Genomic DNA, 121896 nt, shown 5'->3' with positions numbered 1-121896 from the left:
CCCGCCCCATTTTTCGCTTTCTCATTTCAGGCAAATGTCAAATGGCCCCCTGAGGAATACCACCTGGGAGAACTTAGGGGGTCAAAACGATTCCCCACGTGAGCGTCGCTCGCTGACACTTCTTTTAAATCACAGAATCATGCTTTTTGCTTTACAAAAGCAATGTATGCAAGTTAATACATTAGCAGGGTTTTGGGGAAAAAACAACACTTGTAATGTGATAGTAAAGGTAAAGGGACCCCTGACCATTAGGTCCAGTCGTGACCGACTCTGGGGTTGTGGCGCTCATCTCGCTTTACTGACCGAGGGAGCCGGAGTACAGCTTCCGGGTCATGTGGCCAGCAGGACTGAGCCGCTTCTGGCGAACCAGAGCAGCACACGGAAATGCCGTTTACCTTCCCGCTGGAGTGGTACCTATTGATCTACTTGCACTTGGACGTGCTTTCGAACTGCTAGGTGGGCAGGAACTGCTAGGTTGTGATAGACATTGTTTAAATTTGGAGGTAATTAGAGATAAAGATGTAGATAGACATGTATGAATGAAGATAATACAATGGAACCAAGGGAAGGAATAGAGGGAAGTCGGGGGGGGGGGTTCAAGTAACCCCACAGTGTTGATATTGATTATACAGTTGTTATAAATGTTTTATTTTGTGTTTTTATTTTTCCTTTAATGTAAGGATTTTGTGTGTGTGTGTGGAAACTAATAAAAATATGTTAAAATAAAAAATAAATAAACATGGAACCATGGAATTGGAGTTGGGAGAGACCCCAGGGGCCATGAAGTCCACCCCCTCCTGCCGTGCAAGATTCCCGGCTAGTGGATCCCTACCTGCGACAGCCAGGAGTGGCTCTCAGCCGCAAGGAGAGGACCAGTCACACATTTCCCAAGCGCCTTGTCTGGCTTGGCTCCTCGAAGCTCAGGTGAACTTCCTTTTAGACAGGAATACTCACCTAACCTGTCCGGAAACAAAACTATATACAGCAGCTCCTGTGGGAAGCACGGCAGACAGAAGTTGGACTCTGGTGGCACAAGTTTAAGAGAGATGTAATTATTGTTTAGTAGTGTACGTTTGTGTAAACAATTTTTTCCTTTTTAAATAATCTACACACATATACAAAGAATTTACAATCTCATACTACAAAAAGAAAATTAAAGAAACAACAATGAAGAAAAAAGAAAGAAGAAAATACAGAAAAAAAGAAAGAAGAAAAAGCAGATTTACGTGCATAAAAAACCTTAATCTTCCTAATTAATACTTAAATAAACACTTAAATAAAAAAAAACTTCTGACAAAATGAGTCTTCCAATCATTCTCGTTGTACCATTTATACTGTCATTTCCCCCCCGTTTTAAATTCTTTAATATTGTTTCGTCTACTCCACAAACCCATCTTAATTTATATAATTAATTTTATAATGAATGATTTTAGAGTGTTGTTTGTGCTGTACTTTTGTACTGTTTTATTGTTGTTAGCCGCCCTGAGCCCGTCTTTGGCGGGATATAAATAAAATTTACTATTATTATTATTATTATTACTCCACAAAGTAAATAAAATGTTCTTTTCATGGGGTGGGGGGAGAAATGCACAATTTACAAGCGCCCTGCGCTGAGTCAGACCGATAAATCTTCTGCAAAATGCACAACAACATTTGAAGAGGCTGATGGCACTAGCCCCAGGGGCCCCATCCAGGCCGGGATCCTTTGCTCATAGGGGGCCCCCGGGGAACCCCGCAAGCAGGATTGGGCCTCTCCTGTGGATTCCAGCCACTGGCATTCCAGAGCATGGCTTCCTTTGGCTATGGAGGCAGAGCGCGGCCTTCCTGGCTAGGAGCCCCCCAGGAATTGGTCCAGTCTTCTTTGAAGGCCATCTAGGGTAGTGGTCATCCCTGCCTCCGGTGGGAGGGAGTTCCACAGCTGAACTCTGCACTGAGTGAAGAAGTCCTTCCTTTCGTCTGTCCTGAACCTTCCAGCGCTCAGCAATGGAGGAAGCAACTCTGGGCTTGATAAAGCAATGCCCCTAATAGCCTTAAAAGGTAAAGGGACCCCTGACCATTAGGTCCAGTCGTGACCGACTCTGGGGTTGTGGCGCTCTTCTTGCTTTACTGGCCGAGGGAGCTGGCGTACAGCTTCCAGGTCATGTGGCCAGCAGGACGAAGCCGCTTCTGGCGAACCAGAGCAGCGCACGGAAACGTCGTTTACCTTCCCGCCGGAGCGGTACCTATTGATCTACTTGCACTTTGATGTGCTTTCGAACTGCTAGGTTGGCAGGAGCAGGGACTGAGCAACGGGAGCTCACCCCGTCGCGGGGATTCGAACCGCCGGCCTTCTGATCAGCAAGTCCTAGGCTCTGTGGTTTAACCCACAGCACCACCCACGTCCCTTATTAATTAATTAACTACAGTCATACCTCGGGTCGCGAACGTGATCCGTGCGGGAGGCACATTCGCAACCCGCAGCACTGTGTCTGTGCACACGTGTGACACGATTAGGCACTTCTGTGCATGATGTCATTTTGCACTTCTGTGCATGAATGAGCGCTGAAAGTGTTGAGTCTCAGCTTCAGGATCTGTCCTTCCAGTGAGCACTCAGGGCTGATTTCCTCCAGAATGGAGAGGTTGGATCTCCTTGCAGTCCATGGGACTCTCCAGAGTCTCCTCCAGCACCATAATTCAAAAGCATCCATTCTTCGGCAATCAGCCTTCTTGATGGTCCAGCTCTCACTTCCGTACATCACTACTGGGAAAACCAGAGCTTGAACTATAAGGACCTTTGTTGGCAAGGTGATGTCTCTGCTTTTTAAGATGCTGTCTAGGTTTGTCATTGCTTTTCTTCCAAGAAGCAGGCGTCTTTTAATTTCGTGGCTGCTGTCACCACCTGCAGTGATCATGGAGCCCAAGAAAGTAAAATCTCTCACTGCCTCCATTTCTTCCCCTTCTATTTGCCAGGAGGTGATGGGCCCAGTGGCCATGATCTTCGTTTTTTTGATGTTGAGCTTCAGACCATATTTTGAGCTCTCCTCTTTCACCCTCATTAAAAGGTTCTTTAATTCCTCCTCACTTTCTGCCATCAAGGTTGTGTCATCTGCATATCTGAGGTTGTTGATATTTCTTCCGGCAATCTTAATTCCGGTTTGGGATTCATCCAGCCCAGCCTTTCGCATGACGAATTCTGCATATAAGTTAAATAAGCAGGAAGACAATATACAGCCTTGTCGTACTTCATAGTATTACAGGGTGGCAAAATCCCAAGAAAGGGTCGTTCACAACTAAAGGATTTCTGTGATTGTAAGTTGTTTCAAACTTGTTGTTGTTGTTGTGTTTTATTGTTGCAACCTGCCCCGAGTGGTTTAGGGTGAATGGTGGGCAATTCATGCTGGCACCAGACCTGTTTTCTCTACCCGCTCAGGTGAGGCCCAGGTGAGTCACAGGGGATGAGTGCCAATTGCCTAATCTGCACTTCGCTCCTAATTCCTCACCCTCAACATTCCCAGGTGTCGACATCTCTCTCCCACAGCCCAGCCCTGCTTGGCAGTCCTGCCTTGCCACCCTTAATGTTTCCTGGCCCACGACCTTTGCTGGCCCTCGCTGAAAGGAAACCGATCCTCACAGGGGAGATCAGATCCTCACAGGGAGATCAAATCTCAGGTGCTCAAAGGGATTAGCAGCGGGGAGGGCAGCTCCTTCCTTCAGGCTGGCACCACCTCGGCCTCTGTTTTCTTGAGCACCCAGATCATAAAAGGAGACAAGGAGACAGAGAGTGAGGTGGGCGGGCGGGATGGGCACCCTGGCAGGGAAGGGCAAGGGATGGGAGTCGTGCGGAACTGGGTGCTGGCAGAAAGCAGGAAAAGTGTTTGTGTCCAATCCTGGCCACCTCGCCTCAAAAAGGAAATTGCGGAGTTGGAAGAAGCTTCCTAAAAGGGCAACAGAAATGCTAAAAGGAAGGGCTTTTCCAAGCAGCACATACCGTATTTTTCGCTCCATAAGACGCACCTGACCATAAGACACACCTAGTTTTTAGAGGAGGAAAACAAGAAAAAAAATATTCTGAACGAAACAGTGGATGTATCATTTTTGTGGTTCATGCTGTGGCCACAGACATGTGATTTGACGGTGAGTTTGGGGTAGCCCAATGCAAAAATCCTGAGGATCCGTGTGGATCCGTGCTTTGTAACCATGTTTTTGCGCCATTGCGGCCCCAGACAACAGTGGATGCGTGATACTTTGCAGGCTGTAGCCATGGACATGTTATGTGATCTGATGGTGAATTTGGGGTGACCCAGTGCAAAAATCCTGAGGATCCATGGGCTTTTACCTCCCCCCTCCCAGGCAGCCTCCGCTAGCGTCCCTTTTTTTGCTGCCCCCCTTATCTCCCTCCCCGATCGCATGCCAATCAGCTGCTTCCTTTCAACACTCCCGTCCCTCTTGTTTCCCTTAGTGTCTTTTCCTTAGCTGGAGCAGTTTTTTGCTTCTCCTTTTCTTCTAATTTCTCTCCTCATTGCTTTAGTCTTCCTGTCTCCTCTCCTTGCAAGTTCGCTTCTCTTTACCTCCCCCCTCCCAGGCAGCCTCCTTTATTGCTAGCGTCCCTTATCTCCCTCCCCGATCGCTTGCCGATTAGTGGCTTTGTTTCAACACCCACTTCCCTCTTTCAAACCCCCCCCCAAAACCCTGCTTTTTGCCCCAGGGACCACACATTCGCTCCATAAGACACACAGACAATTCCCCTTACTTTTTAGGAAGGAAAAAGTGTGTCTTATGGAGTGAAAAGCACGGTAGTTAAACTATGGAACTCCCTGCCGCAGGAGGAAGCGACAGCCACCGACTTGGATGGCTTGGAAAGAAGATGAGACAAATTCATGATGGCTCTGCTCTGAATCCCAGTTGCTAGAGACCACGGGAGTGGGGAGCTGGTCCCGGGCCCGAATCCTGCTTGCAGGCTTCCCTATTTGGAGCATCTGGTAGACCCCTGTGAGAGCAGCAGGCTGGACTAGGTGGTCCCCTGGCCTGATCCTGCAGGGCTCTCCGGATGTTCTTTGTCCCTCCTTTGGAGCCCTGGAAGAGCCCCCACTCCAAGGGAGGCCCTTGAGGAAGGCTGCTTCCAAGTCACCTGAGCCAGAGGCTGAGGGCAGGCAATCTCAGCCTGGAATTTCTCCCAACCTTCCGCCACTTCTGTGACTCTTAGCCAAGCTGGATGAGAGCTTTGCAAAGGCAGGAGGAGGCAGGAAGGAGCAGGGCCAGAGAGTTTAGCATCTTTTCCAGCTCTTTCATCAAAGAAAATGGGGGTCTGTTATCACCCAACCCTTTTCTGTGATGTCTTGTCGCTGCAGTTCAGCCTGTCACACCACATCCTGCTTTCCAGGCCGGGATGACCACCAAGAGTTCTTGGGTAACATATTATGGTCTGTCAGGGCCCTTAACAACCTCCCCTTTTTTCGCAAACTCATGCAAGCAGCAGAACACTTTGCACCCGGAAACATGGAACTGGAAACATGAAGCTTCCGTCGATCGAGACTGAGGGCACACCATACATTCAGAGCACCTCCCCCCCCCTTATTTGTTCAATTTATATCCCTCCCAGAGGTTGTGCTTATTGTTATACTGAAAAAAATTAATAAAAACATTTACAAAATTCTTCTTCTTATTATTATTAAAATTTGTATACCGTTCTTTACTCATAGATCTCAGGAGGTTCACAACATAAAAATACCAGCTAAAAACACAAAATACATAATAAAAACAAGAAAGGAACAAACCAATAACCCCCCACAACACATTTAAAAGGGTGCCAAATGTCGATCATAAACAATATTTAAAATATTATATCCCTCCTTCTCAAATGACCCTTTCCCCCCAAGAATCCTGTGAACTGTAGTTTGTTAAGGGTGTTGGGAGTTGTAGTTTTGGTAAACCACCATTCCCTGAACTTTCTTTTTTTTGGGGGGGGGGTGTGTGCTTCAAATGCACAATACCTACACATCTCTCCACTCTTCTCCTTCCAAGATGTGGCTCTGAGGGTGAGGCAGGGGCTGGCAAAGAGCTGAGCGACAGGCGTCCAGCAAACAGGTGAGCCCTTCTGCATGCCAGGCAACTCCAGGCTGGAATTTCTGTCTGGGGCAGAGGCGGTGGAGGTGAAGGGTCAAAGGGCACCTGGGCACCTGGACAGGGCATCCCTCCTCAGGTGTCTCCTGCGGGGTCTTGCATAACACCAGAGGGAGAGAGAGAAAGGCTGGAAGGCTCCAGAGGCTGGAACAGGTTTTTCCCCGCTGCAGGTTTGGCTAAAAGAAGGCGTGTGCTCTTAAAGGCAGGCGGCAACACCATGGAGACAGTGACTGCTCTGCCCCGAGTTCAGATCAGCCGGAGCTTCGGTTGCTGCTGCCATCCTTGGGGGAGAGGACGCCCTGGACTGCTTGACAGCCGCCAAGTTGGATGGGGAAAGACCTTCTGAAGGACCACCGCCACCTCCTCAACCAGGGAAAGGAGGATGAGCTGGTAAGAGGCAGCGGAGAACGGAGCTTTATGGCTCCCCAAATCTCAGGAATTCCTTCCTGCTCTTGGCTCCAGAAGAAGGCTTGCGCCTCCTGGCCCAAGGCTGGCTCCCTGGGAAAGTGCCCCTGAGCAACAACCGAGGGGCTGGGGCTGGGAGGGGACAACATTGGACGGCTTGCTTTTTTCTCCCTGTGAATCCACAGGTGGAGGTGTCCTCTGTAAAAAGGATGGATTCAGGCCAGGCGAGTCGGCTGGTGCCTGCGAGAATGAAAAGGGGGGCTGCAGCAAAAGGTTGCAGCATGCAGTGCTTCTGCTTAGGAGACTATCCAGGTGGGCTGAGCAGGAAGCGGGTCCTCGGCTCCAGGGGGTTCTGGATGAAATGCAGAACTGAAAGATCCATTTTGATCTGGGCGCTGCCTGGGTCACCTTCCTGGGATCTATACCAGGAGGCGTGTGTTGGTTTCCCTAGACCTCTCAGTAGCTTTCAGTACCATTCAGCACAGTGTCCTTCTGGGTATGGAGTGGGGTGTGGGGGGGGGGTGGGGGGTTTGGGGAGACTCAGCATTGCAGCGGTCCCACTCCTACCTTGCAGGGAGGGCGTAGAAGGAGGTTCTGGGCGACGCCTCCTCTGCCCTGCAGGTCTTGTCTTGACTTCCTCACTCTGTTCTTTAAGAGTGACCACAGAGACTGTGCTGGGTGTTGGTGACAGGGCACACTCTGTGAGAGGCATCCGGCTCAGGTTGGACAGATGCCTGTCAGGGATGCTTCAGCTGAGATTCCTGCCTTGCAGGGGGGTGGACTGGATGACCCCTGGGGGTCCCTCCCGATGCTACAGTTCTGCGATTCCTCCTGCCTCGGTAGACAGGAGACCATCTTGGGCAACTTCTTAACCTCGGTGCTGGACTGGATGAGGGAGAATGAATTTAATCTTGATCCAGAGAAGATGCAGGCGCCTTAGGCAAATTGTTCGGCTGACTTTAATTTTGGACAAATGTTTCCTGGGGGTTTAGGGTAAATGGCTTTGATGGGGTCGCACAGAATTACAGAAATGTAGAGTTGTGGGCCCCCTAGTCTGACTCCCTGCAACGCAGAAATGCCAGCTAAAGAATCCCAGACAGGTGGGCACCCAACGTCTCTTTCAAACTACCCAGTGAAAGAGAGCCCACCTCCTGGCCCCCAATTAAAGAGCAGGCTTGCATTTGGGGAGAGTTCCTGAACCTGTCACTGTTATTTTTGGATGTTGGGAGGGCAGCTGTGGTTGGATGTGCATTCAGCTTCAGGCTACATGGTTACCTTACCTGGGAGTAAGGGCCACTGAACACAACGGGGCTTCCCTCGGTGCAGAAACGTGCAAGATTGCATGTTGAGGACACCATCTGCGCCCAAGGCTTTTGCCATGGTTGCGCATGCTGTGGCTGTTTCTTGACTAGACTACTGTAATGCACGTCCTGTGGGGCTGCCCTTGGTTGCGTTCTGGAAACTTTAGCTGGTTCAGAATGTGCAAGCACTATTTTTGTGGGGGCAGGTGGGTCTCATCCTTCATGGACACCACGGATTGGCACTTTCTGGGCTAAATTCCAGATGCGGCTGCTGATCAAAGCCAGCTGTCACTGCCTGAGCCTGGGATCCTCTAGGGAGCTCCAGGTCCACTAGGTGACCACCACCAGGTCCACCACTGTGAGTTGAGGGCACCAGAGAAGGTCTTCCTCAGGCACTTCCAGCCTCTTTTAGGGTGCAGAAGACCAGTGAATGCAGTGCATCTTATGGAATGAGATATAAGCCCCATAACATCCAAGACGAATCACCAGCATATTATACAGGAGGGAGTCTTGGGGAAGGGAAAAGCAAGGAACAGGATATGCAAATAGCAGACGATGATCTGACATAACTCCTAGAGGAACGGTATGCAACTTAACTTAGAACTGTACCCCCGCAGCCAAAGGCCTTGCCCGCATTTCTGCTTCTTACAGTCTGGATGGAAAAACACGCCTGCCCTCCAGAGATTCTGAGCTGCTCCTGTCACGAGCCACAGTTTCCTGGCCAACGTTTTCTTCAGTTCCACAGCTTCTGGGGTGATCAGCTTCACCGTTTTGGCAGTTCCCCCCAGTCCCCCAAACTGAGCTCAGTAACACCCTCTTGAGATGGGAAACACTCTGTAAGTTTAACTACAGTAGTGAAATCGTAGAATTGGAAGGGGTCCCAAGGGCCATCTAGTCCAGCCCCCTGCCAGTGAGAGCCAGTGTGGTGTAGTGGTTAAGAGCGGTAGTCATGTAATCTGGTGAACCGGGTTCGCGTCTCCGCTCCTCCACATGCAGCTGCTGGGTGACCTTGGGCCAGTCGCACTTCTCTGAAGTCTCTCAGCCCCACTCACCTCACAGAGTGTTTGTTGTGGGGGAGGAAGGGAAAGGAGAATGTTAGCCGCTTTGAGACTCCTGAAGGGGAGTGAAAGGCGGGATATCAAATCCAAATCCAATCCATGCATGAACCATACCTCAAAAAAAGACCCTGGCAGATGCCCACCCAACCTCTGCCTCAAAACCTCCGAGGGAGGAGAGGGGACCACTTTCGGAGGGAGTCGGATCCGCCGTCGGATGGCTCTTACCGCCAGGGCTGAGTCGGAATCTCGTTTCTTGCAGCTTGAATCCACTGGGTCAGGTGGATTCTGAACCAGCAGAAAACAAGCTCGCTCCATCTTCCCTGTGAGGGACAGAGAGAAACATATGAACTCTTTCCACCCCCCCACCCCCCGCCCAGTGGAAGGACTGGAGACATCTTTCCCACACATCCTGAAGGGGGGGGGAAAGGGCTCTGTCCACACCTTCATTTTTTGGGAGTCATCCGAAGGCCTTGGCTGCTCTCTAATGGAGTTGGAGATCTTGTTATTAAATAAACCAAGAAAAAAGCGCACCAAGAACTCTGGCCAATAGAAGTTTCATTAGTGGGAGAAGCTCAAGACACACGTTGATCTACCCACACTTAGTTGTTATCTCTGAGAAACGTTGGAAATAACAGGATATATTTATACGAATTCTTCAATTAGCTGATGAAGGTGAATACATTGAAACAGGGCCCCGTCCTGGTTTCTGATCCATAACTGACTTCTGACTTCTGCTCAATGATTGAAACTAAGATCTTCACGTCAAATCTGACTATGGACTAACATGAATTTATCTCTACTCATAAACTCTTATCTCTAATACTGTAACAAATTATTGTGTTATACATACAGTATCCTTATGAGTTTGTAATCTCTGTTTGAGTTTGTAATCCTTGTCAGAATACATACTTTTGAATGGATTAGTTTTTGTTACAATTGACTATTGATTTGCGAGTAGGGACCACTCCCACTATTGAAACTTATATTGGCCAGAGTTCTTGGTGTGCTTTTTTCATGGCTGCTCTCTCACCTGGGAGCATCACCTTGATGGCTGTGCCAGGGCCGTGCCACGCAGGCCGGTTGTTCTCCTGGGGCAGCACCGCCGCTGCTGGCTTCCTCCACCAGGCTTTCCTCCGCCTTGCCTGCATGCTGCATCGGCGCTTCTGAGATCAGTCGCTTTTTGAAATGGGCTCATTTCCCCCCCTTCCAGCTGGAGGAATCTGTCCTGCGGCCCCGATGGTGGAAGCTAAGTGTGGAGGGAAGAGCTCACCTACAAAACAATCCCCACCACTTGGCTCTTGGGTGGAATCTACACACATATAAAAAACACTGTGAAAATGCTTTTTTAAAATTTTTTTTTGAAAAACATTGAATTTGACATAGCTCACCATCGCCATCTATTGTCACATTTGTGTATTGCACTTTGCAACACACTTAAACGTTTTACAGTGGTATCTCGGTTTTCAAACATTTCCGTTGACTAACATTTCGGTTTTTGAACGCCATAAACCCCGAAATAGATGCTTCTGTTTTTGAACGCGTCTCGGAAGTCGAAAATGCCACGCAGCTTCCGCTGAGCACAAGATCCTGAGGCGGTCAGCTATTGAGTTTTCGGTTTCCGAACGTTTCAGAACTCGAACGGTCTTCTGGAACAGATTACGTTCAAAAACCAAGGTACCACTGTATTTGCAGGCGTATAGCTGAGTCCTTACTTTGACTCACCTGGGAGCTCTTTTTGCCGTCTTTAAACTTGTTACAAAAAATGTTGCAAATACAAGCCAACCCATTGCTCTTAAACAACTAGCAATGCAGTTCAGTTTTCTTAGGTTCTTACTTGTTGGTCCAGTCCAGAACTATTCTCTGTTTGCTCCCAGCAAGAGAGAGACAGACAATGGCACGTCCCTTCCCCAACCTGCTGGTGGCTTCTGAGACAGACCCAGACACTCAGGGATGAGTTATCCATTAACACCAGACTCCATCTTAACAAAGACTCCACCTTCTCCCCACTCCCAGCTTCTGCACCTGCTCCTGTTCTCTGCAAAAATCACAAGACAGAGGAGCCACTTCAAACTCCCTGGACATTCAATACAGGATATCAGAGCAGCTGTCTCATTGCAAAAGAATTTCAGAAACAGACTTGAGAGGCAAGTTGTTGCATTACAACTTATCACTAAACTGAAAACTATGGAGAGACCTGGTCTGAATAGAGATATTGGATTCTTGTCTCATTACACATGCTAATCTGTATACTAGGTAAAGGTAAAGGGACCCCTGACCATTAGGTCCAGTCATAACCGACTCTGGGGTTTACTGGCCGAGGGAGCTGGTGTACAGCTTCCGGGTCACGTGGCCAGCAGGACTAAGCCACTTCTGGCGAACCAGAGCAGTGCGCGGAAACGTCGTTTACCTTCCCGCCAGAGCGGTACCTATTTATCTACTTGCACTTTGACGTCCTTTCGAACTGCTAGGTTGGCAGGAGCAGGGACCAAGCTACAGGAGCTCACCCTGTTGCGGGGATTCGAACCGCCGACCTTCTGATTGGCAAACCTAGGCTCTGTGGTTTAACCCACAGCGCCACCCGCGTCCCAATCTGCATACTATCCCTTGCTTTTCCCTGTAGTACTAATTGCAGTCCTCTACAGGTTTACCATACCCATTGAGTTAATCACCCATCTCAGAAAAACCCCACCCTCCCACTATATACAGTCATACCTCGAGTTACAGACGCGCCAGGTTGCGTTTTTTTGGGTTATGCACCAGCCAAAACGCAGAAGTACCGGAACAGGCTACTTCCAGGTTTCGGCAGTCGCGCTAAATCACACTTTGCACATGCACAGAAGCACCAAATCATGACCCACACGTGCACAGACGCGCTGCTGTGGGCGGCGGACGCTGCAGGTTGCAAACGTGCATCCCGCACGGATCATGTTCGCAACCCAAGCGTCCACTATATATAGGTCTGGTGACTTCTGTTTCAGGATAAAAAAATTCCTTCCAGTAGCAACTTAGAGGCCAACAGTCTGTTCTGGGTCTAAGCTTTTGTGTGCATGCACACTTCTTCAGATACTTCTTCTGTTTCAGGGTATCTGAAGAAGTGTGCATGCACACAAAAGCTTAGACCCAGAACAGACTTAGTTGGCCTCTAAGTTGCTACTGGACAATTTTTTTAAATTTTTTAATTTATTTCGTCTGCAAACAAAGCCATTCTGCAAATGCAAGCCTCCACACAAGGTTTTGTGCACATTAAGCATAGCTTTTGCAGAGAGGCCTTTTCCCCTGAAACACGTGTCTTTGCTGGAATAAAATAGCCATTTCGTTTTTTGAAGTGGAGAGGGCTGAACCCGCAGGTGCTCCCCCGCCAGGGCAGGCTATTGCAAGAGATAAAGATCCTGCCACAGAGCCAGGCGAAAGCTGTCAGCAAAATGCAACCATACCAGCCTAGCTTGCTCCTGGCCTTTAACGGGAGCTTGGTCTGCAGGAACCAGGAAGGGATTAATTTATTTTAGCAGCTCGAGGTAAGCATTTAATCACCTGCTGATACCTGAAGGCAGAGGAATGTAAACAGAACCTGCTCCTTTCCCCTTATGGGGGATCCAAGAGCCCTGAAGTAGAATCCTGAAGGGGGTTCCCTATCGGTATGGAACCTTTATTTTGGGTTCCTCCTCCCTCCGGCGTGGGGTGAGTGGGGACCCTGTTGCAACAGTTTAAAAAAGATCAGGCTTACTAGCTGCTTTGCTTCTCAATATTCTCTGCTTGGCCTCTGTTATTTTCTTCTATGCTTGGGTAGGACTCTATATGGCTCTTGGATACCCCATAAGGCAGGGGTGGGCAACCTTAGGCCCAGGTGCCGGATGCAGCCCAATCGCCTTCTAAATCCGTCCCGCGGACTCTCCAGGAATCAGCGTGTTTTGACATGAGTAGAATGTCTCCTTTGATTTAAAATGCATCTCTGGGTTATTTGTGGGGCACAGGAATTCATTCATTCCCCCTCCCAATATATAGTCCGGGGCCCCCACATGGTCTGAGGGACAGTGGACCGGCCCCCAGCTGAAAAAGGTTACTGACCCCTGCCATAGGGAAGCCACTTCAGGACTCTATATGGCTCTTGGATACCCCATAAGCCAGGGGTAGGCAACCTTAGGCCCGTGGGCCAGATCCGGCCCAACTTCTCAGTCCGGCCTGTGGACGGTCCAGGAATTACGCTGCGTGTCAGAATCAGCGTGTTTTTACATGAGTAGAATGTGTCCTTTGATTTAAAATGCATCTCTGGGTTGTTTGTGGGGCCTGCCTCAAGAGATAAAGGAGCAGTTATTTTCTTATAACCCCGGGGGTCTCGCTGGGCTCCTTCCCTGCATCTCTGGAGGCCTTGGCCTGATCCAGCCCCCGGCAGCCTTCCCAAGGTGTGGGTCACGTGGGTTTTGGGCACCCCTTTCTGCGCTGTCGTGCTGTGGATGGGGGGGGGGAGGCAGCGCGCCGATGTAAGAAGCCCAAGTCGTCATGGCGATGGGGATGCGGGCGATGGAGACGGATGGGCCGGTCCTCGCTCTGAGCATCCTTCCCTGGGCCCCCCGGCCTCCCTGCCTGGCTCGGATTCTGCCCTGGCGGCTCCTCCTGGCTGTGGGGCCCGGCCGCTGGCACCGTGGAGCCCAGTCCGAGGGGGCTCCGCTGGTTGCTGCCCTGGCCCTGGGGGGCCAAACGGTCGTCGTCGGTGGCCACTGCCAGCTCGCGGGGCCGCCTCCTCAGCATCAGCTTCATCAACAGCGGAGCGGCCCCCTCGACCCCCGAGAGGCTGCCCAGATGCCCCCAAGTGCGTGCCAGCGGGGGGGGGGCAGGGGGGACCCCTCAGGGGACGGGGACACATGGGGCACAGGGGCTGGGATTGGGGAGCCAACAGGCCTGGGAAGCAGGAGGGGGCCTTTGGCAGTGGCTGCATGGGGAGGGCAGGAATTAGTAATAATAATAATAATAATAATAATAATAATAATAATAATAATATGCTGCCCATCCGACTGGGGTGCTGCGGCCGGGAAGTACATGGCTTTACGCCTCCAGTTATTTTTAAATCAGTTTTTTCAACTGGATTCATCTACAGCCCTAAACCCAGAGGTCCCAGGGCGGTTCGCAGAATAAAATCGAAAACCACAAAATACACCATCAAAATAGAAAACGACCTTCCAGTAACAACCCCTCCCCCCCAAACCCCCCCCCCCACATTTTAAAAGGGCTCCCTGATTTCTTTTTCTTCCTTCCCTGTTTTTAATGTTTGAAGTTGTCTTCTGTTTAATCTGTTGGGAGCTGCCGAGAGTAGCTGGAGAAACCCAGAATGATGGGTGGGCTAGAAATACAGTATATTATTATTATTATTATTATTATTATTATTATTATTATTATTATATCATCATCATTATTATTATTCCCCCCTTTTTTGCAGAAGGGGGATTTTTAGTGCCACTGTAAATGCAAAGACAGCATGAAATATAGAAAGCATAACTGGAAACAAATTCAAAATCAGCCAAACGCCAGCTAGTTCATATTCCACCATGAAGGAATTTCTTGCCTCTTCAGATCTGAACTGGGCAGATTATCCTACACTGGTTTTCCTATGATTGCAGCTAATTGTTGTGCCAGTTGTTGTCCTTAAGTTCGAATTTCCACTCCTGGTGGGTCATTGACTCGTTTTATTTGTCTCTGTTTTGAGTTTGGGGGGCACCAGGAATACAAACCCAGGCATCTCTGCAACGGTTTCTCTGTTTTAATATTCTCAACCCCCCCCATTTGTACACCCCTTTGAGACCTGTCAGTGTAAGCAGGAGAGAAATATTAGCAAATAAATAAATGCTGCGTTGGGGACACTCAGAAGCGGCCAAAGGCTTCCCTTCTGACATTTACAAGACATCTGTATTGGGAGGTTTTTAATGACTGATGTTTTAATGTTTTTTTAATCTTTTGTTGGAAGCCGCCCGGAGTGGGGTAGAAATACAAGGGCGGAATATTATTATTATTATTATTATTATTATTATTATTATTATTTTGTTGTTGTTGTTGTTGTTGTTGTTAGAAATAATATATTATTTAAAATATGTTGATATTATTATTAGAAATAATATATCATCATCATCACAGTGGTACCTTGGTTTGCATACATTTTGGATTACAACCCATTTTTTTTGGATTATGAACAAATTTTTTTTGGAGGCCCCATTGGCGAAAATGCGCCTTGGGTCACAACCTGTTTTAGTTTACGAACGGACCTCTGGAACGGATTATGGTTGTAAACCAAGGTACCACTGTATTATGATCCCAGGGGCAGCAGGAGGAGCTTGGTTCCTTATGTTCGGGGCATATTTCCCTTTAACACTTCCACCCTGAATGACCTGCCGTGTGTGATCTTCGGATGAAGGGAGGCATACAAATTTAATAAATAATAATAATAATGCTAGGAATAAGTGCATTTTCTTTGAAATCCTATTGTTTTGATGGATGTAATTTTCAAGGAAGCCTGTTAAGACTGATGCCTTATTTTAATTTTTTTTTTTACAATTTTTACAATTATTATTTACAATTTGCGTGTGAATAATGCCTTTCCTTTGTGTTGCCAAAAGGGCCCAGAAATTCAGAAGGGAGAAGGAAGGAAGGGGGGGGGGGAACCTTTGTAAAGGATTGTAAAGGAGTGTCTTTCTCCACATAAACTGTTGCAGAAATAGGACAACGTTTGAAAGTGTGATTGAACACTCACATATGTGTGTGTGTGTATGTACTGTATATGTGTGTGTGTGTGTGTGTGTGTGTGTGTGTGTGTGTGTGTAAATATATAAAAATATATTTATAGATAAATATATATTTGTGTGTAAGGGAATTGGTTTCAGTAGGAGTGACACACCTCCCCACCCAAAAACCCCAAAAACATTCTCTGAAAGAGGACCTTTATCATTATAATTATTTATTAAATTTGTATGTCGCCCTTCATCTGTAGATCTCAGGGCAGTCCACAACATAAAAATACAGGATGAAAACACAAAATGCAGAATAAAAGCCAATTTGCCTAACAGCTTCATGTGTTACAGGAAAAGGCAAGGGGTGAGAAGGTGAAGAATGGCTTAGTCATGTATAATGAGATAAGAATCCATGCCTTACCTGACTAAGCCATTCTTCACCTTCTCACCCCTTGCCTTTTCCTGTAAGACCTATTGCAGTCGTTAAGAGTCGTCAACAGGCTCATCTCAGCTATCTGCCAATCTCCCATTCCCACCACCCTTCTGAGTAATACCCCTCCCCACCTTCTCACTATATGGAAGGATCTGGCAACTTCTGTTTCAGTGTATCTGAAGAAGTGTGCATGCACACGAAAGCTCATACCAAGAACTAACTCAGTTGGTCTTTAAGGTGCTACTGGAAGGAATTTTTTTATTTTGACTATGGCAGACCAACACGGCTACCTATCTGTAACTAGCTTCATGTGGTCATTGGCATGCACTGATAGATGCACATTTAGAAATCGTTTTTGCAATTGGAAATCTGTAAATCTGGCACTGATTATGTGAGAGGAATAAAGACTTCTCTCTGTCCATTTCCGCCACCTGCAGTTCTGATGATTGATGATTGATGATTGATACTGATATACACTGATCTTTCCCCCCAGGATATATTTGGCTACAAGACTAAAGGGTGCCGGAGGGCCTTGTGCCTCGCTGGGTACGTCCTGTCCTGCGGAGTCCTCCTCCTCCTCTTCTACTGGAAGCCTGAGTGGGACGTGTGGGCCAACTGCGTGCCCTGCGACTTGGAAGAGGCCGACGTCGTGCTCTTGCGGACAACGGTGGGTGCCTTTTGCATCTCCCAGGCAGCCCCCCCAAGTTCTCATCCCCAGAGGTGGCAGCCAGGCGGGGAATCACAGAGCTTCCTGCAGGCCGAGTCTCCCACATCTCACTGGGCAGTAACCCGGGAATTGGTTAACCTGCGGAACTCACTCCCACAGGAGGCAGTGATGCCACCAATTCAGAGGGCTTTAAAATAGGACGGGATAAACTTAGGGAGGTGTTTTTTTTTCTTTGGTGATCCCTCGTAGCTGAGTAAGATGGTCTTCCATAAACACGATTTTAACAATGAGTCTGTAAGTGACTGTGGAGGCCAATTCTGGATCCCCACGTCCTTCCACAGTGGGGACATTGGTTTCTGGTGGGAGTTGATCATGGTGCAGCTTTGCCAAGCGTGCCTTCCTCTTAGCACGTTTCTGCCTTGCGTCCTGAGTTCGAGTGTCTTCAAAGCCCAGGACACCTTTGGTCAAGGCTGTTCTCCAACTGGAGCGCTCTCAGGCCAGTGTTTCCCAGTTGTCGGTGTTTATACTACATTTTTTAAGATTTGCCTTGAGAGAGTCTTTAAACCTCTTTTGTTGACCACCAGCATTACGCTTTCCATTTTAAAGTTGGGAATAGAGCAGTTGCTTTGGAAGACGATCATCAGGCATCCGCACAACATGACCAGTCCAACGAGGTTGATGTTGAAGAACCCTTATCTTTATTAAACTGTTGCAACAGGGTCCTCACTCACCACACACAGGATGGAGGAGGAACCCAGAACAAAGGTGTGCAAGCCCTTATATAGACTTTTGAAATTCCCACCCTGTAGCTCAAGGTAAAGGGACCCCTGACCCTTAGGTCCAGTTGCAAATGACTTTGGGGTTGCGGTGCTCATCTCGCTTTACAGGCTGAGGGAGCTGGCATTTGTCCGCAGACAGTTTTACCGGGTCATGTGGCCAGCATGACTGAGCCGCTTCTGGCAAACCAGAGCAGCGCACAGAATAAGTACCTATTTATCTACTTGCACTTTGACGTGCTTTTGAACTGCTAGGTTGGCAGGAGCAGGGACCGAGCAACGGGAGCTCACCCTGTCGCAGGGATTCGAACCACTGACCTTCTGATCAGCAAGCCCTAGGCTCTGTGGTTTAGACCACAGCACCACCCATGTCCCTCTGTAGCTCAAGACCACCCCCAAAAACATCATACATACATCACAGAAGGGGCAGTCTACAGCAGAATCCTGTCTGGCAGGAAACCTGTTGATGGGTTTACCTGGAGAGCCTGGCCATTCCTTTGTGATGATCAGGACTTAATTCCTGAGTCCAGGTCACAGGCTCACCCTATTCATATGCCTGGAGAAGCTTCCAGTTTGGAAGAATTTTAGAGTAGGAAAGAAACCCCCTGGGGTCATCTAGTCCAGCCACCTGCCGTGCAGGAATCAAAAAGCTCACGGTGTAATTTTTTAGGCCATCATCATTACGTCTGAAATTCATGGAAGTGGACAGTCCGGTACAGTCTGTGATTTAAAGCTCTGTCTCCAAGCACCCTTTTTCTATTCTAGAGCTTTCCCCATGAAAACCGGCTCTTTAAAGCTCAGTCAGAGCAAACATTAAGCTGAGGAAAACTCAAATGGACATTTGAATCCAATTCAGCTTTGAAGCGGTTTTTTGCGGGGGAAATTCTGGGGCAAAACCCCAAAAACCCCTCCATGCTTGGACACAGAATGCTAAAGTGCGGCCCTCAGCCTGGAAAGAGCAGGGCAGACGTTGAGTGTGGAAGAGCCCTCAGGCTTGTGCGAATAGCTGCGTGATTTGTCCTCCTTTAACCAGATTGTGAATTACCAACGGGATTCACGCTGTGTTTTCCCTCCCCTAGGATGAGTTCCAGAAATACACCAGGAAGAAGGTGATCCACCTGGATTTGCAGAGCGTCTTGGACAGTGAAAAGCTGGACCGCCTCCTTTTGGGCGCTGACCAGGATTCCGTCATAAGCAGGGCCATCGTGAAGCCTGGAATGACGGTGAGCTCTCCTCGGCACAAGCCGGCAAATGAGTGATGGGCACGAGAAAGAGGCTTCTTTCTGTCCCCTCTTTCCCTGCCCCTTCCTTTCTAGATCGGAGAAAATTGTTTTCTTCTTTGGCGGTCCCTCATAGCCTAGTAAGATTGTCTTCCATAAACACGGTTTTAACAATGAGTCCGTAAGTGACTGTGGAGGCCAATTCTGGATCCACACGTCCTTCCACAGTGGGGACATTGGTTTCTGGACAGGAGTCGATCCTGGTGAGGGTTTGCCAAGTGTGCCTTCCTCTTGGCACGTTTCTCCCTTGCGTCCTGAGTTCGAGTGTCTTCAAAGCCCAGGACACCTTTGGTCAAGGCTGTGCTGCCGACTTCCTTTCGTCTGTCCTGAATCTTCCAGCAAAAACCTTCCCTTTGCCTCCGTCCCAAAGAAGCCCAGAGTAGCAGATGCGCAAATGAAGTTACAAGGCTCCTTTGCCCCAGAAGCTCTTTCCCTGAGCGGAGGCTGTGATGCCAGCCGCCCCCCGCCTTGCTTGTTCCCCCAGGACGAGAGTGGCAGGATGCTCCGCCAGGGCAGGGGCCGCTCAGGGGCAGGTGCGGCACTTACCTGGGCGGCGTTGCTGTCTGGCTTGACAATGGTGCGGCTCACTTGCAGACTGCCTTTGCTCCCGCCCGAGCTGGACTCCTCCATTTTCTGTAAGAAGGAAGGAGGAGAACAGACATGGCGACTGGGAGAGTCTCCAGGACCAGATTAGCGGGTGGCAAAGATGGTGAAGGGTCTGGAAGCCAAGTCTTAGGAGGAATCCTTGAGGGGCCAGGAGGTCTTTAGCCTGGCCAACTGTCCTTACACGCTTTGGCTGAGATTCCTGCCTTGCACGGGGTTAGACTAGAGGACCTTTGGGGGTCCCTTCCAACTCTACAATTCTCCGAGTCTTTGAGAAGAGGAGACTGAGAGGAGGTCCGTGTTTATGGAAGACACTCGGCTATGAGTGATCGCCAAAGAAGAAGAAGAAGGATGACGAGTCCTGCTGGATGAGGCCAATGGGGGCCTATCAAGGGCAGTATCCAGTTCTCACCGTGGCCAACCGGATGCCTGGAGGAAATCTGCAATGAGGATTCGAACCCGAGATCCATGTTCTCCCCTCCTGTGGCTTCCAGAAGCATCGCTGCCTCTCCACCCCCTCCCCAAACCCTGCCGGCCCTTGTGGGGAACAGGGGAAGGCAAGTGTCCTCTGCCCACAATCTTGGGCTGCAGCTCTTTCCGCGTTGCCCGCTGTGGGCTCCCTCCAGGGGCCTTTGCCAAGCAGCAGCGGAAGGACGGACACACCAATGGCACGAGGTGCAAAAGCAGGTTCAGCTGACATTGGAGCAGACTGACAGATTGTGTTGCAAACAGACAGGAAAAACCACGTCCTGGAGCGGAGCCAGAGGGCTCGAGTTTTGCTCTGCCTGTTAGCAGAGGGATGGAGCCGAGGGGAGGGGACCTCTGGGGCAACGTTCCCACGCTCCTCCCTGCTGGAGGTGGCATGAGGACAAGGCCTTCAGCCCCGTGAACGTGCCGCGGAGCGGGTCCCCGGTGCCAGCCGCGTGACCGCAAGGGTCAAGAGCCGGGAAGGGCAGCCTCCAAAATCAAGGCGGAGGGTGACGCAATGTTTATGCCAGATTTCCTCCGACAATGGAGCAGCCGCTGTGTCCCTGTGCATTCAGGCAACGGCAGCGGAGCTTTGGCACGCCCCAGACTCCTTTCTGAGGCAGCCCCGGGCTTTGCACTGCAAACCACAAGCGCTCTGCTCAGTGGAGTGTCTTTGCAAACCACTTGTGTTCCCAGGGCCTCCCTCCATCGCTCAGTCACACCGTCCCAGGGTCCTGGCAGGCCCCCGGTGAGGGTGGCCTTGAATTTCGCGAGGCATGGAAGCAGGAAGTGGGCCAGGAGGAGCAGCCAAACACAGGGCGACTTTCCCCACACTTTGCTAGGCTGGCAAACAGGAGACCCAGGATGAACAAGGGCTGCAGATTCTGGGATGTTTCCGGTCACTGCAGTCAACTCTTCCTCCTGGAAGCTGTCCCTCCCGGGTGATCATCAGAGGATAAGCACCTGCTGGATCCAGCCAAAGGCCCACCTGAGCCATCATCCTGTATCCCAGTGGCCATTCAGATGCCTCTGCAAGCTTCCTCTTCTTCTTTGGCGATCCCTCGTAGCCGAGTCAGATTGTCAGTAGCCGAGTCAGTGTCATAAACACGGTTTTAACCATGAGTCTGTAAGTGACTGTGGAGGCCAATTCTGGATCCACACGGCCTTCTACAGTGGGGACATTGTTTTCCGGGCAGGAGTTGATCATGATGTGGATTTGCCAATCATGCCTTCCTCTTAGCACCTTTCTCCCTTGCGTCCTGAGTTCCAGCATCTTCAAAGCCCATGACACCTTTGGCAAAGGCCGTTCTCCAACTGGAGCGCTCTCAGGCCAGTGTTTTCCAGTTGTCGGTGTTTATACTACATTTTTTAAGCTTTGCCTTGAGAGAGTCTTTCAACATCTTTTGTTGACCACCAACAATATGCTTTCCATTTTAAATTTGGGAATAGAGTAATTGCTTTGGAAGACGATAATCAGGCATCCACAAACATGACCAGTCGAACAAAATTGATGTTGAAGAATCATTGCTTCAACACTGGTGATCTTTGCTTCTTCCAGGACACTGGCATTCGTTCACCTGTCTTCCCAAGTGATGTGTAAAATTGTATACTGTGTCTCGCAGAGGCTAGAGATGCCAACTGGTCCTCTGGACCCCAAAAGAAAATTATTCCCTGGGGCACATTTCCTGACTTCTAGGTCTCCCAGCCCTTGTCATGCCAACGTCACTGTCAGAGCACACCGGACTTTGACAAAGATGACAAGCTTGCGCAGTGGGGCAAGGGCACCGTCCTCGCCCCCTGCCGCCACGGCAGAGTTATCTGGGGCACAGCAGAGAGGTCCCTATCTGCTTATGGGCTGGGATGCTTCAGTGGGCAAGCGGGCTGTAATGGCTTGGCTCTCCCACAGAAGCGAGACACCGGCAGTAATTATCTCAGGTTTATTGCTCAAACACATAAATCACTCCGGAGCTCCTTCACTCCGTGTCTGACTCCAAGTTTGCAGTTGCCGAGTCTAAACACCGCCCTTCCTCTTCTTCCAATAGGGGAAAAAACCCTTTCGCTTCCACTCTTTTCCCCTCCTCTCACTGACCTTTTTGCGCCTGAGTTTTTGGGCTAGCTATTCCCGGCCTCTCCCCTTCTGTCTCTGTTCTATCTTCTGCTTGCTCTCTGACGTCGGCTTCCCCTCCTCCCTCTCTCATTCCAGTGTCCTTATCTCCCTTGGCTTGCTTAGATTCCCAGCCTCTGTCAGCTCCGGAACCATTGAGCATCGTGGGAGCTGCTTGGGAAATCTACAGGAGGATCAGGACCCCCCCCCCCAAAAAAAAACCCCACCTCCCAGTTTACATGGGGAAGGTGGGGGGAACAAATAATAATAATAATAATAATAATAATAATAATAATATATTTGTACTCCACCCATCTGGCTGGGTTTCCTCAGCCACTCTGGGCGGCTTCCAACAAGGATTAAAAATACATCAAAATGTCACACATTAAAAACTTCCCTGAACAGGGCTGCCTTCAGGTGTCTTTCACGTTTGTGTACATAAGCATGGGGTTTCAAAAGTTCCTGCTTCTTTTTTACTTAATTACAATGGTAACTAAGTAAATGCTGTTCCTCTAATCCTGATCTAACCAACCCTCCTTCACAACTACCACCCCCCCTCTCACTCTTCACTCCATCCTCCATCAGTCTCTCCTGAAGAGGCCAAAAACTATCTTGGCTGCGAGTCCCGGAAGACCGGCTCCCTTTCCCCACCTGGCCTGGGAGAGAAGGGCCCAGTGAGATGGATGGAAGGAGAGACTCCAGCTACAAAAGCTGAGGATGCTGAACAGACTCTGGCTTAGGATAATTATTATTTTTTGGGGGGGTTTACTGTAAGGTTTTATATATTTATTTTAGATCTTGTTGTGATTTATGTGGTTATTCTTCAATTTGGTTGTGTATTCTACTGTTTTATTGTTTACGACTACTTTGCTATTTATTACATTTGCACAATGACTTTCACCCAAAGATCTCAAAGGTTGGGTGGTCATCTGTTAGGAATTCTTTTGCTGAATATCCTGCAGGCGGTTGGAGAAGATGACTCTCGCCATCCAGTCCAATGCGAAAATTCAAGCATTGAAGCTACAGCTTTTTAATTTTTAATTTTGGATTCAGTAAAGTAAACCAAAGAAATATTCATAAAGACAGCATAGGGCGGAACATTATCATGAAACTTATCATTCCGAAACATTATGAAAAATACCCAAAATTTCCCAAGAAATCTGATTTATTTATATGTATTTGCTCATATTAATTTATAGGTATTTATAGGTATCATTTCACAATAAGTTAATTTAATCATTGTTCCCATTTGCCCCCCCCCCATCCATTCATTTTATAGATGCTTTAAAATAAATAACCACAACCATAACCATGCATTGTTCTAACAGGTGAGATACATCCATGTACAAAAAATCCGTTATGTCTGGGACCTCACGGAAAAGCAGTTCCTGAGAGTCGGGTGAGTTTTTAACTTGACTCTTTTTTTAACTTGGAGACTCTGAGGGGTCGGAGGGGCCCTGGCTGAAACGCCCTCTCACCTTTCTGCCTCGTCTCCTTCCAGGTCGCTGGAGGACTCCAACACTTGCTACGAAATCCATCACAAATTTGGGGACGGGCTGACGAGGAAGGAGAAGGCGCTCAGGTGTGGTCCACGGGGCAGAGCTGCTCCGCATCTAGTTCAACCTGCTGCAAAGCAGGAATCAATTTAATCCCTCTTTCTTTTTGTAATACATTTTTATTCCATTTTACAATTTAATATTCAACACATTTATCATATGAAAGAAAACAGAACAAAACAAAACTCTCCCCACCCCGCGACTTCCCTCAACTTCCCCTTCTGGTTCTTTAACTTCTGCTTAAATTTATCCTTATTTTCCCTCTTTTAGCCAAATGCTCTTACATTCTTATTATTTTCATACCAAATATTCTTGCAGTTACTTCTTACATTTAATTAATTTCCGTATTGTTGTTTCTTGACCTTTACTCTTGCTTTCTTAATTGTCAGTGTTTTACTCAAACCCTGCTAGTGAGTCCATTTCTTTACAATATTTCTGTAAATACAGCATGAACGATTCCCAGTCTTTTTTAAAATCTCTGTTGTCTTTGTCTCGGACTCTTCCTGTGAGTTTCACCATTTCTGCATATTCCATAATTTTAACTTGCCATTCTTCTTTCATTGGTATCTTGTCTTATCTTGTCTTTCCTTTCCTTTTTCCTTTCTTTTTTCCTTCCCCTTCTCCTTTTTCCTTTTCCTTTCCTTTCCTTTTTCCTTTCTTTTTTCCTTCCCCTTCTCCTTTTTCCTTTTCCTTTTCCTTTTCCTTTCCTTTCCTTTTTCCTTTCCTTTTTCCTTTCTTTTTTCCTTCCCCTTCCCCTTCCCCTTTTTCCTTTTCCTTTCCTTTCCTTTCCTTTCCTTTCCTTTCCTTTCCTTTCCTTTCCTTTCCTTTCCTTTCCTTTCCTTTCCTTTCCTTTCCTTCCCTTCCCTTCCCTTCCCTTTCCCTTTCCCTTTCTCTTTCCCTTTCCCTTTCCCCTCTCCCTTTCCCTTTCTCCTTTCCTTTTCACCGTTCCCTTTCCCCTTTTTCCTTTCCTTTCCTTTCCTTTCCCTTTCCCTCCCCCTTTCCCCTCTCCCCTGTTCCATTTCCCCTTTCCCCTTTCCCCTCCCCCTTTCCCCTTTCCCTTTCCTTTCTATCGCTTCTTAAATACCATATTTTTCGCCCTATAGGACGCACTTTTCCCCCTCCAAAAATGAAGGGGAAATGTGTGTGCGTCCTATGGGGCCAATGCAGGCTTTTGCTGAAGCCTGGAGAGTGAGAGGGGTTGGTGTGCACCGACACCTCTCGCTCTCCAGGCTTCGCGCAGCTCTCCGCAAGCTGTGGGAGCCTGCGCCGGGCTCCCACGCCTTGCGGAGAGTTGCCTGCTCTGGGGGCTGGGGGCAGGGGAATCTCGGGCTTCTCCCGCCCCAGCCCTGCGCCTGGGGGGGAATAACCCCCCCTTTATTTCCCCCCAAAAAAACTAGGTGCGCCTTATGGGACGGTGCGTCCTATAGGGCGAAAAATACGGTATGTCTCCACGCCTCTGGCACTATCCAGCGGGAAAGGAGCTTAGGAGATAATTTTCTGTGGAGGATCAACACTTTGGATGGCTGTAAAAGAGGATTAGACAAATTCATGAAGAGAGGACTATGGATGGGCTCCCAGCCAGGACGGCTCTGCTCTGCCTCCACAGATAGAGGCAGCAATGTTCCTGAATCCCAGGGGCTGGAAACCTCAGGAGGGGAGAGAGCTGCTCTTGTGTTCGAATCCTGCTTTGGTTGGTTTCCCTTTGGTGCATCCGGTCAGCCCCTGTGAGAAGAGGACGCTGGACTAGATGGGCCCCTGGCCTGATCCAGCAGAGTTCTTCTCATGTTCTTGAGATTGGACAGAAGGAGCAACACATTTGGCGTGTGCCCTGCCAAATCCCTGCCTTGCCCTGGAGGTCTGGGCTGCTTGTTCCTCAGGTCTTAAAGGGGGGGTCTCCTCATCTCTCCTCTCTTTCTCAGGAAGTTGGTTTGCGGCCCCAACGCCATTGAAATCGAAGTCTGCCCCATCTGGAAATTGCTCTTTAAAGAGGTAACGGGTTTTTTTAATTTCGGTTATTTGTTAAAGTTACCGTATTTTTCGCTCCATAGGGCGCACCTAGTTTTTAGGGGGGGGGGGAATCAAGAAAAAAAAATCTTATTTCCCCCCCCCCCAGCCCCAAAGAGCAGCGTACAGGCTGGCACAACCTCTCCCTTCCGGAGGGGTTGCGCGCAGCTATGGCACAAGCCAAGGCAGCCAGCGGGATGGATCCCACTCACTGTTTTGGCTGCCAGGAGAGGCTGCGTGGGGCTAAAGTGGAAGCCATAGCCCCGTGCAGCCTCTCCCTGCCGGAGGGGCTGTGCGCAGCTATCCCTGAAGCCTGGAGAGCGAGAGGGGTCGGTGCGCACTGACGCCTCTCGCTCTCCAGGCTTCAGCGAAAGCAACGCGAAGCCTTTGGAGCGCGGAGGGAGTGCTCCCTCTGCGCTTCAGAGGCTTAGGGTTGCTATCGCTGAAGCCAAGGATCCTGCATTCGCTTCATAGGACGCACACACATTTCCCGTCAATTTTTGGAGGGGAAAAAGTGCGTCCTATAGAGCGAAAAATACGGTATATACCACTCTTCCTCCGAAGATTGCAGGGAAAGAGGCAGCAGCCATCGCAGTGGCAGGGTGGATGGGTGGGGAGGTGGAGAGACCTATTTATTTGTTGCACCTTTTCCTCTGAGGAGCTGATGGTGGTGCGCATGGCTCTTGGGCCCCCACAACAACCCCGTGAGCTAGGCTAGGCTTAGAGAAGGCAGCGACTGGTCCCCAAGGTCACGCCCAGTGAGGAGCATCATCAAAATCAAATATCTTTAATACGGTCAATGACCAGGAACAATTTATAAAATATGACATTAAGAGTAATATTGTGCTAGAAGTAGCAGTAAAAATATGGCCAATTCTCAGAGTTGGTGCTTATATTTATGACCAGGTTTCGAGTTTTAAGTTTTTAAAATTCAATTCAGGAGTCGCTACTGTTTAATATCGTTCCTTCGATGTTTACAGTTTGGACTCCTTTGTAGACATCATTGCACGTCTTATTCTTGTTGCAATGTAACAGTACTTTGCCACGGACCTGTTAATTTCGGGCTCTTTGCCAGCTAAGAGGTGTCTGATATAGGTGTCATCTGTGCTACGAGGTATTTTCCTCAGAATCGGCTCGATCAGCTCTTTTCTTGAGTCTCAATATAATGGGCAGTATAAGATGACATACTCAATGGTTTCGATTTCATTGCTGTTACAGGGACATCATTTATTATTTCTACCCTGCCCATCTGGCTGGGTTTCCCCAGCCACTCTGGGCGGCTTCCAACAAAAGATTAAAATTACATTAAAACACCAGGCATTAAAAACCTCCCTAAACAGGGCTGCCTTCAGATGTCTTCTAAAAGTCAGAGAGTTGTTTATTTCCTTGACATCTGGTGGAAGGGCGTTCCACAGGGAGGGTGCCACCATCGAGAAGGCCCTCTGCCTGGTTCCCTGTAACTTGGCTTTTTGCAGGGAGGGAACCGCCACAAGGCCCTCGGAGCTGGACCTCAGTGTCCGGGCAGAACGATGGGGGTGGAGATGCTCCTTCAGGTATGCTGGGCCGAGGCCGTTTAGCGGGGATTCGAACCCTGGTCTCTCCTAGGTCCTAGTCCAGCAGTCTAACCCCTGCGCCACACTGCCTCTCTAGTCGGCAAGAGGCCCAGCATGGAGTCCTGGGATGCTCGTCGGTCAGAGACAGGCAGACAGGCAGACTGATGTTCTCTGCCCCATGTTCTCTGCAGATCCTGAACCCTTTTTACATCTTCCAAACCTTCACGCTGACCCTCTGGCTGGTCCAGGGATACATCGAGTACTCCATTGCCATCATCATCCTGTCTGTCATCTCTATCGCCCTCACGGTGTATGACCTCCGACAGGTGAGTCTGCCACTCCTTTTGCCCTGGTCAGGGCTTCTCCTAACGTAGCTTTCCTCCACTCTTTCCTGGCACGGTGAAAGCTCCATGTCCAAATGCTCTTTTTGTGCTTGGTTTTTTTTTTTGCTCTGGAGATTTCCCAGCAAAAAGCTGCTCTTTAAAGCCAAATTGGAGCAAACAGCAGTCTGCGGAAAACCCCAATGGCCATTTGTTGAGCTTCAGTTTTAAAGAGTGAGTTTTCACAGGGAAAGCTCTGGGGCAAAAAGGGGGGGGGGCGCTCAGACACAGAACTTGAAAGCCTGGAACTCAGGACAAGAGGTCACTGCTGCCTTTAATCTGTCAGATTTGTATAGAGCTTTAATTCTAAGCAAAGGATGGGAGTGCCTTAAGCCTCCTGGAAGACCTCGCCCTCTCTCACGCCGCAGGGCACCACCCTCTCAGAGGCACCTCTTCCACTCAGCCTTTGGTTTATTTGACCAGCTTTTCTGCCTGGCTTTTCCCTTCCTGCTGACCCCCTTAGCCATATTGTGCCAGGGCTGATGGACGTTGCGTGAGAGAAAGTGGAAAGAGAAAAGTTTTCCTCCCTCTCTCCTAACACTAGAACGCATGGGAATGTTGGAAGATTCAGGACATGTTTCTAAAAAAATAAAAAAATCCTGCTTCACACAGCATATGGTTAAACTGTGGAACTCCCTGCCACAAGGTTTCCCACAGTCACCTGCTTGCCCCCTGTGAGAACAAGATGCTGGACTGTGAGAACAAGATGCTGGTCCAGCAGGCTCTCCTTTTGCATGTGATTGAATTTTACTCACTAGAGAGGGGCCGACTGGAAGCCCCCCCCCGACCAGCCTTCCCTGCTCAGACATGCTCAGCGCCTAAGTCTCTTCTTTCCGCAGCAATCAATCAAGTTGCACAACCTGGTGAAGGAGCACAACAAGGTGGAAGTCCTGGCCTGGACCAAGAATGAAGGTGTGTGGGTGGGTGTTTGTATTGGGGTCCTGAGACAGCTGCCTTCTTCTCCTGCCCCACAGCCTCCCCTTCCTCTCCCAGCACTATCCTGCTTCCCCATCTCCCCACACAGGGCAGCCTCAAGGCCTCCAAAGGAAGGGTTCCCAAACTCTTCTGGGCCCCCCGGGGCCGGATTTACGTATAAACTAAACAAGCTGTAGCTTCGGGCCCCACTCTCTTGGGCCCCCCAAAAAATTTAAAGGGGGGAAACACTGGATGTACAGTTCCAAAATAAAAGATAATAAGCAAATACAGTGGTACCTGTATTGTTCCGGAGGCCCGTTCGCAACATGAAAAGAGTGCAACCTGAAGTGCCGTATCTGCGCAGGTGCACGGTGCAATTTAGCCCTTGTGTGCATGCGCGAGTGGCGAAACCTGGAAGTAACCCTTGGGATGTAACCTGTAAGAACATAATATGAAGCAAACATAACATTGAGGTATGACTGTACAGTGGTCCCTCGGTATATGAACTTAATCTGTTCCGGAAGTCTGTTCTTAAATCGAAACCGTTCTTAAACCGAGGCACTCTTTCCCGAATGAGGCCTCCCGCCGCCAGTGCCCTTCTACCATTCAGATTCCGTTCTTAAACCAAGGTAAAGTTTGCAAACCAGGACACTACTTCCAGTTTTGCTGAGTTTGTAAACCGAATCGTTCGTAAACAGGACTTTTCTTAAACCAAAGTACCACAGTAAAACAAAACCTACATACAGCAACAGTGTTGTGTAGGCTCCTATTTATTATGTGCAAATGGCTTTAGATACCTATTAGGTTCATAAATTAATATATAGCACATATTCAACATAAAAAACAGCGGCAATTTGTTGTTGACAAAGGACAGCTGGACATATACAGGGCCCCATTACCTTCAGTAGCTTGGGACCTCATTAAACCTAAATCCGGTCCTGGGGCCACCCCCCCCCCTGGTTCCATTAAATCCAAAAACAGATTGGAAAACTGGGCCCAAACCAGGAAATAATAATAATAATAATAATAATAATAAGAAGAAGAAGAAGAAGAAGAAGAAGAAGAAGACACCCTGTCTTTTCCCCTGAAATGAATTTCAATAGGGACAAACATAAGGTTCTATCCAGACTTTTAGGCCCAGCTCAGCGCTTTAAAGCTCTGCGTCTGAGCGGTTGCTGTTGTTGTTTGTTCCGTCACTTTTCCTGGGAAACCTGCGCTTTAACAGAGCCCCTTTTCCTGCAGGGAGCTGCAAGGTGGAATCCTGCCAGCTGGTCCCAGGAGATGTCCTTCTCTTGGAAAGCCAGACGTTTTCTCTGCCCTGCGATGCCATCCTGATAGAAGGGAGCTGCGTGGTCAACGAGGGGATGCTCACAGGTACACAGAACTGCCCTGGCCCCCCTTTGCCCTTCTCCCACGCCCTCCTTCTGCCCGCTCTGCTTTCGTTCTCACGCAGATGAAGGGATTTGGAGGGAGGCAGCCTGAAAGGTAAATTTAAAAGGGGGCAGGTAAATTAACCTGTGGCACTCTCTCCAGCAGGAGACAGTGATTTGGCCGCCAAATAGAATGGCTTTAGAAGAGGATGGCGCAAACTCATGGCGGGGGAGAGGGCTGTCAGGGGTCCTACTCTGCCCCCACAGTCAGAGGCAGCGATGCTTCTGGATCTCAGTTGCCAGAGGAAAGAGGGTGATTGGGCTCGGATCCTGCTTGCCCGTTTCCCATTGGGGCATTTGAGACCTTCGGTTGTAGGGCAGTGTAGAAATCAAAAATAAAAATAAACATTTGGATGGCCCCTGTGAGAACAGGAGGCTGAACTGGATGGGGATATTCCCCCCCCCCCCATTGCAAGAATCTCCTGATGTTTTCAGAAAGGAGGGGGCGGAAACTGCTCTTCGCTTCTTCCACTCCTGCCTGACTCTGTGGGAGTCTCTATGTTATCTATGAGACAGATGAAACAGATGAGACAGTTGTGGTTCCAGTGCACTTAGACCTGCTTTCCAGGAGTGGAAGGTCTCTGGAAGTGATCCAGTTCGCCTAGTCCAGTTGGGGCAGATCCAGATATGGAGCCAAGTCATTGGCATCGGCTCAAAGGCGTACTGACACTTCTTACCTTCTTATGTACCATATTTTTCGCTCTGTAGGATGCACCAGACCATAGGACGCACCTTGTTTTAGAGGGGGAGAACAAGAAAAAAAATTCTCCCGCTCTCTGCACAGCGGCCCTTCAGCGAAGCGGCAGGAGGAATGGAGCCCCCTCCCGCTTAGCTGAAGGGGCGCTGTGCAGCTCTCCCTCTCCCACATTGCCTTCTCCTTCAGCGAAGGCAACCCGAAGCCTCCAGAGCGCAGCGGGAGTTCCTTTGGGTTCCTTTCACTATCTTTGAAGCCTGGACCCCTCTCGCTCTCCAGGCTTCAGCAAAAGCAACGCGAAGCCTTTGGAGCGCGGAGGGAGCGCTCCCTCTGCGCTTCGGAGGCTTAGAGTTGCTATCGCTGAAGCCAAGGCGCCTGCATTCGCTCCATAGGACGCACACACATTCCCCCTTAATTTTTGGAGGGGAAAATGTGTGTCTTGTAGAGCGAAAAATACGGTACAGCCTTTTCGGCCGAGGGGAACACAACATTCATGGGCACCATCCCCTTGGCAGCTCCTTCCGCTCTCTGCAGTGCCATTGCAATGAAGACAACGCTCTTCCCTTGCCTGGCCCCACCTTGGTTTTCTTCCCCTTGTATCTCATTGCCGTTTGTAAGCTCTTTGGGGCAGGGCCTCCTTTGAAGATGGTTCTGTGCAAAGTAATCACCATCATTAGTAATAATCCATGCACACTGATTCAAGCTGCAAGAAAGGCAGTTTTGCGTAGACCAGTGTTTCCCAACCACTGTTCCGTGGCACACTAGTGTGCCGCGAGATGTTGCCTGGTGTGCCGCGAGATGTTGCCTGGAGGGAGGCGGGCGAGTCCGGCGGCGAGAGGCGGGGTGGCGGCGGCGAGGAGCCAAGCCGCGCTCTACTTCCTGCCTCGCTTTGCTGCCTCCTCCCCCCCCCACCCCCAAAGCTTGGAGGTTCCCCAGCAGGAAGGAGGGAACTTAATCCTCTCCAAGGGCTGCGGAAAACAGACATGCAAATGGGGGCTTGCCAGCTCTTCAAGCGCCGCCGGCTTTCTTCGGGAATTACCGCCCGCCGAGCCCGGTAACGCTGACAGGCCGAGCCGCGGGGCTTGGCAGCGCAGCCGGCAGAGTGTGGGAAAGGGCGGCCGCCACGCGCCGGGCAAGGCGAGACTTGACGGGGAGGACACCGGCAGCAGCGCCCACCCCAAAACCCGCTCCGGGCAGGTAATTCACAGAGAGTGGACAGAAGGAAGCCTTAAAGGGCTTCAGCCTCCCAGAGTGGCGGGGAATAATAATAATAATAATGATGATGATGATGATGATGATGATAATAATAATAATAATAATAATAATAATAATAATAATAATAATAATAAATTGACAGGTGGTGTTTTTCTAGGTGAGGGGGTGGGGACTGTAATAACAAAAAAATCAGCTGTATATCAACCGCTGTTTTGCAATGAGGAATTGCAAATAAGGAAGATCAAAAGGAGAATGTTTTTTGGGGGGCACTCTCTTCCTCTTCCTCCTCCTCCTCTCGTTCTTGCTCCTCTTCCTGGCAAAAGGGCTGCTGAGACCCCTTCTCTCTTGGGTGCCGGTGGGTGCTGTGACGTTGACGCTGCTGTGGCAAGTGCCTTTACTTAGCAGAGTGCATTCCCCTTTACACAGGAGGGGAGGGAAAAAATTGAAACTTACACTTTCGTGCGTCCCTCCCGGCATGACGCTGCGCGCTGACATCACGGGGCTGTAATGGTGGTGTGCCTCGAGATTTTTTTCATCAAACAAGTGTGCCTTTGCCCAAAAAAGGTTGGGGAACACTGGCGTAGACATTAGGAAGAACCTATTCTGGTTCTTCAAGATCCTGTTTGATGGCGGAATGGTCTCCTTCGGGAGGTGGTGGACTCTCCTTCCTTGGAGGTTTCTAAGCAGAGGTTGGGGGGGCCATCTGTCTTGGATGCTCTAGCCGAGATTTCAGCCTTGCCGGGGGTTGGACTGGATGACTCTGGGGGTGCCTTCCAACTCCACGATGCCGTGATTCTGTGGTGTTGTCCACTGAGCGGGTGGGATTTGGGCTGCATTTGCAGGCGAAAGCGTTCCCGTGATGAAGACCCCCTTGCCCCAGATGGACAACTCCAAGCCCTGGAAAGTTCACAGCGTGGAAGACTACCGCCGACACGTTCTCTTCTGCGGCACAGAGGTCATCCAGACCAAGCGAGCCGGAAAAGGCCCCGTCAGGGCCGTCGTGCTGCAGACAGGTGAGTCAAGCAGCTGTTGTGTGAAAAAAACTGCCCCCTTTCCCTTATGGGGTGTGCAGGAGCCCCATAGAGTCCTTTGTAGGTTCTCCATTGGTTAGAGAAAATAACAGAGGTCAGGCAGAGAATATTGAGAAGCAAAGCAGCTAGAAAGCCTGATCTTTATTGAACTGTTGCAACAGTTTCCCCACTCACCCCACACAGGAGGGAGGAGGAACCCAGAACATTGGTGTGCAAGCCCTTATATAGACTTTTAAAATTCCCCACCCTGGAGCCCAAGACCACCCCCCAAAATATCATACATGCCTCACAGAAAGAGGCGGTCCCCAGCAGAAACTGGAGTGTGTTGCTTCTCTCCTGTCCGCCAGGATACCTGATCCTGCCTTATCTGATTGCCTTTTCTGGGTAGCCTGGCCATTCCTTGGAGATGGTACAGTGGTGCCCCGCAAGACGAATGCCTCGCAAGACGGAAAACTCGCTAGACGAAAGAGTTTTCCGTTTTGGAGGTGCTTCGCAAAACGAATCTCCTATGGGCTTGCTTGGCAAGACGACAATGTCTTGCGAGTTCCTGCGGGGTTTTTTCCCCTTTCCCCCCTTTCTCTAAGCCGCTAAGCCGCTTATCAGCTGATCCGATCAGCAGATAAGCCGCTAAAAGCCGCTAAAAGCCACTAATAGCGCTAATCCGCTAATCCGTCAATGGGCTTGCTTTGCAATACAAAAAAACCGCTAGACGAAGAGAATCACAGAACAGATTCTTTTCGTCTTGCGAGGCACCACTGCAAATCCTTAGTTTCTGAATATCTTAGGCATATTGAGAGTGTGCTCAGCTTCACAGATACTTGCCAGACTGTATTTACAGGGAGGTGTAAGCAGCCCCTACAATTGGAAAGCTTTTCCCTTTTCCTTCCTCCTTGCAAGCACTATATGTACTGTTTCAGGCACTATACTTATGCATGTGTGTTTGCCTTGTACATTTATGTATTTTTATATATACTGTATTTTTTGCTCTATAAGACGCACCCAACCACAAGACACATCTAGTTTTTAGAGGAGGAAAACAAGAAAGAAAATATTCTGAATCAAATGTTGTTGAAGAGGCTTTGTGCGGCTATCCCTGAAGCCAGAACAGCAAGAGGGATTGCTGCGCAGCAATCTCTCTTGCTGTTCTGGCTTCCGGGATAGCTGCGCAGCCTCCATTCGCTCCATAAGACGCACATGCATTTCCACTTACTTTTTAGGAGGGAAAAAGTGAGTCTTATAGAGCAAAAAATACGGTGTGTGTGTGTGTGTGTGTGTGTGTGTATGACTTTAGAATTCCTATAACACAGCTTTGTGATTTACACCTCTTTAAGGTAGGGAGATGGGTGACCCTGAGTGCGGGGGAGGGGGGAGAGGAGAGAAAAATCGAAGCTATTTTTGCAATTAGGACTCTTGCCTGTTGGTCCCTGGGAAGGTCATGCCCTCCTTCTTCCCCCCCCCCCCCGGTTTCTTTCTCATGCAGATGAAGGGATTTGGAGGGAGGCAGTTTTGCAGGTGACAGGGGTGTGGTGGGGGTGGGGGTGGTGGAAAGTTAAACTATGGAACTCTTCCTGAAGTGAAGCGTGACTCTCCTTTCTTGAAAGTTGATGGCGCATGTGATGAATGCATGCAAAATCCTAAACTGAGCTTGACTCACCTGGTGCCAAGAGGAAGCGCTTTGCTTTTGAATCCTAACAATAGCATCCAGGGAGGCAGGAGAATGTAGACCTGCAGGTTGTGTCAAAGAGCCTCTTCTCCAGGCCTGATTACCCAAAAAGGGTAACTGTGTCTTGGGCAGCTCAGTGATAAGCGAAACCTTTATCAGGAGTATTCAATCCGCTCTGTGGAGCGGGAAGGGGGAATGAGAGATGGGGAATGAGAAAGGAATCCAAGGGCCTTCTGGCAGTTCCTTCAGTGCGAGAAGTGAGCTTACAGGGAACCAGGCAGAGGGCCTTCTCAGTGGTGGCACCCACTCTGTTTTAACCCTCCAATCAGATGTCAAGGAAATAAACAACTATCTAACTTTTAGAAGACATCTGAAGGCAGCCCTGTTTAGGGAAGTTTTTAATGTTTGATGTTTTTATTATGTTTTTAGATATGCTGTTTGTTGCCCAGGGTGGTTGGGGAAACCCAGCCAGGTGGGCGGGGTATAAATTATTATTATTATTATTATTATTATTATTATTATTATTATTATTATGGCAGGAGATGCATGTCTGCCCCCCGCAGCCCACGTTGGTTATCACGCAAGAGGATTAGCACTCTCTTCCAATATCTGGAGAGGGACACGGGTGGCGCTGTGGGTTAAACCACAGAGCCCAGGACTTGCCAATCAGAAGGTCAGCGTTTCAAATCCCCGCGACAGGGTGAGCTCCCGTTGCTCGGTCCCTGCTCCTGCCAACCTAGCAGTTCGAAAGCACCTCAAAGTGCTTCTCAGATTCATATCCTGCCCAGAGACGTTGTGTGCCAGGAGGACTGAAACTGACCCACCTTCTCACCAAGTCAGTTCTCAAATGCAGAGAGATGCCTTTCAAAGTGACTTCTCTCCCTTCTCTTGACCCAGCCTGGGGTTAGCTCTGCCTCGTCCTGCTTCTCTTTGAGGTTTCCTAAGCAATGTTCTAGGGACGCGGGTGGCGCTGTGGTCTAAACCACAGAGCCTAGGACTTGCCGATCAGAAGGTCGGCGGTTCGAATCCCTGCGATGGGGTGAGCTCCTGTTGCTTGGTCCCTGCTCCTGCCCACCTAGCAGGTCAAAAGCACACCAACGCAAGTATATAAATAGGTACCACTCTGGCGGGAAGGTAAACGGCGTTTCCGTGCGCTGCTCTGGTTCTCCAGAAGCGGCTTAGTCCTGCTGGCCACATGACCCGGAAGCTGTACGCCGGCTCCCTCGGCCAATAAAGCGAGATGAGCGCCGTAACCCCAGAGTCAGCCATGACTGGACCTATTGGTCAGGGGTCCCTTTACCTTTTGTTGTTGTTCAGTTGTTTAGTCGTGTCTGCCTCTTCGTGACCCCCTGGACCAGAGCACGCCAGGCACTTCTGTCTTCCACTGCCTCCCGCAGATTGGTCAGGCTCATGTTTGTAGCTTCAGGAACACTGTCCCACCATCTCATCCTCTGTCGTCCCCTTCTCCTTGGGCCCTCCATCTTTCCCAACATCAGGGTCTTTTCCAGGGAGTCTTCTCTTCTCATGAGGTGGCCAAAGTATTGGAGCCTCAGCTTCACGATCTGTCCTTCCAGGGAGCCCCTTTACCTTTACCTTAACAATATCTGGAAGGAGGAGCAAACCTTCTTTCTGCTGCTCCAGAAAATAGAAGCCAAACCAAAGGATTTAGGCTGCAAGAAAGGGGGTCTCGGCTCAACCACAGAAATAACTTTTGGAGGGTGAGAGCTGTTCCACAGTGGAAGGGTCTCCTTCGGAAGGTGGGGGACTCTCCTTCCTCGGAGGGTTTGAAGCAGAGCTTGGACGGCCGTCTCTCAGGGATGCTTTAGCCGAGATCCCTGCATCGCAGGGGGCTGGACTGGATGACCCTCGTGGTCCCTCCCCACTCTATGATTCTATTGCTGGGAAAGTGTGCCTGCCCTCTGGGTTCCTTCCAAGTCATTGTGCTTAGAGCTAGTTTCGTATGAGGCTGTTTCTGGGACCGCAGGCGCATGCCATCTTACACGCTCCAAAGCCATAAGAAATCCAGTCATAGACACCTTTATTAGAATCACTGAACTGCAGAGGGTCGTCTGGTCCTAGCCCCTGACAGATGGCCAGCTGCTCTTGGGCTCCATGGAGCTTCCTCCCGAGTAAGCACGCAGAGGATCGCAGCCTAAATCCGAGCGCAAGAAGGATGGAAGGTGGGGCTCTTACCTTGGACGCCAAGTTCTCTGGGAAGCCAAAGGACAAGGCATGGGGATAACTCCTTGGGCCGAGTCTGTGTCCTGCGTTCGAGTGTCGCCCATGCCACGTTTTGCTGCAGGTTTCAACACCGCCAAGGGAGACCTGGTGAGGTCCATCCTTTACCCCAAGCCCCTGAACTTCCGCCTCTACCGAGAAGCCTTCCGCTTCATCGTGGGCCTGGCTCTGATCGGCATCCTGGGGCTGGTCTACACCATCGGGGTGTATGTGAGCCACAAGGTGAGTCTTGGAGAGACAGCACGGTCTAGTGGTTAGAGTTCTGGGCTAGGACCCAAATCCCCATTGGGCCGTGACACCCACTGCTTGGGACCTTTGCCCCTCCTACCTCACAGGGCTGTTGTGGGGATGGAAAGGGGGGGGAGGATCAGGAGGGGCTCCTTGAGTAGCCTGGAGGAAATGGTGGGTTTGAATGCAATGAATTAACCACATGAATTGACCCCATCTGTCCGGTGTGTGTTTGTGTCCTCCCAGCAACCCGTCTCGGACACGGTGACCATGGCGCTCCTCCTCATGACGGTTGCGGTCCCTCCGGCCATTCCGGCCGCCTTGACCACCGGCATCGTCTACGCCCAGAGGAGGCTGAAGAAGAAGAAGATCTTCTGCATCAGCCCTCAGAGGATCAACATCTGCGGGCAGATCAACCTGGTGTGCTTTGACAAGGTGCCGTCTCTGGGAATGCCCTTGGGGTTTCAAAGTCCAAATCGGCCAGACTTTGTCCTAAAACGGGAGAGTTGGAAGGGATCCTGAGCGCCATCTGCCGCAATCCCTGACGGAGGGACACCCCAAGTCTGCTTGAAGCCCCCCAGGGAAGGAGAGACTTGGAATCTCTTTTCTTGTAGTTTGAATCCTTTGGTTCTGGTAATGCGGTAATTTGGGCTTCAGGCACTGAACTTTCGCCAATGAATTGCAGGGTAGAGCCCAGAGAGTACACTTTGGCCTGGGACACAAACTTTATAGGGAAAATATACATCATTTTGGCTCTTTCATCCTCTTCCCAGCCGCTGTCTGCCACCCCATCATCTCTCATCCAACCAGTTCTTGGAAACACTTTCTCAACCCCTTTTTTTAAAAATGTACACGCAGAGCCCTCCTTGTTCCTTATCAGGAGTTGTTTCTCATTCCTAACCTTCAAGCATTAACAGTTTGGGGGTCTGGCCGCACTCTTGGGTTCGTGACTCTGGCCTTGCTGGTAATGGGTTTTACAGAATTTCTACCTCAGGCCCCAGGAGCGACCATGGCTTAGTTCAGTGGTCAGCAACCTTTTCCAGCTGTGGGCTGGTCCACCATCCCTCAGACCTTGTGGTGGGCCGGACTATATATTTAGGGGGGGGGGGAATTGAACAAATTCTTCCCCAGCCACTCTGGGCGGCTTCCACAAAGACCCCAAATACACTAAGATGTCACACATTAAAAACTACCCTTAACAGGGCTGCCTTAAGATGTCTTCTGAATGTCAGGTAGTTGTTTATCTCTTTGACATCTGATGGGAGGGCATTCCACAGGGCAGGCGCCACCACCAAGAAGGCCCTCTGCCTGGTTCCCTGTAGCTTTGCTTCTCACAATGAGGGAACCGCCAGAAGGCCCTCGGAGCTGGACCTCAGTGTCCGGGCAGAACGATGGGGGTGGAGACGCTCCTTCAGGTCTACTGGACCGAGGCCGTTTGGGGCTTTAAAGGTCAGCACCAGCACTTTGAATTGTGCTCGGAAACGTACTGGGAGCCAATGTAGGTCTTTCAAGACCGGTGTTATATGGTCTCGGCGGCCGCCCCCAGTCACCAGTCTGGCTGCCGCATTCTGGATTAGTTGTGGTTTCCAGGTCACCTTCAAAGGTAGCCCCACGTAGAGCGCATTGCAGTAGTCCAAGCGGGAGATAACTAGAGCATGCACCACTCTGGTGAGACAGTCTGCAGGCAGGGAGGGTCTCATCCTGCGTACCAAATGGAGCTGGTAGACAGCTGCCCTGGACACAGAATTGACCTGTGCCTCCATGGACAGCTGTGAGTCCAAAACGACTCCCAGGCTACGCACCTGGTCCTTCCGGGGCACAGTCGTCCCATTCAGGGGTAACTGCCTTGAAGCCTTTGGAAACCCCCAGAGGCACCCTGTGGGTGCCAAGGATGCTTCACGCCTCCAGCGCTTTCATTCCTGGGAGGTTTCTAGTCCTCAGGAGTTCTTTCCTCAAGGCTCAGTGGCACCCAGGGGCTGGGCTTCCACTGGCCAAAGGAGAAGGAAGCTTGCGCCCCACGGAGAGCTTCCCGGTTCCCCCAGGGGCCTTCCCATCTCTCTCTGCCCCCCTCCCCGCTTTGTGGGCCCATCTCTCGCCTTCACCCACCCGCAAGGAGATCTGTGCCTGAGCTGCCCTGCGGCACTTGAGCTGAGCCTCGGGGCCTCCGCCTTCTGACCAGGGATGCCCTGTGTCTGTTTCCCCCCACCTAGACTGGCACGCTGACAGAAGATGGCCTGGATCTGTGGGGCGCCGTCCCCTGCGAAAAGAGGAGGTAAGCCCCCTAGAAGGGTAGCGTTGTGGTTGTGGTTGTTGTATCCCAGTGATCATCTGGTCCAGCTCCCCGGGGTGGCCAGAAAATTCCTTTTAAGTAAACCTGAATACGGAGAGATGAATGAAGAAGCGCTGCCCAGCCAAGGGGGCTGCAAAGCCTCAGGCACAAGGTGCGGCCTCTGCTTGGCTCCAGCCCCAGAAGGAGAGGGCGGGGGGGGGGGGGTTTGCTGCTATCCAGCTTCCTGCTGCCAAGGAGAGGCTTCGGGGAAATCTAGCAAGCCAGCCCTGCTCCTCTGCAGATTCCGGCAGCAGAGAAGAGTGGAAGGTTTAGTCCTCTTGGCAGCGCCTGCTTTGGGGACGGCAGCAGATTCATTTCAGAAGTCTTTCACTTCTTAAATACAAAAGGTTAAGGTGCCAACAGCCTATCTAGTCCAGCAGCACAATAATCTTCCTTTCTTCCTTCCTTCCTTCCTTCCTTCCTTCCTTCCTTCCTTCCTTCCTTCCTCCTCCTCCTCCTCCTCCTCCTCCTCCTCCACCACCCCTTTGGCTCAGCGCCCTGTTCAAGGGAAGCCCTCCATCTTGTTCTGAAGGAGCCACTGTGTGTTTGGCCTCTGGAACAAAAGGATTAAGGAGGTTATGTTGACAGTTTCCAACAAGGGCCGATTGTTTGTGGAGTAAAGACGGGTGTGGAGGGGGTGAGCAGTGACTGGATGGCGGATTTAGGTGCTCCAAAAGCCTTCCTCCTGACTTGCCTCCCCCTAACTTGGACCTCCTTCCTGGGAGACCAGCGAGAAAGAGAGAGATGGAAAGGTTTCTGGTCGGGTAGCACAGCTGGAGGCAGGAGCGCTTGCTGGAAACCGCAGGAGGGGAAAGGACTCTTGGGTTGGACTAGATGATCCATGAAAACAAGAAAATCAAGAAAAAATTACAATACTTCAAAACATTACAAAATGTTAAAATGCTGAAAGAACAAGCAACAAGCACACCAGCATTTCTGAGCCTCTGATTCAGGGAAATCTCTCCACTGGGGAAAGCAGACATTTTGCATCCTTCCTTGGCCTGTGGGTGGACTAAACTTCATTTTTACTGCTCCCTTTTCCTCGCCCCTGACCTCCAGTCTCATCTTTTCATAGACCACTCTGAGGGTTTGCTGTTCTTGGTTTTTTTTGCAATAAAACAATGTAGAAATTTTATGAAACAAATCAATTAACAAATGGATTGGATTACCCCCAGATTGGGCAACCTGCATTTTCAAGGGGGAGACCAGCGGAAGGGCAGACAAGGCCAATGAAATAGGCTTTCAAAGATCTGCAGCTGTGCCGTCAACTCTGCTGTGGGGCAGCCCTTCGCCTTAGACCCAAAGACGGGCTTCTTCTTTCATCCCTGGCAGCCTTGCTGCTCCAGACAACCCTTTGAGACTCCTCTTGTCCACTTGGGTTGCAGATCCTGGAGCCCAAGAAACATCTGCTGTGTTTTGGGAAAGAGTTTATTAATTATTATTATTATTATTATTATTATTATTGATACATCGAGAAGAAAGAAAAGAAGAAAAACAGAAATGAAAATGAACACAATATTATTTACAAAACAATGAAGCAAAAATTGGTCTTTGAACTATAGACCCGACCTCCCGTCTGTTCCTTACTTCAATTATATATTGCTGGTTGCCAACACACACTTTTATCCAAATTTGACTAATCCTTAATTTATTTTAAATCTGAAGTCTTTCTTAAAGCTACTACTGAAATTGCTCGAATGCTGCAACAGAATTTAAACTACAGTAATTATTTTTCAAATGTACTTTAAAGACCTCCTGTTTTGGTTTATCCTTTATTTTTCTGATAAACTATCTAACTCTGCATATTCTGTCAGTTTTTGAATCCATTCATGAATAGAGCGGATTTTATCACTTCCGTTTTGCAGCAATAAGAACTGTTGCTGCAACTGTAGCATATAAAAAGATACCCTTCGGTTTTTTGCGGGATATCCAAATCTATAATTCCCAGCTGATAAGCTTCTGGTTTTCTGTTGAAAGAGATCTTTAACCTTTTTTGTAATTCTGAATGGATGCTCTCCCCAAATACCTGGGTTTTCTTACATAGCCACCACATGAGATAGAGAGTACCTGATTTGCCTGGGAGAGAGTTTTGAAGGCGCCCTTGGCTAGTGTGGCTAATCGGCACCCCAAACTCTTTCTCCCTCCAGCAAGAGGGACCCTGGGGCTCATGCTCTGCTTTCCCTCCCAGCTTCCAGGCTGTGCACAGCTTCTCCAGTGGCTGCCCGCTGCCGTGGGGACCCATCTGCAGAGCCATGGCCACCTGCCACTCCCTGCTGGTCTTGGACGGGAAGATCCAAGGGGATCCCTTGGACATCAAGATGTTTGAGGGCACCAACTGGGTGAGTCGACTTTCGCACTCAGGGCTGCCGAGGAGGAAAGAGCTGGGAAGGCAGGGCATAATAATAATAATAATTTTTGTTTAGTCATGTCGGACTCTTCGTGACCCCCTGGACTAGAGAATGCCAGGCACTCCTGTCTTCCACTGCCTCCCGCTGTTTGGTCAAACTCATGTTCATAGCTTTGAGAACACTGTCCAACCATCTCGTCCTCTGTCATCCCCTTCTCCTTGTGCCCTCCATCTTTCCCAACATCAGGGTCTTTTCCAGGGAGTCTTCTCTTCTTGTGGAGTCTTGGAGCCTCAGCTTCACGATCTGTCCTTCCAGTGAGAACTCAAGGGAGAAACGTGCTAAGAGGAAGGCACACTTGGCAAATCCACACCGTGATCAACTCCCGCCCGGAAACCAATGTCCCCACTGTGGAAGGACGTGTGGACCCAGAACTGGCCTCCACAGTCACTTACGGACTCATGGTTAAAACCGTGTTTATGGAAGACCATCTGACTCAGCTACGAGGAATCGCCAAAGAAGAAGAGGAAGCTTGCAGAGGCATCTGAGAGGCCACTGGGATACAGGATGATGGCTCAGGTGGCCTTTGGCTGGATCCAGCAGGCGCTTAACCTCTGACGATCACCCGGGAGGGACAGCTTCCAGGAGGAAGAGTTGACTGCAGTGACTGGAAACATCCAAGAATCTGCAGCCCTTGTTCATCCTGGCTTTCTCCCAGGGTCTCCGGTTTGCCAGCCTAGCAAAGTGTGGGGACTGCACAAGTCGCCCTGTGTTTGGCTGCTCCTCCTGGCCCACTTCCTGCTTCCAGGCCTCACCGGGGGCCTGCCAGGACCCTGGGACGGTGTGACTGAGCGATGGAGGGAGGCCCTGGGAACACAAGTGGTTTGCAAAGACACTCCACTGAGCAGAGCGGTTGTGGTTTGCAGTGCAAAGCCCGGGGCTGCCTCAGAAAGGAGTCTGGGGCATGCCAAAGCTCTTCTGCCGTTGCCTGAATGCACAGGGACACAGCAGCTGCTCCGTTGTCGGAGGAAATCTGGCACAAACATTGCGTCACCCTCCGCCTTGATTTTGGAGGCTGCCCTTCCCGGCTCTTGACCCTTGCGGTCACGCGGCTGGCACCGGGGACCTGCTCCGCGGCACGTTCACGGGGCTGAAGGCCTTGTCCTCATGCCACCTCCAGCAGGGAGGAGCGTGGGAACGTTGCCCCAGAGGTCCCCTCCCCTCGGCTCCATCCCTCTGCTAACAGGCAGAGCAAAACTCGGGCCCTCTGGCTTCGCTCCAGGACGTGGTTTTTCCTGTCTGTTTGCAACACAATCTGTCAATCTGCTCCAGGATCAGCTGAACCTGCTTTTGCACCTCGTGCCATTGGTGTGTCCGTCCTTCCGCTGCTGCTTGGCAAAGGCCCCTGGAGGGAGCCCACAGCGGGGCAACGCGGAAAGAGCTGCAGCCCAAGATTGTGGGCAGAGGACACTTGCCTTCCCCTGTTCCCCACAAGGGCCGGCAGGATTTGGGGAGGGGGTGGAGAGGCAGCGATGCTTCTGGAAGCCACAAGAGGGGAGAAGATGGTTCTCGGGTTCGAATCCTGATTGCAGATTTCCTCCAGGCATCCGGTTGGCCACGGTGAGAACTGGATACTGCCCTTGATAGGCCCCCATTGGCCTCATCCAGCAGGACTCGTCATCCTTCTTCTTCTTCTTCTTCTTCTTCTTTGGCGATCACTCAGCCGAGTAAGATTGTCTTCCATAAACACGGACCTCCTCTCAGTCTCCTCTTCTCAAAGACTCAGAGAATTGTAGAGTTGGAAGGGACCCCCAAAGGTCCTCTAGTCTAACCCCGTGCAAGGCAGGAATCTCAGCCAAAGCGTGTCAGGACAGATGGCCAGGCTAAAGATCTCCAGGCCCCTCAAGGATTCCTCCTAAGACTTGGCTTCCAGACCCTTCACCATCTTTGCCACCCTCTCATCTGGTCCTGGAGACTCTCCCAGTCGCAATGTCTGTTCTCCTCCTTCCTTCTTACAGAAAATGGAGGAGTCCAGCTCGGGCGGGAGCAAAGGCAGCGTGCAAGTGAGCCGCACCATTGTCAAGCCAGACAGCAACGCCGCCCAGGTAAGTGCCGCACCTGCCCCTGAGCGGCCCCCGCCCTGGCGGAGCATCCTGCCACTCTCGTCCTGGGGGAACAAGCAAGGCAGGGGGCGGCTGGCATCACAGCATCCGCTCAGCGAAAGAGCTTCTGGGGCAAAGGAGCCTTGTAGCTTCATTTGCGCATCTGCTACCCCGGGCTTCTTCGGGACGGAGGCAAAGGGAAGGTTTTTTGCTGGAAGATTCAGGACAGACGAAAGGAAGTCAGTAGCACATAGTTAAACGATGGGACTCCCTCCCACAGGAGGCAGTGATGGCTGCCAGAGGATAGGACCGATTTATGGAGGAGGAGAGGGCTAGCGATTCTGCTGTGCCTCCACAGTTGGAATCAGTGATGCTTCTGAATCCCCGTTGCTGGGAACCACAGAAGGGGAGATTTGCTCTTGTATTCGAATCCTGATTTCTGGTTTCCCATTGGGGCACCTGGTCGACCACTGTGAGAACAGGATTCTGGGCTCGATGGGTCATTGGCTCTTCCTCTGCTCTTAAGAAATACATAAAACCCAGCAGGGATCTTCTGTTGCCATTCTGACCTGGGAGCCATGGAAGGAGGCAGTTTAGAGGCAGGACCAAGCCAGAAAGAACTTTCTGTGGATAGTTTTGAACAAGGAAAAGTCAAATGCACGACTGCAGGGGGAACAGTGGACTGGCAGCAGCTGCTGGCGGTTGTTCTCTTTTAGGGCAGACTGAGAGCCACACACCTTTGCATCCTGGCACCGCAGGGCTCAGTCAGTTGCCCCAAAGCCCGCAAGGCAGACATGAGACCATCTCTCTCTCCCAAGACTGTGTTCCCAGCTATTGGTGTTCAGAGGCAGGTGATGGTGAGGATTGAATGGATTGCCTGTCCTTCAAGGGCAGGTCCCAGGAGTGGACTGCAACCTTTTAAAATTCAGTATGAAAACAAATTACAGGCAGAGGAAGAGGGTGGGTCCTGGCAAAAAACAGAGAAGGTGTCAGGTGCACCTCTGGGGGGGGGGAGTTCCACATTTGGGGGGCTGCTGCAGAGAAGGTCCCCTTCCAGGTTTTCAGCACCCCAAACTTCGGTGGTGGCAGGACTAACCAAGAGGGTCCCCTCTGCCAGTCTTCACACCCAAGGGGATCTCTAGGGAAGGAGGTGGTCTCTCGTGTTACTTCTGGGTTTCGCCGCTCACGCATGTGCAGATGGTCAAAATGACGTCACGCGTATGCGCAGAAGCGTCAAATTGTGACCCGCGCACACACAGATGCGCGGAGGCAGGTTGCGTTCACTTCTGGATGCGAACGGGGCTCCGGAACAGATCCCATTCACATCCAGAGGTACCGCTGTACCTCCGTGAATGTGTGCCTTGTCTAGCGTCCATTCCGGCGAATGTCCGTGGCAAACCCAGAAGTACCAAAACTGGTTACTTCTGGGTTTGCCACTCGCACATGCGCAGAAGCGCAGAAGTGCTTTTCCCTGCGTCCGTTTCGGCTATCGTCCGGGGCTCTGGAACAGATCCTGGTCACAAAACAAGGTACGACTGTATGCGGCTGTTTTAAAACGGGGCTTGTGTGAGTTCTAAAGGCAAATATGAGCGCTGCATTTTGAGTCGGTTGATGTTTCCAAGCCATCTTCAAAGGCAGCCCTAGTTAGGGCACATTGCCCTAATATAATCTGCTCCTTCCTGGACTGGAGAACTCGGGACACACAAGACTTCTGTCTTTTCAGGATTCACTTTCAGTTTGTTGGCCCAAACCCAGCCCATCGCTGCCTCCAAACACCTCTCTGGCATCTCAGCCCCCTCTCCCAATTCAGATAGGTCAGAGAGACAGGGCGGGGTGTCGTCTGCGTATCGACAACTTCCTCCCAACCTCCCAGCAGCTCCATAAAGAGGTTCAAGAGTGGGGACCGAGAATGGGGGTGGGGGGGGAGATGGATCCTTACAGGGCACCACAGGACACCTCCCATGGGACCAGCCATGGACAGGGCTCTAGAGGCAGAAGCAAAACTGCTGATGTACAGTCTGCCCAGCCCTCCTGAGATGCTCTAGAAGGATGCGGTGGTCCATGGGGCTGAATGTCAGAAGCTCGGCCGACACTTGAGTAGGACCCTGGCAGAGACACATGCCCGACTGTCATGTTCCCTCCCTCCTGGTTGATCATTCGGGAGCATCAAAAGCTTTCTTCTGCCCGAACATCACAGCGACTGGTGCCAACAGACACCGGCACACCTAGGGATCCGCAGAGTCTTCGCAACTTGCGTGACAGACCTCAGCAACTCAGCATTTTGGCTAATCTACTTTATTTACATATAAACACACACGGAGCACTGCAACATGGCTCCCTCTCTCTCTAGCATCAGACAGCAAAGAGGAAAAGGACAAAGGACAATAGTCCCGCTTCACGGAACACAGGAACACAAACATCCTGTCTCCATCACTTCCCACTCTGTGGAGTCAAAACAGACACCGTCATGGGATAGACAACAATCCCATGACTGCAATCATGGAGCAGGAATTCTAACACTGAAAGCCACTGCAAGATCAATAAAAAGGCACCCACCCATCTCTCTCCCGACAAATGCCCTCAGCCAGGGCGACCAAGGCAGCCTCAGTGTCCTGGCTGGGCCAGAAGCCTCTAGACTGAACTGGTTCCAAATCTTCAGTCTCCTCCAAGCGCATCTGAAACTCGCCCCCAAAGGGAGATAGTAGCCAATGGGTGAGAATTATCTAATACTTCCGTGTCCAGGGAGAGCTTCTGAAGGAAGGGGCACATCACCATCTCCTTCAAGGTGGGCAATACTTCTCCTTCCTCCTTGGACCCACCCAGCCATGAGGGGCAAGGGGGGCTGGCACTCGGGCACCCTTCTTGGAGCAGCTTCTCCACATCTTTGGGATGCAGTAATATTTATTGATTTATTGTTTCATTAGTAAAAATTACAGTGTAGAAAAACATCAAAGCGGTTAATAAAAAAGATAAAGAAATCATCGTCAAAAAAACTGTACAGGAGTACTGTAATTTAAAGTTAAAGCCACAGGAAAGCAGATTAAAACTCATGCCAACTTTCTAAGCGTCTGGGTGCAAATCTGAGCAGTTTTGCCCCTATAGCGCCTGGCAGAGTTTCTACAACCACCAGGGACTCTGGCAGGGTCAGAGCAATGCTCTCTTGGCCAGACGACCCAAACCCGTTGACCGGTCAGAAAAGCTCTGCCGGACGGCCGCTCGGGGAGGCGGAGAAGTCCGCTCTTTGCCGCTGCTGCCGCATGTCCGGGTGTGGCAGTGCAGCCACCGACCCTCCTGTTTCGTTGCACGCAGGTCATTAGAGAGCCAAGGCAGCCTACGTTCTTCACAGTGACGGCGGGACCGTTCAAGCGCAGGCCATCCAGACTACCTCTGATCCTGGAGGTAGTATAGAATCATAGAGCTGTAGGATAGTAGAGTCGGAAGGGGCCTCGGGGGGTCATCTAGTCCAACCCCCTGCAATGCAGGAATCTCAACTCAAGCAGATTCCAAACCTCCAATGAAGGAGAGGCCACTACCTTCCGAGGGAGGCCGTTCCACTGTCAAACGGAGTTTACGGCCAGAACGTTCTGGTGTTTAATCCAATTCTCCTTCCTTGCAATGTAAATTCATTGGTTCGGGTCCTACAGTTTGGACCATGGGGCAGCCCTTAAGATACTGGAAGATAACTCTCATGTCACCTTGCAGTCTCCTGTTTTCGAGGCTAGACATACCCAGCTCCTTCAAGCGTTCCTTCTGAGTCTTGGTTTCCACACCCTTGATCATCCTGGGCACCCGCCTCTGCACACCATCCAGCTTGTCAAGTTTCTAGCCCTCATCGCACCTATTAGTTCAGCCCCTACGTAGACGCCTTGGGTGTCGTGGTGCTGAATAGAAGCCACCTGCTTGCGGGGAGACCTCCCACTAAGAGCCTCCTGTTCCCGCCACTCCCAGGCCCCCTTGGAAGGCATCGCGATCCTGCACCAGTTTCCCTTCTCCTCCTCTCTGCTGAGGATGTCTGTCATCACGCAAGAGATTGGGAAGGACGGCTACGACCTCTACATGAAGGGAGCCCCGGAGACGGTGGCCGGCTTTTGCAAACCCAACACCGGTAAGGCCCCAAGATCCATGTCCCTGTGAGGTAAACAAGGTAAAGGACCCCTGGACGGTTAAGTCCAGTCAAAGGCAACTGTGGGGTTGCGGCGCTCATCTCGCTTTCAGGCCAAGGGAGCCGGCATTTGTCCACAATAAGTATCCAAACAAACAGCTGGGTCAGACTTCAGGGGGAGCCGTTTTAAATGTCCATCTCCGAGGGCCTTCTGGCAGTTCACTCCCTGTGAGAAGCGAGGTTGCAGGGAACCAGGCAAAGGGCCTTCTCGGTGGTGGCACCCGCCCTGTGGAACGCCCTCCAATCAGATGCCAAGGAAATAAACAACTAGCTGACTTTTAGAAGACATCTGAAGGCAGCCCTGTTCAGGGAAGTTTTTAAGGTTTGGTGTTTTATTGTGCTTTTAACGTTTTGTCGGAGCCGCCCAGAGTGGCTGGGGAAACCCAGCCAGATGGGTGGAGTATAAATAATAAATTATTATTAAATCATTATTATTTTAAACAAGCCCATCCTTGGTTAGCTGCCTCTGCTGCTCTTTGACTGGCGCCTCTCTTCTCTCCCCCTCCTCCCCGGCAGTCCCAAAGAACTTCCACAGGGAGCTGAAGTGCTTCACGTCTCAAGGCTTCCGCGTCATTGCGCTGGCTCACAAGGAGCTCCGTCTGAACAGGGGCGTCAACCTGGACAACTTGGAAAGGTAAGGCTGGCTGAGGTTGGGCCCCCGGGGCTGATGCTGGCCTGACTCCACCAGGCAGGGGCTCAATTTATATCATTCATTATCAAGAGCGGAGTCATCTCCCTTCCGTGTCAGGGGTCACCCACACTTACCTTTCTGCCGTGATTTCCAGGAAGGGTCTGCAATTTAAAGCTCAGGGTCTTCACGCCCCCCCCCCACACACCTTGCTTCCTGCTCTGGAGCTTTCCTCACAAAAACCTGCATTTTGAAGGTCAGTTGGCGCAAACGGCAATCTGCAGAAAACACAAATTGACATTTGCATGGACTGGGCTTTATAGAGCCAATTTTTGCAGGGAAAACTCCAGGGGGGGTGTGGGGGGGGACCCCATCAGCACTCACACACAGAACTTTTAAGCACGGAAAGAGCAGGGCCAAAAGGTAAGTGTTATAGGATTTCTAAGGTCTCATATGTATAAATCATATGTTCCTAAATTTACAAGGCAAACACATACGGAAGTATGTAAACCACATGTCTGAAATAGTACAGGAGAGAAATCCTGAAGCCATTTTGACTCTTCCAAATGGACCTCAAATGTTTCTCTGCAAGGAGGAAGGAAATGGCAAAAGCCTCCCCACTGCCTCTTTGCTCACAAATCCTGTCTTAAGGGCGTATCTGTGTGTGAATAGGGTGAGCCTGTGACCAGGAGTCAGGAACTGAGCAGGGCAGTCTTACCCATAGGCACTAGGGGTGCTGCGATCTCAGGGGACGAGGCTGAGAGTCCGGGACCCGAGAGTTGGGTCTGGGGAAGAGCCCGTCCCTCGGTTGGAGCTCTGCGGTGGGCTCTTCTGCTGCGGGCGGCTCTGTGCTGCAAGTTTGGGAGCGAGCGAGCCAGCGAGACGCTGAGGCGGTTGGCACTATTTTTCTAATAACGTGGATGAGCCTCACTGGCAGCCAGAGGCATAGTGGGGGACGACTTCATAACGGACTCTCTGTGGGGCCGGCCACCTCAAGGCCGTGCTCCAGAGCAGCCCCCAGGCCTCTCTGGGTCCAGCAGCTCCTCTGGGCCCCTTCAGAAGCCCCTCACTCTCCCCTCTTGCCTCCCAGAGACAAGCTGGAGTCTGGCCTGACCTTCTTGGGTCTCCTGGTCATGGAGAATCGGCTGAAGATGGAGACCCAGGCTGTCCTGGAAGAACTCAGCTCTGCTCGCATCCGCAGCGTCATGGTCACAGGTAGGTAGGTTGTGGTTGTGTGGTTGTGCGTTTGTGAAGGGTTTGCAAGGGGTTCTCCCTCGCTGGGGTTTCCCAAAGGCTTTAACTGGGGGGGGGGGGGAGATCAGGCCTTTATTGATGCAAACATACGTGGGGCTCAGTCTCTCTAAAAATCATAGGCAGGGGTGGAGGCAGGCTGGAACTGCATTGTAGTTGACAGATTTCCCAAGAAACGAAGCTTTTCTTTTGTGATTGGATACTGGCATTTGCAAACCTTTGGCTAAATGCACACAGCGTTTGAGCTTTCGAGTCCAATTCTCCCAACCGATTAAGCCGTTCTGGATGGTGTCGAATAGAAACAAGATGGTGGTCCAAAAGGGAGGGGGGTTGGTTCAAGTGTTTTCGGCCACCTGCAGACTGCCAGTATTTTGTTGGATGCTGGTGTGCACATTTCAAGCCCAGGAAAGTTCTCTCTTGGCCCAGAGCCACAAAGAAACACACTTTTCTTCCCGTTTGGAAAGTGACCGCAAAACCCATTGAAAAATGTGGGGTGAATGGATGATGAATGGCGAGACGTGTCAACACCCTATTAGAGAATCAGGATGAGAGAAGTCCCAGCGGCCTTTGGGCCTTCAAGAGGAGACCTTCAGTTAGTTACTGGCAATGGGAGGGAGAGTGTCCTGGTCCCGAGGGTTAACCGTGCGGCAAGGTCTGAGTCCAGTCCAAGGTTGAGGGTGCAGTATGGAGGCTGTCCGTCAAAGCTGAAGCTGCGTCCAAGGCAGGGAGTTGGGTGAGGTCAGGAACTCTGGCAGAAGAGCAGGACAGGGTGCAGGCAGGAACAGGCCACCACCAATGTTGCTCTTGCAACCTGGGACTGGGGCTGGCCGGCTTTTATCTGCCCCGAGGCATAGGGCAGCCCCGGTCCACAGGTGACTCACCTCTCCTGGCCTGGAGGCGAGCCCTCCTCCTGCGGGAACTTAGTTCCCTCTGCCTCTCTGCCCTGAGCCTCTGCAGCTCAGGAGAGGCTGGAGGGCTACCGGACCCAGAGGCAACCTCAGCTTCCCCTGACGGGGCTGAGAGAGGAGCACCTGCAGGCAATGGGTCCTCCATCACCTCCGGAGCCAGAGTGGATTCAGTTGGTGTCTGCTCCTGAGGATCTGGCACAGGTGAGGACCTTTCAGGCTCAAGCCCCAGCCCCGGCTCAGCCGGTCCTGGAGGCGGGGAATCCTGTGCAGGCTGGGATTCCTCAGGTTCAGCCTCCGAGTCCGAATCCCAGGCCATCATACCCACAGACTTTCTCCCTTCCCCTCGCTTCCAGGCGACAATCTTCAGACAGCCATCACAGTCGCCAGGAACTGTGGGATGTTCTCCTTTGGCACCAGAGTGATCCTGGTAGAAGCCAGGGAGGCAGAGGGCTCCAACCGGGCATCCGTTACCTGGCAGCTGATAGAGGAGGTGTTCAATTCAGATGAAAACATGGTAAGGGAGGAGCTCCAGAGCTCTTTGCATAGCTTCAGTCTGGGCGGAATGGATGTGCCCCCAAGCTTCTGACCCCGTTTTGCTGAGATGCTTCCAATTGCGCAAATTCTGAAATAAGTCACCGGGGCGTAATTCCTGACTTCCAGACTCCCGACATCTCCATTGACATCTCTGACGCTAGCGGGAAAGAGAGCGACTTCCACTTCGCCTTGAACGGGGACACCTATCACGTCCTCATGAAACACTTCGGCAGTCTCCTGCCCAAGGTACGCTGTGGGGAAGGCGGTGGGTGGTCCCTAGGGCTGGTGGCAGGGAGGGAATGAGGAATGGGCCCCCCATTGAGACCAGGACGCATCCTTAAGGGCGCTTTGTTGGAACCAGCTTGCAATGCGGGGCTTTCTTTGGGCGGAAGGGGCCTCCAGGTGTGTGTCTTGTGAAGCAATAAACGTCCTGCGCTTTCAGGGTGGGCTTGTACTGGACCGTCTTGATCTTCTGTCCACGTCGCAAATGTTCTTTGGCGCTCCCAGATTTCTCCTGCGTCATTGACTCCTCTGCACGGCCTCCCTGGACTCCTCCAGGACACTGTTTCATAGAATCGTAGCATTCCGAACAGGAGGGATCCTTTAAGCGCCATCTAGTCCAGCCCTCTGCAGTGCTAAAGAATCCCAGAGAGATGGCCATCCTGTGGGAATGTTCAGGGATGCAGGAGAGGATATATTGTTTGGTTATAGCCTTTCCATCTTGTGTTAACAAGTTCACAATTTAGCAGAGTAACATCCCCCTTTTTAAACTCGCAGCGGATGCGTTTGCTCAGGCTCGCTAAAGCCTCTGTAATAACTGTTCTGGTATTTTCCCCTTATTCCCTCATAAAAGATAAGACACGACACAGTCTTCTATAAAAGTATAAAAAGAGTTTACTCACATTCTGTTCACAATCAGATCCCAGAAGGCAGACTTAGCTTAGAAAAGTAACATACACCTAGAAACTAACTCATAAGGAGACAGTCCCTTTGCCCTCTCTTGGCTGGAGGCCAAGAGAGCATCTTTGGCTAAGCAGATGTTGCTTCTTTGATGCATGTAGTCAAAGAGAGAGAGAGAGATGGCTGCCCTGCCCTGTGCTTTTGTCGTTACCTGCACAGGTGAGGCCACACCCACCTCTAGCCACATGGAGAGGAGGAAACAGGAAGTTGACCTGCTGGCTGGACAAACATTCCTCCCCAGGTGTAAACATGTTCACTCTAGGAATGTTGTACTTGACTGCTCTTGTGTTTCACATCCCACAGATCCAACCTCTGTTTAAAAACATTCAATGAAGGAGACGCCACTAGATGAAGCTTAGAGTCCCTTCAAACTCTACAATTCTATAATTCTGTGTTTATTTGGTGGGTGTGTTTTTTTTCCATCCACAGATTCTTCTGAACGCAACAGTGTTTGCCAGGATGTCTCCAGCGCAGAAGTCCAGCCTTGTGGAAGAATTTCAGAAGCTAGAGTAGGTTCCTTGTTTGCCATCGTGATTCTGGGAGAAGAGCTCAGGGGACAGGGAGAAGGACCTTTTTGCCGTCACAGTAATGTTTAAGCTATTCCTTGAATATAATCCATTCTTGATTTACCTTTTGCATCGAATACCCTCATACCCTCCCTGTCATTTTTGCCATTCGCAGATATTCTCATAGTTTAACTTGACATTCAGATTTTGTAGGTATAGTTTCATTTTTCCAATACGTTGCAATAAAAATTCTGTTTATGTTGCATACATAGAGATCTTACTTCTTTCTTTATTTCAGTTGACATTATCCCTAATAAGAAGGCTTCTGGTCGTTTTGTGAATGGGATTTTTAACATCTTTTTTTTAAAAAAAACACACCAAAACCTTAACTTTTAAATGATGTTCCCTCCTGTCTCCTAGCTACTACGTGGGAATGTGTGGCGACGGAGCCAACGACTGCGGGGTAGGTAATTAGATTTGTTAAATGATAATAATGATAATGATAATAATAATAATAATAATAATAATAATAATAATAATAATAATAATAATAATAAAGGATGTGGCGGGTCCTAAGTGGAAACCAAAAGGCGATTCCTGTTCCTACAATTCTCTTGATTCCATCTGAAATTGAAAGGGGGCGATGGCTGATGCTGCTGCTCTTTCAGGCCTTGAAGATGGCTCACGCCGGGATCTCCCTCTCGGAGCAAGAGGCTTCTGTCGCGTCTCCCTTCACCTCCCAAATCCCGAACATCGAGTGTGTGCCGGAACTGATCAGGTGGGTTTTGCCTCCTTCGCTTCCGTGGCTTTGTTCCCGCCAGGCCAAACCTCTCCGGAGGCGCCTTGTGGGACCCAGTGTGCCTTTCCTCCGCTGCCTCCTTCCTCCTGTTGTAATAATAATAATAATAATAATAATAATAATAATAATAATAATCGGTCCCCACTCACCCCACGCAGGAGGAACCCAGAACAACGGTGTGCAAGCCCTTATATAGACTTTTGAAATTGCCCACCTTGTAGCCCAAGACCCCCCCCCAAAAAAAAAACATCATCCATACATCACAGAAGGAAACGGTCTACCACAGAACTCCTGATAATGGTCACTGATTGCTTTACCTGGGCAGCCTGGCCATTCTGTTGTGATGGTCAATATTTTAGTTTCCTGAATCCTGCTCACAGGCTCACCCTATTCATACACAAATACGCCCTTAAGACAGGATTTGTAAGCGAAAAGGCAATGGGATGGCTTTCCCCATTTGCCTCCTTTACTGCAGAGAAATACCGTATTTTTCGCTCTATAAGACACACTTTTTCCCTCCTAAAAAGTAAGGGGGAATGTGTGTGCTTCTTACGGAGCGTATGCAGGCTGTGCAGCTATCCCAGAAGCCAGAGGTGCACACCAATCCCTCTTGCTCTTCTGGCTTCAGCGAAAGCAACGCGAAGCCTCTTGAGCAGAGGGGGAGCACTCCTGCCTCTTCGCTCAAGGGGCTTTCGTTGCTTTCTTGTTTCTTGTTTTCCGCCTTGGAAACTAGGTGCGTCTTATGGTCGGGTGTATCTTATTGAACGAAAAATACGGTATTTGAGGTCATTGGAAGAATCCAAATGGCTTAAGGATTGCTCTCCCATACTATTTCAGGCACATGGTTCATATGTTTAGATATGTGTGCATTTATGATTATTTCCCCTGTATTTGAGACCTTAAATTTTTTATAAGGCTTCCTTCTGTCCTGCTGCTGCTGGCACTGCTGCCCTGGCCTCCATGTTGCAACAGGTACCCACTGGGACTGGCACACTCCTGGCACTTGCCCTGGCAAGCCTAGCCGCTTGCCGAGTCTTTCAGGCCCCGAGTTATCCTTCTGCACTTGAGCTGCCTCTTTCTCTTCCCCAGGGAAGGTCGTGCGGCCCTCGTGGCCTCCTTCTCGGTGATTAAATACCTGACCCTGTACGGAATGGGCCAGTTCATTGGCACTGCTCTGCTGTATTGGGTACGTACATATGTAAACATTGATGGGTGTAGATGTCAGGAGCTCATCCTACACTTGAGTAGGACCCAGCAAAGACACATGCCTGACTGGCATGTTCCCTCCCTCCTGGTCGATCGTTCGGGAGCTTCAAAAGCTTTCTTCAGCCTGAACATCACAGTGACCCATGCCAACAGACACCGGCACACTTCGGGATCCGCAGAGTCTTCGCAGACCTCAGCAACTCAGCATATTGGCTATTCTACTTTATTTACATATAAACACACATGGAGCACGGCAACATGGCTCCCTCTCTCTCTAGCATCAGACACCAAAGAGGAAAAAGAACAAAAGAACAATAGTCCCCCTTCACGGAACACAGGTACACAAACATCCTGTCTCCGTCACTTCCCACTCTGTGGAGTCAAAACATACACCGTCATGTGATAGACAACAATCCCATGACTGCAATCACGGAGCAGGAATTCTAACAGTAGATTCACCCAAAGGCCAAATGGTGGGTGACTGACAGCATGTGCCCCTAAACTGTAGTTCTAACTTGGAGGTAGACAATGGCTTCAGTTGAAGAGAGTCCTTTCTTTCCTTATTTTTATTACTGTAATTAATTAATATACTAATACTATTAATTACATTCCCTCCAAGGAGCTCAAGGTGGTTTCTATCTTCTCCTCCTCACCCACAGCGAGCTGCATTTCTGAGTGAGGGATTTGAACCCTGCTCTCTCCCCAGGTCACAGCCAGATCCTTGATCCACAGTGGTTCTCGTCTTTATAAAAAGCCTCCACCTAAAGGAGCAATGGGTTTGTTGCCTGGGATCCTGTAAGGCAGGGAAGTGATTTTGCTGCAATGGAGCGTGGACCCGTGTGCGAATCCAGGCCCAGCAAGACATCTTTGGGTGCCGTTGCAAAGCCCCCTAGACTGTCCCACTCGGTCTGAGTTAATTCCGTAACAATCCGAAGTAACCATCTGGGTGACAATCTGTCCACAAGCGGCAGGACTGGGAGCCCTCCGTGAACTCATTCTCTCTCTCTCTCTCTCTCTGCCCCACTTTTAGCAAATACAGATCTTTGGGAATATCCAGTACCTCCTTCAAGATGTCGGCATCACCCTAGTCGTGTGCCTAACAAGTAAGCAGATCACCGTGTTATGGGGTTTGGGGCAGCTGCTACAAGGAAGGTGCACAGTCAGATGTGAAACACGCCAATTCCCTCTTGAGCTGAAGGGAGCCTGAATTTGACTTACCCCAACCTGAATGAGCAAGGGACACGGGTGGCGCTGTGGGTTAAACCACTGAGCCTCTTGGGCTTGCCGATCAGAAGGTTGGTGGTTCAAATCCCCACGACGGGGTGAGCTCCTGCCCACCTAGCAGTTCGAAAGCACGTCAAAGTGCAAGTAGATAAATAGGTACCACTCCGGCGGGAAGGTAAACGGCGTTTCCGTGTGCTGCTCTGGTTCGCCAGAAGTGGCTCAGTCATGCTGGCCACATGACCCGGAAGCTGTACACCGGCACCCTTGGCCAATAAAGGGAAGGACAACCTTTTTAAACTCTTCACTTTCTCCATGCCATCTCTTCCTCCCCACAGTGAGCCTGACCCACGCCTACCCCAAGCTGGCCCCCTACCGACCCCCCGGGCGGCTCCTCTCCCCGCCGCTCCTGCTCTCCATCATCCTCAACGTCCTCTTCACCCTCACCGTCCAGGTCTTCGCCTTCCTGTATGTGAAGCAGCAGCCCTGGTACTCTGTCCTGCGCAGCCACAGGTGAGGCCCCCATCCAAAGAGCGCACCTCCCAGGGAGAGGCTTAGAGGTGGGCTGGGATGGGAGGCCAGGGGCTCCCATTTCCCTCTTGCTGGTTTCTAAGAGTAGAGGCTCCCCTTATTCCCAGAGGCAGCAGTGGGAGGGTGGGGGCAAATTTGAAGCTCACCCAGGCTTGCTCTGCTCATGGAGAATACCCCCAATTTGCTCAAGGGGAAGTCATACGAGATCCTCTCTCGGTGGAGCCTTCCTTCTGATCTGTTTGTGGGGAGCTTAGATGCCTCATCCTTTTGAGCTGCAAAGTATCTCCTTAAAAGAAAGAATTGGGAGGTGGTGCTGGGTGTTGAAGGGGCAACAGGGTTTAGTGAGCAGGAAGAACCTGTGACAGGGGACAGTTCAGACTCTGAGGCTGGAGCAGAGGAGTGGGTTCAAGAGGCTGCTGCAGAATCCAGAGAGGCTGCGATATGTGATCCATGAGAGGCAGTCAAGTACAACGTTCATTCTAATGCTAGAGAAGACATGCAGGGGAATGTTTGGTCCAGCCAGTTGAAACTTCCTGTTCCTCCTGGCTGGAGCATCCTTGCTTTGCATGTGACTAAAGGTGGGCTTCAGCAAACCTGTCCAGGTAACAAAAGGACGAATCACCTCTGTCCTTTCGATTCCCATCTTTGTTTGACCAGCTTCTAGCTAGGACTGCTCTGCTAGCTGTCAGCTAGCAGAAGCACTGGGATTATTCCCCCATATGGGGTAGATCCACATATATGTAACTAAGTTTGCCTTCAGGAATCCAACTTTGAACTGATGTGAGTAAACTTCTTTCATCATCTTTGAATAAGATTGTGGCATCTTCATTCTTTTAAGAGGGATTCAAGGGAACTTACCAGGAACGTACAATTCAATCTGAGACAGACTGAATTGTATAATAGTGAGAGGCTCACACAAGCCTGCAACCAGCCATCTGCTGTGCGTGTAAGAAGGGGAATGTAAACTCTGCTAAGTAAAGGAACTTGCTAGTGCAAGTTAGGAAGGATATTAATTAACAATATATCCTCTCTTGCCACCCTGAACATTCCCACAAACTCCCCTTCCCCTGTTCTCCCAGAATAAGGAGGGAAGCAGAACAGAGACCAGAGGTGCTCAGGTGCAGTTTGAGGCGGCTTGGGAAACATCTGGGAGAGGAGGAGCCTTAGGTGGAAGGCAGGGACCTTCAGCCTGGCAACGGCTGCATGGGGCCAAGACCTGCTGGGAAGGGTTGCTGAGACCACTAGGCCGAGTTGCCTGCCATTTCCTTGAATGAAGAGTTAACTTGGCCAGCATCTGCCTCTGCCTCTTCATTCTGACCTGCATCTGACCAGGGGTGGGGGGGTGTCTTCCTTCCAGGGGGTGCCCTACTGCAGACCACCCTGTGTCCCTGGGCAACGGGACGGCCAGCAACGCCACAGCCCCGGAGCACTCCGTCCTGAGCTATGAGGACACCACTCTCTGGCCACTGGTCACCGTCAACTGCATCATCGCAGCCTTTGTCTTCTCCAAGGGGAAGCCCTTCCGGAAGCCAATCTACACCAACTGTGAGTTAACGGGGAGGGGGCAGCAGACCCTCACGCCCTTTTCTGCCTTTTCGGTTCATGATGACTTCTGCCCCACCCAGCCCAGCAGAGACCCCAGAACCAGCCTTGCCAGGGGTCTGGTTGTGGGCAGGAAGGAAGGGAGGGAAGGGAGGAAGGGAGGAAGGGAGGAAGGAAGGAAGGAAGGAAGGGAGGGAGGGAGGGAGGGCTCATCAACATTGTCACTTGACCCATATTTTGACTGCATTGTGTACCAATTATTTTCCCCGAGTCCGAGAGCTTTTCTTGTTTTTCCATGGCTGGACCTTGTGAAAATCAGATCTTACCTGTTGAATTGAAGCTCAAGGGAGCAAGATTTCTGCTCAGATTTTCTGTGCACCAGACTAGGTCCAATGATTCAACGGGTTCAGTTATTGGACTCAGGGGAATTAATCAGTGCAGGATGCGATCAAAATATGGGCCAGGCAAAAGTGGAAGGAAGGAAGGAAGGAAGGAAGGAAGGAAGGAAGGAAGGAAGGAAGGAAGGAAGGAAGGAAGGAGCCCATTGTGGTGGCAGCAGGAGCAGCCCCAGTGACCAGGGCCCCAGTGACCAGAGGTCCAGGGACACATGGGAACCTGCTTGGTTATAACAATAACAGTAACAATAAAACAATAACAATAACAATAATTTATTATTTATACCCCGTCCATCTGGCTGGGCTTCCCCAGCCACTCTGGGCGGCTTCCAGCCAAATATTAAAATACAGTAAAACATCAGTCATTAAGCTGATCAGCTGCCTTCAGATGTCTTCTAAAAGTCAGAGAGTTGTTTCTTTCCTTGACATCTGATGGGAGGGCGTTCCACAGGGCGGGTGCCACCACCGAGAAGGCCCTCTGCCTGGTTCCCTGTAGCCTCACTTCTCTCAGGGAGGGAACCGCCAGAAAGCCCTCAGCACTGGACCTCAGTGTCCGGGCTGAACAATGGATGTGGAGACACTCCTTCAGATACTGTTGTTGCCTCCCATCTCCCATTGCTCTTCCTGACCCTAGAGGCCCCCCGATTCTTGGGCTTCACTGGGGGCTCTTCCTCTCCTTGATTCCCAGATATCTTCTCTGGCCTGCTGTGCATCCAGCTCGGAGTTTCCCTTTTCCTTTTCTTCGCTGACCTGGACCCCGTCTACAGAGGAATGGAGGTGAGTCGGAAGTGCCCAGCGGGAGACTCCAAGGGAGGGTGGGGGCTCCCCCCAGCAGGAGGATATGGGCAGCTGGCACCAGATTGGAGCGCCATGCTCTCCGCTTGGGGCAAATGCAGAGCCCTGGGCCGGGCTCCAGGGGGGTGGGGTGCGGAAGGAGGGGGCAGGTGCCAGGCAGACTGACCTGAAGGCGCAGCGGAAGCCTAACCAGCTTGCAACCTCTTTCCTCACAGTTTCTCTGCACCCCAACCATCTGGAGGGTGTATGTGCTGCTGATGCTGCTGGTGGCCTTCTGCGTCTCGTTCTTCGTGGAGGTGAGCAGGCGAGCGTGATTTCAGGAGTCTGGCGGCTGGCCCATCTAGTCCAACGCTGTCTACACGGACTGGCAGCAGCTGTCCACGGTTTCAGGCAGGGGTCTCTCGGTCCCAGCGCGGATTGAACCTGAGAGCTTCTTCTTGCAAGGCCAACGCTCAGCCTCTGAGCTACAGCTTTTCATTTCCCCAGGAACTGGCTCAGAGTTTTCCCTTCCAGTGGAGCGCTCCCTACTCCCAGGGGTTGTGGGAACCTGCTGGTGGTGGTTCAGGGGATGTGGAGGGGATTTGGGGGTTAAAGAGGGTCGGGAAAGCGATCCCTCGGGCTCAGCATCCTCCTCCTGCTCACCAACAGATGATGATGATGATGATTAATTAAATTGATATACTGCCCTTCATCTGAAAATCACAGGGCGGTTTACAGCATAACAAATACAAAATGAAGACACAAAATCCTAATAATGACCCCAATAAGCCCCCCCTACCCCAAACACATTTTAAAGGGCATAGCATGTTGTTCATCCCAAGGCCTGGTTGAAGAGGACCCTTTTCACCTGGTGCCTAAACATGTGTAATGGAGGTGCCAGGTGAACTTCCCTGGGGAGAGCATTCCACAAGCGGGGAGCCACCACAGAAAAGGCCCTGTTCTCATGGGGCCACCCCTCTTGCGGAGCAGGCACACGACAACGGGCCTCAGAAGATGACCTTAGGATCTGGGTCGCTTCACGTGGGGAATATTGTGGTCCTGAGCCATTTCAGGCTTTAGAGGTCAAAAGCGGCGCTTTGACTGATGCCCGGAAACTAAGTGGCAGCCGGTGCAGTCGGGCCAGGATCGGTGCAATTGCCTTAAACCATCTTGCCCCAGTGATTAAACTAGCCACTGAATTCCCAAAGCTGCAACTTTCCCCCAGATGCTTTTGGGATCAGAGGCAGCTCTGCTTTGGAAGGCCAGGAAGCTTGCGCTCGGATCCTGCGTGTGGGTTTCGCTCAGGGGCATTTGGTCAGCCACAGTGAGAACAGGATGCTAGACTGGACGGGCCCCTTTCTCTTTTATATACCGTATTTTTTGCACCATAACACTCACTTTTTTCCTCCTAAAAAGTAAGGGGAAATGTCTGTGCGTGTTATGGAGGGAATGCCTACGGGTGGCGTGCCTACGGATTTTCCTCCTCTAAAAACGACATGCGTGTTATGGTCGGGTGCGTGTTATAGAGCGAAAAATACGGTATATAAATTTTTATTAGTTTTTTAACATGTCATTTTCAACAGTAATTAAACATACTTTTACATCTTCTTCAATTTTTTTGACTTCCATCAAACCTGCCTGAAAATTTTCCAATCTAATCTCATAGTATGAATTTCTTATTTTCCCTATTACATTTCAAACTCATAACCAATATCTCTATCTTTTTCTACTTTGTAACACTTTGTATATTTCTCCTTACAAAACTTCTTGTAGTCCTACTAGCGTAATTTGAAGATTACAGTTGCTCTTCAAATAATTCATATACTTCTTCCAATCTTCTGTAAATCTCTGGTCCGGCAAGTTTCAAATCCTTCCTGTCATGTTGTCCAATTCTGCGTAGTCCATTAATTTCGTCTGCCATTCTTCTTTCATCGGAATTTCTTCTTGCTTCCATTTCTGGGCTAATAATACTCTTGCCACTGTTGTTGCATATAAGAACAGTTTGACATCTTGTCTATTAATATCTTGGCCTACCGGTGAAACTTGGAAAATTAGAATATTGTGGAAAAGTTCACATATTTCAGTAATTGAACTTAAAAAGTGAAACTAATATATGAGATAGACTCATGACATGCAAAGCGAGATATGTCAAGCCTTTATTTGTTATAGTTGTGATGATCATGGCGTATGGCTGATGAAAACCCCAAATGAACAATCTCAGAAAATTAGACTATTAAATGAAATCAGCAAAGCAAGGACTGCAAATAGAGCAATATTGGACCTCTGAGAAGTAGAAGCAGGCACATGTACTCAGTGCTTGGTCTGGGCCCCTTTTGCATCAATTACTGCCTCAATGCGGCGTGGCCAATCAAGCACAGTAATCCCATGGGCATTGAACCAGGTTTTGGTATTTTGGGCAGTGTGGGCAGGTGCCAAAGTCCTGCTGGAAAATGAAGTCAGCATTAGAATTAGATATTCTGATTTTCCGAGTTTCACCGGTATAATACCAAGTAAAAATGCTTCTGGTTTTTTAAAGAATGGATAGGCCCCTTTCTCATGCTCCCATGTTCTTCTCGGTAGTGGTGCCCGCCCTGTGAAATGCCCTCCCTTCAGATGTGAAGGAAATAAGCAGCTATCTTATCTTTAAAAGACATCTGAAGGCAGCCCTGTTTAGGGAAGTTTTTAATATTTAATACTGTATTGTTTTTAACACTCGATTGGAAGCCGCCCAGTGTGGCTGGGGAAACTCCGCCAGATGGGCGGGGTATAAATAAATTATTATTATTTAACATTATCATTATCATTTGTAGGATGGCATCCTGCAGAACCACCACCTCTGGCTTCTGATCAAGGCCCTCTTCCGCTTCCGCTCCTCCAGCCAGTACCGGAAGCTGCAGCGGCAGCTGCAGGAGGACGCAAAGTGGCCGCCCACCAGCCAGAAGGACTTTGCAGAACAGCCCAAGAGTGGCGCTTACGTCAACCCCGTCTATGACGAGGCGGGAGAGAACTAGCTGGGGAGACCGCAGGCTGGCCCAGGAGGACTGGCCAAAAGGGACTTATTGTGTGCAGAGAGACTGATGGAAACCCACGGGAGATCGTGCTCCTAGGAAGCCCCTCTGACGGTGCGCACAGAGCCTGCCTTTGCTCATCCAGCTCAAGGAGGTTTGCCAGGGGGCATTTTGCTGTTGGCTCTGCCAGAGTGGGGAAATCTAGGGCTTGATCCCTGTGCCCACGCAAGAGATCTCAGCCTCTTCCACAGGGATCCAGGCTGCTCCAGTGGAAGGGACACACGAGGGAACACCGTCCGCCATGTGGAAAACAAAGACAACTCTGTATTTTTGCTTTCCAAAAGAGAATAAAGTGGGTTTTTTTTTCTTTTGTTATTGTTGCCAGCCATTTATTTGGAGTTCTGCTGCTTGCAAAAATGTGCCGCAGAGTTGGTGCATCTGTGTGTATATGGAGGGCAGGACAAGGTTTGGGGGGTTTGGGGAGGAGAGGGAAGACTTCACGGGCATTAAGATGAACGTCATTGAGTTGTCGGGTTGGAAGGGACCCCAAGGGTCATCTAGTCCAACCCCTGGACAGCAGGAATCGCAGCGACAGAATCCCTGAGAGATGGCTGTCCAACCTCTGCTTAAAAGCTTCCAAGGAAGGAGAGTCCTCCATCTCCCAAGGTCATTCCTTCCGCTGTCAAACAACAATCACTGTCAGAAGCCTGTTCCTGATGTTGGGTCAGAATCGCCCTTTTTGTAACTTGAAGCCCTGGCTTCGGGTCCTGCCTTCTGGGGCAGCAGAAAACCTTCCAAGGGGCAGTCCTTGAAGTGTTTGAAGACACTGGCTCTCGTCCTGCCTCTCAGTCTCCTTTTCTCCAGGCTTATCCCGACCCGACTCCTAATAAGGCTTCGGTCCTAAATTTAGTAATTCTCTCTCACAGAGTTAGAAAGTTGGTGTTTAAGGTGCTCCTCCTCTGTGTTGTTATAGGTCTCAAATATAGAATAGGTAAAGGGACCCCTGACTGTTAGGTCCAGTTGCGGACGACTCTGGGGTTGTGGCGCTGATCTCGCTTTATTGGCCGAGGGAGCCGGTGTACAGCTTCCGGGTCATGTGGCCAGCATGACTAAGCCGCTTCTGGTGAACCAGAGCAGTGCACAGAAATGCCGTTTACCTTCCCACCGGAGCGGTACCTATTTATCTACTTGCACTGGCATGCTTTCGAACTGCTAGGTTGGCAGGAGCAGGGACTGAGCAACGGGAGCTCACCCCGTCGCGGGGATTAGAACCGCCGACCTTCTGATCAGCAAGCCCTAGGCTCTGTGGTTTAACCCACAGCACCACCCGCGTAAATAATTGTGCAAAGCAAACACACATACATAAGTGTATAAACCACATGTCTAGAGCAGTGCAGGAGAGCAACCCCAAAGCCATTTTGGCTCTCCGAAAGACCCATCAGAGACAGAAAGCCATCTGGGGAAGTTCCTGAAGGGATTCCTCTCCTAGATCGAGGGACCGCTTTGGCCTTAATGGTCGTGGTTTTCCCAATGCAAATGTTTTGTGTAAACTGTGGCTGGAACTAGGTGAACCTTGCTCAATCCTCAGGAATATCACCCCTTGGCCTGCCTGAGCCAAAGGAACCTGGTGTGTGATGTGATTTCTGACTCTCCAGGCCAAAATACCAAAGCCAACTGTTACCAGAAACAAAATAAAAAAATTCCTTCCAGTAGCACCTTAGAAACCAACTAAGTTAGATATTGGTATGAGCTTTCGTGTGCATCCACACTGATATGCACATGGTATCTGAAGAAGTGTGCGTGCACACAAAAGCTCATACCAATAACAAACTTAGTTAGTCTCTAAGGTGCTACTGGAAGGATTTTTTTAATTTTGTTTTGACTATGGCAGACCAACACGGCTACCTACCTATTATAAGAAAAAAACTGCTCCTTTATCCCTTATGGGGTACCCAAGAGCCTGTACAGAGTCCTTATGTAGGTTCTCTATCGGTAAGAGAAAATAACAGAGGCCAACTAGAGAATATGGATTTGTTAAACACAATTGAAAGTTGGTACCAGTGATAAGACAATGGGTCAAGATCGGAAATATGAAATTGGGGGAAAACAAGAGAGGAAAAAGTAGGAACAAGTTAAAAAATATTTCTCCCAACCAGCCAGAACATGGGAAGTCCCCTCAAAAATTTTAATTTGGAATGTATAATTGTCTTTATTATTTGTATTATGATGTGGCAAGATTTGATAGGTGATTAATTGGAATGTTATGAATGAAAAATTTTTATTATTAGTATTTTAAACCACTTTCCACGTCACCACGCAACTCTTCCCACAAGGAATTTGGGGGCAGACGCTCTCACCGTTTCCCCTCACAACAACCTCGAGAGGTAGTGGACGTGGAGAAACCATGACTGGTGCAAGGTTGAAGAAGAAGAGGAAGAGGAAGAGGAAGAGGAAGAAGAAGAAGAAGAAGAAGAAGAAGAAGAAGAAGAGGCTTCAAGATCCCCCAGTGAAACAATCCCACTGATTTCAGCGTATTCTCCTCCCAGCCAAGCGGGTCTAGAACGGAAGGCAAAACAGAGTTGACCTGAATTGCCTTCCTTGGCTTCTTCCACTTGGCTGCGTCTCCAGCGGCAAATGTCGATCCATTTTGTTGCGCAAAAGCCGATCCATTTTGCAATGCCAGACTGTCCAAGCCAGTGCTGGATTTACGTATATACGTAAAGCTAAACAAGCTATAGCTTAGGGCCCCACTTGCTTGGGGGCCCCCAAAAAATTTAAAGGAAAAAACCTGGATGTACATTTCCAAAATATAAGATAAAAAAGAAAATAAAACCTACATACAGCAACAGTGTTTTGTGTTGTGTAGGCTCCTATTTTGTCCCTCAATTACCATATAGCATATATTCAAAAAACAAAACAAAAAAACAGCGACAATTTGTAGTTGACAAAGGACATCTGGACATATAAAGGGCCCCATTGTTAAATATGTAAAGAGTTTTGAAATATGTCAGAAGGAAAATAAGAAAAGTTCATCATGCCAGATTTAAAGTGTTCATAAGTGAAGTAGCCAAGGAAATAATTTTAAAAAGAAAAAAAAATCAAATAAATTCAGCTATAACAATTAGTTGTTTAACAATACAATTAGAAAAGTTTGCTCTCTATCTGTGAATTTGGCCCCACAATCTTCTTTTGGATCTTGAAGAGTAAATCAGTTATCGAATGAGTGGTTTTCGTACTTTGTTGAAGGTTCCTTGCCAATAGTCATCAGTGGAAAAGCATGAATTCATCAGAAATACATTAATTCTGGTCATTTTGAAGATCAGCCGATCTTCACTGGCTACAAGGTTCATTAGGCAGGAAGAGAGGGGAACCAGCGCTAGCACAGTGGTTTAATCGTTGGTGGTGGTGCTCTTGTGTGTGGATGCTGCCGCAATTCCTCCTATTGTGAGAAATAGCAATGGTTCCTTATTTCAAGGCTACATGCCCTGCTATCTGCAGGCTCAGGGGAGAAAGGAGCAACAGAGACATAAGCAGAGCCTTTCAATATGCAAGCCCCAGTTGAACACACAAACACGGCCAGGCTAAAGGTGCAGCAGACCACCAGGAGAAGCCAATTGCCAAAATTCTTTGTGCACCCTTCATGCTCATCCAGGGCTGTCTTAACCATGGGTGCTAGGGGTGCGGGGCACCTGGGCGCCAGGCTCTCAGGGGTGCCAGGCCGAGAGTCTGGGGCCCAAGAGTTGAGTCCGGGGAAGAGCTCGCCCATCGGTCGGAGCGCTACAGCATGCTCTGCTGCTAAGGGCAGCTCTGTGCCACAAGTTCAGGGGCGACCGAGCCAGCGAGACGCTGAGGCAGCCGGCCGGCTCTGCCCTTCTGCGTGCCTGGGACTGGGCAACCGGGCAGAGGGGGGCGACTGGCAGATCTTTGCACTCTGGCGCCGCATATGCTCAGTCTCACACGGGGCTGGTCATCTTGCATGACCTCAAGGATGCGCTTTACAACCGAGGGTGAGTGCTGAAGCACTGATATGAAACGGCAGGGGTCTTCTTCGTTCCTTTAGCCACCCCAGTCAACCATGCCATTCTAGTCCAGCTAAGCCCAGGCCCACCCTGAGGAACCTTACTTGGTGTCTGGGGAGGGTGGCTTACCTGGGCAAAATCCCTCTTCTAAGGAAAGGTCGTCCACAGCTATGTCACTGCGGACGTCTTCGCCCCGCATACCTTCGAGGATTATCTAGGGAGAAGCAGCATCTTCAGTCAGGATCCTAGCCAGGCGAGGCTCCTGTGCTGCTGGTTACACCTGCAGATGCATCACCTGACCGTGTCCCCCTTACCTGCATGTTTTCTCCATGAGCCACACTGACTTCACCTCTGTGCCACTTGTTCCCTTTGTTCCCGGTTTGACTCCAGAGCGGCACAGGCGCGGCGCCACCAGAGATGACTAAAATGCGCAGTGCCATTGTTTGAGCTGCCCCGTACATGTGATACCAGAAGCGGAGGCAGTGGGGCCTGGAGGAGTCACAGATGGGGCTGACCAGGTGTGTGATGTCCCCTGTGTTGGTGGCACTGCTGTCCAGGTAGATAAAATGGCCCTCTGAAAAAGAATTTCACATGTGAAAGAGACAGACCCCTACATGGTCTGATGGCTGGGGAGTCGGCAGCTGCTTTGCCCCCCGTGGGTCTTCTGCAGTGGTGGCGCTGCAGTGCAGCAGAAAACAGGCCACACAGTGACCTCATCTAAAGCTAAAGGTAAAGGGACCCCTGACCATTAGGTCCAGTCGTGACTGACTCTGGGATTGCGGCGCTCATCTTGCTTTATTGGCGGAGGGAGCCGGCGTGCAGCTTCCGGGTCATGTGGCCAGCAGGACTAAGCTGCTTCTGGCGAACCAGAGCAGCGCACAGAAATGCCGTTTGTCTTCCCGCCGGAGCGGTACCTATTTATCTACTTGCACCTTGACGTGCTTTTGAACTGCTAGGTGGGCAGGAGCAGGGACCGAGCAACGGGAGCTCACCCCGTCGCGGGGATTCGAACCACCAACCTTCTGATTGGCAAGCCCTAGGCTCTAGGTCAGGGGTCTGCAACCTTTAAGACAAAAAGAGCCACTTGGACCTGTTTCCGAAGGGGGGAAAAACTGGGCGCCGCAAAACCATTGCGACATTTAAAACAAATATATCTCCGGAGCCGCGATCTGACAGCGGGCGGGAAGGTGACGTTGGGACGGTGCATGACTAGTGCACGCACCACCCCCATGCGACGTCACAGCCAGTACAGCGCCCGCCACAGTGGGGAGTGTCAGGGCGCACAATGCGCCTCCTCCCCTCGCTAGTATCCGCCCCGGAGCCGCGGCAAAGGTGTAAAAGAGCCACATGCGGCTCCGGAGCCGCGGGTTGCAGACCCCTGCTCTAGGTTTTTTTTACCTGCAGCGTCACCTGTGGCCCTCATCTGGTAGGTTGCTATTATTACAAGGAGAGCAGGATCCCAGCTTCCCCTTTTGCGTCTGCAATCCCTGGCGGAAGCCTCTGGAATGTCTAAGACTGGCTGGCTCATGAGGGCACAAGGGCTTCTTATCACCCAGTGGTGATGCCCTCATCCCTCCTCACCTCCTGAAGTGTGGTCTTGGGTTGGTCCAGTGTTTAGCGAGGGTGTTGGGCCTTTGTGCCGCGTCCAGTTAAAGGTGTTGGAGGCCAGCTGTTTCCAGGAGCAGAAGTCCGCATCAAAAGAGCAAGAGAAATTGCATCGAATGGAGGAAGCTGACAGAGCAAGAAGGAGAAAGGTGGATGTGTCCATCTTCAGCCTGATGTAGAAGGCGCTCCCCTAAACCTCTTTACGCTCCCTGTTCATGCTCAGGCTGGTGCGCAGCTGGTCTTCCATCATCTCAGGATCATGCTTCACAACCCAGCGTGAGATTTACAATACTAATAAAGTGCTGACGTAAAAAGCCAAGGATGTTTCTCTCCCCTTCCTCCTGCCATCCATGGCCACGAAAACAGCCCACACTAGTCTAATAATAATAAGGTCCATGAATAACCATAGTTTAGAGGTCCCGGGCCCTAAGGAAGTCAGATTATCCTCCACCAGGGCCAGGGCCTTCTCAGTGCTGGCTCCGACCTGGTGGAATGCTCTGTCCCAGGAGACCAGGGCCCTGCAGGATTTCACTTCCTTCCGCAGGGCCTGTAAGACAGAGCTATTCTGCCTGGCTTTCAATTTGAACTTAGCCTGATCGTTTATTCCCCTTCCTTCCCTCCCCCTCCCCTTTTTATGAAGATTCTCCGCTCTGGGATCCCACAGCTAATTCTCCCCTGGTCTCCTCGCTGGCCCAAATAGGACTAATTTAGCCAGCTAGCCCTGGGGATCATCTCATGTTTATTGGATGGATTCCCCCCCCCCCAATATTGATTTTTGGATTCTGAATTTATTGTTATTCACATTTTATACTGTATTTTAAGCTGTTTTTTTGTTGCATCAATTAAGTTTTAGATTTGTTGTTAGCCGCCCTGAGCCTGGTTTTCTGAACCGGGAAGGGCAGGGCATAAATAAAAAATTATTTATTTAATTTGTTTACATTATATCATAAGGTACAGCCAAACTGGAACACACTGGGGAGTCTTACCTGGGCAGTCTTCCGCTTCTATCGAGAGGTCATCCACAGCCACGACACTCTGGGAGTTTCCCCCCCACACCCCTTCCAGGAGTATCTAGGAAGAAGAAGCATCTCTAGTCAGTTTCAGGGGTGGACAAGACTCAGGTGCTGCTGGTCACACCTGTGGTTGCATTACCTGCAAACCTCTTCCCTGAGGTACACTGACTTCACCTCTGTGCCACTGGTCGCCTTTGTTCCCAGTCTGAGACCAGATCAACTTAGGTGTTCCAATATCAGAGACCACATAAACGCGCAGCGCCATTTTTGGGGATGTGCCATACATGTGATACCAGAAGAAGAGGCATTGTGGTTTGGTGGGGCTGCACGTTGGGCTGACCAGGTGTGCCACCTCTTGCGGGTTGGTTTGGTTACCTTCCAGGTAGATGTAGTAGCCCTCTGAGAAAGAGAAGCACATGGGAATGTGATGAATCCTTACATCACCTGATCCCTGGTGAGCTGGTAGTTGCGGTGCCTTAGGACTTCTGAAGTGATGGCACTGAATCGTCACAGAAAACAGGCAATAGTAAAGGTAAAGGACCCCTGGATGGTTAAGTCCAGTCAAAGGAGACTATGGGGTTGCTGCACTCATCTCGCTTTCAGGCTGAGGGAGCCGGCGTTTGTCCACAGACAGCTTTCTGGGTCATGTGGCCAGCAGGACTAAACCACTTCTGGCATAACGGGGCACTGTGACGGAAACCAGAGCGCATGGAAATGCTGTTTACCTTCCTGCCACAGCAGTACCTATTTATCTACTTGCACTGGCGTGCTTTCGAAGTGCTAGGTTGGCAGGAGCTGGGACAGAGCAACGGGAGCTCACCCCATTGTGGGGATTTGAATTGCCAACCTTCTGATCGGCAAACCCAAGAAGCTCAGTGGTTTGGACTACAGCGCCCCCTGTGTCCCAGGCAATTGTGCCTCATCTGGCAGGTTACCACCAGTGATTGGAGGAGAAAGTTTGTGCTTCCGCTGCTGCATCTGCAATCCTTGGTGGAAGGCTCTGGGGGGCCTGAGGCTGGGGGGCCCCTGGATTTCATGGAGAGTGTGAGCGTCTCCTACTTGCCCTTCTTCCCTGCCCTGCAGATATTGATCCGTCCCTCACCTCCAGAGGTGTGGTCAGAAGATGGGCCTGTGCCGGGTGAGGCTGTTGGGCCTTTGTGCCGCACCCAGTCAAAGCTGTCGAAAATTGATTGTGTCCAGGAGCAGAGGCCCTCATCAAAGGAGCAAGAGAACTTGCACTGAACAGGAAACTCTGGAAAAAACAAGAGGAGAAAGGTTGATGGGCCTCCCTGGAAATGTCAGTCCAGCAGGACCGAGTGTGCGTGCGTCCAGCTTCTGTATGCACTCATACTTCTTGAAACTGAATGGGCACTACCAATCCCTTGGTTTGTTGTGGGCCACAGAAGCCAAAGTACACATAAGAGGAGCAAGAGAAATTAGAGTGAGAATGGGAAAGGTGGACATGCGTCCTTGGAAGGCCCATTTAAGAAGCCCCGCAAGGGACAAGAGCTGCACACAGGGGGCCCCATGCAGTCTCTGTGTTGCTCTTCCTGCAGCTGGATGGCCACTGCAGATCCATTGTTACAAGAGGAGCACAGGAAGCCCAGAACGTGAGGAGGGAAGGGCAGCCTGGTCCCTGCATCATCAACAATGCGTTTGGAGAAGAACGTCCAAGGATGAGTGAGAGCTTTTGCTTTTCATGTGATGGGCTTATCTTAACAGATGTTTCAGCATCTCGCCAATCTTCAGTGAAGAGAAATACTGAAAAGGATGTGTTAAGATGGACCAACCATGTTCCAGTGGTACCTCGGGTTACAGACGCTTCAGGTTACAGACTCCGCTAACCCAGAAATAGTACCTTGGCTTAAGAACTTTGCTTTAGGATGAGAACAGAAATTGCGCGATGGTGCTGCAGTGGCAGTGGGAGGTCCCATTAGCTAAAGTGCTGCTTCAGGTTAAGAACAGTTTCAGGTTAAGAATGGACCTCCGGAACAAATTAAGTTCTTAACCCGAGGTACCACTGCGTAAGCAAAAGCTCTCGTTGATTATTGCAATGTTCTCTAGACCCACAGTTAAGGAAATAACGTATCTAATACTCTGGGAACTGGACGAATCCAAGGTCAGCGGAGGAGAGATTCATAACCTGAAATGTAGGCTTTGGTATCTTCTCCCATTGTCCTAGAGGCCCCCCACTTCCCCCAATGCAGCCGATTACCACTGCTGACCCTGCTCTCCTTCTGTGGACTTCCAGGGCAATGTCTTCAAAAAATGCAGAATGCAGCAGGAGAAGATTTCAGTGTGGAAGACCACCTCCAAAACCACTCCTGATGCTCCCCAGTGCTCTGCACTCCCCTTAAGAAGCAACACTAGAATCCAGCTGTGTATCCAGAGGAAACATTGGAAAATGAAGCAGAGAACGGAAAGGCCAGCAAAAGCCACACGGGAAAATCAAGGGGATCTGTATGCCAGGGAAGCTCACCTGGGGCTGGAGGGGCTGTGCTGCTGGTGGTGATGGGGAGAGGCGTGAGAGTTGCTGGTGTCAGTCCTATGTGGAAATGGAAAATGTGTCAAACCAAAATGGTTAGTTTCCAAAGGTGATGAGGCCAGTTATGCAGGAGACTCCAGGAGAAGCCGGTGCCTGAAGCCTTGTTCTGGGTTCCAGACATGCAGCCTGGCTGATCTTCCCAGACCAGGGACCCCTTGCTGGGACTGAAGAGGAGGCGTGTTTGGCAGACTGAGCCTGTGACACAACCCAAGGTGGGCTCTGGAGAACTGACAATTAACATCACCAGCAGGATTTGTTAATGTATCTATTGCTGAATGTCAAAATAACCTACTGTGGAAAACCAATTAGACAAATATTAGCATATAAACATGAAACATGTATTACAACAGCTTGGGTGTTTCTCTCTCATGCACACAGAGCACAGCATTGCCAAAAAAACAAGCTATACTGGGAATATTCAGAGCTCTGCTGATGCTCTGCTCTTCCATCTAGACACAGCATTGATTTTACCTGGGCAATCTCCCTCTTCCATGGAGAAGTCATCCACAGCCACGTCACTGTGGACGTCTTCCCCCGGCTCGCCTTCCACGATTATCTAGGGAGAAAAGGCATCTCCCATCAGCTTCATGGCCAGACAAGGCCACACCTGCAAGGGGCATCCCCTGCTGGGGTCTCCGTTACCTGTGCTTTCTTCCCTTGAGGCAGGCTGACTTCGCCTCTGTGCCACTGGTCCCCTTTGTTCCCAGACTGTGACCAGATCAGCTCACGGGATCCGCCCTCAAAGGCCAAATAGACTCGCAGGGCATTTCTTTGGTCCGCACCGTGGATGTGGTACCAGAAAGAGAAGCAGCGGGGCCTGGTGAAGGTGTAGAAAGGACTGGCCAGGCGTGTTGCATCCCCTTCTTTGGCAGCATGGCCTTGCAGGTAGATGAAATAGCCCTCTGGGGGGGAAAGAACCACACGTGTAAAATAGGGGGCCCTGCTTCACCAGGGGGTCCCTGGGGAGCTGCTGGATGCAACGCCATGCTTGGGCCCTCTACTACACTGAGGGAGATCCTGTGCAGAAGGAGCAGGCACCTTCTACTGGCAGTTTGCCACCAGGGCATGTAGAAGGAGGTGCCAAGTGCAGGACTCCTTGATATAAGGCCTTTGGAGGAATGGCTGGCTGCCCCCATTTCATTGAGAGCTCCAGGTGCCAGTCCACGCCAAAGTGGTCTCCTGGAAGGCTTCTGGACATGGCAATAGTTTGATCTTCCTCACCTCCTGTGGTGTGGTTAGAGGACAGTCCAGTATCTGCTGTGTGTGTCGGACCTTTGTGCCACGTCCAGTTAAAACCGTTGGAGGTCATTTGTCTCCAGGAGCAGAAGTCCATGTCAAAGGAACAAGACAAATCAGGGTGAAGGGGAGACTCTGGCAAAGCAAGGAGAAAGGTTGGTGTGGATGCGTGGAGGGGCGGGTTGTCCAGTATGGCAATTTGGGACAGGAGGACTCCATGGTCAGTGGGGCTGCGGTTCATTACCAGAACAATTGGTTTCCTTCTCCCCCTGTCCCCACCCCCAGACCACAGCTGAGGAACACGATCCAACTGTATGCCAGTGCTAATGCTGTCCTGGGCTTCCAGAGCAACACTTGCCAAAATGCAGAGTTCAGGAGGAGACGAATTCTATGCTGAAGACTAGCTCTGAGTCCACTCCTAGTGCTCACCAGTCTGCCATGATTGCCTCCCCTTAGCAAGCCGTACTTGAATCCAATCTAGTATCCAGAGGAAATCTCAGAAAATGTATCAGAGAACAGAAATTGTGGTGATCTTGACTCTAGAAAACTCACCTGTGGTAGGAGGGGCTGTTCTGATCGTGGTGTTAGATGTGCGAAATGAGGTGGTTGACAATGTTTCTGCAATGATGAGAAACGGAATAGATTCTTTAATGCAACCACATCTCCCATGCTATCTGGAGCAGAAAGGAGAAGCCCTAAAAGCAGCCACAGAGTGGCTTCCAGAATGGTTTCCATAGAAAGTCTCAATGTTAAGATACTTAGTTTAGGGTGGAATTCAACGCTGTGATGTGATGCAAGTTCCACCTAGGAAAGCGCTGCAATTTGCTGGATGAAACAAACTCCCCTTTCCTTTTCCCATGTTGTACTCTAGGTGTTCTGCTGACCACCACAACCCCTGCCAACATCAGGGGGCACACAGGGTGTCTGGTGGGCACAGGAGGGACGTTCCCATTGCAGAAACTCAAGTATTCCCTCATGGCTTCTGCTGACAGGTCTCCTGACATGAACATCAGTGGTAGATTGCAAACCATGGAGATTGTTCCCACTTTGGTGAGGAAGCCATTGAGCCAAGAAGGTGAAAGAAAAAGCCAATTAAGTGATACATCTTTGTGTTGATTAATTGCCTGCCTTTCCAACGAGTACAGTTTGCACTTTACCAAAACCTCAGATGAGACGGAAGGATTTCTTAAGGTGGTCCACCATGTTGTAAATAACAGCTCTTGCTGATTCCTGCATTGTTAAGGAAAAGCCAATCTTTTAAGGTTTCCTTCCAGGGGGAATTGGGAATCGGAAGGTCAGTGAAACTGCAATTCAAGACCAGGAAAGCACAATATGGTTCTTTAGCCCGAGAGAACATCTGAGACCCCCAATTCAACTCTGTGCCAATGCCAACTCTGCCCTCACTCCCTAAAGTTCCACATAATGCCTGCCAATAGCCAAACAGCAGCAACAGAAGAATTCAGTGCAGAAGAGCAGCTCCAGGGCCACTTCAAAAACTCACCAGTCCTCTGTGATTGCACTCCCAATCTAATATTCAGAGGAATCCTCAAAAAATGAAGCAGAGAACCAAAATGCCAGCAACACTCGCGGAGCAAATTCATGGGTATCTCGACTCATGAAAACTCACGTGTGGTAGGAGGGGCTGGTCTGATTGTGGTGCTGGCGGAGGAGCTGCGATGTGAGGTTGCTGCCGATGTTTCTGCAATAAAGAGAGCTGGAACTAATCGTTTCATCTTAGCTTGCGTCCCATGCTGTCTGGGGCAGGAGGTGTGTGGACCGAAAGCAGCCAGACACAAAGAATGCTTTTGTACACACAAAGCAGCTCAAGGGACTGAGACTGGAATTCAGTGTTTTGGGTCCACTTTTGTTGCTCACCAGTCCCCTGTGATTGTTTTCCCAATCTAATATCCAGGTGGAAACTCAGAAAAGGAAGCAGCAACATTCTTGACCCTGGAGAACTGACTTGTGGTTGGAGGCGCTGAGCTGATCATGGTGGCAGTTTCTGCTATGATGGGAAAGGGAATGGGTTCTCTAAGCTTACATGCAATGCTATCTGGTGGCAGCAGAAAGTCTAAAGACTAAAATCAGTCACAAATAAATGAATTGTTAAGACCAGCTAACAGTGCTGACGCTCCAGAGCAAGACCTGTTGAGATGCAGAGCGCTGGAGCAGAAGACTTCAATGCGGAAGACCAGCTCCAATTCACTTCTGATGCTCAACAGCCCCCCAATTGCATTCCTCATAACTTGAATCCATGTGAATCCATCTACTATCCAGAGGAAACCTCAAAAATGAAGCAGCAAACTGAAATGGCAGCAAGAATCTCACAGCAAATTCATTGGGATGTTGATTCAAGAATACTCACGTGTCGTAGGAGAGGCTGATCTGATCGTGGTGCTGGTGGTGGAGCTGCGAAGTGAGGTTGTTGTTGATGTTTCTGCAGTGATGAGAAATGAATAGATTCTTTAAGCTTCCATCTGGGGGCAGAAGGTTTACAGACCAAAAGCAGCCAGACATAAAGAATGCTTTTGTATACACAAACCAGCTCAAGGTACTAGACTCAGGTAGGTAGCCGTATTGGTCAGACACAGTCAAAATATATAAAAAATTGTCCAGTAGCACCTTACAGACCAATCAAGCTTGTTCTGGGTATGAGCTTTCGTGTGCATGCATACTTCTTCAGATACCCTGAAACAGAAGTCGCCAGACCTATATACTGTATTTTTTGCACCATAACACTCACTTTTTTCCTCCTAGAAAGTAAGGGGAAATGTCTGTGCGTGTTATGGAGCGAATGCCTACGGATGGCGGGGGGATCTGCTGCAGTCGTGAGCAGAGGATCCATGGTTCCCCTTCCTTCCCTCCTCCATGGCTTGCTTTGAAACAGCAAAGCGGGAGAAGACCCGCTGAGTGGGGAGGAGAGAGGGACAGAGAGCCTGCTTGCTTTAAAGGAGCAAAGCGGGAGGGGAGAGGAGCCTTCTCCCCTTAAACCCCTCTTCTGCATTATTAACAGCATCCTTCTCCACCCACCCCACGTGTGTTCCTTGTCCCTTGAGTGCTTTTCCTTCCCTCCCCACTTAAAACGTGGTTACAGAGCACGGATCCACATGGATCCTCAGGATTTTTGCATTGGGCTACCCCAAACTCACCGTCAGATCACATGTCCATGGCCACAGCATGAACCACAAAAATCATACATCCACTGTTTCGTTTAGAATTTTTTTTCTTGTTTTCCTCCTCTAAAAACTATGTGCGTGTTATGGTCGGGTGCGTGTTATAGAGCGAAAAATACGGTATATAGTGGGAGGGTGGGGTTTTAGGAGATGGGTGATTGACTCAATGGGTATGGTAAACCTGTTGACGACTGTTAACGACTGCAATTAGTCCCACAGGAAAAAGCAAGGGATAGTATGCAGATGATTAGCATATGTAATGAGACAGGAATCCAATATCTCTATTAAGACCAGGTCTCTCCATCACCCATCAACCACCCATCTCCTACCCATCTCCCATCAATCACCCATCTCCATAACCCTCTTTATTCTCACCTGTGGTCAGCGTGGCTGGTCTGCTGGTGGTGGCCGGGGTGGGTGTTGCTGCTGTATGTCCTATGACGAGAAATTGCATTTGTTCCTTAAGAATAAATCTCAGGTTAGTCTGGGGTTCAGGGGAGAATGTCCTTACTAAAAGTGCCCAAAGAGACACACACATTGCACACAGGCAGACACAAAACACTTAGTTTCCAAATGTGTAGGGGCTCAGGATGTGGGACCCTCTGGGAGCAGCCCGTGACCAAAGCCTGGCGGGTCTTTCATCATCTGGGGACCTTGAAGGGACCAGGGAGGAGATGGGGAGGGCAGCAACTTGGGGAGATAGACCAGGGTGGGCTCTGGTGAAATGACATCATCAGCAGCATTTATTATGATCTGTATTTTTTATTGCCAGTATAGCCTCCCAAGCAGTTGACAAATATAAAAAATCTGTTCTAGAAACATTAAAAAGGTAAAGGACCCCTGACAGTTAAGTCCAGTCGCAGATGACTCTGGGGTTGCGGCACTCATCTCGCTCTATAGGCCGAGGGAGCCAGTGTTTGTCCACAGACAGTTTTATCCGGGTCATGTGGCCAGCATGACTAAGCCGCTTCTGGCGAACCAGAGCAGCGCACGGAAACGCAGTTTACCTTCCCGCCGGAGTGGTACCTATTTATCTACTTGCACTTGACGTGCTTTCGAACTGCTAGGTTGGCAGGAGCTGGGACCGAGTAACGGGAGCTCACCCTGTTGCAGGGATTCGAACCGCCGACCTTCTGATTGGCAAGCCCAAGAGGCTCTGTGGTTTAGATCACAGCGCCACCCGCGTCCCCTCTATAAACATTAAACACCCCAAATTTAAAAGCCAAGTTTGATTCTCTCTCTCACACACACAAATACTGCAGGGTTGTTATAAAAAAAAAAACCTTCAGCAAAACTGAATGTTCCTTTGACGCTCTCCTCACTCCCATACAGAAGCAGCCCCACTGAGAAGCTTTGGTTGTGGGGTGGGGTGGGATCTTACCTGGACAATACCCCTCTTCCATGGAGATGTCATCCACAGCCACATCACTGCGGAAGTCTTCCCCTCGACTGCCTTCCAGGACTATCTAGGGAGAAAAGGAATCTCTGGTCAGTTTCAGGGCCAGCCAAGGCTCAGGTGTTGCTGGCCACACCTGCCGATGCCTCACCTGCGAGGGTTTCTGTTACCTGCATTTCTTCCCTGGGAGCCACGCTGACTTCCCCTCTGTGCCAATGGTTGCCTTTGTTCCCAGTTCGGGTCCAGATCAGCCGAGGTGACGCACCTTTAAACACCACATAAACTCGCAGAGCCATTGCTTGTGCCGCGCCATACATGTGGTACCAGAAGGAGAAACAGCGAGGGCGGCGGGAAGCGCAGGTGGGGCTGGCCAGGTGGGTTGCGTCTCCTGGGCTGACAGCATTTCCTTGCAGGTAAATGAAATAGCCCCCTGGAAAAGAGAGCCACGCGTGAAATGGACAGATCCCGATATTGTCTGGTCACTGGAGAGCTGGCGACTGCAATGCCACCTCTGGGCAAATTTTGGTCAAGAATTGCTGGCTCATGGTTTTAAAAGCCCTTTGGGCCACTGGCAGGAATGATGCTCTAGTCTAGGGGGGGGCCCACTCCCAAGAGACTGTGATCTACTTACAGGATTAAAAACTGACAGTGACGGGTTCAGGGCAAAGTTGTTGAGGAGCTTTTTTTAGGGAGGAGAAGTAAAGCCCCGTTTTTAGGGTGCTGGGCAAAGTTTTTGTTATGTACTAAGCAGGTAGGATCCTAGAATGCAAAACTGACTGGCCTGCATGAGCAGCCCAATCTGGTTCCAGGGGGGAAGCAGAATCAGCCAGTCAGATTTACACTCATTATGTAAATAATGCATATAAAAGCCTGAGGTGGGGGGGGGATTCAATCCCTGTTTTACAAGCCCCGTTTGGGGGGGATTTGGGGGGAGAAAGAGGAACTGGGGAAACAAGCAGCCTCACTGAATAAACTCCACCTTCCGTTCTGCAGATCGTGAAACAATGGCGGGCAGGGCGAGGGGGCAGGGCAAGATTCTATTTTGCAAACGCTAAGGAAAGGGACCCAGCGATCGACTGCAATCTACCAAAACCTCCCAGGGATCTACCAGTAGATCATGATCAACCTGTTGGAGATTCCTGCTTTAGTGCATTAGGGAATTGCACCCTCGTCTGGCAGTTTGCCGTCACTGTATGTTGAATAAGGTGCCCAGATTCCAGGGCTGCCGCTGCTGCAATCTAAGAAGTCTAAGTAATAATAATAATAATAATATTGATACTCTGCCCATCTGCCTCCGTTGCCCCAGCCTCTCTGGGTGGCTTCCAACATAATAACAACACAGCAAACCTCAAGCATCGAAAACATTCTGCCTCCAGCTGTCTTTGGGGGCCTCTCACATTTCTTTTAGAGTGTCAGGAGCCAATGGCCCTCTGGAAGGCTTCCTGCAGTGGCCACGGTTTGCCCCTCACCTCCTGAAGTGTGGTCATAGGGCGGCCCAGTGTTTGCTGAGGGTGTGGGGCCTTTGCGCCGCTTCCAGTCAAATGCGTCTGAGGGCAGCTGTCTCCAGGAGCAGAAGTCCACGTCAAAGGAGCAAGAGAAATCGCAGTGAACCCAGGGGTCTGGCGAAGAAGAAGAAGAAGAAGAAGAAGAAGAAGAAGAAGAAGAGGAGGAGGAGCTTGGATTTGATATCCCGCTTTATCACTACCCTGAGGAGTCTCAAAGCGGCTCACATTCTCCTTTCCCTTCCTCCCCCACAACAAACACTCTGTGAGGTGAGTGGGGCTGAGAGACTTCAGAGAAGTGTGACCGGCCCAAGGTCACCCAGCAGCTGCATGTGGAAGAGCGGGGAATCGAACCCGGTTCACCAGATTACGAGTCCACCGCTCTTAACCACTACACCACACTGGTGAAGCAAGAAAGAGAAGGGTTTGTGTGCATCCATGGAAGGCCCAGTGGAATTGCTGGTGGGTTCCCTGATGGAAACTCTGGAGGGAAGCCCACTTCATTCTGCGCACCTGCCCCCTTCTCTCTCCCCTCCAGCTGATGGTCCCTTGTCCCCCTCCCTGTGACCCCAGGCTGCATGGACCCAGCTGGCAGGAGGTAGCTGCTTCCTGCTAGAGCCAGCCAGGCAAGGAAGATTGCCATCTTCTAAGGGACCAGGTGGTCCATCCCTGAGCAAGACAAGTAGGGGAGATGTGGGGTTTCTACCAGGGCAGAGCGCTGCTTCCCTCTTAGTGCTCCCCGCCATGGGCTCAGTCTCTAGGTTCCCATCGTGTCCGCATACCTGGTGCAGGAGTTGGCATGGTTGTCCACAGTGGGGTGGTGAAGAGAGGCGCTGAAGAATGAAGGACAGGGTCAACTTAGGGATGTGTCTTTGAGCTCACCAGTCACCCGCCTTCCTACTGATTAATTGATCGCTTCAATCTGTGCGTTTCCAAAACCTCAACTGAGGTGTGATACTGAATGGCCGTCGCTCAGTGGGAGAGCGCTGAGTGCAGTAGATCTCAGCATCAATCCCCAGCATCTCCAAGTAGGGTTGGATGAGTCCCCTGCCTGAAATCCTGGAGAGCTGCTGTCAGTCAGTGCAGACAATACTGGGGTAGATGGACTCAGTAATACTGGGGTAGATGGACTCTGTTCCCAAGATGGGTTCAGATAGGCTCACTCCAAAGCAACACAGGGGAAAAACCGGGGCGCCATCTTCCAAGTCACATGACCCACATGAGATCACAGTCCTGGAAAGTGCCCCAAAACTGTTGCACAAGACCACAGCTCCAGAAAAGTCCTTTGGGGGGGGCAAGAATGCAGCCCCAAATCACACGAGAGCACAGCACCCCAAATGGCCGCCGTGCTCTGCCATGAAAACATGGGATGTCCCCAACTGGGACAGATGAGGGGTATGCGGTCAGAAGGTGATAAGTCCCCGCTCGCTACCTGCTGTCGTTCTCTTAACTTATTGTTAATGGAAAGGCCACAGCAACAGGAGGAATCACATTGAACAGAAGGAGCTGACAAACTGGGAAGCAAGCAAAAGGCCCCTCGCTGTTGCATTGTTCTCTTAACTCATGGGTAGGCAACCTAAGGCCCGGGGGCCGGATCCGGCCCAATCGCCTTCTCAATCCAACCCGCGGACGGTCCGGGAATCAGCGTGTTTTTACATGAGTAGAATGTGTGCTTTGATTTAAAATGCATCTCTGGGTTATTTGTGGGGCATAGGAATTCGTTCACCCCCCCCATATAGTCCAGCCCCCCACAAGGTCTGAGGGACAGTGGACCGGCCCCCTGCTGCAAAAGTTTGCTGACCCCTGTCTTAACTCATCCCCTGTTGTACTAACACCCAGTTCCTCGGTCTCTGGCACTCCAGATCTTTGTTTCATTTCCGTTGTTTTGTCCAGGTTTCTTCAACGCTCCCTTCATCCCATCCTCAAAGCAGGCCTTGGAGGCTGGTTAGGTTCAAAGTGAAGCCTGGTGGTCACAGGACCATCGAATCAGCTTCATAGCTGAGTAGATAGTCCAACCCAGGTCTTTCCAGACACTAGGCTTGGCCATTAACTGGTTAATCTAGGATTCCAGCCTGTTCCCTCTGACCGTCTTTGAATTAATAATTGTGCACTCCCCCCCCCCCCAAAAAAATTGGCTCACTTGTTTCTGGGATTGTTGTAGGAGGAGTCGTAGAACTGGAGACATCTGCAGGAATAAAGAAAATTATTAATGTACTGAGAGTTGAAGAAACTAACCAGGTCAAGATGATTTGCCAGTTATTACGTCCATCATCTTATTTCGCAGAGTCCCAGGCTATGACCCAGTAGTTACAAACTGATTTATTGAATGATTTTATGTTACAAAAAACAATACAGCCGCACTACCACTAAATATAATTAAGAAATAAAATTTACATACATTGATATTTACTTTGTTATTTGTTATTTACCGTCTTATTTCCTCCCAAACACTGCATACAACAACACACATATGTGCAGACACCCACACACCCACACCCACACACAAAATGATAATAATGAAAGTAAATATTTTTCCCCCTTTTATCTTCCAAAATATTTTCTTCAACTTTGACTTCCTGTCAAGTCCTTTTGCATATATTTTATCTTGCATTTGAATGTACACAAAACAATAAACCTTTCTATATAATTTTTCTAATACCTTCTGAAAACAAAATAAATCCTTAATTGTTGTCCGCCTCCTTTTAGTACCTTTATCACTCAAATGCTAGCACGGAGTCAAAACTATTATTGTATTTTTGAACATATCTTCTATAACCATCCCATTTTCCCACAAATTTTTGCTTTGAGTTTCCTCTGAGTTTCCTAGTCAGTTGAGCCGTCTCCACCAATTCCTGTAATTTGATTTGCCAATCTGTTATTTTTGGAGCCTTGTGATCTTTCCATCCCTTGGCCACAAGTATACGAGCCGCTGCGGTTGCATACAAGAATACCTCTCTTAGATTTCTGGGGATCTCTTTATCTAAAATACTTAATAGAAATGCCTCTGGTTTTTTAGTAAAAGTTATCCCCATCATCTTTTTTAATTCATCGTATATTCCCCCCCCCCCAAAAAAAATCTTAATCTTGTAACTTAAGCAGTTTCAAACTGACTTAAGGCCCATGTGAAAATTGTTCAAAAGAGATGTGGGTATTTGGGTATCTTGTTTGAGTTGCAAAGTCACAGGTGAGCTGAGGTGGCAGATTTTGGAGAATTCTCTTGGAAATGGAAATGCCAGCAGAAATTTCTGCGCTTTGCATGATCACCCAAGGTCAGGAACAAAAATCACCAAGTGGATACATGTAGTATTTGCTATGGTTGTTTTTTCAGTTGGCAAACATTATGCAAATAATCACATGATTTTCCATGTTGCTTCTGATATTCCCATTCCCTTGAAATGTAAATAATGTAATCAAAAACATAAATCATGCGATTGATTACATAAATAATAACATATGTTTCAACCATAGCGGAGAGTGACAGGAACAAGCTAAACTGTGGTGGAATAGAAACAGTGACCATCACAATAAACCCAGAATGGGATGGAATTTGCTGCCTTCTTACATCCCTAGTTGAGATAGACTTCAGTTTCCTCAAACACCTTTACAAATATATTTGGAATACAGTGGTACCTTGGTTTTCGAACATTTTGGAAGCCAAACGGACTTCCGGAACGGATTAAGTTTGGCGTTTTTGTTTTTGCTATTTATTTAGCATTTTTGTTTTTGAGGCTTTTTTGGTTAATTTGTTTTTGTGACTGTGTGGAACCCAGTTCAGCTACTGATTGATTGATTGAGTGACTGCAGAAATGGATAAAAGCCCCCCCCCTCCAAACAATGCAGTGCAAGTAAGAAAAAAATAATAATTTTAATTTTTATCATCTACAATACTGTCTTATTTATTTTATAGTACAGTACATTGACTTTATTTTAGGGATCAATAGTCTCATTAGATAGTAAAATTCATGTTAAATTGCTGTTTTAGGGGTTGTTTTTAAAAATCTTCATCCGTTTTGTATTCCTTTCTATGGGAAAGCAGTGTGCCTTGGTTTTGGAACGCTTTGGTTTTGGAACTGACTTCCGGAATGGATTAAGTTTGAGAACCAAGGTATCACTGTACTGAGCTTTTACTTCCACTAAATTTGAGTGCTGGTGGTGCCACAGGACTGGCTACTCATTTCCTCCAACCCCCCCTTCATCCTGCTACAGTCGATCCTCAAAGGCGTAGACAGAGGAACCCTGCGTTCTCCTGAAAGGGATTTATTTTTCATGAGCACCTGGGGTAACTTCCAGGAATGTCCTGATACAATCAGGGCACTTTGATCTCCTGCTTCTGTTTTGCAAAAACAGGGCCCTGGCCTTTCTGTGGGTATCACAAGCCCACCGCTGAGCACCAACTCCTTGCTGTGAGGCAAACGTCACGAAATTATTCCTGTTCCAGTTAGGATTGAAACCCGGAGGGAAAGCTTGCTTACCGCAAGGCCCACTCCTGACAGCCACGTTGTCCAGCGCTGTGTCGCCGTGTTCCGTCAACCCTCGGATCGCCACAAAGGCCACCTAGTGAAGGAGAGTTAAAGCAAAACAGTCAGACAAAGCAGCCTTGCCCAGAGAGTCTGAAGAAATGAACTTATGCTGCCAATTCTCGTAGTAAAGGTAAAGGGACCCCTGACCATTAGGTCCAGTCGCGGACGACTCTGGGGTTGCGGCGCTCATCTCGCTTTATTGGCCAAGGGAGCCAGCGTACAGCTTCCGGGTCATGTGGCCAGCAGGACTAAGCCGCTTCTGGCAAACCAGAGCAGCGCACGGAAAGGCCGTTTACCTTCCCACCAGAGCGATACCTATTGGTCTACTTGCACTTTGACGTGCTTTCGAACTGCTAGGTTGGCAGGAGCAGGGACCGAGCAATGGGGGCTCACCCCGTCGCAGGGATTCAAACCGCCAACCTTCTGATCGGCAAGTCCTAGGCTCTGTGGTTTAACCCACAGCGCCACCCGTGTCCCAATTCTCGTAGTAGATCAGTATAAAGTAAGCAGCACATAAGCGGCACACAGAACACTATCAAACCATTCTACGTTCTAAATCTTATATTAATAATCCAAAAATTGAGAGAGCTTCATGGGCAAAAAAGGTGACAAACGCCGGCACCCTGTCTAACTCTTGTGCGTAACATCACCGACACTTCGTTTGATCAAACTCACCTTTGTTGATAACAACAGGAGACTGGCTAAAGGAACTTTAAAGACTGAATCTTCTTTTTGGACACAATTTGAATGAGTTTTCTATTTGTGGCTTCTGTAGTAGATCTTGTACATAGCTCTCTCAGTTTTTGGATTATTAATATAAGATTTAGAACGTAGAATGGTCTGGTAGCGTTCTGTGTGCCGCTTATGTGCTGCTTACTTTATATCGGTCTTGCCCAGAGAGTCAGCTGTGGCTGGGCAGGACTCGAACCCATGGCTTCAGGTTACAAGATTCCAACTAAACATCAGGAAGACCTTTATGACAGGAAGAGCTGCTCAGCGGTGGAAGAAATTTCATTGGAAAGCGATGTACTCTCCTTCCTTGGAGGTTTGAAAGCAGAGATTGGGTGGTCACCTGTCAGGGATGCTTGAGCTGAGATCCCTGCATTGCAGAAGGTTGGGCTAGACTAGAGGACCTCAAGGAACCGTCCAACTATGATTCAACCATTCTATTATTTTCTTTGTCTAATTGTAAGTCATGCTATTTAAAAATGTGGAATTCTTTTTAGCTGATTTTCCATTGTAATATTTTATTTCCTGATTTTTATTTTGTTTGGGGGATTACTGTTCTTGCAACTTTGGACCTGATTTTTCTAGCAGTGTGTAAATTGATGCTTTGCAGAATGTGGGAACTCTCTGGGATTTATTTTATTTGCTGTTTATCTAGGATACATTGAAAACTTACACTTTGTTTAAATATAAGTGGTATATATAATTTGTCCAAATAAATAATTTCTGCCATGTCATTTAAGGAAAGAAGGTTATTTTGTTGCTGTTGTTCCGGCAATATGAAGACAGAGGATCTTGCCAATCGTATTTTTCGCCCTATAGGGCGCACCTAGTTTTTTGGGGGGGAAATAAAGGGGAGGGAATTATCCCCCCCCCCCCAGGCGTGGGGCTGGGGCGGGGAAAGCCCGGGCTTCCCCCGACCCCAGCCCCCAGAACAGGCTGCTATCCACAAGCCTAGGGAGCCTGGCGGGAAGTCGCACCGGTCTTTCCAGGCTTGCAGATATCTGTCCGAAGCCTGGGGCTCGCTGAGCGTGCCCCAGGCTTCGGGATGCAGGCAGCCCCCTGCAAGCCGTGGGAGAGCTGCGCAACTTCGCGCCGGGCTCCCAAGGCTTGCGGATAGCTTCCTGAAGCCTGGAGAGCGAGAGGGGTCGGTGCGCACCGACCCCTCTCGCTCTCCAGGCTTCAGCAAAAGCCTGCATTCGCCCCATAGGAGGCACAGACATTTCCCCTTCATTTTTGGAGGGGAAAAAGTGCGTCCTATAGGGCAAAAAATACGGTACTTCAATCACACACAAATATCTACGAGTTGCTCCTGATCTACCTTGGGAACGCAAGAAGGGTCTTCCTGAATCAGGCCCAGAAGATGCTCATCCAGAGCAGCATTCTCTTCTGCCTATGAGAACCCCACATTCATAGAATCATAGAATCACAGAGTTGGAAGAGACCACAAGGGCCATCGAGTCCAACCCCCTGCCAAGCAGGAAACACCATCAGAGCACTCCTGACATATGGTTGTCAAGCCTCTGCTTAAAGACCTCCAAAGTAGGAGACTCCACCACACTCCTTGGCAGCAAATTCCACTGTCAAACAGCTCTTACTGTCAGGAAGTTCTTCCTAATGTTTAGGTGGAATCTTCTTTCTTGTAGTTTGGATCCATTGCTCCGTGTCCGCTTCTCTGGAGCAGCAGAAAACAACCTTTCTCCCTCCTCTATGTGACATCCTTTTATATATTTGAACATGGCTATCATATCACCCCTTAACCTCCTCTTCTCCAGGCTAAACATGCCCAGCTCCCTTAGCCGTTCCTCATAAGGCATCGTTTCCAGGCCTTTGGCCATTTTGGTTGCCCTCCTCTGGACACGTTCCAGTTTGTCAGTGTCCTTCTTGAACTGTGGTGCCCAGAACTGGATACAGTACTCCAGGTGAGGTCTACCATTCTAGGATAAGGCCCATCTCTTTAAAAGGTGATAGATTGTTAACACGGAGAGAGTTACTGAGTGTGCTAATAACGTATTGATTTCACCTGGGCAGGAGAAGAACACATTTTGAGAGTCTTTGCGCTTCAAACCGCCACCTCCACCGCCCAAGCCTGGCTTGCCTTGAAGTGGGGATGCCCTCATCCACTTTTCTTTTCCCGCCTTTTTTTCTTCTTTTTTTTTGAAGCTGAGTAGCAACAGGGAGTCAATAGTGGGGATGTTGAGGCAAAAGACCCTGGGCCCAAGCACACATGCATATTGTATAAAGGTGCAAAGCCCTTCTTTTGCACCTTGTGAAACATACATGTGCAGAGTTTTTAAAAAACTGGGCAACGGCGCACCGCCCACCCATGACTCCCGAGCCTCCCCTGGTCTCCTTCTCCCTTTGTTTTGACAAATTGGGGGAGGCTCGGGAGTCGTGGGCAGGTGGCCGTTGTCCAGGAGAGGTGCAAGGCGTGCGGTTTCTCTGCCAGGCAAGGTGCAAAGTCCTTCTTTCCCACCCTGTGAAACATAAATGCGCAGAGTTTTTAAAAAAACTGGGCAATGCCCACCTGCCTGCAGCTCCCGAGCCTCCCCCGATCAGTCAAAACAAAGGGGGAAGGGGGCAGGAGATCTGCACCGCCGGACGTCCCCGGTTCCCCTTCGGCAGTGGTGGCGGCAGAGGCAATTAGCAGCCCGGAGCCAGCCTGGTAGTGCAGTTGGCTCTGGCTGGTTTCAGGAGCTGCTCACTGCCGTGGTATTTTTCCTCTCCGGAAGTCCCCATATGATGTGTCTTGTGAGGCTGCCGCTGCCACGTTTCCTGGGGACAGATTTGCAAATCTGGGGACATTCCAGGGACAGAATTTGTCCGGGGACAGATTTGCCAATTCGGGGACTGTCCCTGGAAACTGGGGGGATCGCTGCTGTTGTTCTGCCGGTGAGTCTTGGGGAGGACCGCTCCCCCTGCAAGCCCACTCTCCACCTTGGGCCTGGGGGCGGCCCCCAGACTCCACCTCAGCATATAAGGCTCCAAGGAGGCCTCGGGACATCGCTGCTGCCGCTTTGCCGGTGAGTCTTGGGGAGGACCGCTCCCCCTGCAAGCCCACTCTCCACCTTGGGCCTGGGGGCGGCCCCCAGACTCCACCTCAGCATATAAGGCTCCAAGGAGGCCTCGGGACATCGCTGCTGTTGTTCTGCCAGTGAGTCTTGGGGAGGACCGCTCCCCCTGCAAGCCCACTCCCCACCTTGGGCCTGGGGGCGGCCCCCATACTCACCACCGCCACAACTCTAAGGACACTGCTGCTGTGGCAGCAAATGTTTAAGCGTGTTATATATTTTAAAATGTTTTAAAGGGGTTTTACTTTTTATTTTGTTGTACCACCAGAAACGGTGGTTTTTTATCCATGTATTTTTATTTTGTTTTGTTTTATTTTGGGTTGGGGTGGGATGGTTTGTTGAGTGGGGTGGGGATTGGTTTTGTTTCGGTGTATTTTTTGTTTGCTTTTATATTCTGTAAATGGAGGCGAGTATGAGGCCTGGGATTCCTACTGTGGAGGGGCGAGGGAGGTATGGCGGTGGGGGCAGATGGCATAGGCGAAGGGGATCGAGATACGGATATGCTCGTACCCCTTCCAATCTGCGCCCCATCCCGAGAGACGAGGGTAGGGTGAGAAAGGATTACTCACCTCCGTCACTGGTGTTGTGCAATGCCAGGTCTATAGGCAATAAAACCGCCACCCTGCGAGATTTCATCATCTCGCAGGGGGTCGACCTGGCTTGTGTGACGGAGACCTGGGTGCGCGAAGGGGTAACTGTTACCTTACGAGAGATGGCGCCCCCGGGTTTCTCCGTCCTCCACCAGTCACGGACTGTGGGCCGGGGGGGAGGGGTGGCATTATTAATCCGGGAAGATTGTTCTTTCAGGGCTCTACCACCGCCATCGATCCCCGGCATTGAATGTGTTGGCCTAGTGTGGGGCTCCGAGGTGAGCTTGGCTGTCTGGCTGGTGTACCGGCCACCTAGCGCACCAGCAGCCACCCTGTCAGGCCTGCTGGAGGCGGTGGCCGGCTGGGCCTTGGAGTTCCCTAACCTATTGGTACTGGGGGACTTCAACATCCATGCTGATGCCACTCCCTCCTCACAGGCTCTGGACCTGGTGTCTTCCATGGCGACACTAGGGCTCTCCCAGTTTGTTTCGGGCCCCACACATCAAGCAGGCCACACGCTGGATCTGATCTTTGGCGTTGGTATAGATGTGATCATGTCTCCTTCGATGAAGGTGCCATGGTCTGATCACTACGCTCTGAAAGCCAGGATTGATGTTCCACCCCCACCCTGCTTAGGTGGTGAGCCGATTTGGGCTCGCCCGCGGAGGCTGATGGACCCTGATAGATTCCGCCAAGCCTTGCGGGACCTTGCTCCCCCTGGCGACTCATTGACTGAGCTTGTTGAGGGCTGGAATACCCAGCTCCTGGCAGCCATCAATGAGATCGCACCTAAGCGCCCTCTGCGACCCCGCAGAAACCGGGCTCCCTGGTTTACTGAGGAGCTCCGGAAAATGAAGCGGGACCTCAGACGGCTAGAGCGAGTATGGCGGGGTGCCCGTGACGGAGCCTCAAGAACATCTTATAGGGTTTTTATGAAAACCTACGAGATGGCAGTGAAGGCCGCTAAGAAGTCCTACCTCTCGGCCTCCATTGCATCCGCTAGCTCTCGCCCGGCACAATTATTTAGTATAATTCGGTCTTTAACGTCCCTCGAAGGACAGCCAAATTTAAATAACAATTCGACACACAGCTGTGAGGCATTTGCGAGCTTTTTTGCGGAGAAGGTCCTGTCGCTCCGCCATGACCTCCCTGCCAATTTGGATACAATAAAGGAACTGGAGGCCCCTCGACTGTCCTCGGGTCCAGTACTGGACCACTTTGACCGGATATCCCCAGCCGATGTGGACAGACTCCTCCGAGCTGGAAAGCCCACCACTTGTCCTCTCGACCCGTGCCCGTCTTGGCTGATTAGAGCATGTCCAGACGAGGTGCGGGCCCCCCTGGGGGATATCATCAATTTGTCCCTTGGCACCGGGACATTCCCAGGGGAATTGAAGGAGGCAGTGGTGCGTCCGCTCTTAAAGAAAACATCATTAGATCCCTTAGATCTATCCAATTACCGCCCAGTTTCGAATCTTCCATTCCTGGGTAAGGTGATTGAGAGAGCGGTTGCTGAACAGCTTGGTAGGTTTCTGGATGAAACATCGGCTCTGGATCCATCCCAGTCCGGCTTCCGCGCTGGTCATGGGACCGAGACGGCTCTGGTCGCCCTAACAGATGATCTTCGTAGACAGCTGGATCGAGGTGGGTCGGGGCTGCTGATTCTTCTAGATCTGTCAGCAGCTTTCGACATGGTCGATCACGAACTTCTGGACCACCGCCTCGCCGACGTGGGGATCCAGGGCACAGTCCTTCAATGGCTGCGCTCGTTTCTCTCTGGTCGGGGACAGAGGGTGGCGCTTGGGGGGGAACTGTCATCCCGCCACTCCTTGGTGTGTGGAGTGCCTCAGGGTGCGATTCTCTCCCCGATGCTTTTTAACATCTTTATGCGCCCCCTCGCCCAGCTTGTCCGGAGTTTTGGGCTGGGCTGCCATCAGTATGCTGATGACACCCAACTCTATCTGTTGATGGATGGCCATCCTGACTCGGCCCCAGACACACTGATCAGATGCTTGGAAGCTGTGGCTGGATGGTTACGTGGGAGCCGGTTGAAGTTAAATCCTTCGAAGACAGAGGTCCTCTGGCTGGGACGGGACGATATGGGATTGAGGGGGCAACTCCCATCTCTTGCGGGGGTGCAATTAGTGCCAGCACCGTCCGTCAAGAGTTTGGGTGTAATCTTCGATACCTCCCTTTCTATGGAGGCGCAGATTACAGCTATAACAAAGGCGGCATTTTTTCATCTCCGCCAAGCTAAGCAGTTGGCCCCTTACCTCTCTCGCCCTGACCTAGCCACTGTGATCCACGCGACGGTCACCTCCAGACTGGATTATTGTAACTCGCTCTACGTGGGGCTGCCCTTGAGACTGACCCAGAAACTCCAGCGGGTGCAGAATGCCGCAGCGAGACTCCTTACGGGGTCCTCGCTGCGAGATCACATTCATCCGGTGCTATACCAGCTGCACTGGCTCCCGGTGGAGTACAGGATCAGGTTTAAGGTGCTGGTTTTAACCTTCAAAGCCCTATACGGCCTAGGACCCTCGTATCTACGGGACCGCCTCTCCTGGTATGCCCCACAGAGGAACTTACGGTCCTCAAATAAAAACATCTTGAAGGTCCCAGGCCTCAGAGAGGTTAGGTTGGCCTCAACTAGAGCCAGGGCTTTTTCGGCTGCGGCTCCAACCTGGTGGAACGCTCTGTCACAAGAGACAAGGGCCCTGCAGGACTTGACATCTTTCCGCAGGGCCTGCAAGACAGAGCTGTTCCACCAGGCCTTTGGTTAGGGCACAGCCTGACTCCCTCCTTTGGCAATCTTTACAGTACTTTAGTTCATGGTTGCCATCAATTCTGATTTTAATTAATTCTTATGATGTTTTTATAATGTTGCACTATTTTAGTGTTGTTAGCCGCCCTGAGCCCGGCTTCGGCTGGGGAGGGCGGGATATAAATAAAATTTATTATTATTATTATTATTAAATTAATGTACCGTATTTTTTGCTCTATAAAACGCACCAGACCACAAGACACACCTAGTTTTTGGAGGAGGAAAACAAGAAAAAAAATATTCTGAATCTCAGAAGCCAGAACAGCAAGAGGGATCGCTGCGCAGTGAAAGCAGAAATCCCTCTTGCTGTTCTGGCTTCTGGGATAGCTGCGCAGCATGCATTCGCTCCATAAGACGCACACACATTTCCCCTTACTTTTTAGGAGGGAAAAAGTGAGTCTTATAGAGCAAAAAATACGGTAGTTGATGAACATGCAAGCACCATTCTGCTTTCTTCCTTCTCTTCACGCTCCCCAGTCATGTATACAGCACAGAGTGCTTTCATATGCCTTACCTTGATGTCCCTCTCTCTCAAGAAATGTACGGATATGGACCCATGCAGCCAGTCTGTGCTCTGAGCCCCCTTTCGATGCCACAACATGAATTCGTCCTCATCGGTCAAGATGACAACTTTCAGCTCATTTAAATCCTCTGAGCCGGACATGTGATACCAGAAATCGATGCATATTTCCCCAGAGACCCCAAGCTCCTGGCTCTCAAGGGTGGTGGTGTCAAAGGGAAGGAGGTTGCTGGCTTCTTGGTAGATGAAATAGCCCTCTGGAAGGAGAAGTGAAGCAGAGAGCAAGCGCTTTAGGATGGAACGCAAGAGCTACAGGCAGAGGGGTCCTGACAACAGGAATAATAATAATAATAATAATAATAATAATAATAATAATAATAATAATAATAATATATTTATACCCCGCCCATCTGGCTGGGCTTCCCCAGCCACTCTGGGCAGCTTCCAACAAAATATTAAAATACAGTAATGCATCAAACATTAAAAACTTCCCTAAACAGGGCTGCCTTCAGATGTCTTCTAAAAGTCCGGTAGTTGTTTATCTCTTTGACATCTGGTGGGAGGGTGTTCCACAGGGAGGGCGCCACCACCAAGAAGGCCCTCTGCCTGGTTCCCTGTAACTTGGCTTCTCGTAGTGAGGGAACCGCCAGAAGGCCCTCGGAGCTGGACCTCAGTATTTGGGTAGAACGATGGGGGTGGAGACGCTCCTTCAGGTATACAGGACCGAGGCCGTTTAGGGCTTTAAAGGTCAGCACCAACACTTTGAATTGTGCTCAGAAACGTACTGGGAACCAGTGTAGGTCTTTCAAGTGGTGTTATGTGGTCTCTGCAGCTGCCCCCAGTCACCAGTCTAGCTGCCGCATTCTGGATTAGTTGTAGTTTCTGGGTCACCTTCAAAGGTAGCCCCACGAAGAGTGCATTGCAGTAGTCCAAGTGGGAGATAACCAGAGCATGCACCACTCTGGCGAGACAGTCCGTGGGCAGGGAGGGTCTCATCCTGCGTACCAGGTGAGCTGGGAGACAGCTGCCCTGGACACAGAAGCCTTGCCAGAAAAACTTACCCTTTCCCAAACTCCATTCAGGAGACTCTGGGAGGGGCTGCTGCCAGCTGAGCTGTGCGTGTGAGCAGAAGTTTTGGGGGACTGGGCCCTAAGTCACATGACTGAGCTGAATAGGGTTTGGAATAGATGGACTGGGTTTCGGACTGCGCAGGAAGTGATGCAAAGTCAGATAAGTGTAGCAAACAAGCTCAAATATGATAGCATGGAGGGAGAAATGGAAAGTTATGCTGAACCACAGAGATGGAAGGGATCTCCTGTGATGAAGGAATCATAAGTAAAGAATCCCTGACAGGTGACTATCCAACCTCTGCCTAAAAACCTCCAGCGAAGGAGAGAACGCTGAGAAATGCTGTAAAATAACAGCAAAATCAGGACTCATTCTTACAAAGTCCTAATCCTAATATAGCTAAAGGTAGAGGTAAAGGGACCCCTGACCATTAGGTCCAGTCGTGGTGGACTCTGGGGTTGCGGCGCTCATCTCGCTTTATTGGCCGAGGGAGCCGGCGTACAGCTTCCGGGTCATGTGGCCAGCATGACTAAGCCGCTTCTGGCGCACCAGAGCAGCGCACGGAAACGCTGTTTACCTTCCCGCCAGAGCGGTACCTATTTATCTACTTGCACTTTGACATGCTTTCGAACTGCTAGGTTGGCAGGAGCTGGGACAGAGCAACGGTGGTTCACTCCGTTGCAGGGATTCAAACCGCTGACCTTCTGATCAGCAAGTCCTAGGCTCTGTTGTTTAACCCACAGCCCCACCCACATCCCCGAATCCTAATATATTATATAATTTATATAATATTTACTAATCCTAGTATATTACAGTAGTACCTTTGTTTAAGAACAGCTTAGTTTATGAACAACTTGGATTAAGAACGCTGCAAACCCGGAAATAGGTGTTTTGGTTTGTGAACTTTGCCTTGGAAGCAGAACATGTTCCGCTTCCTATTGAGTGTTTTCCTTTCGTAAATTTCCCCGCTGCTATTGGAAAGCACACCTTCGTTTAAGAATGCTTTGGTTTAAGAGCTGACTTACGGAACGGATTAAGTTCATAAACCAAGGTACTACTATATATAAATCCTGGTCTGAAATAAACAAAATTATTTCCCCAAAGTTTACTGAGTCCGCTGGTGGTGAATATTTGGGTCTTTGATGGCAAGGAGGATTGGGGGGGGGGGCTTGCTATATAACGTTACACTACATCTACCCAAATCCCTGACCATTAGCCTATGATGGTCAAAGGCCTGGAATGGTCAAAGGCCTGGAAACGATGCCTTATGAGGAACGGCTAAGGGAGCTGGGCATGTTTAGCCTGGAGAAGAGGAGGTTAAGGGGTGATATGATAGCCATGCTCAAATATATAAAAGGATGTCACATAGAGGAGGGAGAAAGGTTGTTTTCTGCTGCTCCAGAGAAGCGGACACGGAGCAATGGATCCAAACTACAAGAAAGAAGATTCCACCTAAACATTAGGAAGAACTTCCTGACAGTAAGAGCTGTTTGACAGTGGAATTTGCTGCCAAGGAGTGTGGTGGAGTCTCCTACTTTGGAGGTCTTTAAGCAGAGGCTTGACAACCATATGTCAGGAGTGCTCTGATGGTGTTTCCTGCTTGGCAGGGGGTTGGACTCGATGGCCCTTGTGGTCTCTTCCAACTCTATGATTCTATGTAAGTCATGGGCCCTGCCTGCTCCTTCAAATATCACTGGTTTGATCCTTCCTATATATAGGGTGTCCGTGACTGGACCTAACGGTCAGGGGTCCCTTTACCTTTACCTTTTTACATTCTCCATGGACTGGTGGCCTGGCAACATGTGCAAATGGCTTTCTGTTGAGTCTGTCAGCTGTTGAGTCCTGAGCACCCACACAACACAGAGGTGATATTTGGAGTTTTTGTTTTTGCTATTTTTTATTTTAAAAATTGCATTTTTGTTTGTGTGGCTTTTTCATTTTTTTTTTATGTGACTTGTTCTTTGTTTTATGGGACTGACTTGCGACTGCGGCTTGTGACTTCGTTTTTGTGACTGTGTGGAACCCAGTTCAACTAGTGGTTGATTGTGTGACTGCAGAAATAGATAAAAGCTCCCCCATCCAAACAATGACTATCATCAGTGCACGTAAGAAAAAAAAAATTTAATTTTTATCATCTACAATACCGTCTTATTCGTTTTATAGTACAGTACATTGATTATTGCCTTCATTTTATAGATCAATGGTCTTGCTAGACAGTAAAATTCATGTTAAATTGTTGTTTTAGGGGTTGTTTTTAAGAGTCTGAAACGGATTAATCCATTTTGCATTACTTTCTATGGGAAAGCACACCTTGGTTTAAGGACACTTTGGTTTAAGAATGGACTTCTGGAACGGATTAAGTTCGTAAACCAAGGTACCACTGTATAGGAAGCAGAGGCCTCACAATTTATTGTTCAAACTTATTTCCACCTGTACGACTGGCAGGTGTCCCCCATCTTACATTTGTGCAACTGCTTTCTGCCTAAGTGCAGAAACTTGCATATGCCTCTATTGAAATTCATTGTGTTAGCTTGCGCCCAGTTCTCCAGTCTGTTTGGGTCATCTTGAATCCCAATTCTGTCTTCTGTGGCATTAGCTAGCCCTGCCAGTTTGGTGTCATCTGCAGATTGGATGAACACCTCCTTCCTTCCTTCCTTCCTTCCTTCCTTCCTTCCTTCCTTCCTTCCTTCCTTCCTTCCTCCCTCCCTCCCTCCCTCCCTCCCTCCCTCCCTCCAGGTCATCTGCCCATATATTCTCCCTCCCCCACCCCACACCCCCCCCCTTTGGTGGATCTTTGGCTGCGTTGCCACAAAACCAACACCTACTTCCATCAGGATAATCCCCCTCTGGGCCTGTTCCGAGGGTCGGCGTTCCACCTCTACTCCGGATCCAGCTTCCAAAGCTACTGCTACAGGACTGTTTCCAGTTGCAAAAGGGATTGAGGTTGTCATTGAAGTCGCAGCTGGCTAGGATGCCTGGAACACAGAAGCAGGGCCGTCTTTACCCGGGGGTGCAAGGAGTACAGGGCACCCGGGTGCCGAATTCTGGAGGGTACCAGGAGCCCACTGCTGAAGCCGCCTAAGCTCTTAACTATCTACCTGTTATGAAATAATAAATAATCAAGCTAGAAAAACAAAACACGTATATAACTAGGTATTACCGAAATGCATACCTGTTTCGCTAAAGGACTTTTGACTTTGTGCACACATTTACCAAAGACGCGCTACGCCAGCAGTGGCGCTTGTCATTCTCAATGGCACTGTGCACGCAAAATTAACTCTTACATCAAAATATTATGTCACGTATTGTATTGAGCTGCTACGCGGCAGCGCGGTGAGTCAATGGCACCTTTGACACAACTGATGTTTCTCCTAAGGAGGTGCCTAAACAATACTTATAAGTTTAAGTGTGGTGGTGTTGCATACTTAAGTATACGTGTATTGTAAAGAAATGAGCAAACAAAAAAGTTTGTTTCTTTTCCCTCCCTTCTTTCGTAAACTAGGCGTAAGCATGGTTTCTGACATAAGCATAATAAAAGTTAACTCGGGGGCTAAACTACATTTGGGGGCGCTGGGCAGATTTTTGCACACCGGCGGCACATTTACTAAAGACAGCCGTGCACAGAAGCATCGTGAGATGGAGGCGTGGGGCTCCATGGGCCGCTGGGCAGGAGCGACGGGAGCCGTTACACAAAGGAGAGTTGCCAAGAGAGGTGCCTACCTGTGTCATAAGCCCAGGCATCCCTAGTAAGGGTTGGAACTCTGCCTTCTGCCCTGCTAGGAGAGATGTAAGCAGATTAGGTCAGGTGTAGGCAGACTTGCAGGAATCGCTTTGCTTTTTTAATTAGAACCCAGAGATCTAACAACCAGAGTCAGGTATAAACGACACACTCAGAGAATGAAGAAAGCTTCAGGCTAGGAATGTGGGCTTGTTTTGACTACCAGGACAGAAGGCAACTCACAGTATCTCCACTCAAAACCCTGACAGTTCTTCATTTCAGTTATATACCATATTTTTCACTCTATAAGACGCACCAGACCATAAGACGCACCTAGTTTTTGGAGGAGGAAAACAAGAAAAAAATATTCTGAATCCCAGAAGCCAGAACAGCAAGAGGGATAGCCTCTTGCTGTTCTGGCTTCTGGGATAGCCACGTGAAACCTCTCCTGGGCAGTGGGATGAAGGCCCTCCCTGCCCAGAAGTGGCTGCGCGTGGCTACGCTGCCCTCTGTCCCTTCGCCCACCTCCCACAAAAGCCAGCCAAGAGCTGTGCACTCTTTAAAGGGAGCATGGCTCTTGCGGGCTTTTCTACAAGGTGGGAGAAGGACAGCCCGTCAGTGATGAAGTCTCCCCGCTGCCCTGCGGAGGCTTTGCACGGCTAAGCCAGAAACTAGAACAGTGATCTCTCTCGCTGTTCTGGCTTCTGGGATAGCTGCGCAGCCTGCATTCGCTCCATAAGACGCCCCCCCTTACTTTTTAGGAGGGAAAAGGTGCGTCTTATAGAGCAAAAAATACGGTAATTTAGTATGGAAAGGATTTGCTGCAATAATTATTAACCAGGATACAAAAAAAGGGAGGAGGAGGAGGAGGTCAAAGAAAGAAGGTAATGAGAGTTGGGGATTTGAGAATGATGGATTTATTTTTGTCTGTCTGCGGTGTATTTTTGTTTTTTGAATTTGTATTGTTTGATGTGGTTTGTTTTTTCTTTGTTTTTTCTTTTTTCTTTCTTTGTTTTTTCTCTGTAATTTAAATTTTTTTTCAATAAATATTACTTTAAAAAACACACGGTAATTTAGGGCAGGAGGAATTTTGGATTGAAGGAGGGGAGTGTAAACGTGGCACTTTGATACCAGGGGCTTTGAATGGATGTATGGACAGCACCCCCCCCCCAAGGAATGCCTGCCTGGGCTCTCCCTCTGTCATCGCTACATTTCTCCAATCTTAAAACAGCTGCAGAAAATCTTCTTTCTTTTCTCCATCATCAGGTCTAGGCAAATCCCACTCGTGGCATTGGAGCAAAACCATGTGCAGCTGGCCTTGGACTGAAGCTGTTAATGGTGACAGTGCTTAAAAGCAATAGGGGAGGGAAGGTAGGTGGGTGGAGGGAAGCAGCTCCCCCCCCCCAACCTCCTGCCTTAGCAGAGAAAAATTGTTTGGGGAGGGGGCAATTTGGAGCAAAGAAACTGTAAGCATGGGAAGGGTAAATCACTGCACCTCTCCCCTTCTTCTCCTTTAAAGCCCCTCCCCTGCAAAAGAGCTTTTTTTTGCTGCTGTTTTACAACAAGGTGTAAACAACTATTTATATTTATACCCCACCTTATGTGCCTGTACAGTTTGCCTCCAAGGATTTAACAAGGGGTTGTTCATATCACTCCGTCACACCTTATGACATCATACGTTTGTCTTCAAGATGCCGCAAGAGACTATGTTAAATGTGAGGAGAGCTGAAGCTCTTTCACGGTGGGGACTGTTAGCCATGAATATTTGCTCTCTGCAACCGTATGCAGACTGCTAACTAGCGGAATGCAAAATGTACATTGCCAGCTATCCGTATAAAAGCATCTGCGGTTATTTATTTATTAACAATATTGACATAACCATCCAACTTGATCGACTCCAAGGAAGGATACAATGCACAACAGAAGCAGAACATGCAATCCCGTAAAAAAAGAGAAAGAAACACAACTCTTTTGTGCCCAGGAGTCTAAAGCTGCCTGTTCAAGCAAGAAGTCAAGAAGCAGAAATAATAGAACAGGCAGAAGGATTTGACATAATGGGTAACTTGGCTGTTGACTCGGCGGAAGGGATGGAAATGTCCTCTTTCCAAAGTACATCCAGGGTCCGCCTTGGACTTGGAACAGGATGATTCCCGCTCCTTGACACGCACAGTGGAAAAGTGCATTTTATGTTTGGCAGGAGGATAGTGAACTCAGGATGTGGGAGACAGAATAACTTACCCTTTGATATCCATCACCGAGAGGCAGAGGAGAAACCCGAAAATCTGGAGAGACTGCTGGGTTCCCATGCTGCACTGGATGAGCTAAAAACTCTTTCTGGTGCCCTCAACATAATCTTAATCCATCGCCTTTGCAAGCAAAGGAGCAGAGTGAGAACGTCACCTGTTACAGCCACAGTATCAGAGTCACCTGTCCGTAAGAGGAGCTGGGCTGAGCGGAGGCGGCCATAAAAACCCGTCTTGGCAGGTGTGAGCAAGCGGAAAAGGGGAAGGTGGCTGTTAGTTTTCACTCAGAAAGACCCCTTCTTTCTGCCTACCCTCTCAGGAACAGGGTCCCAATGCAGAGTGAAGTTTTAAGCTGGGCTTGGTGGCCAAATCTAGAAGGAGCCCAAAACCCCACTCCACCTGTGCAGATCTCCCAGGAAGCTGCTGTTCCCACTGGATTTGCACCTGTTCAACCGAGTCTCATGAAAGTTCAAGTACATACAGATCCTTCAAGTCGTGGGTGTCGGAGAAGCACAACGTGGTAAGTTACAGTGTGTGTGTGTGTGTGTGTGTGTGTGTGTGTGTGTGTGTGTGTCTGTGTGTCTGTGTGTCTGTGTGTGTATGTATGTGTGTAAGAGGGCTGAATTCAGTAGATTTTTTTGACACACAGCCAAATCACACATACACACAAGCTCATTTACATGGGTTCCAACAGAGAGAATGGTTGTGTGGCCTGACCCTGCCATCAATGGCTCATTGTCATCAAAGGCTCATTGTTTCCCCTGAATGGCAGCATCCCTCCAGACAGGATCTCAAAAGGGGGAGATGGTCTCTCAGGCCAACGTTGCCCCACCGGGGACCCTCCAGTTGTATTGGACTACAACTTCCGTCAGCCCTGGGCAGCCAAAATATCTGGAGGGCACCGGGTTGGGGAGAGGTGCCTCAGGCCAACGGCTAGCTGGGTCACAAGTTTCCAGAACATGCAAGTTGCCTTCAGGCAGAAATGATCAGGACTCTCTTTGATTCAGAGCCCCTTTGCCAGCCCTAGGGATGTGGGACACTGGGCTCCTCCTGTTTATTGATCATTCATCCTGAATTGCTTCCTGCGGTATATTTGCATGTCTTCCCGTCGGTCGTTTATTCATGAAATAAAAATAATGCCTGACTAGTAAGCTGGGTAAGCATCTTATAAAGCAGAGACACTACCTTGCCAACAATAGTTCAAGCTCTGGTTTTCCCAGTAGTGATGTATGGAAGTGAGAGCTGGACCATAAAGAAGGCTGATCGCCGAAGAATTGATGCTTTTGAATTCTGGTGCTGGAGGAGACTCTTGAGAGTCCCATGGACTGCAAGAAGATCAAACCTCTCCATTCTGAAGGAAATCAGCCCCGAGTGATCACTGGAAGGACAGATCCTGAAGCTGAGCCTCCAAGACTTTGGCCACCTGTGAGAAGAGAAGACTCCCTGGAAAAGACCCTGATGTTGGGAAAGATGGAGGGCACAAGGAGAAGGGGACGACAGAGGACAAGATGGTGGGACAGTGTTCTTGAAGCTACCAGCATGAGTTTGACCAAACTGCAGGAGGCAGCGGAAAACAGGAGGGCCTGGCCTGCTCTGGTCCAGGGGGTCACGAAGAGTTGGAGATGACTAAACAACAACAAAGTAAGCTGGGTGTCTGCTGTTCCTCTTGGTTATGTAAGATGGAGAGAAGCATCTTCTTCTCCTCGATTCTGTTGGAGACGTCTTCAGAATTTTCCAGTGGGACTACCTGTCAAATAAAGGAAGAGGAGACGTGGGGGGAGTACGCTTTGCGCTCAGTGACTGCGCAGCCCTTTCCTGCAGCTCAGGTGCTTTTCCTTTCATCACGGTCCGGAGCTGGTGGTGGATGGAAGAGACAGATCAGCCTCGCTCGCCGCTGGGGCTCTGCCGCTTCACTTCCCAGAGTTTTCTCTTTTGAACTACGGCACACGGAAGCCTTTGCCAACCGGCTGCCCTCCAGGTATCCCCAGACCAAAACACCCATCAGCCCTTGCCAGAACCCACAGGGACCCTCCTACGGCATGGCTCACTTTGATTTTGTTTGCAGTCTCTGCGCTCTCTCTTTAAAGTGTTTTTTCAATTAAATTCTATTCTTATAGCACAAATAACAAAAGAGAACTTTATGAGAGAAACACATAAAAACTGAACCGAATAAAGGCTGGCACGTGAAGTTACATTAAATAATAATAATAGTAGTAATAATTTATTATTTATACCCTGCCCATCTGGCTGGGCTTCCCCAGCCGCTCTGGGCAGCTTCCAACAAAATATTAAAATACAGTAATGCATCAAACATTAAAAGCTTCCCTAAACAGGACTGCCTTCAGAAAAAATGATGACGCTAGTTATCCAGATCTCTGCAATAGGATACAGACAGGTGAGATGAAAGTACCATCATGAGAAATGAGAGAACAGCAGGTGTGGTCAACTCTGCATTATAAATACGGGGATGAATAATATCTGAATATGTCTGCAAACGTGACAGAAGGCTGGCAACGCCAATTCCCACCATGTGGGAATCAGACAACCAGAGTGCTTGGAAATAGGCGGTCAGGTTGTGCATCCATAGCAGTGAGCAGAGGAGGAATGACCGCTGGAAGGGGCACAGACAGAAGAAACGCCCTGGTGCATCTGCAGCAGCACAACCAGACACCTTCATCTGCCCCAGATGCAACAAAACATGTCTCTCCCATATCGTTCTCTGCAGTCCAGTAGCACCTTAGAGACCAACTAAGTTTGTTATTGGTATGAGCTTTCGTGTGCATGCACACTTCTTCAGATACCATGTGCATATCAGTGTGGATGCACACGAAAGCTCATACCAATAACAAACTTAGCTGGTCTCTAAGGTGCTACTGGAGGGAATTTTGTTGTTGTTGTTGTTGTTGTTTTGACTACGGCAGACCAACACGGCTGTTGTTGTTTAGTCGTTTAGTCGTGTCCAACTCTTCGTGACCCCTGGACCAGAGCACGCCAGGCACTCCTGTCTTCCACTGTCTCCTGCAGTTTGGTCAAACTCATGCTGGTCGCTTCAAGAACACTGTCCCACCATCTCGTCCTCCGTCGTCCCCTTCTCCTTGTGTCCTCCATCTTTCCCAACATCAGGGTCTTTTCCAGGGAGTCTCCTCTTCTCATGAGGTGGCCAAAGTCTTGGAGCCTCAGCTTCACAATTTGTCCTTCCAGTGAGCTAGACCTACCTGTAACTAGAACCTTCAAACAGTTTGACCTCAGCCCCAAAAGCGCACTCCTCTGTTGTCTCCCAAGACAGACAGATGCCAACAATCCCAAATTAATTGAGAGACTTGTGAAAGAGACAAATGTGACCTCTCTTTTTTATGCATTCAATAAAAGCCCACCAAACTGAGACAAAAGATGTTACCTTTGCTTTTCCTTTCAAAAACCGAGTGTACCAGGTCAGTTTTTCATGTCGTGCAATTTCCCATCTATTGCTCCACCACAATTTCTGCTGCTGAAAGCGCTCTTGAGACTGACAAGGCAGCATCCAAAAAAAGGAATGGAAAGCAAAAGGCCGGTTCTGTGCTGCCACCTGCTGGCTCGAAAACAGCAGAACTGTAGCCTTATTGGAGTTCACCGATTGGGTCTGCGTTGCTCCGTGACAGGAGGAAGGAAGTCAAAATGACACCGAGTTGGTTCAAAGAAAGAGTTTATTCTGCTCTCCGGATAGCAGAAGGCACTTGCGTGGTGAGTCCACAGCAAGTCCAAAGAAATGACAGGTTTCATGCAGTTTATATATCCTCCAGGCACCCTCTCACTCCTCCCCTAGGAGCCCAACCACATTGGCGTACGTACACAGGTTGACATCACATATGTTCCTGCTCTGGTACTCTCAACCATAAAAGGATCTTCCTTCCTGTACTTCTGACCATAAAAGGATATTCCTGTTCCTACTCCTATCTTGGAGCAAGAGGTCACTACTTCCGAGAACATGCTCTGGCGTTAGTCCCAGACTTGGGTCTCTGCGTCATTTGTGGCCAGGACATAAGATATGTCTGTGTCTGTTCTACTGGTATAGTCAAGGCCAGTCTTGCCGTCAAACTGATAAAGAAGAGAGCTGTGTTCTTGTTTTGCATTTGCTCAACGGCTAAAGTTTATGCATTTTAGCTAAGGAGAAATGGGGATTTTGGTGCAGTTTAAAAACTGCCTACACAGTCAGTTTTGGGGTTTGGGAAACCCATTCCTTCATTCCCTCCTTTTCTTTTGGACAGCCTTTCGGCTCGTCCCAAGGTACTGGCTGGTATTCTCGTGTCACTGCTATAATCTGGGGCCGAATCATTCGTGACATCATTTTACGCATCATATTTTGCAAGCATTGCATTAAGCAGTGTATACAGGAGCAGAAAAGAAGCAAGATTATTCCATTAACATCATTACAAGTCCTCTAAGCCACCCAAGGTTTGGAAGCCACTCACTTAGCCAAGACATGTCCCATCTGTTCCTGGTTGGGACAGGAGCATGGGCTACTTTCTCTCTTTCTGTTGCCCGGTGTCGAATAGCTACACCATGGTCAGAAATGTTAAAGCCACAGGCTCCTTCTGTCAAATTTAATGCAGCCCAAAATCCGGCGGAACCCAAAGTCGGGGCCGTAACTGAGGACTCATTCCAAGGCACAGGGAGGAGGGGTACTCTTCCCAAAGCATCTGTAGGTCACAGAGTGCGAGAGGTTCGGTTTTGCAGAACAGGCTTCCATTTCTGCGTGTTGCGGGCACCCCATTCTCTCATTAGCCGCTGGGTTACCTTAAGTGGTGTGGGCGCAGTGATGGCCAGAAATAAGAAGATCACAATCCCGGCCAAAACCATGTCCCCCCTCAGCCCTACCTGCATCATTTGGGGCACAGGGATATATATCTATTTCCTAATACCTTCCTTCTTCTAATACCTGGGGTACCTCCCACAAGGCAATATACAAAGCTACATATTCATTCAAGGGGAAAGAAAAGAAAATTTCCTCTTTTAGTCCACACTGGAATTTTCTCTTGCCGTGCGTAGAGATGCCAGTTTCCAGGGGTGGCACCAGCAGGGCGGTAGTCTGGTGGGCGCCGAGCCGATGTGATGAGGAGAAGCGTGAGGCGGTGTCTGTAGGGCACTGAGAGATGGTGAGTCGAAGGGGTTGGTGTAGATCAATCGTAGCAGTCCAATCTCATACTGCCTGGGGCTTGCTTCATCCTTCAAATCAGGCCTGCTGGAATATATGCAGTCAGGTGTTGGAGGCCCATCCTCTCCCATAGGTAACCAGGTTAAGAGTCTCAGTAATTCGCAGTTGCAACCGCGGGTGCATGGGCAGTATAAGTCAGCTGCTAGGTGCTTCATCATCTCTGCTTGGGATAGAAAAATAAGTTCCTTTCATGTCCACCAATGCTGGCACAGCATGAGGAGTAACACACGTAGTTTCTTGTCCAAAGGTGAACCTGTCAGTTCTCTTTTAGTCAGTGGCAGCCGCCACTACTGCTCACATGCAGGGAGGCAAACCTTGTTCCGTAGTGGTTAATTTTCCAGACAAATAGGCTATGGGTTGGTCATCAAATTCTGCATCTGTATATTACACACAGAAGGAGACAGAGTGCAACTCAACTCTTTAACACCAACGTCTTTTTTTTTTTTTTTTGCATATCTAGTTAATTCAGTCCTATGTAGAGCAGATGGGGGGGTGAGAGAGCAGGTACCATGCAAGACACTGTTTAGGGGAAAGGTTCCTGTTTGTTCCTTTTCATAATGTGAAACTAAATATCTGACCTAGGGCACTAGGAACATTTTAGGGAACACCACCATGTCAGAGAAGGCTACGAAAGCATATGACATCAGCAGCCCTGATAAGAAGAAGTGCCTGATAACTTCCATATCTGAAACCACAAAGAAGGGCACAAACCACAAATGAATGAACACAGACAGTGGGGCCTTCACCTATTTCAATATGTGGCATCTGATTCCTCCTGCATTTTTGGTCCTGCTTGCGTATGCTACAGAGGATGTAAACAAATCCTACACTAGAGAAAAGCTCTGTAGCTTTTGTGTATCACTGTAGCTTTGTGTACACTGTATCTTAAGTGTATTCTGCTGAAGGATAAAGCTTGCTTGGTGTTATTTGCTTTATGAAATAAGGTCCCAGTTTCCCAATACACACATTTGCTATTTCACCCCAACACTCTTCCTAAATGGATTCACACATTCATGCATTCATTTGGGCCAGTGTTCACATCATTCTGTTTTACTTAGTATTTTGGTTTGAAAACCCAAGTTCCACTTTCTCTGCACTTCCTGCAAGATTGTATAGTTGAAGGAAAGAGCCTCTAATAGAGCTTTTGTTTGCTCTTGAAACTGTAGACATTATTAACACACAAATATTGGGTTGGATCTACCCACTAGTCCTCTAGTCTAGTGGGGGGGGGGGTAATTGCATCAATAAGCATTGAGGTATTTGTCTATCAACATCTTGATTCTGCTGTCACTAATGCATTTGACAACTTTGGAGGTTCAATCAACACAAAGAGCTTCAATATCTCCCTTTCTCATATAAGATGTTTGTTTTGGAACACTTTCGACAGCCTAATGTAAACAGGGAAATAAAAATTATTTTGCCTAAGACCTCTCCTGGCATGTACACTCAGAGCCATCTCAATTTTCAATTAATAGATGTCCAAGGAGTATCTTTCATGGGAGGGACATACTAAAAAAGTACAAACAACATTCCAGGTCCCTACTCTTGCTGTTAATTTATGGATGGTTAGCTGTCCAGCCAGCCAAAAAAGAAGGCTGTTCTATAATATATTATATTCTTAATTCTTAATTCAGAATTCTTTAAAAGCTGGTTTTACTCATGAAACCTCAACCAAGAGTCTTAGTGTGGATCACTCCACTCCTCTATGTAGGACTGTGACTAAAGTGTGTTGCTGGTCACACAGCCTCTATCTATTCGGCTTTTACTGCATTTAGTAAATTCTTTCTGAATAAAAAGAATTTACTCTCTCAATAATAGCATATTATTGCTCATATAATTAGCTGTATTAATTACTCTCAATAATAGCATATGAATATATTAAATTCAGTGATGCTATCAGCATAAAACACTCAATCGTCTTTACAACCCATTACCCAACTTTTCTCCTGTTCCAACATTCTCACTTCTCTACCCTCTACCTCTCACCTTCTTTTCTACTTCCCTCTACCTTCTCCAGCCCAGACCACTACTTCACCTTCTGCATGACATTCGGGACACAATTGTTCATCCCTTTTACAAATAAAAATTATACGCATTTCAAAAATATATCAGAAGAAAGGTAGTGCAAAAATCAATTTTGGTATCAAATAGTGTGCTATTCCTTATTTTAAACTGAGCTGAGATTTATAATAAAATCTAACTTGCACACCCCTTTAAGTTTTAAAACACAGGTCTGCAAGTATTGCAAATTCCCTTTTGCTGCTACCTGCAAGATGTAAAGGTGTGTAAAATTTACAGAACCACCTCTATGATAACAAAAGAGGCCATATGTTTAAATGACACAGGTACTCTTGCTCTGGGGGGTTGGCCTGCTATGCAATATTTGGTAATTTGTAATTTTCCTGAGTGTTCTCTGGCCCCATTTTAACCTGGTTTCCAGACTCCACCAAGGGCTGCATAGCGTCTTTGTTTCTGTGTTAAACACAGACACTGCAAGGGGGATGATTTACTGCTTTGTCCCCCGTAACCCTCTCACTTCTCTTCCCATCTGTCTGAACATGGGATTTAAAACCCCATCCCTTTTGACAACACTACCTTTTCCCATACATTTGTACATTTTTACTTTTGATCAACATTTAACAAGTGGTTTCTAAATCACTCAGGGTACCTTATGCAACAGAGTCAATAAGAAACAAACTTATTAACAAAAACAGTAAGATACCAGGTAGCTCAAAGCACAGTGAATTGATGACATTCAAATTCTGAAACAGTACATGATTACATGATTGTATTAGTAATTGAAACCTTCTCACCTTTAACATGAAAATATAAAATTTGACCTCATGAGCAACTCATGTCACTTTTAGTGTTAAAGACCAAATAATCCCTTTTTATACTTGTACTCTGCAAGATTCTAGGTGTTTTAAGGTCTGTTTCCCAATCCCCTAACATGCAGCACAGTAGATGTGGCAGAATTGAGAACCCCTTCATGCAGGGTTCTCTGCAGAGCACATATGTTTTGTTTTTTTTTCCAGACCCCACGTGTTGGCAATACAATACAAGCCAACTGGACACACCTATGCTGGTCACTGCCAGAATACAGAAAGGAGCTTAAAGGGGTTTTTTCAACTGTAGCTTGACATTTCCAATTGTCCAAAAAGAACAAACACTGCAAGGGGGTTGGTTTGCTGTTTGTTGTTGTTTTTTTCCCCCCATAGCCCTGAGACACTCCGTCCACCTAGAGTTGTTTCTCACCCAGTCACCTTTCTCCGCGTCCTCTTAGTGGCCTAGACGGACTCGCGTCGCTAGGAACCACACCTTACAAGGACCACACTTCGCTTCGTCAGTGGCTCTGAGCCCCAACGGCTCATCCACTCAAAACATTCACTGGAGTGTCCCCATACACAAATAAATACACATACATACAAGCCCCCATACACATACAAACCCCATGCACCTCCCCAATCCCCTTTACCCATAAACTTCCCAAAGCCGGTGGCACTTTACTGCTCTTCTACCGGCAAACCAGTGGCACACTACTGCTCTCTACTGGTTGAACCCAGCGGCACCCTACTGCTCCTACTGGGCGGGGCTGATCAAACCCCTGACTCCCACAAAACAAGCTGTGGAGCCTACCTTACCCTTCCCTTGGGCACCCTTTTCCCCGTGCAGCTGCTGTCTCTTTCTTCCGTCTCTGCTGCGTCTCCACTCAGGTACGGCGTGGGGGCTCCCCCTAGAAATGGCAGGGTGCGCGCTTGGAGCCACCAACGCCGACCCAGCTGTTCGCTTAGCAGTGACGTCTCGGTCCTTTGTCCTGTCCTCGGAGAACGCGGATTCCCGGCCAACGCACCAAGAAATGTAGCCTTATTGGAGTTCACCGATTGGGTCTGCGTTGCTCCGTGACAGGAGGAAGGAAGTCAAAATGACACCGAGTTGGTTCAAAGAAAGAGTTTATTCTGCTCTCCGGATAGCAGAAGGCACTTGCGTGGTGAGTCCACAGCAAGTCCAAAGAAATGACAGGTTTCATGCAGTTTATATATCCTCCAGGCACCCTCTCACTCCTCCCCTAGGAGCCCAACCACATTGGCGTACGTACACAGGTTGACATCACATATGTTCCTGCTCTGGTACTCTCAACCATAAAAGGATCTTCCTTCCTGTACTTCTGACCATAAAAGGATATTCCTGTTCCTACTCCTATCTTGGAGCAAGAGGTCACTACTTCCGAGAACATGCTCTGGCGTTAGTCCCAGACTTGGGTCTCTGCGTCATTTGTGGCCAGGACATAAGATATGTCTGTGTCTGTTCTACTGGTAAAGTCAAGGCCAGTCTTGCCGTCAAACTGATAAGGAAGAGAGCTGTGTTCTTGTTTTGCATTTGCTCAACGGCTAAAGTTTATGCATTTTAGCTAAGGAGAAATGGGGATTTTGGTGCAGTTTAAAAACTGCCTACACAGTCAGTTTTGGGGTTTGGGAAACCCATTCCTTCAGAACCTCCTCATTTGAACAACAACAACAAAAAAGACTCCTAAAACATTGAGACGGCACAAGAAATGCGATGAGGACACTTGTACATCGGCAAGTGGAGCTGGAGAAGTTGCTTACTCTTGGGTTTCAGCCACAAGATCATGTCATGCTGAAGACACCCCAGGGTTCCCAGGCTTCACAGATCAATGGAAAGGGTTTGCCAACCCCTGGAACACAGTATGGGTCCATCGCCTTAGGAAGCCAGTAGCAGAATGAGAGCAGCACAGGGGACACACCAGGAAAGTAAGAGGAACACAGAAGAGCAGAGGCAGGCAGGAACTTCTCCCTCTGGCCAGTGGTGAATAAGCAGGACATTATCAACCTGGAGACGGTTTTCTTATCTGCTTCCCTTGCAGTAGACATGCAGCAAAGGTCCAAGTCCAGAACCATAATAGTGTTTTTTTAAAACAACAACAACAACAACCCAGAAACAACTATTTTCTTGTAATTGTGGACAAGATGCATCACCATCAAATCTGTGATGACCTGGGACTCGGGCTCAGACTCGGAACCAGAGGAGTCTCAGTCCGCACTGGATCCTCTGCCTCAGGCATCACCTGAACCAAGTCTGGGGCCTGATCCTGCACAGGTTCCCCCGCAACAAACACCAGCTGGGCCGAGTCAGGGGCCTGAGCCTGCCCTGGCTCCAGATGCGGGGATGACCTCCTTGCCTCCAGCTGGGCCATCACTTACAGCTGCTCCACTACCGGTTGGGTCAGGGAGGAAGAGGCAGATTCTGGGTCTAGTCACCCACCGACGTCTCCTGAGCTGCAGAGACTGAGGTCTGAGAGAAGGAGAGACCTGAGTACTCGCAGGAGGAGTGCTCGCCTTCGGGCGAGACAGGGAGGTGAGTCGCCAGGGGATCAGGACCGGCCGTTACCCTGACAAAGATAAAAGGCTGTCGGACCCTGTCCCAGGTTGCAGGAGCAACATTGCTGTAAGCCAGATCCTGTACCTGTCCTTGCCTGGTTTCCTGCCTCGTGTCCTGCCTTGGCCCAAGCGGAACCTTTGGATTCTGGTCCGGTCCTGGACCAAGTTTCATGAGTTATTTGAAAGCAAATAAATAATTTAAGAATAAATTTTATTTGTATCCCGCCCTCCCCGGCCAAAGCCAGGCTCAGAGCTGCTAACATATAAATAAGACAATGTGCATAATACAAGCGATCAATCAATTAAGATACACCCCACAATCAATTCAAACAATTAAAATTAAAACTGGACAAGTGGCAATCTTCAGGTTAAAATTGAAAGTGGTTAATACTCGCCAAGACCAACTGTTTCCACTGATATTATATAAATAAGGATGGTTAGGAGTGCATCCTTAAGGATTTGAGCTCCTTTGCTGTGAGTGAGATTGCATTGTGTAGGACCAGGGCTGAGGTTCTTGTGAGCTTCCCTCTCCAGCTGCGAGGTTTTGCTAGGCAAGGCAAGAACACATGGCTCTCACCTCCGGAAATGTGTGTGATCTCTGATGTTCATCGATGTGTCCTTGAGATTAAAAGCTTTGAAAATGACTTGTTCCTCATTATGTTAACCTTCCATGAACAAGAAACCATGTTCCATAATGGATCTGCCCACCTCCCTGTTCCCATTAGGGCTGGCACAAAACAGGAGGATTCTGAGATAAGAGACAAACTTTGTTCTGTCTGGAGTAGCAGAGAGGGGCGTGGGTCTCTGGTGTGAACTCTAATGGTCCCACAACGGCACGTGGATTGGAAGGAGGAATGGCCCGTGCTCAGTTGCGCAGGAAACATGTGCTCTGAGCACATAGGAAACAGCTGGAGTTACTAAAGGATGGGGAGGAAAACAAAAGCCTCTTGCAACCTTTGCAAACCTCAGCTACTTCTCCGTGAGACAGGAGATCACTGGAGCGGCTCACAAGATAATGAAGGGGGGAAATGGTGGTTTTCTTATCGGGAACGGCAATACACCTCCGTTCAATGATACAGTAACGGGATGAAATGTGAGAATTTTTTTTTGCAGAGAACAGAAATACAGATTAATCAATCTAAGGGTCATATCTTTTCCTATGGTTGTCCTGATACACTGAGAAAGAACAGAAATTGTAAACTTCTGTTTTTAAAGTTTGATTTTTTTAAAAAAAAAAATTATAGATGGGCAAACTTTTTCTGTTCAAGGGCCACATTCCCTCGTGAGCAACCTTCTGAGGGCCACATTCCTGTGGTGGGAGGGGCCAGAGACAAGAGTGGGCAGAGCAATGGAGGCAACTCTTGCCTCTGTTTTTTTTTAATAATGTATTTTTATTAAAGATTTTCTTGGTTTACAAAGGTATGTGCAATGTCTCTCTCTTGTATTTTTTCCCCACATAACAATTTTTTATTTTTATTTTTTACAAGTCAGTTTCATTTGTTGAGACATTAGGAAGAAGAGGGGGAAGGAGGTGGAGGGAGGAAAGATGGGTGGGGGTCGGGGGGTCGGGTGGCAATGTTTCTAGTTTACTTGATATATGTAGGGTTTGGTGTCAGCGTTGCTTGTGCAGGTTCTTTGCTGTTCACTTGTGTTCCTTTGGTGGTGAGAGAGGTTGGGGTTGGCCCAGGGTGTGGCTGTTCATTTGTGGTTGGCTGTGGTGGTCTTTGTTTTCATGTGTGAGTGGGGTGGGTGGGTGTTTCGGATCAGGTTAGCCATATTGATTCGTATGCTGTTGATGGATTTTTGTCATTGTCTTGTTGGGCTGTGTATGTGTTATGTACTGAGTTGAATAGGATCCAAAAGGCAGCAGTCTGATTGGTCCGCAGGAGCCACCCAATCCAGCTCTGGGTAGAAGTGAATCCGCAACCTGATTGGCCTACAGGAGAATCCCGGAATTAGCCAATCACGTGCGGCCCATTGTGTAAATAATGTATATAAAGCAGATATTTTGGGGGAACTTTCATTCCTCCTCACCACTATGAGCTGAATAAAGAGCATGAAATCCACTCTCGACTCTGAGTATATTTCAGTATGTGATAAAGGGGAGCCACACCAGGGTGAAGGCGTCTTCTTCTATTTGTCCCCATGTCAGTTTCAGTTTATTGGTTAATTTTTCTAATAAGGCTGTTTCCCATACTATTTGGTACCACTGGTCCGTGTTTACTCATGACTGGTCTCTCCAGTGTCTGGCTATGATGCTTCTGGCTGCTGAGAGTAGGTGGGTTATGAGCTCTTTGTAGTGCAAGTGGGCATTATTGTCTTGGAAGATGTTTAGTAGGGCCAACTCTTGCCTCTGTAATGCAGGCCTGCATTCCAGCCGCACAAAAGCCAGAGGTTTCTGCTGCCACAACCCACCTAGGGACTTTCCCACCTCCTTCCAGGCAAGCAGGAGGCATTATCACAATTTGGGGGCACACTCCAGGCACACAAAAACACTCAAGGAGGTCCACAGCAGGACGGGGGATGGGTACAGGGAGATGGTTGTGGCCAAGGAACGGTCCTGGGGGCCGATTCGTCTTGGAGCTGAGTCTACAAACTGACCTCCTGGCTACATCAGCCTCATTTTCATCCTGGCTGCTCACTGCCTGGTTTTGTGTGACAACTTGCCTGATGAAGAGTTCTGCAGAACTTGAAAGCTTGCCCCACTTTTGTGGCCTTTAAGGTAGTCCTTAGAAAGTGGCGCTGTGCCAAGGATTAAGGCTTTCTGGGAAATGATTTATAACAAACTAAAAAAGGTATTTAAGTATACCTTCCTTAAGAAACCAGAGGCCTTTCTCCTGGGCATTGTCGGCCAAGGGGTGTTGAAGAAGGATAGAACTTTTTTTATGTACGCAACAATGGCAGCAAGAATACTTATTGCAAAGCATTGGAAGACACCAGATTTGCCCACTCTGGAAGAATGGCAGACGCAACTGATAGACTACATGGAACTGGCTGAAATGACTGGCAGAATTCGAGACCTGGGAGAAGAGACGGTGGAAGAGGACTGGAAAAAATTTAAAGATTATCTACAGAAACGTTATAAATTGTATGAATGTTAGGAGTATGCACAAATGAGAGCAACACGGCAGCAGTAAACCTAGTGTAAGACATATGAGAATAGGTGATGTGTAGAGAAATTGTGAAATCTGAAGAAACACTATGTTCAAATTTAGCAGGTTAATTTATGATCAAAATATTTATAATTTGGAACTGGATATCTGAGAATTATAAAATAAGATTGGAAGTAAGGTAACAAATTGCTGTACTTAACTATATGATGGAGAATGCAGGGGAGGGCGATGAGAGGAAGTCCAAAGATCATGAAAGTATGACTTATGAACATTTGTAATCTTTTTTCTTATCTTTTATTCTTATTCTCCTTATTCTTACTTTTTTATATATATATAATTTTACTTTGAACTTTTTTGTTTTTTTCTGTAGCACTGTTGTTATTTTTGTTGTTTAAAATTGCAATAAATATTTTATAAAAAAAAAAAATAGAAAGTGGCGCTGTGGTCTAAACCACAGAGCCTTGGTCTTGCCGATCAGAAGGTTGGCAGTTCAAATCCCCGTGACGAGGTGACTTCCCGTTGCTCGGTCCCTGCTCCGGCCAACCTAGCAGTTCAAAAGCACATCAAAGTGCAAGTAGATAAATAGGTACCGCTCCGGCGGGAAGGTAAACGGCGTTTCCGTGCACTGCTCTGGTTTTGCCAGAAGCAGCTTAGTTCTGCTGGAACCACATGACCTGGAAAAACTGTGTGCGGACAAACGCCAGCTCCCCCAGCCTGTAAAGTAAGGTTACCAGATTTTTTTTCAATGAGTCTGGGGACATTTTTCAACTTCAATGGATTTTGTATGGGGACAGATTTGTAATTTCGGGGACTGTCCCCAGGAAATGGGGACATCTGGTAACCTTACTGTAAAGCGAGATGAGCACCCCAACCCCAGAGTCGTCTGCCACTGGACTTAATTGTCAGGGGTGCTTTACCTTTACCTTTAAGAAAGGTATGGCCCACCTGTGGATTTTAGGAGTGTGTGTGTTTTCTTATGGACCGATGCAGCTAAGCCTGGTTTTCCTTGAGCTCCAGCCCCAGGGATCACAGCCCCAGATCCCTTCCTTGCTCAGTTGCTACCAGCTGAGACCTCAGCAGTGTGTGGTCAAGCAAGAATGGTTTGCCTTCATCTAGTGAGCCACATTTGCCACTGGATTTCTGCAGTTTGGATGGATCCTTTCGGAGCCCCTTCTGCAGTCGCTTTCTCTTTTTACCACTCTGAATAGTGGTCGCTCTTGCCTTTTCAAAGGCTGGGATCCTGCGACCGACATGCTTCTCTGCCCTTCTCTCTTCCCCATGAAAGAAAGAAAGAAAGCCCCCTCTGGACTCCAGCCAGGCTGAGGACGGTGGAGGCGACAGCAGCTCAGTCCCTGAGCGAAGTGCATAATTCATCCAGCAGCAAGTGGCAGTTTTGCTCCGGGGGCTTTTCCAAGACCCTCCGTAAGGGAGGCACCAGGCACCAGGCTCTGCACTTTGGCTGAGGTGCATGAGGCCTGCAAAGTGGGTTTTGCCAGCAAGGTTTCTGGGCAGACTCTCCTTGCTTCTGGCATGAGGTGGACTCACGGCTGAATTAATTGCCTGGAGCGAACGACTGAATGACATCAGGCACTCATTTCTCCGTGTTGCTGGAGCTCAAGCTGTGCCAGGAAACTCTGTATCCTTTAATGCCAGAGGTAGGAAGAGTAGGTAAACAAGGGCAGAGAGAGAGAGAGAGAGAGAGAGAGAGAGAGAGAGAGAGAGAGAGAGAGAGAGAGGAGCAGGCGGACTATGAGAGACGTGGATGAAAAAGAATGAATATGAATTCAAGGAAGGGCCCTAGCCAGCATTCTCAACCTGTGGGTCCCCAGATGTTGTTGGACTACAACTCCCATCACCCCTAGCTAGCAAGGCCAGAACTCAGGGACGATGGGAGTTGTAGTCCAGCAACCTCTGGGGACCCAGACCCATCAAAATTTGTTTACAAACTTGCACAAGAACTCAATAACAGGTCTGATTTCTGAAGAGCTTTGCTGACCTTGTGAAACTGACCTAGCACACGGATTTATATCTCTAAGATTCTGCAGATTTTGGCTGTGAACTAGGGCCCCACAAAAAAAAAAATCCAAGTTGGGCCCTGGAGTTTCAAACTGGGGCCTACTGGCTGGCCCTGAGTCTCATAGTTGCTGGGCTCAAGTTGCCCTGCCCTGGCATGAAGTCTTGGGTTTGCAATTTGGAGAGAGGAGAGACCGCCCACTGGGGGGCAGGCAGACTGGGGAGGCCCCCTAGATTTAGAGGCCATAGGCTTCAGCCTACTTAGCCTATACAGAAATCCGACACTTCCGGGGGGGGGGGGGGCACTGCCTTTACCCTTTGCAGAGATGTTCACACCTTGGCTAGAGATGGATTAGGAAAAGGTGGAGATATAAGCTTTAAAGTCACCTCTCAAAAGAGGAAGACAGAAACAGAAGAGCACATCTAGCCGAGTTCCCAAAAGCTGGGGGGGGGGATGGGGGGAGGGAAAAGGAGAGGGCAGTAAGTTAAGAGGTTTGCTGGGGAGGAACTAAAAGGACTGCTGCAACTTGTCTTCCATCTGCTTTGCCAGCTAGCGATGGAATGGGGACCGTCAGGGGCTACCTGCTGGACTACATCTGGACTACCTAACTACAACTAATCCAGAATGCGGCAGCTAGACTGGGGACTGGGAGTGGCCACTGAGACCATATAACACCGGTCTTGAAAGACCTACATTCGCTCCCAATACGTTTCCGAGCACAATTCAAAGTGTTGGTGCTGACCTTGAAAGCTCTAAATGGCCTCAGCCCAGTAGACCTGAAGGAGCGTCTCCATCCCCATCATGCTGCCCGGACGCTGAGCTCCGAGGGCCTTCTGGTGGTTCCCTCATTGCGAGAAGTGAGGTTACAGGGAACTAGACAGAGGGCCTTCTTGGTAGTGGCACCCGCCCTGTGGAACGCCCTCCCACCAGATGTCAAAGCGATAAACAACTACCTGACATTCAGAAGACATCTTAAGGCAGCCCTGTTCAGGGAATGTGTGATAATGTGTGATATTTTAGTGTAGTTTTGGTTTCTGTGGAAGCCGCCCAGAGTGGCTGGGGAAACCCAGCCAGATGGGCAGGGTACAAATTCTTCTTCTTCTTCTTCTTCTTCTTCTTCTTCTTCTTCTTCTTCTTCTTCTTCTTCCTCTTCCTCTTCCTCTTCCTCTTCCTCTTCCTCTTCCTCTTCCTCTTCCTCTTCTTCTTCCAGATAGGTAGCCGTGTTGGTCTGCCATAGTCAAAATAAAAAAATTCCTTCCAGTAGCACCTTAAAGACCAACTAAGTTAGTTCTTGGTATGAGCTTTCGTGTATCTGAAGAAGTGTGCATGCACACGAAAGCTCATACCAAGAACTAACGTAGGTGGTCTTTAAGGTGCTACTGGAAGGAATTTTCTTCTTCTTCTTCTTCTTCTTCTTCTTCTTCTTCTTCTTCTTCTTCTTCTTCTTCTTCTCATTCCAGAAATGTAAAAGCAAGTCCCCCTCAATGCATTTGTTTTCTGCATTATTATGTAAGATATTTCTCTCAGTTTTATCATTAAGAGAGTTGGCCAGGCTTCCCCATAGCCAATCAGTTACGGCGGGACCTTTATTTTCCCATCTTGGTGCAATGCACTGTTTTGCTGTTGGTTGCATTGTAGTAATCGGCTGTAAATCAGTATTAATGACCTTGGGAAAGAGAGCATTCTTATTCAAATCTCTGCTCCATCACTGAGCCAGGAGGAGGAGCAGGGAGGGGAAGTGGGTGGGGAGGGGGAGGCTCAGGGGGAAAGGGGGCGAGGATGAAAAGAGGCTGAATGGAACCCAGCCAGGTTCTCATTGTGCCAATTGAGAACAGGACAAAGGAGCCGCTGACCAGCCAGATCTGCCTGGTCAGCCGAGGGAGGCCTAAATCCACCTTCTGTGCTGAGTTCCTTTCAATGGACTGAAGGAGGCGGCTTGCAACTGGCTTGGAGTTAGATGTGTTGGAACGGGAGATGCAGCCTGGGCTGGGCTGCAGGCTCCACTGCCAGAGCCAAGCGTGCGGAGAAGAAAGCAGCCCCCCCTGCCACCATGGACGATAAGGTGGCCGGCTTGGCAAGGGTGCCATCTGAACACGTGCCTGGCTCTCCCAGTTGCAGCTTGGATCCTGTCCACAAGGCTGCAAGCTAAACGTCTCCAGGTCTCTTCCCCGTTCCTCGCAAGGCCTTGTTTCCAGGCCCTTGGTCGCTGTAATAATAAAATTTAAGGTCTTAGATATATAATAAATGTTCATAAGTGTACCAACCAAGCACGTACATAGATCAGCACAGGAAGTCCGACCTGAAACCATTTTGACTCCCCAACTGACCAAATGTTTTCTCTGCAAGGAGGGAGGAGGTGAAAAAACCTTGTTACAGGAATTTAGAAATCACCATTTCAAAGGGTGACAGACTACCAGGAAAGGCAATCAGATAAGGCATTATCAGATAACCTGGCAGGCAGGAAAAACATTCAAATTTCTGTTGTAGACCACCTTTTCTGTGATGTAGGTAGGATGTTTGTGGGGGGTGGTCTTGGGTTACACCCCTTTGTCATGCTGTTGACACGTCTGCTGTGGCATCGCCCCCAGTGCTGGCCCACCCATAAGGCAGCGGGAAGCAGCTGCCTCCGTGGGCAAAAGTGCAAGAGGTCTCATCCCTGCCCCACCGCTGCCACAGAGCAACCCAGGAAAGGGAGGCTGGGGAGGAGCGTCACCACTTTCTGCCAGCCAGCTTCGCTGCCTGTCTCCCCAACCCCAGGAATGCTTTCCCTCTTCCCAATTCAGTGAGAGGGGCGGCCTTCCACTGCTCAGCTCTGCCACCAACTGGGAAGAGAGATTCGGCACAGGTGTGTTACGGAAATGACGGGGGGGGGGTGTGTCGCCCACATCTTTAAAGTTGTTACAGATATTATGCCTCTGTGTATCCTTTCGACTTGACAGCTCAGGGAAGATACAGTACTTAGCTTTATAAATTAGTAGAAAATCCATACTTTAACTGACTCTCCTCATTCCAGTGCCATTTTAACCCTTGCAGAAAGCTGAATTTGGGCTCCACAGGGCATCCCGTCGTAATTCCCCAAGCGTGAGAGCACAGACACGGCCCCCCACCCAGGGAGTGACCAGGGGGGCAACACTAGACACCCCCAGAGGCAGTTGAGCAAGTCTAGTGTTCTGAAAGCCCATCTCCAGGCAAGTCCTGAGGGCAAGGAGATGGAAAGAATTTTATTGTTCTTTTGGTGATGGGGACTTAAGAGGTGTTGGGAAAGGGGTCTGATAAAGTCACCTCATGTTGGACTTGTGTAACCCTTGTAGACCCCTTCCCACTTGTGACATGCCAGTGATGTAGTGATGATGTATCAGCGATGCCTCTCGAAGCGTATTGTGGGGGAAAGAGGGAAGTTTTAAAAGAGGATGTCGCCCCATGCTTGGGGTTCTCACACCTGGGGGGACCTGTTGTGCAACAATAAATATCATGTTCTATTGACCACAGTTTAGCTCCAAATTACTTGGCTGAAGCTTCCTTCTTTTACTGACCGCATGGACCCACGGGGGACTTGCACCCCAATGAGCTGGGCACTTGAGTAGTCTCTCACCCCGGAATTGCTTTCCTTAACGGGGGTCTCCTTAAAAAGCCCGGTGGGGTGGCAAGGCTTTGCAAAGGGATTTTCCTTGAGAAGAAGCCTTTCCAGAGCCTCAGGCCCTCAGCCAGCCTGGAGGCGGCAGTGGGATGATTTGCCCCAGACACTGAAATGTCATGGGCCGCCCCTGGTCACACTGCTGGCTCACTTGTGGGAAACGTGAAGCGTGGCTCAAGCACAGCTGCCCAGGGCTGGTTTGTTGTTGTTCTTGTTGTTGTTTAGTCATTTAGTCGTGTCCGCCTCTTCGTGACCCCCTGGACCAGAGCACGCCAGGCACTCCTGTCTTCCTCCCGCAGTTTGGTCAGACTCATGTTTGTAGCTTCGAGAACACTGTCCCACCATCTCATCCTCTGTCATCCCCTTCTCCTTCTGCCCTCCATCTTTCCCAACATCAGGATCTTTTCCAGGGAGTCTTCTCTTCCCATGAGGTGGCCAAAGTCTTGGAGCCTCAGCTTCAGGATCTGTCCTTCCAGTGAGCACTCAGGGCTGAGTTCCTTCAGAATGGAGAGGTTGGATCTTCTTGCGGTCCATGGGACTCTCCAGAGTCTCCTCCAGCACCAGAATTCAAAACCATCAATTCTTCGGTGATCGGCCTTCTTTATGGTCCAGGGCTGGTTTACAACCCTGTGATTTTCATCCTGTGTAGTTCTGCTTCTGCCACCAGGCAGGACTCCCTGGAGTAGGAGAGGGCCCAGCAGAGCAGGATGCCCCTCAAACCTCCACCGACAGTGTAGTTACCAAATCGAAGTGCCTAACCTGGCTTGATAGGACTTGATAGTGCATCCCCAGTCACTGCTGGAAAAACCTGCTCTGAGTTTATGGGTCCTTGTCGAGGCAGCCAAGTGGGCGTGTGGGTTATGAAAGCCCCTTCTCAGCCTGTCTGACTGTCATATCGGTCTTTGCCACCAACGGCAAATCTCAGAGTGTGGAATATTGTGATCTCATTATGAGACATTGCCCAACAGCACAAATGCTTCCTTTTTACCAGAGGATTTTCAGAGAGCAGAGCTGGTGGTGTCCCTGGTGCCTGATAGATAGGCTGAGGCTCGACTGATGCTGAAAAGTGATGAATGATCCTCCAAAAGGTCAGGAAATAGAGGCTGCTGAAATCTGTCACAGGACCTGTTTCTCAAAACGATGAATTAGAGAGCCCTGGCGGACCTGTGGGCTGCATGCGCATCCAAGAAGGTAGGAACTACCTTGATGAATTAGACGCAGAGTCCGGCCACCTGATCTAGGATTCCATACCCTCCAATATAATAATAATAATAATAATAATAATAATAATAATAATTATTATTATTATTATTTATTAGTTATACCCCGCCCATGTGGCTGAGTTTCCCCAGCCACTCTGGGTGGCTCCCAATCAAGTGTTAAAAACAATACAGCATTAAATATTAAAAACTTCCCTGAACAGGGCTGCCTTCAGATGTCTTCTGAATGTCAGGTAGTTGTTTATCTCTTTGACATCTGATGGGAGGGCGTTCCACAGGGCGGGCGCCACTACCAAGAAGGCCCTCTGCCTGGTTCCCTGTAACCTCACTTCTCGCAATGAGGGAACCGCCAGAAGGCCCTCAGTGCTGGACCTCAGTATCTAGGCTGGATGATGCGGGTGGAGATGTTCCTTCAGGTATACTGGACCGAGGCCATTTAGGGCTTTAAAGGCCAACACCAACATTTCTCCGATGAAAATAGGGACGTCCTACTGAATAGCCACAACAACAACAGCAGCAACAACAACAACAACAATATTTACACCTCAAGCATCTGTCTGTGTTGCCCCAGCCACTCTGAGTGACTTCTAACATACAGAAAAACATAATATTAAACATTAAGAAGACTTCCCTATACAGGACTGCCTTCAGATGTCTTCTAAATGTTGTATAGCTAGTTATCTCCTTGGCTCAGGGATTAAATAACTCCTTCCCCTCCAACATTTCTCCAATGAAAATGTTGCTGTTGTTTATCATGGAACTTTGAAGTGTCAGGCATAGCCCTACTGGCTTTAGCCCAAACGTAGCAGAGTTTTCCTGCACAGCGAAGAAGCTAGTTGCGGCGGTAATGACTAGTCAGCTAGACTCAGAATAACTATTTACAGGATTTATTAAAAGGAAAAATAAAACCAGCAGAGTTTCTGCATACAAATAAAAGCAAAATAAATCCTCTCTTTCTCTCTCTCAAAACCATACACAGCACTTCTAACTCCTAACACACCTCACACCAAACTGAGCTAACAATCCTAGATAACAGAGTTGAGTGCTGGTCGTTAACCAATCAGAGTGAGTAGTTTCTAGGTCAAGCAGACCTGGGCTTTCTGCCAAGAGTAAATTGACACCAGCTTGAGTTAATTGTGTTAGCCAGAATCTGCAAGTTTCCCACGAGAACCAATTAACAGAAACTGAACACCCCCTCACAGATTCTGCTGAACAATTAACACCAAATACACCTATGTAGGAGATTATTTTTCCAGCAAACCTAAACCCTTGCACATTCGCTTGTTCTTTATCTTTGCCAATGGTTTAGTTAACACATCTGCTACATTTTCTTCACTTGACACATAAGTACAGGTGATTATATTGTCTTGTACACAGCAACGTACATTTTGGTATTTTACAGAGATATGTTTGGAACGTGATTTGAAACCCTCTGTTTTACTTAAGGTTATACAAGCTTGATTATCAATGTAAACTTGTACTGGTTCTCCACAATTTACATTTAAATCTGCTAACAAATGCTTGAAATAAATCACCTCGTTGCACAATTCACTCAATGCGGCATACTCTGATTCCGTTGATGACACACTTACAACGTCTTGCTTGCGTGACCGCCAGCTGATTAAAGCTCCACCGACCATTATGACTAGTCCTGTGACAGATTTTCTATCTGGCAAATTTCCCCAGTCACTATCACAGTAGCAACTCAACATTTCGTCCTCGGAAGAATTTAATTGTAACATATAGCCAATTGTCTGTATGAGATACCTCAGAACTTGTTTTACCCCTTTCCAGGCATTTAGTGTGGGTTTTGAGACCAATCTACTTAATATGCCTACTGCATAGCTAATATCAGGTCTGGACCACTGTGCTAGATACAATAAACTTCCAATTACAGAGTGATATACATCAGGATGTTCAAATTCAGGACTCTCATCTATATGAAGTGTTTTTATGAAACCTGGATCCATAGGCACCGCTGCCCCTTTGCAATCCTGCATCCTGTATGTAGTCAGTAGTTGTTTAACTTTGTTCTGCTGACTAATTAGGCAGCTGCCATCTTGGGCCCAGCACACTTCCAACCCTAGATATGTCCTAACCGGGCCTAAGTCCTTCACTTTGAACTTACTGGACAATTGCTTGGCAAACCTTTTAGTTTGTTTATCTGTTTTGCAGGCATACAATACATCATCTACATAAATCAGACAAAACTCTTGATCACTGCCTGTACCACGTACATAAACACAATTGTCAGCTGTACTCTGCTTGAAACCAAATGACACTAAGGCCTCATGGAAACATTTGTTCCAAGATCTTGCAGCCTGTTTGAGACCATATAGAGCTTTGTTTAATTTCAACACTCTATTGGAACCTGTCTCATAACCAGGCGGTTCGGCTAGATACAGGTCTTCTGATATTGATGCATGTAAATATGCAGTCTGGATATCAAAATGGTTTAACAGGAGTTTTCTCTTTGCTCCAAGCGTTAAAATCAGCCTTACACTGTCCCCCTTAGCAGTAGGGGAAAAAGTCTCATCATAATCTTTTCCAGGCCTCTGAGAATATCCTTGAGCCACTAAACGAGCTTTGTATTTGTACTCTCCTGTCACCAGAGGTTTAAGTTTGTACACCCACCTGCAGCCTACAATCTTTGCCCCCTCAGGCGCTGCAACTGGTGTAAAAACCTTGTGCTCATTCAGAGAGGACATCTCTTCCTCCATTGCCTGTTTCCAGAGCTCTGCCTCCTCTTTTGGCAACTTTAACACTTCCTGAAAACTCTTGGGCTCTGCAATTACACTAAACACATTTGCAGTATCAGGAGAAAAACGCACCGGAGGCACTCCTTTGTTTTGTCTTTTAGATCTTCTGGGAGAAAATTTTTCTTCTGACCCACTTTCCTCCTCAGAACTACGACCTCTCTTTTGTTGCTTAGCAACTGGTCTCTGGCTAACTCCACTTTCTTGAGAGCTCTTATCTGAACTTTCCTCCCCCTCAGACTCTGATTCTCTGTGCCTACCTTCAGAGTCATGAAGCTCCTGGGAAGGTTCAAACCAAACCTCAGTATTGGCATGTAGTCTCTCCCAGCCACTATGTTCACAAAAACTGGCATTCCTGGAGATCACAATGCCATTTGTCCCTTCAGCAAAGCGGAAACCTTTTCCCAGCTCCTGGTAACCCACAAACACTAAGTGTTTGGTCTTAGGATCTCCCTTCTTCCTCATTTGTTTCGGAATTAATACCCAGGCTTTTGATCCAAACACATGCAAATGGTCAATTTTAGGTTTTTTCTGAAACAATTTAAAGTATGGAGTTGTACCTATTGTTTGATGAAAGAGCCTGTTTTGGAGATAACACGCGGTGAGCATGCTCTCCCCCCAATAAGACATGGGTAAATCAGCATCATCAAGCATGGCAAACATCATATCTTGTAAAGATCTGTTTTTCCGCTCTGCAACGCCATTCTCCTCTGGGGAAAAAACGTTCGTTTTTCTATGCCCAATGCCAAGCTTTTGTAACCAATCTCTAAAGGCATTTGACATAAATT

The 121896-nt window shown here is 49.1% G+C and overlaps 2 protein-coding genes across 5 annotated transcripts; one reads left to right on the top strand and one right to left on the bottom strand.

Annotated features, from left to right (window-relative positions):
* The first annotated feature begins 6164 nt into the window (after positions 1-6164).
* LOC310707131 (putative cation-transporting ATPase 13A5) lies at positions 6165-62386 on the top strand. 4 transcript variants are annotated; one of them, XM_083503921.1, is made up of 31 exons: positions 6223-6489; positions 16503-16676; positions 18532-18675; positions 23236-23306; positions 23409-23489; positions 25383-25452; positions 27212-27346; positions 28240-28312; positions 29558-29689; positions 32497-32667; positions 36651-36808; positions 37061-37249; positions 39025-39086; positions 41332-41482; positions 43507-43593; positions 46900-46989; positions 47539-47695; positions 48269-48386; positions 49471-49595; positions 50893-51053; positions 51200-51319; positions 52463-52542; positions 52960-53002; positions 53208-53317; positions 54428-54524; positions 55575-55647; positions 56104-56278; positions 57654-57841; positions 58922-59010; positions 59244-59324; positions 61818-62386. In XM_083503921.1, exons 1-31 carry the CDS (start codon positions 6427-6429, stop codon positions 62016-62018), a joined length of 3669 nt encoding a protein of 1222 aa, XP_083360047.1. In that variant the 5' UTR covers positions 6223-6426; the 3' UTR covers positions 62019-62386. The 4 variants fall into 4 exon arrangements, with proteins under 4 accessions (XP_083360049.1, XP_083360047.1, XP_083360048.1 ...); XM_083503924.1 differs by lacking the exon at positions 6223-6489 and adding an exon at positions 13368-13670; XM_083503923.1 differs by lacking the exon at positions 58922-59010 and having other exon boundaries at positions 6165-6489; positions 57654-57771.
* Positions 62387-64999: 2613 nt separating this feature from the next.
* LOC310707147 (MAM and LDL-receptor class A domain-containing protein 1-like) lies at positions 65000-101302 on the bottom strand. Its single transcript, XM_083503978.1, has 25 exons — positions 101182-101302; positions 97780-98017; positions 95544-95599; positions 94649-94798; positions 90750-91012; positions 82977-83058; positions 80645-80689; positions 79287-79337; positions 78472-78621; positions 77173-77432; positions 76988-77072; positions 75982-76041; positions 74799-74870; positions 74061-74132; positions 72986-73051; positions 72419-72568; positions 71840-72099; positions 71669-71753; positions 69755-69904; positions 68792-69051; positions 68626-68710; positions 67616-67765; positions 66349-66608; positions 66164-66248; positions 65000-65454 (listed from the first exon to the last, which is right to left on the bottom strand). Exons 2-25 carry the CDS (start codon positions 97845-97847, stop codon positions 65405-65407), a joined length of 3015 nt encoding a protein of 1004 aa, XP_083360104.1. The 5' UTR covers positions 97848-98017; positions 101182-101302; the 3' UTR covers positions 65000-65404.
* Between the last annotated feature and the right edge of the window lie 20594 nt (positions 101303-121896).

The sequence above is a fragment of the Podarcis liolepis genome (genome assembly GCF_965112155.1).
Source record: "Podarcis liolepis genome assembly, chromosome: 5".
NCBI classification, from domain to species: Eukaryota; Metazoa; Chordata; class Lepidosauria; order Squamata; family Lacertidae; genus Podarcis; species Podarcis liolepis.
This window is presented reverse-complemented; position numbering and strand designations above follow the sequence as displayed.

What these genes read in the sequence shown, in the direction of transcription:
- LOC310707131 (XM_083503921.1), top strand. Translation starts at nt 6,427, where the DNA reads ATGGGGAAAGACCTTCTGAAGGACCACCGCCACCTCCTCAACCAGGGA. An exon ending in GGCCTGGACCAAGAATGAAG is followed by an intron (nt 28,313 to 29,557) that starts GTGTGTGGGTGG and finishes CTTTTCCTGCAG; the next exon opens with GGAGCTGCAAGGTGGAATCC. An exon ending in TCAATTCAGATGAAAACATG is followed by an intron (nt 51,054 to 51,199) that starts GTAAGGGAGGAG and finishes CCTGACTTCCAG; the next exon opens with ACTCCCGACATCTCCATTGA.
- LOC310707147 (XM_083503978.1), bottom strand. Translation starts at nt 97,847, where the DNA reads ATGGGAACCCAGCAGTCTCTCCAGATTTTCGGGTTTCTCCTCTGCCTC. An exon ending in GGAAGAGGGAGATTGCCCAG is followed by an intron (nt 69,905 to 71,668) that starts GTAAAATCAATG and finishes TGTTTTTTCCAG; the next exon opens with AGTTTCCTGTTCAGTGCAAG. An exon ending in AGAAGCGGAAGACTGCCCAG is followed by an intron (nt 67,766 to 68,625) that starts GTAAGACTCCCC and finishes TTGCTCTGTCAG; the next exon opens with CTTCCTCCATTCGATGCAAT.